Source organism: Vitis vinifera, chromosome 18 (assembly GCF_030704535.1).
Source record: "Vitis vinifera cultivar Pinot Noir 40024 chromosome 18, ASM3070453v1".
Classification (NCBI taxonomy): Eukaryota; Viridiplantae; Streptophyta; class Magnoliopsida; order Vitales; family Vitaceae; genus Vitis; species Vitis vinifera.
The window spans coordinates 19,433,228-19,577,406 of record NC_081822.1 but is presented as its reverse complement, the minus strand read 5'-3'; the positions used below and the strand labels follow the sequence as shown (position 1 = coordinate 19,577,406).

Here is a 144,179-nt window from a genome sequence, read left to right as displayed (position 1 = left end):
TTAAAATCTAAACTTTCTCTTTTCCTATTTCATTAATACATTATTCTTTTTAATTCTAATAAAATTTCAATTCAATGTAAATTTTATAATATTATAAAAAAATTTAGAATTCTTTTAGTGGTGATTCTTAGAAATGTTTTGAACCTAAAAAGTGTTTTTGAAAAAAAAAATCAAGGCCTATTTGGTAACTATTTTCGAAAATAGTTTTTAAAAAATAGTTTTTGTAGCAAAAAAAAAAAATTGTTTGAAAACCTAAAATATTTTTAATCTACTTTTAATATTATAAATATTTTTTAAAAATAATTTTTATATCTGTTATTTTATTTTAAATCATTCTACATGTTTCTATAGTTATTTTTTAAAACAACCCCCATAAAACAGGTGAAAACTAACATAAAACAATTAAAAGATGTTATCTGAAAACACCTCTTTCTCTATTATTCTAAAAGAATACGAAATAAAAAATCTCAAAACAAAGTGTTTATAATATATAGATTTTGGTATTATGTTGTCCTCTTAAACCAAACATTAGATAGAAAATTGTAAAGGTTGAAGTCGAATAGGTAAAATAGTACATCAATAAGATGTTTAGTAATAATAACTCGGTTAATTATTAGTTTATAATATACTATTCTCTTTCTTTCTTTCGTTTTTTTTTTTTTTTTTTTGGGAAATAATTTGTAACTTTGAATTGAATTTCTTAAATTTTAATCCAATAGACTTTAGAGAATGAAAAGATTTAAATGAAGAAGAAGTGGGTAACAATAGTGTGTTTTCATATATTAATAATAACAATAACAAAAAAATTAAACAAAAGACATCCACTGAAAGAATAATATAATCAAAGTTATTATTTATAAACTTTATTGATATTATAGATCGATATTATTCATATTATACTCATATGCAGCATATGATCAACAATAACAATGACAAACATGACGACCACCAGATAATTTTTTGCACAAGCCGCCCTTTGAACATTCTGTGATACAGTATGTCCAACATTTTCCACCATTTGGATCATCATCTTTGCCAGGAGCACAGTGTCCAAGTTCTGGGTGATCTTTGCAACACCTTCCATCTTGTTGACTAACCACTTCCTTGCAAACTGAAAACATGAATAGCAAAACTCATCAATATGAAATGCATTATAATCAATTGACTTATTAGTGTCATTCCTAAAATTTGTCACATAATTTCTAGAACTTCTTTTCTACAAATGCGCATACATATATACATCATCAATTATTAAAAAAATATTTATTTTAATACAATTTTGTTTTCTACATGTTTCCTAGGTAAAATTAATATGAAATATATCTTCATTGAATAATCATATTTAATGGAAATCATATGAAAATTATTCAACAAACGGAATCTACAAGTTTGAAATCAAAGATTTAAAAATCATTCTATTATAATATTAAAAAGCCTAAACTTACAATTAAAATAATGGAAGTTTGAAAGATAGATAAAAGAAAAATTATTTACATAAGTGGTACATATAAAAACCAACCTAGGGACAATATGACAACCATTGCAAGGAAAAATGACCCAAAACTCCTTGATTTGGCCATCTCTTTCACCTTAAAAATTTGGTTGTAGTTTTTCACTAAAATTTGAGTGTGAAACCACTGAAAAACTTGAAAGAAAGATGAAGAGAAAGGAATCGAAAAGAGAGAAGTTTTTTAAAAAAAAATTATTCTCACATCTCTTTTTTTCTTATAGGTGATTCTCTATTTATATGTATTGAACGTTAGCTAATAATATCAAAACTAACCATAATTAATTATTATATGGTTTAATATGGTGAAAAATCTCAATTATAGGAAGACTTACAATAAGTAAAGAATATCAATAAAAGGAAAGAGAAGACTAACCAAAAGAAATTTAATCTTAAAAAAAAAAAATATTAATTCCAATCAACTTTGTAAAGTCAATCTATCTCCTAATAAAATATTTGAATAAAAAGAGAATTAATTTTAATATTGAAAAAGGAAATACTTTACATGCTTAGACGTGGTTTCTCTTAATTGCCTATTTTAAATTCTAAAGTTTCTCTTTTTATGTTTCATTAATACATTATATTTTTAAATATAATATAATTTTAATTCAATTTAAATTTTATAATATTGGCAAAATTTATAATAAGTCAGCTTAAATAATAAAGTCTTTCGACGTAAATAGTTAGAGAAAACTATATCTTATCCAAAAAAAAATATTAAACAATATATAATTTGGTATAAAGATAAAAGATTTTCAAATTTTCAAAATTGAAACAAGAGAGAACCTACTTAAGAAAATTATTTAACAAAATTTCAATTATAAAATTATAAAAATTCCGTTCTATTAGAAACATTTCACACTAAAACAAAAAAAACTTTTACATATATTGAGATAAAATAAATTAGGATAATAATTATATGAAAAAAAAAATGAAAAGAAGGGAAAAGTAAGTTCGAATATTAAATAGGTCTTAATGAAGATTTGATTTGATTTTATTTTATTTTTTCTATTTTATAGAAATATTAATATATTATAATATAGTTTTCCTTTATTATAATAAAAAAAATATTATAATACTTTAATTCAACTTTAATATATTATAATAAAAATATGGTAAATTCGATTTGATGGTAATTTTTTATTTTTCCCATATTTTGTGTTAACATGTTTTAGTAACAAAGACAAATAGGATAAGAATAAATGACTTTGTGTCTTTTTCGTGAAACATCCATGGATATTTTGATAAAAATATCAAATATTTGAAAAAACTATAAATAATTATAAAATAAATAAAAATTCACATTTTAATATGGTTTTAAAAACCGAATTAGCCGGTTCAACCATCAGCCAATCACAATTCTAGTCCGATCCGACCAATTGGATCAGAAAGCAATTGAATCGGAATTGGACCGCTTGAACTAGTGGTCCGATCGGTGAATCAGACGAATTGATCGGTTCCCTTTAGACCTAACAACTCGTTTTCCTTGCCCCTTCCCTGTGTGGTTGGTATCTCCGCTGTCACCTGGAGCGTCATCCCGTAGCCCCCCCCCCCAACATCCTGCAAATTCAATCATCTTGCCAGCAGCACCCCAGCATCATAATTTAATTTTGATGTTTTATATTTAATTTATTATAGTGATATGTTTAATATATAAAATTTATTATTTTTATTTATTAATTTTTTTAAAAAATTAATAATATATAAAATATACCCCCCCCCCCCCCCCCCCACGCGATCATCTTGCCAGTAACACCTCCAGCATCATAATTTAATTTTGATGTTTTATATTTAATTTATTATAGTGATATGTTTAATATTTATTTTTTAAATTTTTGTTTACATAATAGATACTGTCAAAATTTATTATTTTTATTTATTAATTTTTTTAAAAAAATTAATAATATATAAAATATATATTTATGACATCGTTGTCCGACCAAATTGGTAACTTTTCCAATTCAATGATGGGTCCGGTTTTGAAAATATTATATTTAAAATTATTTTATAAATGTAATTGACATAAATATTATTATGAAAATAAATAATGCATATATCGGTCTTAATATATAATTTATTATTTATCTTGTCAAATTATTTTTAATTTATAAAATATTAGAACTTCATTATTATCATTATTATTTATATTTTATTTTTTTTAATAAATTTATATTTTTAATATTTTAAAATAAAAACATTCAAAATTAAAAAGATAAATATAAAAAATTTAAAAGTGAAGTTAATTTTTTAGAATAAGATTGATAAGATAAATTATGATACATTTAATATTAAAATTATAATTTATTTAATTCACATACATTTAATAGTGTGAAATAAATGATGACACATATATGATTTTTTTTAATATTTATATTTAATTATCATATAAATAATATAAAAAAAGACTTATTAAAAAAATTGTAAAATTGATTTTTATATTTTTATTAATCAATTAAATATAATTTAAAATAAAATAATTAGAATTAGATTTTTTTTTACTGATGAACCTTAACAAATTTAAATTAAATATATATTATGAAAGAGTACCCAATGGTAGCAGGATTGAACCCAAGCCACGGTTTTGATTTAATAAAAATTAAGATGGATAATTAATAATTAATAATTATTTATATGAAGGAAAATTGTTCTCATGATTTGTTTCCTTTTATATATATATATATATATATATTTATTAAATATAAAACTCAAAAAGGCCACCACTTCTCCATCAAGAAGCCCTTTTCTGAAGTTGCCCTCCAGACGAGAGAATCCCTAAAAAGGCCCTATTTTCCTCCACTCTCAATCCTCGCAGGTACTAATCCAATCATGTTATTATTATTTTTTTTTTTCAACCCCATTTGATTCCCAAGAAAATCCATCCCCCGTTTGATTTCCGGGAAAATCCATCCCCCGTTTGATCATCCTCGTTTGATTTCCGAGAAAATCTTCCTCTGCCACTCTCAATCCTCGCAGGTACTAATCTAATCATGTTATTGTTATTATTATTATTTTTACAACCCCCATTTGATTCCCATGAAAATCCATCCCCCATTTGATTTCCGGGAAAATTCATCGTCGTTTGATTTCCGAGAAAATCTTCCTCTGCCACTCTCAATCCTCGCAGTTACTAATCTAATCATGTTGTTATTATTATTATTATTTTTGCAACCCCCATTTGATTTCCGGGAAAATTCATCCTCGTTTGATTTCCGAGAAAATCTTCCTCTGCCACTCTCAAATCCTCGCAGGTACTAATCTAATCATGTTATTATTATTATTATTATTATTATTTTGCAACCCCCATTCGATTCCCATGAAAATCCGTCCCCCATTTGATTTCCGGGAAAATTCATCCTCGTTTGATTTCCGAGAAAATCCATGCAAAACCCCCTGTGTTTTTGATTTCCGAGAAAACAAAAAAAAAATTGCTTTTTATTTTGCTCCCTGTGTTTTTTGGATCTGTTCTAGGGGTCTCTTTGCTTTTATGCCACTGGATTTAAACTTCACGAACCCTAAATCCACGATTTTTGAGCTAGGCTGAACACAACCTTTGCCTGCAAATCATGATCAGATTACCAAATAGCATCTTATTGTGCCTGGACTGGACGTGTAGGAAATATCGGGAAATTTCCCGACTAAAAATACCGATAAATATGGAAATATCACCGATATTTCCGAAAAATTACCGAAATTTCCACCGATAATGGTGACGAAGGAGCCCGCCCACAATCGTCGCCGAAATTTTTCGATAATTCTTTACTTAAAATTATTATTTTTAAAATAACACATACTTTTAAAATAGAATAATAAATATATTCTTTAGTGAAGAAAGATTTTAAGGTGCATTGTCCGATTAAGGAACTTTAGATCAAATTAATTATTTGAGCAAATAAAATATAAGTTATTAAAATTGTTGTTGTTTAAACCAAACTATTTTATTTTTAAAAATCAATTTAAAATAATATTTTAAAAAGATGATTTTTAAAAAGTAAAAAATAAAAACCCTAGTTATAAATTTAAATTAGAACCAAAACTCCTTATTGGGACTTATCCCAAACTAAACAGTTTTTCATTTATATTTACATTTTGAGTTTGATAGATATTTATTATATCTTATATTAGATATTGGACAAAATTTAAATTTATAACGCTATATATGTATGAATTTCTTAATTATATAGACATGTTTTAAAACTTAGGGTACAACTTTAGTCTCTATATTTGTTAAAAAAATTAGATATTACATTTTTTTTAATAAGTTTTTTTATATCTTCCTTACTTATAGTTATTAAATATAAGGAAAAAAAATTGAAAATAAAATTATGAATATTTTGAAATAAAAATAATTATACATAAATGATATGGATCATCACTTTATGATTAAATATGTTTGAAAATTTATTAAATTATTATGAAAGGTTAAAAATATTATCATGCATATCAATTTTTATCCCATTGTTTTTTTTTTCTCAAATTTCCATATTAGGTAGGTGACAAGCTCTAGAACAATTATGTTTATGGCATACGGAAATATTTTTCCCATCACCCATTTTACCCAAAATCTTTTTATACCACATTCAACATCAAACATTGAGTTTGTTGACAAGTCCTTAAAATATTGTGAGATTTGATTCATTGAATTAGTCTAGTAACTTGTAAAAATAATTTAGAATTCAAAATTGTTTCGGAAAGCATTTGTTTCTCCTTTTCATACAATTATTTTAAAAAAAAAAAAATTAATTACCCTCACTAAGATAAATAAATAATAAAAATGAGAGAAAGAAGGATGACAACTTTACATGGATGAATTTTATAAAACAAAAAATTGTAGGGATTAAATGAATGAGAGAGAGGAAAATTCCATGGATTTGAGAATTCATAACTTGTATCTTTGAATTAAATTCCTAATATTTTAATTGGATGGATAATAATATCTAAATAAAAAGAGACTAAATAATAATGATAACAATAATACCGAAGAAGGTGGTAATTATTAATTAATCACAAATTTTATTGATATTATAGAGGTATTATTGATGTTATTTAAAGATAGAGTATATAGCTCATCAATAATAACAATGATAAATAGGAACTTATATAATTTTTTGCAAATGCCTCCTTTTGAACATTCCATTGTACAAAATGTCCAACATTTTTCACCATTTGAATCATCATTTTTGCCAAGAACACAATGACCAAGTTCAGAATGATCTTTGTAATATCTTCCATCTTGTTAGCTAACAACTTTCTTACAAACTAAAAACATGAATAACAAAACCCATCAATATGTTAATGTGTATAGGAACCAATTTATAATTGCATTTGTGTTGAAGTTTGTTTTCGTGCATTTTAGGCAAAAGATTTTAGAAATTACGAAACATATATATATATATATATATATATATATATATATATATATATATATATATGTAATCTTGTTCTTTTATGGTGTCAGAGCCATAAAAAGCTTCAATAAGCAAACACAAAAAATCTAGCATTATTCCTATATATATATATATATATGAAAATTTAACACATTATTCATTCAAATCTTATTCTTTTATGGTGTCAGAGTCATAAAAAGCTTCAACAAGCAAACACAAAATCTAGTATTATTCTTTTTTTCTTTTTTCTTTTTCAATAATGGTTGAACCTCAAAACAACCCTATTATCATCAACGTTTTTCCACTCACTCAAAACCTGATCGCCATTGTAATAATAGAGTCGAATTAGAATTTATTCGAGCCAATATGTTTAAATTTTTATCCTAACTTGTTTATAATTTAATTGGTCTTTTAAACAAGTCAAATACGATTCAACAAATTATGCTTATAAACAAGTTAATCAACATCATTATTATATAGGTCAATTTGTGTTATATAAGTCGATTGGGAAAGAATTTATTTATTAAATGGGTTATATAAATACAAATTTAATTCAAACATGATTAATCAATCAATGAAAAATGTGTTGAATTCTAATTATATCAATCTTTGTCAGCCCTAATAATTTCCAAAATCAATCCCTTTAATCTAGCATTAATGTGTAGATTTGTGTGGAAGTTGGAGAGGAGAAGAGGGAAGAAAAAACACATAAAGAATGGGTGGAATGTTTGGTTGCTTAAGGTTAGATGTGATAGGAGTTTGGGGAAGAGGAGACCCGAATAGGTCATATGTGGCCTCCCATTTGGGTTTTCTACTAACAAAAGGGCACCACTACAACGACCACTTTTCTACCCTAATTTATGTTCCATACTTAGGTACGTTATTAATTCTCCATCAGGTTTACGACTTTATTGTCAATAATTTCATTTTTTTTTTTCAATTTTCTTAGGAATCCACATGGACTAGAAATTACCATGTGGGCCTAAACAATTTGACTATAAATGGGTTGACTTGGTGGTAGCAAAGTTGGGCCCTACCAACATGGTATTATTATAATCTGTGTGGCCTATTACATGGTGAAAAAATATGGGTATTGCTCTAAATACCCCTTGAATAATTGATATCCAAAATTAATAATATATGTTGAAATATGTTAGGAATAACCACCATAATAACCAAACTAACAAACTCAACAACAATCCCAATAACCTCAATAACAAATTAACCAACCAATTCAATATCTTCAATCAGAATATAAGCATGAATAAATATAAATATGAATCTTTTAGGATTTTCTTGTAAGATATTAGGTTAAAACAAATTAACTTATATTAAACAATTCAAACGTAACATCAAATATAAAGAAATAGATAATGAGGCACAAGATTTTTACATAAGAAACCCCTACAAACTATGGAGATAAAAAACCACGAGGTCTAAAACCTATAAATTGAAATCCACTATTTGAAATCAAGTCACATAGATTTACTTGACTGCTTTACCTTAAAGACTTACTCTCTAGTACCTACAACTTGATACATGTCTAGGACATAGCAACTACTTATTGCTCCCTAATAGATCCTTTGATCATTTCAAAGGGATTACAGTCTTCAACCAACAATTCAAATAATCGAATTCTTGAATAAAAGAACGGGAATGGTGTGGAAAATTAGGTTTTCCTCTCAAAGAGTACCTATAAAGAATGAGAGGTCTGTAACAATTAGATCTCTACGATCTCTAATCTCTTAACCTGATTCTCTAACCCTCAAAGGATTATAAAGGAGGTATTTATAGGAAAAAACTAAAAGGATTTCAGTATCAAGTTTCCAAATTAGAGTTGGATTGAAATTCATTCAAAATACGTTTCTAAACTCGACAGGACTATCATGACTACTTGAGCGAACTTAGGCTACTAGCTTGAGTGCTCCAACCGCTTGAGTGGGATTAACCGCTTGAGCACTCTAACCGCTTAAGTGGTCCTTACTTTTTGAAAAAACATTTTTTAAAATCCTTTTAAGCTCTAAAATGATACTGAACCTTTTATACCACAAATAAGCCTTTATATGCCATAAGCTAAACCTTTTTAGACGTATGTGACTTCCTGGTTGGAAAAACAATAACCCTTGATCTTCAATGGAAAGTGAGTCTAAAAAGAATTCTAAGTCCAAACATAAATTGAAACAAAATTGCCAACATATAAACAAGAATCAATGTCCTAACACATACGTAACATCAATTGATTACTTTGCATTGGAAAGTACTTTTTAGTTTTTTCATGAATAAAAAGAAATTAAAGAGAAAATTTTAATAGGTAGAGTTCCAAAATACAAACCTAACAGAAACAAATACCATGTCTCATTGACACATATATCTTAGGTTTTATTGTTTTATATCATTTTTTTTAAAAATAAAGATAAAATTTAAAAGGTAGAGTTCCAAAATACAAACCTAACAAAAAATAATACCACATCTCGCTGACACGTATATATTTTAGGTTTTATTGTTTTATATCAAAATTTAAAGGCATGATGTGTAGCTAGTGTGCTTTAAAGTCATGATGCTTTGAGGGCTAGTGGAAGATTGTTAGGACAAAGCCCTTGAAAGCATGACATGGTGTAATAAACGTGTGGATTTTATCATTTATTAATCTCCAATTCACTTTTATCTATCCTAATTCCATGCATTATATTTTTTTAAAGCATTTTGGTCTGCATATCTTATATTGTACATGACTTGAGTGCACTACGAGTTGCATTAAAGATGCAAATCATGGGTTCCTTGTAAGTAGATGATTTGTTCATTTTCAGTTCATAGGACTAATTAGAGGTTGTAATACACTACTTCTTAATTGGAGGGATGACTAGTCTTTACCATCAGGATGAGTTTCCCATGGTGAATGCACTAGTGTATATGGTTACACATTAAACATGACCTACAATGAGTCATAACATAAGATTATCAAATAGTCATAACTTCATCAAGCTACTTCATTATGTTGTCTCTCAACCTTGAGAGAATATTGAGTTTATGCTAAAGTTAGCAATGGCTTTGACCTATAGGTGAGATCATATGTTGATCATATATTATTTTGTATTGATGAAGGGAAAAACCTGGATCTCTCCATTTCCCAAGTCCAGATCAAGTTAGGGGTATGCATAACTATCCTAGGTTTTTTTCTAAATCTTATGCCTAATGGAAAAATAGAATTTTTATACTTTAAAAGGATTTAAAAAGTACTAACGAAAACCATACCTTGATTCAGATGTTCCCAAATCAAATCCATATGGCGAAAATGAAGATTGAAATAGCAAAAGTCTTCCACTCGATGACACGAACCTTAATCTTGGCACACTTTCGGTGGGGAGAAAAAGAGGGTAGAGGCTATGGCTCTCAATCTCTTTGGATGGTGGAAGACAACAATTATGGAAACCCTAACCCTTAAGGGGTATTTATAGGGTTCCTAAGTGGGCTTAAGTGACATGAGCCCACATGGGCTTGGGTCACTTAATCTAGCCCAAAATGGGTTCTAATTGATTAATTAACCCAATAGGGCCTACAAATTAATCAATTAGCCCAATTCAGAGACCTTGTTTACTTACCCTTGTACAACCTTGTGTAATTACCAAAACACCTTTATGCACAAAAGTGAACCTAGAGTCAATCTGACCCTCATAACCCATGCCAACAAGGTTTATGAGCTCATAGTAGGGACCACTGGAACCCATAGGAATACTAGCTCCCTCATAATCCAATTCTAAAGTTGATTCAACATCTCACTATAGAGAATCAATTGAACTCTAGTATCCTATGTAAATAACAACGAGACACCAAGTGCTCGGGTTTGTGACCTGCTATCCATTGTGTTTAGTCTCCCCATGAACTAGTGTTCTTAGTCTGCCAAGGTGAAAGCTATTAGCCTTTCAAGACTACCTCTACCATCCTTAAGTTACAAATCCTCCTATTATATATTCAATTGACATATCTTACCTCTACCACTTAAGAAACTACTATGGCCATAATTTCCATGAACACACCTCCTTAGAATCACCCAAGGGGACATACTATTGTTAGGATATAGTCCTTAAAAGTATGACATGATGTAATAGATTTGGAATTCGATATATTTGGACATACTTTATTCTTTTTCGACTTAAAATTAATGAGTTGCAAAATATATTAATTCAATTTTCTTTTATTTAATTTTACTTAAATTATACCACGTCTATTCAAAATATGATAAGAATTGAAAATTAATGAATAATTTTAAGATTCCATTGGTAATGTTTAAAATCAAGCATTGTTGCATTCTCTATTTCTTCTTTTATTTATTTATTTATTTATTTATTTTGTGTAAGCAGTATTCTAACTTTATTTATTTCAAAATTATTTTAAATCATTTGGTTTTGAGAATATTAATTATCTCATGAATGAAAACTTAAATTAATTTTAAAAATTATAAACATAAATGAAGAAAAAATAATCTCTACTAAAATAAGCAAACATCAAAAAATGTTATATATTTATAAATAATGTTGAAAGAATTTCTTAAAGGATTGTGTTAGTAAGATAGACTCGACAACTTAGTTTGATAATTTTTTTCTAAACATTCTTCCATTCAATTCTATGTACTTCATGAGATTTATATTAGCATTGAAGAATTGAGATTGTTGTCCATAGTTATTGCCATTCAAGTTAGTGAAGTAAATAATGATTAAATAAAATTTTAAATAACTATATGAAACAAATGCATGTGTTAGTTTTAGATTTTTTTTTTTTTTAAGATGACTATAGGTACATAATATTAAAAAATAATAATAATTAAATTATAAAAACAACATCATCCACATGCAACCTCACGTGCATAGGATGTGTTCACCTAATAGTTTACCAAAAAAAAAAAAATTAAATACCATCAAAGCTCACAAAAGATCTTTTGCAAAATGAAACTCTAAAAATAAGAAAAGATTTGAAACTAAAAAGAAGGAACTAAGAAAAAAAAAGAAAGAAAAAGGTTCATCTAAAAATGAGAAAATAAAATGTTTTAATTATGAGAAAGTAAGACACATGTTGATTGTCCTAATCACAAAAATATCAAAAAGACTACGGAAACAACTTGGGATGATTGTCAGTCCAATAATTGTAAGCTTGAGGACTCCTATAAGAATAAAGATGATATTACTTTGTTGTATATGAGAAAAGTCCCTTTTTAAAAATTGAAAAATCTTTAAGACCATTTTATAGAAAACTTAAATCTTGAAGGTAAAAGAAATTTATTTTAAAAAAATCATAATTAAAAAACTATTAAGAATGCTTTATAAGGAAACTTTGCTCTTAAAGATTTCAAGAAACTTTATTATTTCTATAAAAAAATAAAAAATAAAAAATCTTTATCTTACACTATTCTAATTTAATAGATATCCTTAATTGGAATATGGATATCAAATTATCCATGCTAAGTGTATTCCAACCAAGGATATATTTGTTTCGATTATCATGCATCCAATAAGAGAAAACAATATAATGTTTCCAACTTTCCATAAAATGGCAATACTTTGTAGGTTAAAGTTCTCTACATATGTTTCCAACTTGCGTAGACGAACAATCCTTAGTGGATGAAAACTCTCTAATAGGAGCCACTAATTGCACCAATTTGGAATATTAAAATTTAAGTAAAAACTCCCTCAAAGTTGTCCAAAAGAAAACTTCAAATTTCAATTTTTTTTAATCCTTAAGGTATCAGAGCTTGGTTGATGTTTGAGATGGGATCGATTAAATGTGAGATCAAAAGATTCACTAGGAAAAACGATTTCAATGTTTGGAGAATGAGGATGATGTAAGACATAAATTGTCTAAACATGCTCATAACAATCCTTAAATAGCAATTAGATCATAAGGGGAATTGAATATAGATTGAAAACGTACCTCCCATCATTGCCATTCTCACAAACTCATGGGTTAAAAAGAGTCTTTTTTTTTTTTTTTTTTTTTTTTTTTTCAAGTTTTAGGTGCTTCTCAACCTTTCTCAACTTCTTTTTAGATGGTGTTTTTAAGACTAAAAGAGATTGAAGGTTTAGTGTACCTAACCCATTAGTGTTCTGCCCTTTTAAAGACTCTTTCCATCATAGAGTCTACTTCGAGTGTGCACAAAATATGGGGCAGTGATGCGAACATGATTCTCAACCTTAATCTCCATTCCTAAATTGATGGAATGAGTGTGGACCACATTCTGAATCACATCTTCGGTTTGTTACCGAAGATATAAGATAAACAAAATTCCAACATTCTCCCACTTGGTCCATATATTTCATCATTCACCATAGCAAGAAACAAAACACATGAATAATGGCGATAGTCCTCTAAAACCGAGTATTATCTTCCATGTATCACAATGCATCGTGTCTCTCAAACACTAGCCCATATAACTTAATGAATAAACACTATGTTTATTCTAAATCCAAACATTAATAATATTCCTCAACAAATAAATAAAAGTGTACACAAATAAAGTTTCATTGAAAATAACATTCGTTTTTACAACAAAAATCACACAAAGGAACCAAGTCCCAATCTATCTACATGATCCTTAATTTCAACAGTGGCATGCCTTTAGTCAAAAGATCATAAACCATCAATTTAGTGCTAACGTGTTTAATAACCACCGTTTTCCTTTAACACATTCTCTTATGGCTAAACACTTAATGTCAATGTGTTTGTTTTGACTACTGCTTTTGTTGTTCTTAGCCATAAAAATTGTAGTTGAATTGTCACAATATATCCACAATGACCTAAAAATTGAATCCACAACTCTAAGCCCAAAAATGAAACTCTTTAACCATACCTCATGTGAGGTAGCCTTGAAACAAGACACGAACTCAGCCTCCATAGTGGAAGTTGCAATCAAAGTCTACTTTGCACTTCTCCAAGAAACATCTCCACCAAGTAGCATAAAGACATATCCTGAAGTTGATGTTCGCGAATCAATATAGCTAACGTAGTCCAAATAAAAATAGCTAATAACCTCCAAATTATCAGTGCGTCTATACATAAGCATGTAGTCTTTGGTCCCCTGACGATTCCTCATCACCTTCTTTGCAGCTTTCTAATGGTTTATACTTGGATTACTCTGATATCTTCCTAACATCCCAACAACAAATGCAATGGCAGGTCTTGTGCAAACTTGAGCATACATCAAGCTTCCAATAGTAGAAACATAAGGAATGTTCTTAATTTGTTCCCACTCAAGATTATTCTTCGGGCACTATTCCAAATTAAACCTATCACCCTTCACAATGGGAGCTATACTTGGTGAACAATACTTCATTCGCGAAATCTCTCTAAAACCTTATTGATATAGGTCTCTTAAGATAGGCCCAAATAACCTCAAAATCTATCTCTATGTATCTTAATGTCAATGACATAAGTTGTATCACCCATATCCTTCATGTCAAAGTTTTCAGAGATAAATTGTTTCACCTCATGTAGCAAACCCTTATCATTAGTTGCAAGTAAGATGTCATCCACATACAAAACAAGGAAACAAATCTTACTCTCAATGACCTTCTGGCATATGCATTGATCCATAATGTTCTCCACGAAACCAAATGAAGAGATAACATCATGAAACTTCAAATACCACTAACGAGATGCTTGTTTCAATCCATATATGGATTTCTTAAGCTTAATACCAAATGCTCACCACTACTAGAGGAAAATCCTTTTAGTTGTTTCATGTAAACCTCTTCCTCTAGATTTCCACTGAGAAAGGCTATTTTCACATCAATTTGTTGCAATCCTAAGTCAAAATGTGCAACTAATGTCATAATGATACAAAAAGAATCTTTCTTAAGTATAGGAAAAAAGGCTCCTTGTAATAGATTCATTCATTTTGAGTGAATCCTTTAACAACAAGTCTTGCTTTATACCTTTCATTGTTGCCCAATGAATCCTTCTTTGTCTTGAAGACCCATTTACATCCAATGGCTTTTGCACCATCAGGCAACTCAACAAGATTCCAAATTCCGTTAGATGTCATAAAATTCATCTCATATTTCATAGCATCATACCATAAATTTGACTATTTGCAACTTATGGCTTCTGAAAACGTTTCAAGATTATTTTTTACTCTAATGTTGTAGTCTGATTCTTGTAGATACACAACATAATCACTAGGTATTGCTGCTTTGTCTTGCTTTGTTAAATCTCCTTAATGTTGTGTCGACATTTTCCTGAGAATCATGTTGCTCAACTGGTTGTTCAACAATTTTTTGGTGAATCTTGAACAACTTGATCTACTAGATTGTCATCAGTAGTTTATGGAACTTCAATGATTGGTTATCCATCACTTGTTTGAACTTGAAGGGCATTGTGAATGACAATCAATCTATCACTTAAAGTGGAAGGTTGAGCATCAATGTGATCTCTTTCACAAACAACGTCTTGAAATCGATCGCTCTCACTAATCAAGTCATTCTTAAGAAACTTAGCATTTCTTGACTCCATAATCCTAGTGCTATGAGATGGACACTAGAATCTATACCCTTTAGACCTTTCGACATATCAAATGAAATACAAACTAATGGTCCTTCGGTCTAGTTTCTTCTCTTATGGGTTGTAAACTCTTACTTCATACGGGCATCCCCAAACGCATATATGTTGCAAACTTGGTTTCCAACCTTTTCATAATTCAATTGGCGTCTTGGGAACAACCTTTGTTGGAACTCAGTTCAATATATACAATGTCATTTTAAGAGCTTTAGTCCACTAGGATTCAGGAAGCTTGGAGTTGCTATTCATACTCTTAATCATGCCCATTAATGTTCAGTTTCTTCTTTCTACCACACCATTCTGGTTTGAGGAACTAGGCTTGGTGTATTGAGCAATTGTCCTATGCTCTTAAAGAAACTTTGCAAATAGACCAGGTGCTTGCCCATCCTCGGTGTATCTACCATAATATTCTCCACATTTATCTGTTCTCACGATCTTTATTTGCTTTCCACATTGTTTCTCTACTTCAGCCTTAAAAACTTTAAAGGCATCCGGTGCTTCATTCTTGTTATGAAGTATGTGGATATACAAGTATCGTGAGCAATCATCTATGAAGGAGATGAAGTATTTCAGACCATACACATCCATGTCTGGACAACAAATATCTGAATGTATGATCTCTAATATGTTTGTGCTCCTATTGGCACCTTTCTTAGACTTATTGGTCTGCTTTCCCTTAATGTAGTCCACACAAGTGTCAAAATCAGTAAAATCTAAAGTATTGAGTACTCCATCATTTACTAATCTCTTAATTCTCTGCATAGAGATATGTCCCAATCTCCGGTGCCATAACATAGAAGAATCTTCATTCATAACACATTGTTTTGTACCAGTGTGAACATGCATAACGTTATTAGATGTATCACTTTGCAAACTGATAGAGAAAATACCATATGACAATGTACCATTTCTAACAAGAATAAATTTATAAAACAAACTAAAAGATGTCTCATTAAAACTAAAGGAATAACCCAAAGGTACAACTCTTGAAATTGAAATCAAACTCCTAGAGAAACTTGGAATATAAAATGTCTTTTCTAAATTCAAAATAAAACTACTACCTAAAACCAAACTACATGTTCCAACAACCTCCACATGTGAACGTATCTGTTTCCTGAATAAATGTATTACTCACTTGGCATTGGTTTCATTAGGTTTCGCATACCCTGTAAGGTATTCAAAACATGAATTGTAGAATCAAAATCAATCCACTATGTGTTATAAATAACATCAACCATATTAGATTCATAACGAACAGATGAGATTGGTTTACCTTTCTTCTCAAGCCATTTCTGGAATTTAGTGCAACCCTTCTTCATTTGCCCCTTCTTTTTGCAGAAGAAACACCTATTTGCCTTCTTGATTCCACCTTAGGGCAGTATTTTACCTTTCCATTTCTTTTTGGCCTAATTATGATCTTTTTCTTTCGTTGCCATTAATGCACTCTCACCCAATTCCATTTTCAGCCTTTCCTCCTCCTGAACACCCATGGTTAGAAGCTCATTAATTAACCACTTATCCTTGTGTGTATTATAAGATATTTTGAAGGGTCCATATTGCTATGGAAAAGTGTTCAAAATATAGTGCACAAAGAAGGAGTTAAACATTTCAACCTCAAGTGTCTTCAATTGTGCTGCAATGTCCCTCATCTGCATTATGTGCTCTCGCACACCACTCATATCAGTGAGCCTTAAGGATGAAAACTTCATTATCAGGGTGTTGACAAGTATTTTATCTGAAGTCACAAATTGCTCATCAATAGCCTTCAATAATGCCTTGACATTGTCGTGCTAATTGACAGAATCACAAATACTAGCAGAGATTTTGGTCTTTATGAACATCACACTAAGGTGATTTGATTGCTCCCATTGTTCATAAAGAGCCTTTTCAACTATAGTGCTGGTGTCAATAATGGTTGGCTTGTCTTTCCTGATAGCATGATCAATGTCCATGCACCCCAAATGAAGGAGAATTCTCTCATTCCAAACCTTATATTTATCACATTTCAATTGGGGAATGTCACATTTTATTTCGCAGGTTACATGACTGCACAAAAATTAAACATACATGCTTATAATTCAAAATTGAGACCAATAACCCTATATCATGTTTTACCAATGTAAATCATGTTCCAAAATTATGAATCTAGTGACATTAAACTTGCATGTGGGCTAAAGTTCTAATTTAATTAGATCCATGTAAAACCTTATGATAAAACTATCAAATTATGTTCCCTTTCCTAATTCATGTGGGTAATTAAGAAATATAATTTGATATTCCATCCTAACTAATCATAAAAATATAATAAAAATTCTTTGGGATAAAATTTTATTATATCAAATATGATTAATTACCCGTCATGCCATTTTTCTATATATGATCCTAAAATACTTAATATATAATTTTGCATAATGAAAGATGTTGTGGCTACTCCCTAATTAATTAAAATTATATGGATCACTTGACATTTAATTAATTCACAAGAAAACTCATATAAATTGCATGAAACCATAAGCAATATGTACACAAAGTCAATATCAATGTACTAATATTATTCAACTCAATATTGCATGTATAATAAAACAATAAATCATACACACAAAATTATGAAATAAATATCTAAAATTAAAGCCATAAAGAGCCTTTAAGAATTAATTTAATGTGCAAAATTATTTAACTTAATGTTATATGCATAACAAACCAAAAAAAATATACATACAAATAACAAAAATAAACAATTTAGCACATAAAATATCCATAAAGAAATCCATAAATTAAAAGATCTTAAAACACTAAATTTTATGAAATTCCATTAAACAAAAAATTTAAGATTGTTGTTGGAAGAAGTCGAACTTGGGCAACAGTTGAGGAAAAGTAAGGTTGAGACCAACTAGACTACCTTTTTTCTTATTTCTTTTTACTTATTTCTTCCTTCTTTACAGTCAAAACGACATGCTTCATGTAGTCCTTTTCTACCTTCAACCGGGTCTATTTGACCCATTTGAGATTTGAAATGAAACCCGATGGTTTTCGTATATTCCAGACACTAGATTGACAATTTGAATCACAAAAATATTAGAAATTTCATTTCCTAATGATTTATAACCATATTTTTCATTAAAAACTTCAAAAAACCATAAACTCCAAAATTCACTATATTTTTTTTTTATTAAAAAACACAAATTGTAAAAATGAATAAGGCAGAGGCATACAAGGCTCTAATACCAACAGTGAGACATAAATTATTTAAACATGCTCATAACAATCCTTAAATAGCAATTAGATCATAAGTGGAATTGAAAACAGATCGAAAACGTATTTTCCACCATTCTCATTCTCACATACTCATGGGTTAAAAACAATGACTTTATTTTTTGGGTTTTAGGTGCTTCTAAACTTTTTTCAACCTCTTCTTAGATGGTGTTTTTGAGACTAAAAGAGATTGAGGGCTTAGGGTGCCCAACCCATTAGTGTTATGCCCTTTTAAATACTCTTTCCATCACAGAATTTGTTTCGAGCATGCACAAAACATGGGGTAGTGATGCGAACATGGTTCTGAACATTAATCCTTGTTCCTAAATTGATTGAATGAATGTGGACCACATTTTGAATCACATCTTCGGTTTGTTACTGAAGATCCAAGAGAAACAAAATCCTAATAGAAAAAAGTTATTATGTTTCAATGATGAGTCAATTTCTAAAGGATGACAAAGAAGCTTCCATTAACAAAGAAAATGGAGAAGTCAAAGATAAGGTCGAGTTTTAGGTGGAGTTAAAAGATAAAATTGATGAATCTGAGTTTGAAATAGAACCACAACAACATGACATTCCATTGGAAAATTATCAATTGAGTAGGGATAGAGCAAGGAGATCAATAAGACCTCAGAGATTTGTTTATAATGATATGGTAGCTTAAGCATAGAGGAATAATTGAACTGTGTAGGATTTACAAATTATTTGGAAGCCATTTCTTGCAAAGATTCTCCAAAGTGGATGATCGTTATGTAAGAGGAATTGGAATCACTACTCAAAAGGGGAACCAGACAGCTTGTTGATAAGTCTAAAGGTTGTAATGTAATAGGATGTAAGTAGGTGTTTAAGAAGAAATTGGGAATCCCTGATGTAGAACCTGAAATATTTAAGGCAAGATTAGTTGCCAAAGGTTATACACAAAGAGAATGAGTGGATTTCAATGAAATTTTCTCACTTGTGGTAAAGCACACCTCCATTTGAGTATTACTTTCTTAGGTGTCATTGTGGCATCTTGAACTTGAGCAAATGGATGTTAAGATGATATTCTCGCATGGAGAATCAGAATAAGAAATTTTTATATAGCAACCAAAGGGTTTTATAGTTATGGGAAAAGAAAATAATTGTGATTGAGTATATTACAAACTCATTTACTTACTAAATACACCCATTAATTTTTGGTTTTAACTTTTCATAGAATATTTCTATATTGGTATTTTTAAGTAGATACCATAATCATTTTTTTTTCTTTGGTAAAAATCATTGGTAATATTAAAATATTTTAATAACAAATTATAATATTTAAAAAATCACATAAACTTTAATTTATTTTAAATAAATATTAAATTATTGGTTACAAACACATAATGCTTGTGCATTGCACGAAAATTCAAAATTATTAGTATGATAGTTAAATGTCAACTAATATGAATATTGAATTGAAAAATATATTTATACCAGAAAATCATAATCTTTACTAATTTAAAGAAATAAATAAATAGTAGGTAGAGAAAAGAATTACATGATAACCATCAAGAAACATAACAACATATATGCACTAGTTAAGCTCCAAGATGGTTAATTAGACGGTTGAGAAGTCTCAAACAGAAAAGTTAGTAGAAGATATTGTTACCATGAGATGTTAGGAACTACTAGCAACTTTATCTGTAAATAAACCTAAAAGATCAATAATAGAAAGTAATGCGGATTTTCTCTTTCAAACTGCTCCATCAAGATTTCTCTCATGGTATCAGAGCAGAGGTTCAGCTTGCAATTTCCATCTGCATCAAGAAATTAAAGATAATCAATTCCTCTTTTCTTTCTCAGTCTTTCCTGCAAAATATGGCAACTTCCATTCATTCTTCCAACCAGCAAATTAGTGTAACATCTACAGCCTCTGCAACAACAAATGTTCTTCATCAGGTATTAAATCATTCCCTACTAATCAAATTAGATAGGACTAATTACATACTCTGGCGAACACAAATGGAGAATATTGTGTTTGCAAATGGTTTCAAAGATCATGTTGAAGGTCTGAAACCTTGTCCATCGAATGAGACAAGTTCCGGGGACATCAATCCAGAATTCATACACTGGAGAAGGTATGATAGGATGATACTCAATTGGCTCTATTCCTCACTCACACCAGAAATAATGAGCTAGATAATCGGCCACCAAACTTCTCATGCGGCATGGTCCGCCTTAGAGAAAATCTTCTCTGCATCATCAAGAGAAAGGATAATGCAACTCCGGTTTGAGTTTCAGACAACCCAAAAAAGGTCATTGTCAATGATGGAGTACATTCTCAAGTTAAAGATGATTACTGATAACCCGGCTGTGATTGGAGAACCTATCTCCGAAAGAGACCAAGAGTTGCAGTTTCTTAGTGGCTTGGGGGTTGAGTACAATCCCATAGTTGCGTCAATCACCGCTCGAGAATATGATCTCCCATTGCAATCGGTTCATAGTATTTTGCTCACCCATGAACAACATCTTCATGTTCAAAACACTATACCTAAAAAAGAACTCATCTTAGCTCACCTTGCCACCCAGTCATGGCCTACTTAGCCACGTAGAAACGCTCATGGAAGACCACCATCTACCTCAACACCTATCCTAATCCTTATCAAACTCAAGGACGAGGCAAATCAGGAGGGCGTGGACAAAGTCATCGTCCCAACTCTAATACTCAACGACCACAATGCCAATTGTGTTGAAAATATGGTCACATAGTTACCTCGTGCAATTATCGGTTTGACATCGATTTCAAAGGACCAGAAAATGTCCCTCCAAAACCGCATGTCAATAACAACAACAAACAAGCTTTGATGGCTTCTCCTATTGCGGATTTTCAAGAAGCCTGGTTCTTGGATACTGGTGCCACTCACCACCTTTCTCACAATGAAGACAATCTACAAAACACCTATCCCTATCAAGCTGGAGACAAGGTTGCAGTTGGAAATGGTAAGAAATTATCAATCTCTCATGTTGGCTCCAAGACACTTCACACCCCTCACCAATCCTTTCATTTACAGTTAGTCTTTTATGTTCCTCACTTGACCACAAATCTCATAAGTGTCTCCAAATTTTGCCAAGACAATCACTCATATTTTAAATTTCATCCCAACTTCTTCTATGTCAACGATCAACTTACCAAGAAGACCTTACTCTAAGGCAACATTGAACACGACCTTTACAAATTCCCAGCTCACCAAACTAATCTGTCATCCACATCTCCTGCAGCTGGTCCTTCAACTTTCACAGCTCAGAAGTCAAGTAACGTCTCCTTATGGCACCAAAGGCTTGGTCATCCAACAACACCTATTCTAAAACAAATTCTTTCTAATTGTAATATCCCTTTTTCAGTTAATAAAACAACTAGTGTTTTTTGTGCTTGCCAACTGTCCAAAAGTCATAAACTGCCATTTTCACCTGCCTCTTCTAAAGCTTCAACACCTCTTGAGTTAATCCATGCGAACCTATGGGGACCAGCACCAATCTCCTCTACAATTGGTGTCAAATACTTTCTACTCCTTCTTAATGACTTCTCCAGATACTCTTGGATTTATGAGGTACATACTAAAGATCAAGTCCTTCCTATTTTCATCCAATTTAAAGCCTTGGTTGAAAAACAGTTTAATTTACCCATAAAGCACTTGCAATCTGACAATGAAGGGAAGTTCAAAGCCCTTATTGCATTTCTTGCTCAACATGGCATCCAACAAAGACTTTCTTGTCCTTATACTCCATAGCAAAATGGACGAGTTGAGTGCAAACTTAGACATAGTCGAAACCGGTCTAACTTTGTTAACCACTGCTTCAATGCCCCTTAAGTTCTAGTCCTATGCGTTTCAGATTGCTCAAAGTTCACATTTTCAAACTCTTTTTCAAAGGTCCCCAGACTACCATTCCTTTAAGGTTTTTGGGTGCCTATGTTATCCTCATCTTCGACCTTACAATTCCAACAAACTAATTTCCCACTCCACTCAATGTGTTTTCATTAGCTACAGTAGGTTGCATAAAGGACATCTTTGTCTCCACCCTAATTCCGATCAAGTATATATCACTAGACATGTTGTCTTTGATGAACTCGCATTCCCATTTTCTACAGCTTCAACTTAACCAAACACTCTTATGTCACCTTAACCTAAAACACTAGCATTTCCCTCTATTTTTGATAATTCAAATTCTCTTCCTCATTTATCTCCTAATTCCTCACTCAGCACAGATTCCATACCTTCTTCATCTCCAACCTCCTCTACTTCATCCATTCCTTATATAATTCAAGTACCTTTTGCTGAATCATCCAACCAAGAATCCTCAACTCTAGTCCCTGTGTAGAACACTCACCCTATGACTACTCCGTCCAAAGTCGGTGTTATCAAACCAAAGATTTTTTTCCCCATCTGTTACTGAACCTCATACCTACCAACAAGCTGTCAAGGATGCCGACTGTAAATCAGCCATGGATACAAAATACCATGCTCTATTGAAAAATAATACGTGGACACTAGTTCTACCTCCACCTCATGCCAACATCATTGGATGCAAATGGGCATTCAAATTAAAGCATAAACCTGATGGCAACATAGACCGCTGCAAAGCAAGACTTGTTGCCAAAGGATACAATCAAACTCTAGGTATAGACTACTTTGAGACATTTAGTCCAGTAGTAAAACCATCCACTATAAGTATTGTACTCACCATTGCCCTTACCTCTCAATGGATCATTTGACAATTAGACATTTAGAACGCATTTCTAAATGGTGAACTTCAAGAGCAGGTCTTTATGCATCAACCACCCAGATATATACATCCACAGCATCCCAAACATGTTTGTTGCCTCCACAAAGCAATTTATGGACTCAAACAAGCTCCTAGAGCTTGGTTCCACAAGCTTAGAAATACTTTACTTACTTGGGAATTTCAGTGCTCTCGGGCAGGTAATTCACTCTTTTTTTGTCACACAACAATAGATATGCTCATTAAACTTATCTATGTTGATGACATACTGGTCACTGGGAGCTCTGTTGATCAACTTCGTTCCTTCATCTCCCATTTTAGCTAGTTTTTGCTCTCCAAGACATTGGTCCTATCATCTATTTTCTCGGAATTAAAGTCTGATAGAGCTCCACCTATCTGCACTTCAGTAAAAAAAATACATTCATAACTTGTTAACAAGAACAGCCATGATCGAAGGCAAGGCTACACTCATACCTGGTGCATTAGGAAAACACTACCCTTCTCTGATGGTGAACCACTACCTGATCCATCTCTCTACCGAAGTATAGTAGCAGCATTGCAGTATGTTACTATTACTAAACCAAATATATCTTTTGTGATATCTCACATAGGATAGGGGAGGAAGTTCCTGGCGCTATATATGTAGAGGCTCTTCTTAACCAAGTAGATGTGTTTTAAAGCCGTGAGGGCCCCCTTGGGTCCAAAGCGGAAAATATCTACACGGTTGGGAGCGGGTCGTTACAAATGGTATCAGAGCCGATCCCCGACCCCGGTGTGGGGGTTTGTTTGGCCCCGTAAGGGGTGTTTGTCGGTTTGACCCCGTAATCCCATGGGACACAACGAGGACGTTGTATGTGCATGGGGGTGTTTGTGATGTCCCACATCGGATAGGGGGGAATGTTCCTGGTGCTATATATGTAAAGGCTCCTCTTAACCAAGTAGACGTGTTTTAAAGCCATGAAGGCCCCCTTGGGGCCTAAGCGGACAATATCTACATGGTTGGTGAGAGTCCATTTGGGTTCAAAGCGGACAATATCTACACGATTGGGAGCGGGTCCTTACAAATGGTATCAGAGCCGATCCCCGACCCCGGTGTGGGGGTTTGTTTGGTCTTGTAAGGGGTGTTTGCCTGTTTGGCCCTGCAATCCCATGGGACACAACGAGGACGTTGTGTCTACATGGGGGGTGGGGGTATTTGTGATGTCCCACATCGGATAGGGGAGGAAGTTCCTGGCGCTATATATGTAGAGGCTCCTCTTAACCAAGTAGACGTGTTTTAAAGCCGTGAGGGCCCCCTTGGGTCCTCTACACAATTGGGAGTGGGTCGTTACATTTTTTGTCTTCAATAAAGCTTGCCAGTTTATGGCTCATCCAACCTCAACCCATTGGTTAGCTGTTAAAAGGATACTTCGATATCTCAGGGGCACTTCAGCACATGGCCTCTTATTGCACTCATCCTCTTCACTTGCTCTTCAAGGATACACAGATGTTGATTGGGCATCTTGCCCGGATGACAAGAAGAACACCAGTGGATATTGTCTTTTCCTTAGACCTAACTTAATTTCCTAGTTATCTTCCAAGAAAAAGATTGTTTCTCGAAGTAATGCAGAGTCAGAATACAGAAGCCTCACGTTCTTAACAGCTGAAATTGTCTAGGTTCGGTCTCCTTTAAAAGAGTTGTGTATTGCTCAAACTCAACCTCCACTAGTTTGGTGTGACAACAAGAGTGCCACAGCCCTTGCAGCAAATCCTATTTTCCATGCATGTACCAAGAATATTGAACTTTATCTTCATTTCATCAGAGATAAAGTACTTCAATGTGATCTTATCATACAATACATTCCATCCTCTGAGCAAGTAGCAGACATCTTCACAAAGCATATTCCAAGTGCCTAGTTCTTCATGTTTCGTACCAAGCTCTCTGTTGTTCCCAGACCTGTGCACTTGCGAGGGGATGATGACCATCAAGAAACACAGCAACAGATATGCACCAATTAAGTTCCAAGATGGTTAGATGGTTGAGAAGTCTCAAACTGAAAAGTTGATAGTTAAAGAAATTGTTACCATAAGTTGTTAAGAACTGTTAGCAACTTTATCTGTATATAAACCTAAAAGATCAATAACAGAAAGTAATGTGGATTTTCTCTTTCAAACTGCTCCATCAAGATTTCTCTCATCATAGAAGAAACAAAAACTTTTTTTATTCTTAACTGATAGGAATTTTTCATGAAAAAGTTATAATATTTTAATTAACATTTTTAAAACTTTTAAGACTATCATTAATTCCAACTCAAAATATATACAATAAAAAAGATAAATTTTAAAAATAGGGGAAAAGAAAAAAAATTGAAAAATAAGGACAAATAGAAACTAAGTTAAAACGTTATTATTTTTTTAATCCAATAAAACTTTACATTTCTATTTTTCATTTTATTTTTTATTTTTTAATTTGAAACCCATTTTTAAGGACATAACATTTTTTCTTTTAAAATTCTGAAATATTGGTTCAAATATCATAATTCATTTATTATAACAATGTTTGAATATAAGAAACATAAAAATAAAAATAAATAAATAAATAAAAGTGGTGTTATAGAGAAATACATAAATTAGAAAAGAAAATTCTCTTTTTAATAAAAAAAAAGATAGATATAAAAATATCAATTTTTTACTCTCTAAATTGTGTACATTCATACATCCTTTCATTTTTCTATTGGCCATAATTCTCAACATCCCTGAAATGAAATTAAGAGTTAAAAAAAATGTATAACTAAGTTCCATATTTGAAGAATAACCACACATAAATATTTAAGATTATGAGGATTTAAAGAAAAGTAAAATAAATTATTAAAAAATTCAATAATTAAATTAACAAATAAAATTTTAAATAATAATAATTTAATTTGAATTGAGAAGAAAACTTATTAGTCTCTCAAACAAAACTACTTAAAATACAAAAAAATAAAAAATAAAATAGGTTTAATTGAAGAAAGTTGGGATGAGGAAAGTTATTTGTAATAAATACTAATTACATTTAGTGGGAAATTAAAAATTAATAATAGAAACCGTTTTTTACTTCTATGCACTTTCTTTCTCTTTCTATTTTTTTTTTCTAATTTGAAATTTAAGCACGTACCATACCTATATCTATAACTATGTTACTCCATATCTATTACCAATAATCTAAACTTGATAGAAAATTTTGAAAAATCAAGTGTGTGTAGGATTTTTCTTCTCTAAAATAACTTTTTCACATATTAAAAATTGCTCATATCTCCTATATATAAAAAATATTTTTATAAATTTTTCCTTCCCTAACATACTCTTTCTCATATTAAAAAAAATATTTTCATGCATTACATATTTCTTTGATATTTTTAATATATATAATTTTTTCCTTATTAATTATCCTAAACTCTAAACCATCTATTTTTCTCTAAACATTCTTTTTCCATATTTCTTTAATATATAACATTCTTTATATATATATATATATATATATATATATATATATATATATATAATTTATTTATTAATTACTTTGGAACTTTATTTACTTTTTTTTTAAATCTAAACTTTGTCTTTTCATATTTCATTAATACATTATTCTTTTTAATTCTAATAAAATTTCAATTCAATGTAAATTTTATAATATTATAAAAAATTTAGAATTAAGTGATTCTTAGAAATGTTTTTAACCTAAAAAGTGTTTTTCAAAAAAAATATATCTAAGACCCTATTTGGTAACTATTTTCGAAAATAGTTTTTAAAAAACAATTTTTGAGAATGTTTTTGTAGAAAATAAAATTGTTTGAAAACTTGAAATGTTTTCAACCTACTTTTAATATTATTAATATGTTTTAAAAATAATTTTTATATCTAATTTTTTTATTTTAAATCATTCTACATATTTGTATAGTTATTTTTTAAAACAACCCCCCACAAAACAAGCGAAAACAAATATAAAACAACTAAAAGATGTAATATGAAAACACCTATTTTTCTATTATGGGAGTCAAATGTGTTTTTTCTGATTTTTATTTCTAAAAGAACACGAAATAAAAAATCTCAAAACAAAATGTTTATAATATATAGATTTGGGGATTATGTTGTCCTCTTAAACCAAACATTAGATAGAAAATTGTAAAGGTTGAAGTTGAATAGGTAAAATAGTACATTAATAAGATGTTTCGTAAGAACAACTCAGTTAATTATTAGTTTATAATATACTATTTTCTTTCTTTCTTTCTTTCTTTTTTGGAAAATAATTTTTTAACTTTGAATTGAATTTTTAAAATTTTAATCCAATAGATTTTGGAGAATGAAAAGATTTAAACGAAGAAGAAGAGGGTAACAATAGTGTGTTTTCATATATTAATAATAACAACAACAAAAAAACTAAACAAAAAACATCCCATTGAAAGAATAACATAATCAAAGTTATTATTTATAAACTTTATTGATATTATAGATTGATTTTATTCATATTATACTCATATGCAGCATATGATCAACAATAACAATGACAAACATGATGACCACCAGATAATTTTTTGCACAAGCCGCCCTTTGAACATTCTGTGATACAATATGTCCAACATTTTCCACCATTTGGATCATCATCTTTGCCAGGAGCACAATGTCCAAGTTCTAGGTGATCTTTGCAACACCTTCCATCTTGTTAACTAACCACTTCCTTGCAAACTGAAAACATGAATAGCAAAACTCATCAATATGATATGCATTATAATCAATTGACTTATTAGTGTCATTCCTAAAATTTGTTACATAATTTCTAGAACTTCTTTTCTACAAATGCGCATGCATATATACATCATCAATTATTAAAAAATATTTATTTTAATACAATTTTGTTTTCTAGGTAAAATTAATATGAAATATATCTTCACTGAATAATTATATCTAATGGAAATCATATGAAAATTATTCAATAAACGGAATCTACAATTTTGAAATCAAAGATTTAAAAATCATTCTATTATAATATTAAAAAGCCTAAACTTACAATTAAAATAATGGAAGTTTGAAAGATGGATAAAAGAAAAATTATTTATATAAGTGGTATATATAAAAACCAACCTAGGGACAATATGACAACCATTGTAAGGAAAAATGACCCAAAACTCCTTGATTTGGCCATCTCTTTCACCTTAAAATTTTGGTTGTAGTTTTTCACTAAAATTTGAGTGTGAAACCAATGAAAAACTTGAAAGAAAGATGAAGAGAAAACAACTAAAAAGAGAGAAGTTTTTTGAAAATTATTCTCACATCTCTTTTTTTCTTATAGGTGATTCTCTATTTACATGTATTGAACATTAGCTAATAATATTAAAACTAACTATAATTAATTACAATTGTATATGGTTTAATATAGTGAAAAATCTCAATTATAGGAAGACTTACAATAAGCAAATAATATCAATAAAAGGAAAGAGAAGACTAACCAAAAGAAATTCAATCTTAAAAAAAAAAAAATTAATTTCAATCAACTTTGTAAAGTCAATCAATCTCCTAATAAAATATTTGAATAAAAAGAGAATTAATTTTAATATTGAAAAAGGAAATACTTTATATGGTAATACGGGTTTCTCTTAATTGTCTATTTTAAATTCTAAAGTTTCTCCTTTTATGTTTCATTAATACATTATATTTTTAAATATAAAATAATTTTAATTCAATTTAAATTTTATAATATTGTCAAAATTTATAATAAGTCAGCTTAAATAATAAAGTCTTTCAACTTAAATAGTTAGATAAAACTATATTTTATCCAAAAAAATATTAAACAATATTGTAGACCCCCTTGTTTTAAACCAAGTGTATTGGTTCAATGATATGATTTTTATTAGTATTGCCTTCTTTTATTATTTTTATAAGTTGAAGCAAGGTGGCATTTCAAGGATGATCCCGGAGTGAGATTTAGTGAGGAGGGGGGACCTCCCTTTCGGCATGAAAGTAGCTACGAGAGATGGGATGTGCATCAAGTCAAGATGGCAGGGGCCATGCTGGTGGTGGTTGGGACTCCACAGATGCTGAGCAGGGAACAGGAGAGCAGGTGCGAGTTTTCCGGATCTGGGGGAAGAGAAAAGGATAGCTGAGAGGAAACAAAAAGGAGACAAAAAAAAAAAAAAAGGAAAAAAAAAGTGGGGGCAAGGAGAAAAAAAAAACACGCTGGGGAAACACCTTGCAGGAGGGCGATACAGGTATTCTGCCTACTAGCTGAGGATCTTTTTGTGTTCATCACATTCTATTATGCTTTCTAGCTAGCATGAGATGCTATCTCAGTTCTTAGAGACGAGTAGCTAAGATGCTTACTTTTTTTAGTATCTAATTTTGCTCACTCATATTTTGCATCTGATTTTCTGACTTATCCTTTAGACTCTGTTCTGCGTTTTTTTTCTTTTTTTTGTGAGTTGTTAGTCATGCCCATCTGGTTTTCTCTTAGAAATCTGTTTGGAATACATTTTTGACACACCTTCTGCATGTGAGCCCATGGATCGTTATATGAAATGATGCGTGTAAAGGGTCATTTTGTGTCTATTGCTTGTGCTCTGTTTTTGTTGTTCTCCCTTTGTCATTGGTGCTCGGCCATAGAGGGGATCAGACTTTCCATCTCAGCTTGAAGGAGTAAGAGGACCCAGGAGATATGCTCCCTGTCTGTGGGTACTAGAAAGGCCATGGCTACGCTCCACTCATTTCATCTGTAAATGAGACATCTAGCTTGTTTTGTACTGGTGACTCAAATCTATCCATAGAGGTGGCATTCTTCCGTCAACTAAACTTGAAACCCTTTTAAGAGAGACAAACCATGTCATTAGCTGTGGGTATGAAGACAAGACTGATTGGCAAGGAGATTGGAGGAGTTCATGGTTCTATGACAGAAAGTATTCCGACCGTGTTCAAGATGTATGCACGAGGTTGGACTTCAATGTATAGCCATAATGGGAGGTTCATTACGTCAATGCCATTGCTCATCCCCCTCATACCCATGTCAGCCACTTTCTACACCCTCTCACCATCATTTCTCTCACTAAACCATACCTCATACCCATTAAATCTTTCACGCTTTTACGCATATTTCCATTACGCCCCTGCCTACCACGTATCCACCATGCCCACGTCTTCATTCACTCCTCCTTACACCCATATCTCACCTCCCATGTGTGTCATCACCCTTCTTAGTCCCATACCCGTATTCCCACACCATGTACCCCTCATGAAGAATCCATGAAAGCTTCGGTTGATGGCGCTGATGTGGACATTGTGAGACTGTTTGGCACGCTACTTATCTGCTAAAGTGAATAAACCAGACCAGCGGCATGTTGAGCTTATAGAAGCTGTGATGAGGTCAGAGAAAATGCTCACACCCAGCCTGAACAAACCCACTTCGGATGCCGTCATTGAGACCTCCGGTAATGAAGCGTTAGAGTCCCAACCCATCTAAGGCGGTGATGAGTTTGAATGATTTAGCTTCCGTCCATGATGTAATGTAAATATCGGAGCTCTTTGATGGTTGATCAAGTGATGATTGTTTGCTCACTTTGCTGGGAAACTACCATAAGTCCCAGAGTGATGAATGTTCACTGGGTAACACGTTGCATGGCCATTTTGGCATGTAAGCTGTCAACACCACTCACCATTTTATCTATCTATTTATTTATTCCACCACTCACCACTTTATTTATCTATTTATTTATTCCTTCATGTTTCAATATTAAAGTTCAATTCTCCATAATTCCTATTTCCTAATTCAATTTATAATTTCCAAGATTCCATTGTTTTCATTCATTTATTTAATCTTTATTATTTCCAACATTACTATTATTTTATTTATTTATTTATTTTCCAAATTCCGTTTTTTTTTAAACAATATTTTTAAAATTTCCGTTTTCCAAATTTAATTTTCATCCTATCCTTAAACTAATTTTTCAGGTTTTCACTTTTCGAAATTCATTTCTCCGGCGTTCCGTCCTTAAATAATTCTTCAATTTTCCAATTCCCAAGTTCACTTCCCAATTTTTACAATTATTTACTTAATCATCATTATTATTATTCCATTTGTTTACCTATTCACTTATTCATTTATTTAAAATATCATTTCTAAATAACTCTTCAAATTTTCAATTTCAAAAATTCTACTATTCACGTTCATTGGCTTAACCATTATTTTTGTTATTATTATTATCATTCCATATTTATTTATTTATTTCTTTTAAAAATTCAAATCATTAAAGTTTAATTCTTGAAAAATCCGACTTTCAAATTTAATTTTCAATCTCAAATATTCCACTATTCACGTTCATTCGTTTAAATATTATTCTTATTATTATTATTATTATTCTATTAATTTATTTTACAAATTCCAATACTTAAAGTTCAATTTTTGAAAATTCCGTTTTCCAAATTTAATTTTCAATCTAAAAAATGTCACTATTCACATTTAGCTGTTTAATGATTATTTTCGTTATTATTATTATCCCGTTCATTTATTTATTCACTTATTCATATATTTAAAATCTCATCTCCAAATAATTTCTCAAAATTTCAATTTCTAAATTCAATCTCCAATCTCTAAAATTCTATTTTTTGCAATTATTTACCGAATCTCTATTATTTCATCATTATTATATTTATTAAAATTTCGTCTTTAAATAATTCTTCAAAATTTCGATTCCCAAATTTAGTTCTCTGAAATTTCAATTCCTTTCAAATTTAATTTCTAAAATTCTCATTCTTATATTTAATTTCTAAAAATCCAATTTTCAAATAATCCACATCCAATTTTCAAATAAATTTAAAAAATCCAATCTTCTCTCAAATAGTTTTAATTCTCCTCTGATTTTCAAAACGATCTACTGCTCCTCTTGATTTTAGTAGGCATGAATGAATTTTTCATAATTCCAGAATAATGGAATCTGTGATATTAATTCATGCAAAAATGAATGGGCTTTGGTGGGGGTCCAACATATGTGTTTTCCTCATGATTGATTGATTGTTTGATTGATTTAATGATTGTTTGATTGATTTAATTGTCATGCGTGCTTGATTTTACTCTACCCTATGACATGCTTGAAATTATTCTTTAATTATGCACTAACCTCACTTTTTGATAAAGCGCATTGTGGCTCGTCACCCAGGTACGTATTTATTCCCATTCCGATATTTCCATATACATGTTTTGATTCTCCTATGTGCATGATAGTTCCGGGTATTCATTGTTTTCCTCATCAATTGCTATGATTGCTTCATTTTATTAGTAGAGACCCGACTTTAGGGGCTTAGAGGGGTGCTACGGTCTTTACCGTACCTTCCCGATGAGTAACCTGACCCCCGAACCCTATCCGGTTTTTCACAGACCACCTTTTCCAAAATAAGGAGTCGCACTTAGGGTTTTTCTTTCTTATTTTGTTTACCCTTTAAAAATAAAACAAAAATAAGTGGCGACTCCAAATCATCTTTCTTAATAAAGAAATATCATTTTTCGAAAACAAAAATCGAGCTCGCCATTGAGTGGGAAAATCATGAGCCGAAATGCGGGGTCCACAAATATATAATTTGGTATATAGATAAAAGATTTTCAAATTTTCAAAATTGAAACCAAAGAGAACCTACTTAAGAAAATTATTTAACAAAATTTCAAATATAAAATTATAAAAATTCCGTTCTATTAAAAACATTTCATACTAAAACAAAAAACTTTTACATATATTGAGATAATGAAAAATAAATTAGGATAATAATTATATGAAAAAAAAATGAAGAGAAAAAAAATAAAAAAAGAAGGGAAAAGTAAGTTCGAATATTAAATAGGTCTTAACGAAGATTTTATTTTATTTAGTCTATTTTATGGAAATATTAATATATTATAATATAGTTTTCCTTTATTATAATAAAAAATATATTATAATAATTTAATTCAACTTTAATATTTCTTATACTTAAAATAAAAATATGGTAAATTCGATTAGATGGTAATTTTTCATTTTCCCCATATTTTATGTTAACACGTTTTAATAACAAAGACAAATAGGATAAGAATAAATGACTTGAAATACTTAAAATAAAAATATCATAAATATCGGTACATTGAAAGCTTAATTTTTTTTCATTTTTGTTTTATTTATTGCACCTTGAAATTTTAATTTATTGAAATTATTAAAAATATTTGGTTGACTGACATCTACAGGTAAAAAAATTTTGTGAAAAAACTCAACAAACATAATAGATGCTGTCAAAATTTAGATAAAATTTATTATTTTTATTTATAATTTTTTTAAAATTTTAATAATATATAAAATAACATTGTATTTTAAAGTTATTTTGTAAATGTAATTGATATAAATATTGTTATGAAAATAAATATTTATATGCATATATTAGTCTTAATATATAATTTATTATTTATCTTATCAAATTATTTTTAATTTATAAATATTAGAACTTTATTATTATTAATATTATTATTTATATTTTAATTTTTTTAAAATTATATTTTTAATATTTTAAAATAAAACATTCAAAATTAAAAAGATAAATATAAAAAATTTAAAAACGAAGTTAATTTTTTAGAATAAAATTAATAAGATAAAGTATGATATATTTACTATTAAAATTATAATTTATTTAATTCAAATACATGTGAAATAAATGGTGATACATATATGATTTTTTTTAATATTTATATTTTTTATATTTAATTATCATATAAATAATATAAAAAAAAGACTTATTAAAAAAAATTAGAATATTGATTTTTATATTTTTATTAATCAATTAAATATAATTTAAAATAAAATAATTAGAATTAGATTTTTTTTTTAATGATGAACCTTAACAAAATTAAATTAAATATATATTATGAAAGAGTATCATAGTCCAATGGTAACAGGGATTGAACCCAAGCCACGGTTTTGATTTAATAAAAATTAAGATGGATAATTAATAATTAATAATTATTTATATGGAGGAAAATTGTTCTCATGATTTGTTTCCTTTTATTTATTTATTTATTTATATATATCTATTAAATCTAAAACTCAAAAAGGCCACCCACTTCTCTCTCTCGAGGAAGCCCTTTTCTGAAGTTGCCCTCCCTATTTTCCTCTGTCACTCTCAATCCTTGCAGGTACTAATCTAACCATGTTATTATTATTATTTTTTTCAACCCCCATTTGATTCACACGAAAATACATCCCCCATTTAATTTCCGGGAAAATTCATCCTCGTTTGATTTCCGAGAAAATCTTCCTCTGCCACTCTCAATCCTCGCAGGTACTAATCTAATCATGTTATTATTATTATTATTATTATTATTATTGGAACCCCCATTTGATTCCCATGAAAATCCATCCCCCATTTGATTTCCGGGAAAATTCATCCTCGTTTGATATCCGAGAAAATCTTCCTCTGCCACTCTCAATCATCGCAGGTACTAATCTAATTATGTTGTTATTATTATTATTATTATTATTTGCAACCCCCATTTGATTCCCATGAAAATCCATCCCCCATTTGATTTCCGGGAAAATCCATCCTCATTTGATTTCCGAGAAAATCTTCCTCTACCACTCTCAATCCTCGCAGGAACTAATCTAATCATGTTATTATTATTATTATTATTATTATTATTATTGTTATTATTATTATTATTTTTGGAATCCCCATTTGATTCCCATGAAAATCCATCCCCCATTTGATTTCCGGGAAAATTCATCCTCGTTTGATTTCCGAGAAAATCCATGCAAAACCCCGAAAACCAAAAAAATTGCATTTTTTTTTCTCCCTCTGTTTTCTGGATCTGTTCTAGGGGTCTCTTTGCTTTTATGCAACTGGATTTAAATTTCACAACCCTAAATCCCCGGTTTTTGTGCTAGGCTGAAGAACACAACCTTGCCTGCAAATCATGATCAGATTAGCACATAGCATCTTATTTCTTTTTTTAAAAAAGAATTGGACAGATTTTGTATCTTGTGCGTGGTTGGACTGGGAGGAAATATCGGGAAATTTCCCGAAATATCGGTGAAGAGGAGCCAGAAATTTCGCCCAAAATTTTCGATATTTCTTTGCTTAAAATTATTATTTTTACAATAACACATACTTTTAAAATAGAATAATAAATATATTCTTTAGTGAAGAAAGATTTTAAGGTGCATTGTCCGAATTTTAGCAAATAAAATATAAGTTTTTAAAATTGTTGTTTATACCAAACTATTTTATTTTAAAAAATTAATTTAAAATTATATTTTAAAAAGATGGTTTTTAAAAATAAAAAATAAAAACCCTAGTTTTAAATTGAAATTAGAACCAAAACTCCTTATTGAGACTTATTCTAAACTAAATAATTTTTCATTTATATTTACATTTTGAGTTTGATAGTATTTGTTATATCTTATATTAGATAGAGGAAAAAAATTCAAATTCATATAAAATAAACTCCTTAACTATGTAGTGAGGGTAGAAGCTTTAGTTTCTATATTTGCTAACAAAATTAGATATTACATTTTTTTTGATAAGTTTTTTTATATCTTCTTTGGAAAAATATTTTGCATAATGATATGGATCATCAAATATGTTTGAAAATTTTACAAATTATTATGAAAGGTTAAAAATATTATCGTGCATATCAATAATAAATTTTATTGATATTATAGAGGCATTGTTGATATTATTTAAAGATAGAGTATATGCATCATCAATAATAACAATGATAAATAGGACCTTGCATAATTTTTTGCAAATACCCCCTTTTGAACATTCCGTTGTACAAAATGTCCAACATTTTTCCCCATTTGAATCATCATTTTTGCCAATAACACAATACCAAGTTCAGGATGATCTTTGCAATATCTTTCATCTTGTTAGCTAACAACTTTCTTACAAACTAAAAACATGAATAAGGAAAGCCATCAATATGTTAATGTGTATAGGAACCAATTTACAATTGCATTTGTGTTGAAGTTTGTTTTCTTGCCTTTTAGGCAAAAGATTTTAGAAATTATGAAACTGTGGACTCTGCATTTTGGTTCATGTGTTTTCCACTCAATAGCGAGCTCGATTTTTATTTCAAAAAAAATTATTTTATTTGTTAAGAAAATGGTTCGGAGTCGCCACTTATTTTTGTTTTATTTTTAAAAGGGCAAACAAAATAAGAAAGAAAAATCTAAGTATGACTCCTTAGTTTGGAAAAGGTGGTCTGTTAAAAATCGGATCAGGCTCGGGAGTCAGATTACTTATCGGGAAGGTACGGTAAAAATCGTAACACCCCTTTAAATCCCTAAAGTCGAGTCTCTACTCATAAAATGAAGCTGACATGACAGTCAATAAAAAAAATCAATGAATACCGAGATGATCACATGCTGAAAGTCAAAACATATATGGATGATGGTCAGAGTGAGAAAAGATGTGTACATGATCAGCAAACGGCAACACATTATCATAGAAGGGATTAGTGCATGGTAATGAACACAAAATATGTCATTCATATCACCAAACAAGAGGAATAGCCACCAATAGCACACATGATGTTTCATTCAAATTCATTCTTATTTTAAAGAAAATTTATTTGATGTTGGCTCCCACTAAAACCTAATTTATTTATGGGTGAATCAATTTCATAAATTCTATCACTTGGAATTACGAAAATAAACTCACACTTATTTTAAAACGTTTTAAAAACGAGGAAAATGTGGGAAAAAAAAAAGACTGAAGAGACAATGATAAACTATTTTATTGAAAATGAGATTTTGGAACCTAAAAAAATGATGTCCAAGGATGAAAAATTAGAATGATGAAATTATTTGAAAATTCGAAATTTAAAAAAATCATTTACAAGCTAGAGTTTAAGAAACTATTAAAATCAAAGATGAAGAATAAATAAATAAAAATAAGGACACAGGTGACCATGCACTCCATGCAGCAATGATGGGCTCATTCTGGAGGGATACCGTGCTTACTCACTGAAGGGTCATACCTCAACATTTACGATGAAGAAAAATCGAACCTGTCCCCATCCAAATTAGGAACAGCTGTTGACAGATTAGTAAAAGCTGAAGATGAATTATTAGGGTTCTGATGTGGGCTCCATCCTTCAACAAATATCCCAAAGTCTGATAATCAAAGAAGTGGCAGATGGCGTTGAATTCCTTCCCCTTGTATGTACCTTCCTTCAATCGTTTGTTCATTTTTGACGCCATAAGCTGCGCTAGGAACTTCTCTATTGCAATCTGAGATAATTGTACAGTCACCCAATTCTTGCTCGGGCAAATACTTGCGAACTTACTATCTGCTTCTGGAGCTGTGGATTTGAACAGATATCCCCACATAGGCAGGTCCCTTGTAACCACATATTTACTCTCGAGTTAGTATCAGTGGGTGGTCAACCTCATCAACCATAGGAATCTCCTCCACATCAGAAACAACATTATGGGATGTGTTAGGTACATCATTTTCCCCAGTTATGGGAACAGCAACCATATGGACCTCAGCAGCATCTGAAACAGCATTAGAGGACAGGTTAGACACAGCATTGTCCCTGCAAACAGGAACGGTATGCTCTTCCCTCATCCTTTCACCAGTATCATTGCTGACTGCTGCTGAAGCAACGGAATCAGTAACCATATCGACCTCTTCAACAACCATAACATTGTTAGATGATGGATTAGGCATGCCATTTTCCCTCCTAACAACAACATTGAACTCTTCTGTAGACCTTTCATTGACACCAATACCAGGAGCAACTGAAGTAGCACCATGATCATGTGACTGAAATGGAGTAGCACCTTGGGATGTGGAACTATTTGTGCGCCCAAAAACACCAACACCACTTGACGGCCACGCTGAAAGAGTAGCTCTAGTTGCTAAAGGAGGAACGACACCATTCTTTGTTCTTTTCCCTCTAGGTGGTTTATTTACTTCATGAACCAGCCTTTGTCGTGCTGCTTCCAACTCCTCAACCAATCCTCCTCTTCAATCTTAGGTCCTGCAACACTGCCATCAACAGAAGGGCCATCGTCGTCCAAGGCACCGACGCCGGCTTCAAGACCACCAGCACCCCAATACATCTTTCCAACAATGGGATTGCAGATGCTCTCCAGCTCCTTCATCTTGTCCTCAAACTCATCTGCTTCTGCAAGCTGGTTACCGTCCAACCATTGAATGGCGTGCTCAACAGCATCTTCAATTTTCTTCTTGTCTGCTGGAGGAAACTTGGTACTGATTTTCTCATCTTTGACAGTGTTCCTCACGTTGTAGGCGTAGTTCTCCAAAGCGTTCTTAGCCTCAACCTTCTTTTTGTGCTACTCGTCTTCAGACTTGTACTCCTCAGCCTCCTGGACCATATTATCAATCTCTTCCTTGGACAACCTTCCCTTGTCATTGGTAATAGTGATCTTGTTCTTTTGGCAGGTGGTCTTGTCCTCTGCCAGAGACATTCAAGATGCCATTGGCATCAATGTCAAAGCAAACAGTGATTTGAGGGACACCCCTGAGAGCAGGAGGAATGCCAGAGAGTTCGAATTTGCCCAACAAGTTATTGTCCCTGGTTCTTGTTCTCCCACCCTCATAAACCTGGATCAAGACACCAGGTTGGTAAAGTGGCAAACAGGTCTCTGATTGGCTCATTGTAGAAAATTTCAGCACGCTAACAGGTATTTTACATGTAAAACTACATGCAATGCATCCTCTTTTTCATCATTATCAAGTCCTGACAGTAGCCTCATTACGACCCGTAACTTCACTTTTCCTGCGTGTATATTCTGGTATTTCATCAATTTCTCAGCATTGCTCTCTTTCCTTTGTACTAGATTCCTTGCAAAATTCAGTAAAAGCCTCGAGAGCAATATTATCTCCACATAATAGGCATACCGAGTAGGGTAGGCATTGCAGACATTGCATTCCACGCTGATCTGTTCATTGATGGTTGTTTCATATGGACTAGAGAACTTCAGATGGGTGAAAGGAACTGGAGGACAAATTGAGACGAGGAGACAGTCCATCTTCACTTCTAAGCCATGGCTTAGAGTTAACCCACTTAAGAGCAGCCCAGCCATCATCATAGGCACAAGGCTATGGGTTTTCAGATGCTCGCCGATAATTCAGAGACATAATAACAGCATTGCATATGCCAACAAGGCGCCGACAAAGTGTGTCATATATTGCACTATTAGCAGAGGAAAGTGCAAAGCTCCATGTACGTGAGAAGATAGAAAACCAATAGGTGATGAAAGAGTGGCAAAACGGGTAACGGAAGGTGATAAGGGAAGTTGGTTTGGTGATGGGGCCAGCTGTGGCATTGGTTGTGATGGATAGGTGGGTTTGATGGATATTGGAAAGTGGGTGCATGCGTGAAGGGTCGAAGCAGCCAAGAGGGTAGTGTATGCTACCAAGGATGATTTACAGATTTCTTGGGTTTCAGAGATTGATGACAGAATAGAGCTTGCATTGGAACAAAGGCATGGAGGTTTAGAGAGAGAAGTGGGTAGATGAATGTGAAGGATGAGTGGTGCAGGAGATGGGTATGAGAAGGTTGAATAATGATAGCAAAGGACTTTGTGGGTATTAAGTGATGGAATGAAAACGGATGATGTGAGGTATGGTGACGTGCATGGGTTTTGTGAAGGCCATGTATAGCCATGCAAAGATGAGGAAGACGTCATCCACTCATGGCTGTAACAATCTCACAAATTCATCAGGTTCTTTAGCCAAGTATCTCCCACGTCCTCCACCATGGGGAACCAAGTCCAAATCCTGGTGCAGGACCTCCTCTTCCAAATATCTCAATAGACTACGCATACTGCCCCTCTGAAGCAACTAGCTTCATGAAAGTATTTAGCCTAGTTTCTAATTCAATTAGTGACCATTTGAATACCCCATCTTCAAGTACTTTCCCCTCTTCTGCAAAACTGTACCCTTGGAAAGATGGACTTTGTACCTCAGTCTTAGCTTTCACCTTCTCCTCAGCACTATCAAAAAGCTTAATCGTTTCTGTAGCATCCCAACCTGAGAGGTCTAATTTCTTAGCCAAAGCAAATGACTAATGAAGTTTTGCCATTTCAAATTGCTGTTGCCCCAAGGCCAGCAACCCCTCATAAAAGTCAGGCTTGATAAAAAAGGCCTCCTCATACTTCTCTTTGGCTATAGAATATTTTTCTCTGACCCAGTCATAAGCCACTTGAAGTTGGGTTGCCATTACATCTTTTGTAGCAGATTCATCCAAAGGAATGCGTTTCCTTGCTGTACACATATGAACATTCCCCCAATTGAAGAAAGCCAATGCAGCTACCTCCTGGAATTTTGGAGCATCCTTGTCAAACAGGCGTTGAGCCTCTTCGCTTGTCACTGTCTCCTCAAGAGCTTCAGAACAGAGCTCCATCCCAAGCTCATGTAGGTCAATGTGAGCATCTAGGTCAATACCAACATGGGTTCTGAACAGTTGCGTAAACCCAAAGAGCCAATCATCCATCTCCACTTCCTTGGACTCAGGGTCCTCCGAAGCTCCAGCTTTCTCCTTTGGAGCTTCCTTCTCTGTTTTTTCAAACTCTGTACCTGCAGTGTCCAGCACTGAATCACCTAGTGAAGTTAGAGCCGTTATCCTCTCCCTCAAGCCCCTCACTCTCAGGAGGCCTCTTCTCTGTTAACACTCTCAGCTGAACATCCAAACCCTGTTCTCGAAGTGACAGTATCTCATATCTGATGGGTAGGCAACAACTTTACCTTTGTTGAGGCTCGAATATGTATCCAGAATCATCAACAGTTGAAAGATGGCATTAATGCCCTGCTATGGCAGTCATTATTTCTGAGCAGAGCGACAAGCAACTCCATGAGCAAAGCAACATTATCTACTCAAATCCAGAAACCGGGCTCATATGAAAACCAATGACCATGCCAACCAAACCCTTATTTTCAGTCTAAATTAGTTTGAGTGACAATCATCTTCCAGATTAGGAGCAGCCAAAGCTTTCTCAGAGGGTGATACACAGTCCAAGGCATTTTCACAATTCAACACATGTGAGCACAAAAGTATGGGGAATGAAACAGATAAAACAGAGCAAGAACTCAAGAAGTTATCAGGCAAAACCTCGTTTCATGAGTGATGAACGAAATGCCAACTGGTGGGACGAGCAGTAAGCTTTTATGTATTTAATCAAACATCAAGCTCAAAGAAAGTAAACCATATCCCAGTCATTTGAGAGAGAAAACAAAGAAACCAGAGAAAGAACAGAGTAGAATGAACATAATAACAAAACCCATCAAACCATGCTTAAGATCAATGATGTGAAGAGAGGAAAATCAAGAAATACAAAGTGAAAATGCTCATAATGGTCATACCTGAGTCCTCAAGCGAAGATAATACGGCTTGCTTTCCACTCAAACTCTTTCCGGACACCTCTGGTTTTCTCCTCAAGGAACCAACCTGCAACTCCCTCCAAGAAAGAATCCCCCAGAAAAATATCACTCTCTGGTTCCTCGTTTTCTCAGCGTCCAGAACACCCTCCAGAAAACTCCTCTGCAAAATTCCCCCCTCAAGCTCCTCTTTCCTCCTCCAAAATATCAAAGAATCCCCCCCTCTCTTCCTAAACGGCAGCCCAAAAAAAAAAAAACAAACCTCCCCCCCCCCCCCCCCCCCCCCCGAAAAGCACCACCTATGCCAACCTGCAGCTGGCCTGCTACTCCCCAACTCCCCAATAGAAACGCTCCTTCAGACTCTCACTTTTTTTTAATATTCCCCTAGGTGTCAACCTTTCATTGGCTTATTCAAAACACTATTTGATTCACTAAAGGCCAATTACAAGCTGACACATGGTTCCTTGATATTGTGAACCTTTCAAAAATTAGCTGAAGAAAGTGAGCCCCAAATGGGGGTCTACAAATATGCCCCTCTTTGGTAGAGCTCACGAGTGTAAGGAATATGAACACTGGTTAACATAAACAAAATTATAAAAAATTTAGGACAAAAATTATACTAATATAGAGAACTTGAAACAAAATACAATACTTATAATAGCACATGCCAAAAAATATCAACAAAATAATCAATAAAAATGACAAATACATAAATGAGCAGAAAAACTTAGGCAAATGTCCATACATACAAAATGTAGAGTATAATGAACATATAACCTAAATAGGTAGAGAACTGAATAAAAGAAATGGATAAAATATTCAAATACCAAAATGATCACAAATATAATAGATATAAAACAAGATAAATCTAAGAAATCCTAAAAAGAACAAAATCATAATACAAATAAAGAGATGAGAAAGAAATAACTTACTTGAATATGGTCCTAAATCAATTCTGACTATGCAAACCTCCAAAGACAAACTCCAAGATACGAATACAATATATATATAAACGGACGACCCCAAAATAGATACATAGTAAGGAAAAACTTCCTCTCACCAACGATATACAATAAAGAAAGAAATAATCCTCAAGAAAAATAAGAGAACTCAAAAAAAAAAAAAAAAAGTAGCAACACCTCTTCTCTCTAAGGTTGTCTTCCTCCTTGCCTAGGGTTTCTATGCCCTTTAAATATAGTTTTCAAGACTTCCTCTCCAAGAAACCCCATGGGCCCACAACTTAATAAAGCCCAAAATGAGGACTAATAATCCAGGCCCAATTAAAATAAAAAATTCTAAGCTCACAACTTAAAACTAAATACCCACAACCCAATTAAAATAAAATAACCCGAGCCCACAACCCAATTAAAATAAAATAACCCAAGCCCAATTAAAATGAAACTAACCCAGGTACACAATTTAAAATTTAAATACCACAACCCAATTAAAATAAAATAACTCAAATCCAATTATAAGGAAATTTGAATATCAATTCATGCAAATTTTGGAAAAAAAATAAATTCAACCTCATACAATTTTCTAACAAATAAATAAATAAATATTAAAAAATAGAAAAAAATAAATAACTAATACAAAATAATAATAATAATGATATAGACACTAAACATTGTAATAAAAAATCAAATGCTAATTGTGGATCCTGCATTTTGCACGATGTGTTCCCACTCGATGGTAAACTTGCTTTTTATTTATTGAAAAATATGATTTTTAGAAAAAACTTGGAGTCGTCACTTATTTTTGTTTTATTATTTTTTTAAGGGAAAAAAAAATAAGAAAGAAAAATCCTAAGTGTGACTCCTGAAGGAAAAACAAATCTGTGAAAAACCAAAGTCAGGTTTGAGGATTAGGTTACCTATTAGGAAGGTACGGTAAAAGACTGTAGCACCTCTCTAAGTCCCTAAAAATGAGTCTCTACTAAATAAGATAAGACACGTAAGACAATTGATAAGGAAATCAATAAATATCAATGAAATGATCAAATAATAAAACGAATCATGTATGAAAATAATCAAAGTAGGAGTGAGATCGTATCTTAGTAGCAAATGCGCTATCATGAAACGGGATTAGTGCACAATAAATAATATAAAACATATCGCAAGTGTCACAAAACAAAGCGAGAAATCATCAATGGTAATTATGCACTTCACTCAAATCATTTTTAAAGAAAACATCATGGATGTTGGGCCCCACCAAAGCCCAATTTAATTTGCATGAATTAATCCCATAAATTCCATTATTTTAGAATTATGAAAATCATATTCATGGTTAATTAAAATCAAGAGAAACATAAAATTATTTGAAAATCAAAGAAAATTTGTACAAGTGCATGCCAGAATGAGAATGGTAGCAAGCTTATTAAAATTGAGATTTTTGGTAACCTAAAATCCTAATGAAGGACGGAAATTGAGGACTTAAAATTATTTGAAAAAAAAACCAAAGTAGCATGAAAAATATTTTGAAAATCTGGAGTTTCGAAAATTATTTGAAAATTGAAGTTTTGACAATTAAATTTGAAAAATTGGAATTTTGAAAATTAAATTTGAAAATTATTCAAAAATTAGAGATTACTTGGAAATTGGAGTTTTTCAAAAATTAAATTTAAAAATTGGAATTTTGAAAATTGGAGTTTTGAAAATTATTTCAAAATTGAAGTTTTGATAATTAAATTTAAAGATTGGAGTTTTGAAAATTGGAGTTTCGAAAGATTCAATTTTGACATCAAAATCTGAAGAATTAAGAGGATGACAGGCACATGTACTTCAGGGTGGTACACCGGAGGGTGGCCATGCATTTGTGGGGCCTTAATGGAGAGACAGTTAGCGTGCAATTGTGATTGCTTTGCTGGTGATGAGTTAACATTCTCAAGTTCACTTCCGAATTCTACAATCGATTGTTTCTGATCCCACCCAGTTTGTCCATACACCTTAATCATGAAATCATTAACACAATCCTTTGTCTCATGGAGCATTACCCTTAACTCACTCACCCAAATCTGGTAGAATGCCCTAATTCTCTCCATATCTCCTGCAACTCTAGTAACCTCATTTACTGGCCTAATAAGTGACACCATTTGATCATTTCTTTTCTTTTTCAGCTTTGGTTCAGATAATTTCAAAAAAGACTCGTCCATTGCATGAGCATGTAGCATCCAAAAAGCAAGATGTACCACAAAGCTTTCAACCTCATCAAGTTTACTAACGAATGACAGGATTTGATCCCTCACAGCCAAAAGAATTTCATTTTCTTATAGTAGAATAGAGTCTGACCTCTATTAGAATAATGTCACAAAAGACCCGACCATTTCATGCATGTAGCCGACAACCGAAAGGAAAGATTAGTTTAGCTTCCCCTCTTCTACTAATTCAAAAATTGCTTCTCCTCAGTCTTAAGTCAAAATTCACCCTTGCGTGTACGAGGTTTCTATTGCTTTGTTGATTCGATTCCCAACCTACTGGAGCAGATTGAAAAGAAAGCATTAAGCACCAACTTTCTTGGTGTGAATGATCTTGAGCTTGGCACTTGGTTCTTTTGCCAATGGTGGTCACCTTGCCGGTAGTTGTCATCAATGAGATTACCAGTTCCCTGTGAAAAATAACTCGATTTCTTTCTCTCTATGTTGTTCTGAATGCTCATGTCCACTATTGAAGCCATTGCATTGGGTCATCGACTATAGGAGGTCGAAGTGGCTACACACCAAAGGATTGAAGATTATGAGTCATTCTAGTGCATATGCAAGCTTCTTTAAAGTCTTCCATTTCAATGGCATCCTCTACTTGAAACTTGAGAGTAGAAGCAAAGCTTCTAGCTTGCTCAATTTATGATAGATGTCGACTCCAATGATAGCCAATGATATACCACTGCATGAATAGGATTCAAACATGGCTTGTTCCATGTCAAAACCAACAATGACATATGCCACGTGTATGAGCAGTGAAAAGAAGCAATGCACTGCATGTAAACTATAGTAGAGCTGCTCGGAACACATTCCATAATAGTTCTCTGCACATTCTTAACATACAAGTCTTTCTTGCCATTGACGGAAACCTTCATGTAGCTGTAGGCTTGCAAAATGAGGTATCCAAAGGAGCCATGCATGCGCTGAAGTGGTCATGCATGCGGGTTGCATGAACATGGGAAAGAAGTTTATGGGGAGCGAATGGTGGAATGAGTGGAGGAGATAGTGAGAGAAGTGGGTTTGGTGGTGGAATGAATGGAGAAGGTAGTAAGAGAAGTGGGTTTGATGGGTATGAAAAACAGGTATGAAGTGCTAGTAGTGGGTATGATAGATGGGGATATGAATGTTTAAGATGAGAAATCGGTGAATATGTGATTACTACTCAAAAAGGGCTATTTGATAGCTTGTAATTAACTCTTTTAAACAATTTTGAGTAATAGTTATTGCCTTTTAACCCAATTAGCATATTGAGGACCTTTGCAATCACTTCTAATCATTTTGTGTAAGTTTTGGTGTTTTTGTTAGTAATTTGATCACCAAAGCAACCCAAGGTGGAGGAGAGTTATTTGGAATCCATGGTAAAGCAATGGAAAGCTCAGGAACATGAAGAATCAGAGCTTTGAAGCCTTAAAGTCCTTTGCCATAACCAATCCGGATTGCAAGGAGGAGAAGTAAAGAGAGAATCCACCTTGAAGCATTCTTGATGACAGTCATTTCAGCCACTTTTGGCGTACTTCCTGAAGTCCAATTTATGCATACTATATGTCATTTCGAAGATCGGGAAGTCAACAATCCAATGCTTCAAACGGTTCACAAATCAGAGTTGAAATGAAGAAGTTAGTGCCAATGGAAGCAGATCACTCCAAGCTGAAGGCCAATTTCGCAGGGTTGCGAAATCAGCCTTTGGCTGCGAAATCAACCTTTGGCTGCGAAATCAGCCTTCGGCTGCGAAATGATTTCGCAGCCATCTTGTTCGTCTGCGAAGTTTCGCAGCCATTTTGTGCACCTGCGAAATTCTCCTGAGTGCTTCCAGATATTTGCGGCCAACGTTTTTTGATATTTTGCTTCAGATATTTGTTGTCTAAATCCCAATTCTCTCCTTGTAATCCACCAATTAGATGATTCCTTAGTTGTTAAGCAAAGATACAGGGGTAAACAACCTGTTATATATTGTTTTGTAATTTTCATTTTAAGGGCCGTCGGGGAATTTTCTCCAGAGGACGAACTTATGTAAATTTTACACTTAGTGAAATAGAGAGTATCTTTTGCTTTCTTTTTCTCTCTACTATTTTTTCTATTTTCTTAGTAGCCAAACATCCTTGGAGGATGAAATCCCCAAGGATGAGAGGCTAAAACCTTTTAGTTTCTTGAAGTAATGGATGCCATGTGAAGCTCCCGTGTCAGGATGGAGATTTCCAAGCCATGAATGTAAGTAGTTGAGCGTCATAAATGTTTTCATTCAAAGTAAAGCTTTTAATCCCTCTGACTTGCTTTGAATGGCCAATACTTGATAACCTTTTGGTCTCAGTGGATTCTTATTGTTAGATCCACTGACGTTCATTAGTTATCTCCTACGAGCCATTGTATTGTAAGTCGAGGAGATGACCTATATCATTAAAAGAGCATTTATGAGGTTCAACTACCCTTTTTGAAAGTTTTCAAGGACTAAAACTCAGTTGTTAAACACATACCGGTTCGGGAAGTAAGCATCACCTGAGTTGCTTCCCCAACTCGAGGTGAAAAGTTCCAAAATCTCCATTTTTACACCGTGAGTTAAGCATGGCTATCCAAAGCTTTGAGAAACTTCTTTTTCCATCTTTTAACCTATTTTCATGTTAGTTTAGTTTACAACACCTTCATCTTTTTATGTTTTCATCTTAACCTAATGTTTATTAAGAAAAGTTCACTCCATCCTTCGAACATCACCAGTTAAAGTAAAAACCTTTCCCAGTGTTCGATCCTAGAGCCACTATGCTATAGTAGCTTTGCTACTTTAGTGTAAGGACGTTAGGTATAAATTTTGTTGATATCCTTACATGCCAAGCTACCAAGAGTCGGGTTATCAAATGGCGCCGTTGCCGGGGAAGGTGCTACTTCACTGTGAATATATCAGCCGGAGGTAACTTGTGAGACTTCTCATGAGTGAGGTGAATTCTATCTCATTTTTCATTTACTAACTTTTTATTTTAGTTTTAGAACATTTTTAACTTAGTTTAGATAAGTTTCTTTTAGCTTTTAACTTTCATTTTTAGTTTATTTTTCATACTCTGTTTTACCTTCCACATGCTCTGTTTTTTTTTTCTTTTTCTTTGTTTTGTTTGTTTACTTTGTTCCAGCTGAATCCGTGCATGCCCTATTGGATTAGAGACCAAGAGGGAAGGTTAGTGCGGATAGAGACTCCACGAGCTATTGAATTAGAGATTATTTTAGAAGTCATGGAGAATCAGCCAGAGGATCAACATTCACAACACGGCCAGGGGAATGATCCGAACTTGTATAGGTCCATGAGGGACAGGATGCACCCTCCGAGGATGAGTGCACCATCTTGCATCATTCCTCCTACAAAGCAATTGATTATCAGGCCACACATCGTGCCTCTGCTTCCTACTTTCCATGGGATGGAAAGTGAAAATCCATATGCGCACATAAAGGAATTCGAAGATGTGTGCAATACTTTTCAAGAAGGGGGAACAACTATTGAGCTTATGAGGTTGAAGCTCTTTCCATTCACATTAAAGGACAAAGCCAAGATATGGCTCAATTCCTTGAGGCCGAGAAGCATAAGAACATGGACAGAACTTCAAGCTGATTTTTTGAAGAAGTTTTTCCCTACTCACAGAACAAATGGATTGAAGAGACAAATCTCCAACTTCTCAGCACGTGAGAATGAAAAATTTTATGAATGCTGGGAGAGGTATATGGAAGCCATCAATGCATGTCCTCACCACGGCTTTGATACATGGCTTTTGGTGAGCTATTTTTATGATGGCATGTCATCTTCAATGAAGCAGATATTGGAGACAATGTGTGGGGGCGATTTCATGAGCAAGAACCCTGAGGAGGCTATGGATTTCCTAAGTTATGTCTCAGAGGTTTCCCGTGGATGGGATGAGCCCACTAACAGAGAAATGGGGAAGAGGCCAGTTCAGCAAATGTCAAAAGGGGGGATGTACAATCTGAATGAAGACATGGAGATGAAAGCCAAGGTAGCTGCCATGGCTAGAAAAATAGAGGAAATGGAGTTGAGAAAAGTTCACGAAGTCCAAGCTATTTCAGAACCTCAACAACCAGCCAATCCTTGCTCCATATGTCAGTCATTTGAACATATGGTGGAAGAATGTCCCACCATTCCGGCAGCAAGAGAAATGTTTGGGGAACAAGCTAATCTGATTGGCCAATGGAAGCCAAATTCAAATGCTCCCTATGGCAACACGTACAACTCTAGCTGGAGGAACCACCCAAACTTTGCATGGAAGCCAAGGCCAAACCCATATTAGTCACCAGCCCAATCAAGCCAACAGAGTCAAGGTCAATCCTCAGTTGAGCAAGCACTCATAAGCCTTAGCAAGGTTATGGGTGACTTTGTGAGTGAGCAAAAATCCATCAACTCTCAACTAAATCAGAAGATTAACAACGTAGAGAGTACATTGAACAAGAAGATAGATGGGATGCATAATGAGTTGTCTCAGAAAATTGACAACATCCAATATTCCATCTCAAGGCTCACAAATTTGAACACTGTCAATGAGAAAGGGAAGTTTCCCTCTCAGCCTCACCAAAATCCTAAGGGGATACATGAAGTGGAATCCAAAGACGAGGATTCTTCAAAGGTGAGAGACGTGCAAGCTATTATCACTTTGAGAAGTGGTAAGGAAGTGCATCAGCCGGAGCATGATCAGAGGAAAGCCAAAGAAGACAAGGCTGATAGAAATGAAGAAAAGAAGAATGAACGAAAGGGAAAGGAAGTTCAGATGAAAGAAAGCATCATTCCTAGCATGGATGAGGAACCTCAAATTCTTTTAAAGGAAGGCATGATGAAGAAGCACATGCCTCCTCCATTTCCTCAAGCCTTGCGTGGGAAGAAACCGATCAAGAATGCTTATGAGATTCTTGATGTGCTAAGGCAAGTGAAGGTGAATATTCCTTTACTTGATATGATCAAGCAAGTACCCACATATGCAAAGTTTTTTAAGGACTTGTGCACTGTGAAAAGAGGACTCAATGTTACAAAGCAAGCCTTCCTAATCGAGCAAGTGAGTGCTATAATCCAATGCAAGTCTCCAATCAAATACAAAGATCCGGGGTGTCCTACAATCTCAGTTAATATTGGAGGAACCCAAGTGGAGAAGACATTGCTTGATTTGGGGGCAAGTGTTAACTTGCTTCCATACTCTGTATACAAGGAGCTGGGGTTGGGAGAACTCAAGTCAACATCGATCACCCTATCCTTAGCTGACCGATCAGTGAAAATCCCTAGGGGGGTAATAGAGGATGTATTGGTTCAAGTTGACAAATTCTACTATCCAGTAGATTTTGTGGTGCTTGATACGGATCCCATTGTCAAAGGGATCAACTATGTTCCAATCATCCTTGGAAGACCATTCCTTGCAACATCCAATGCAATCATCAATTGTAGGAATGGGGTCATGCAACTCACTTTTGGCAATATGACATTGGAACTCAACATCTTCCATCTATGTCAAAAGCACATCCATCCTGAAGAAGATGAGGGCCCAGAAGAAGTCTGTATGATAGATACCCTGGTGGAGGAGCATTGTAATCAGAGTATGCTTGATCAGTTTGAAGAGAATTCAGATGAAAGCCATGAAGATCTTGATGATGGGTTAGCTGAACCCATGGGAATGAATGCCGTTATGTCAAACTGGAGACAAAAGCCAGTGATCCTCCCTTTGTTCAAGGATGAGGAAGAGATGAAAGAAGCTAAGGATGCAATCCTTAAGCTTGAATTGAAGACCCTTCCTACCGAGTTGAAGTATGCTTACTTGGAGGAAGGCAATAAAGCCCCGGTGGTAATTTCTTCTTTAACCGTTTCACAAGAGGACAATCTTCTTAGAATCCTTAGAAAGCACAAGAAGGCCATCGGATGGCAAATTTCTGATTTGAAGGGGATAAGCCCATTGATTTGCACGCACCATATTTATATGGAGGAGGGAGCTAAGCCAACTCGTCAGCCACAGAGAAGATTGAATCCTCATATGCAAGAGGTAGTAAGGGCTGAAGTGTTGAAGCTTCTTCAAGCGGGCATCATTTACCCCATTTCGGATAACGCTTGGGTGAGTCCAACCCAAGTTGTTCCAAAGAAGTCCGGGATAACCGTAGTCAAGGGGGAAAATGGAGATGAAGTGTCCACACGCCTCACAACTGGTTGGAGGGTGTGCATTGACTATAGGAAGCTGAATGCAGTAACGAGAAAGGATCACTTCCCTTTACCTTTCATGGATCAAGTCCTTGAGAGAGTATCTGGGCATCCTTTTTATTGCTTCTTGGATGGGTATTCCGGGTATTTTCAAATAGAGATTGATGTGGAGGACCAGGAGAAGACTACCTTCACTTGTCCATTCGGCACCTATGCTTATAGGCGGATGCCTTTTGGATTATGCAACGCTCCTGCTACCTTCCAAAGATGCATGCTTAGCATCTTCAGTGACATGGTTGAACGAATCATGGAAGTCTTCATGGATGACATAACTGTGTATGGGACTTCTTTTGAGGATTGTTTGTCACACCTTGAAGATGTTTTGAAAAGATGCATAGAGAAAGACCTCGTACTCAATTGGGAGAAGTGCCATTTTATGGTAAATCAAGGTATTGTTCTTGGGCACGTAATCTCAAAGAAGGGTATAGAGGTAGATAGAGCTAAGGTGGAACTAATTGTGAAGTTGCCACCTCCCACCAATGTAAAAGGAATAAGGCAATTCCTGGGGCATGCCGGGTTCTATAGGAGGTTTATAAAGGATTTTTCCAAGATTGCTAAACCTCTTTGTGAATTATTGGTGAAGGATGCCAAGTTTGAGTGGGATGATAAATGTCAAAGGAGTTTTGAGCTTCTTAAGCAATTCTTGACATCAGCGCCCATTGTGAGAGCACCAAATTGGGAGTTGCCATTTGAAGTGATGTGTGACTCAAGTGATTATGCCATTGGGGCTGTTTTGGGACAAAGAGAAGATGGTAAACCTTATGTGATCTACTATGCAAGCAAGTCTTTGAATGATGCTCAAAGGAATTACACCACTACTGAGAAGGAATTACTTGCTGTGGTGTATGCTTTGGATAAGTTCAGAGCTTATTTGATAGGGTCTTCCATTGTGGTATTCACGGATCATTCAGCTTTGAAGTATTTGCTAACCAAGCAAGATGCCAAGGCTAGGTTGTTAGGTGGATACTTTTGCTTCAAGAGTTCAACCTCCAGATCAGAGATAAGAAAGGTGTTGAGAATGTGGTAGCTGACCACTTGTCAAGGCTCAACATTGCTCATGACACCCATGGACTTCCCATAAATGATGATTTCCCTGAGGAATCCTTGATGCTTGTGGAGGAAGTGCCATGGTTTGCACACATTGCCAATTACTTGGTCACGGGAGAAATACCAAGTGAATGGAGCTCTCAGGACAAGAAGAATTTCTTTGCCAAGGTCCATGCATATTATTGGGAGGAGCCTTTTCTCTTCAAGTATTGTGCGGACCAAATTATAAGGAAGTGTGTGCCTGAACAAGAGAAGCATGGGATCCTATCTCATTGCCATGAGAATGCATGTGGAGGCCACTTTGCCTCTCAAAAGACGGCAATGAGAGTTCTTCAATCGGGTTTTTGGTGGCCCTCACTTTTTAAGGATGCCCATGAGGTAAGTAAAGGATGTGATAAGTGCCAAAGACTAGGCAAGCTTTCAAGGAGAAACATGATGCCTTTGAACCCCATCTTGATAGTGGATCTTTTTGATGTTTGGGGCATAGACTTCATGAGACCTTTCCCTATGTCTTTTGGCCACTTCTACATCTTGGTAGGAGTTGATTATGTTTCAAAGTGGGTTGAAGCTATACCCTGTAGAACCAATGATCACAAAGTGGTTCTCAAATTCCTAAAAGAAAACATCTTCTCGAGGTTTGGAGTGCCTAAAGCAATCATCAGTGATGGAGGCACTCACTTTTGCAACAAGCCCTTTGAAGTTCTTTTGGCCAAGTACGGAGTCAAGCATAAGGTAGCTACACCTTATCATCCTCAGACGAGTGGCCAAGTAGAGCTAGCCAACCGGGAAATTAAGAACATCTTGATGAAGGTGGTGAACACCAATAGGAAAGATTGGTCTGTTAAGCTCCTTGATTCCCTATGGGCGTATAGGACGGCTTATAAGACTATCCTTAGGATGTCACCGTACCGTCTTGTTTATGGCAAAGCTTGCCATCTTCCCGTTGAGATTGAGTTCAAGGCATGGTGGCCCATTAAAAAGCTCAACATGGATTTAACTAAGGCTGGGCTAAAAAAGAGTTTGGATTTGAATGAGCTTGAGGAATTGAGAAATGATGCCTATCTCAACTCAAAAATAGCTAAGGAAAAGCTAAAGAGATGGCATGATCAGTTGGTGACCAAGAAAGAATTTTTCAAGGGACAAAGAGTCTTGCTATATGACTCTAAGCTTCACCTATTTCCGGGAAAGCTCAAATCAAGGTGGGTAGGGCCTTTTGTCATCCACCAAGTACACTCACATGGAGTAATTGAGTTACTCAACTCAAATAGTGCAAAGACCTTCAAGGTCAATGGCCATCGTCTCAAGCCATTCATTGAACCATTCAAGCAAGACAAGGAGGAAATCAACCTCCTTGAGCCACAGAAAGCCTAATCAGAAAAGGGTTAGATGGGCTTGGTTTCACCAAAGTCCATATTTTTTGTTTAAGTTTATTAATTTAGAAGCTTTATTAACTCTTTTGATTTTAATTTTGGTCTAAAGTTTTGTTAATTATAAGTAACTTCCTCTTTTTGAATGATCTTTTGTAGGAACAATTGCAAAGAATATGAAGGAAGGTCTCAGAGGGCAAAAAGGGGCTCAAAACCAAGAAATTTCAATGGTCTGCGAAATTTCGCAGCCCAAAATAGTCCCATGCGAAAATGACCATCGGCTGCGAAATAATTTCGCAGCCCTTTGGTGTCCGCTGCGAAATCGAGGTTTGGCTGCGAAAATGGCCCTCCGCTGCAAAATAAATTTCGCAGCCCAACACCCCCCTCTGCGAAAATTTTCGCAGCTGCGAAACACCCCTTTGGCACTCGTGTGCCATTTCGCAGCACAGTAACTCCATTTCGCAGCTGCGAAATGGCTGCGAAATCCCCAAAGCGTTAAATTTTCAATTTTCGCAACGATAGCCTCATTTCGCAGGGTGTTTCGCAGCTGCAAAACACCCCTTTGGCACTCGTGTGCCATTTCGCAGCACAGTAACCCAATTTCGCAGCTGCGAAATGGGCTGCGAAAAGGGCCCTCCTCTGCGAAAATGCTCTTTTGTTGCGAAATCAGCCCTCCTCTGCACCCTTGGTATCCAATTTTTAACGGTATAAATTCCAAATTTCTAATATAACCGGTCATTTGAACTTTAAATAGTACCAGAGAAGACCCAAAAACAGAGCAACCTTCCATCTTCTCCCTCTCGCCTGAACCTCAGCCGCGCGCACCTCCACCCATCTCCGCCGGCCCGCCATGGCAATAACCCGAGGAGCTAAGTCCTCCTCCCCGTCAAGCCGTACGAGGGCTTCATCAAAGACCCCTGTCCAAGGCTCCACATCCGAGCCTCCGCGACCACCGCGCGTCTCACCTCCAGTTGAGGGCGCACCAATGAGCCCTCCGGTCAGGCGCTATCATACACGGGCGAGTAGCCAGCCACCCAAGAAGAAAGCTAAGGTATCTGAGCCAGCGTTAATTGATTTATCAGAGCCAGAAGAGCCAGCTACAGAGCCTCAGCCGTCTCAGTCGTCTCAGCCAGCTTCAGGGTCTCGGCCGTCTCAGCCGTCTCAGCCAGCTTTAGAGCCTCAGCCGTCTCGGCCGCCGCCTACAGATTCTCAGATCCCCTCCGGCATGACTCCTGAGATGATTATCAAGCGCCCCATGCTCACTCAGCCGCCCATAGAGGGTAATTTAGATTGCAGGTCTAGGCCTTTCCACTCTGAGCTCTGTTTTGACGTGGCCGCTTTCAGACTTCAGCCCCAGCTCAGGGACTCCTTCCATCTGCTCCGGAGGTATCATATGAAACAATTGCTTACTCCAAGGGATTTCTTTTATCCCTGTGTGGCAATGGATTTTTATCAATCCATGACCACACACCATGTCCGAGATCCTACTGTCATCCACTTCACCATAGACGGACGTCATGGTATTCTGGGAGCTAGGCACATAGCAGAGGCATTGCGCATTCCCTACGAACCAGCTAGGTCAGAGGATTATCGAGTCTGGACTAATCCTTCCCCGAGCGACAGTTCGTATTCTGTCTAGAGGGGCATCCACAGGCCAGTATCTACAGAGGAAGGAGCTCCCTCCTAGCATGTTTTTCATAGATGCTCTCCTCCGCCACAATATCTTTCCACTACAGCACTGGGTGTAGAGGCGAGGAGCTTTGCTGGAGGCATTATATCGGATATCTGAGGGATTCTTCTTTGGCCCTCATCATCTCATTATGGCCGCCCTTCTGTATTTTGAAGAGAAGGTCCATCAGAAGAAGCTGCTCAGAGCTGATGCCATTCCTCTACTGTTCCCCAGATTGTTATGTCAGATTTTGGAACACTTGGGCTACCCAACTGAGCCTCAATTTGAGCGCAAACGGATTTGTCGAGAGATATTCACTCTTGACAAATGGACGAATATGACAGCCTATAGTGCAGAGCCAGGGGCCCCAGCTGGAGTAGAGCATCCAGGGATTCCACATGCAGAGCAGCCATAGGAGCCACAGCCCATAGAGACACCAGCTGACACGAGAGCACCTGCCCCTGCAGTGCCCTCTACAGAGCCCATACCTGAGGTTGCACCCTCTGCTTCTCCTGCCACACCACGACCTCCTCCTGTTTTTTCAGCTACATCACAACCCTCCTCTTCAGCAGAGCCGAGGACTACCATATCCATTTCCGAGTACAGAGCTCTATGTCACACTTTGCAGACATTGACCACTTCACAGAGCACTCTTACTCAGGAGATGGCCGCTCTTCGTGCTCATCAGGAGCAAATTATTGCTACTCAGACTCAGCATACTGCCATTCTGAGGCAGATTCAGAGCCATCTGGGTATTCCATCAGCTCCTCAGCACCAGATGCCTGCCCCCTTAGAGCCCACAGAGCCCACTGTAGGAGACACATAGACATCCACTTGAGCCATTATCTTCACATCATCATCACCCATCTACTTGATCATTTCCATAGTTTACTTTATGTATTTTCTTTATGCATTTTCTTGTTATAGTAGCACTTGCAATCCCATGCTTTTGTTATGATATATATTGGGATTGGTTGTATTACTTGTTATCATCTTTAATGTACTTTCATGAAGTAATACAACTCTTTCATTTTTTGCATACTCTTGGTATTATTTTATTTTTCTTCCTCTACTCATATCTATTTTCTTTTTGAAACATGTGGTTTCTCCTTATCTACTCAAATTACATACCACTCAGGAGGCACCACTTCCTCCCTATAATTTCAATCACTCATACCACATTGAGGACAATGCTCAGCTTGGTTGGGGGGGGGGGGGGGGGGGGGGGACAGTTGAGGAAGGAAGTTTTTTATTATTATTATTGTTAATACTAAATATTTTGGTAACTTAGGTTACTTTTGTTTAATTTTAAAATTTTTCTCTATGGTTGTTAAAGATAATTTCTCAAAAATAAAATAGGATAAGTCGAGTCTTAATTATTTAAGTCTTTAAGTTTGTTTTATGCTTTCAAAGTTGATAATCTATTAAAGCTCTCTTTGATTTCGAACTTATTTCTTCCATTTCAAGCTTTACACACACAGTGCACATTAGATCCCGGATATATGATGTAAAACTTTCTCACCTTCTAAGCTTAGGAAAATTTTGACTTGGTTCATTACTTAACTTCTCTTTAATAGTGTTGGGACACCTCATAAAGGCCAATGAGTCTTTCAAAAAAAAAAAAAAAAAAGAAGAAAAAAAATATATATAATAAAAAAAAAAGAAAAAAAAAGAAAAAAGGAATAAGCTTCTATTCTTTCCTTGAAGCCTAAGCATGATCCGAAGGGGTGGCGAAAGCCTTTAAAACCCGATGCCCTAAACCTTGATTGGTTGGGAGTCATCGATCCTCTGCTTGCTACATAGGTGAATTGGTTAAAGTTTAGTGAGTAAAAAGAATTGTGAATAAGAAGGTGCGTTCCTAACCTATTAAGAGTTGGTTAATTTTGCCTTTGTTCGAGAAAAGCTTAGGTTGGAGGGTGAGGATAGTTGTATATACTATATCCGGAACCTAATCTCGTTAACACTTAGCTCATTATGGAAGAGTTTGATTTGGAACCTTGAGAGTAGAGATCTTTTGATACTTAATTGCATAATCTCCACTCTTTGTACTTTTTGTTTAAGTTTTAGCTTTGACAACTCCTATTGCATTTTGAATCTTCATATCTTTAGTTCACCATGTGAGATGTGTTTTGATATCGGTCATGCCACTCAATTATTTTTTTGGAATGATTTGCATGACCTCTTTTATGTTTATTACTTTGTTTGCTTAGTTTTTCTCTCCTTAATTGCTAAGGGACTAGCAATATGTCGGTTGGGGGGAGTGATTACTACTCAAAAAGGGCTATTTGATAGCTTGTAATTAACTCTTTTAAACAATTTTGAGTAGTAGTTATTGCCTTTTAACCCAATTAGCATATTGAGGACCTTTGCAATCACTTCTAATCATTTTGTGTAAGTTTTGGTGTTTTTGTTAGTAATTTGATCACCAAAGCAACCCAAGGTGGAGGAGAGTTATTTGGAATCCATGGTAAAGCAATGGAAAGCTCAAGAACATGAAGAATCAGAGCTTTGAAGCCTTAAAGTCCTTTGCCATAACCAATCCGGATTGCAAGGAGGAGAAGTAAAGAGAGAATCCACCTTGAAGCATTCTTGATGATAGTCATTTCAGCCACTTTTGGAGTACTTCCTGAAGTCCAATTTATGCATACTATATGTCGTTTCGAAGATCACGAAGTCAACAATCCAATGGCTCAAACGGTTCACAAATCAGAGTTGAAATGAAGAAGTTAGAGCCAATGGAAGCAGATCACTCCAAGCTGAAGGCCAATTTCGCAGGGCTGCGAAATCAGCCTTTGGCTGCGAAATCAGCCTTTGGCTGCGAAATGATTTCGCAGCCATCTTGTTCGTCTGCGAAATTTCGCAGCCATTTTGTGCGCCTGCGAAATTCTCCTGAGTGCTTCCAGATATTTGCGGCCAACGTTTTTTGATATTTTGCTTCAGATATTTGTTGTCTAAATCCCAATTCTCTCCTTGTAATCCACCAATTAGATGATTCCTTAGTTGTTAAGCAAGGATACAGGGGTAAACAACCTATTATATATTGTTTTGTAATTTTCATTTTAAGGGCCGTCGGGGAATTTTCTCCAGAGGACGAACTTATGTAAATTTTACACTTAGTGAAATAGAGAGTATCTTTTGCTTTCTTTTTCTCTCTACTATTTTTTCTATTTTCTTAGTAGCCAAACATCCTTGGAGGATGAAATCCCCAAGGATGAGAGGCTAAAACCTTTTAGTTTCTCGAAGTAATGGATGCCATGTGAAGCTCCCATGTCAGGATGGAGATTTCCAAGCCATGAATGTAAGTAGTTGAGCGTCATAAATGTTTTCATTCAAAGTAAAGCTTTTAATCCCTCTGACTTGCTTTGAATGGCCAATACTTGATAACCTTTTGGTCTCAGTGGATTCTTATTGTTAGATCCACTGACGTTCATTAGTTATCTCCTACGAGCCATTGTATTGCAAGTCGAGGAGATGACCTATATCATTAAAAGAGCATTTATGAGGTTCAACTACCCTTTTTGTAAGTTTTCAAGGACTAAAACTCAGTTGTTAAACACATACCGGTTCGGGAAGTAAGCATCACCTGAGTTGCTTCCCCAACTCGAGGTGAAAAGTTCCAAAATCTCCATTTTTACACCGTGAGTTAAGCATGGCTATCCAAAGCTTTGAGAAACTTCTTTTTCCATCTTTTAACCTATTTTCATGTTAGTTTAGTTTACAACACCTTCATCTTTTTATGTTTTCATCTTAACCTAATGTTTATTAAGAAAAGTTCACTCCATCCTTCGAACATCACCAGTTAAAGTAAAAACCTTTCCCAGTGTTCGATCCTAGAGCCATTATGCTATAGTAGCTTTGCTACTTTAGTGTAAGGACGTTAGGTATAAATTTTGTTGATATCCTTACATGCCAAGCTACCAAGAGTCGGGTTATCAATATGAAAAAGGGAATAAGTTGAAGGTGGTGGGCAAATAAGAAGTGGACAGTCACTGGAATGTAGAGAGAGCTTGGCGGCATGCTAGAAAATTGGAAATGAATTGGCCACGTGTTCATGCATGATGATCACATGCGCATGGAGTTCAAGGGTGGACAGAGATTTGAGACTTTGATGGAGGATCGACTTCACTATTTCTTCTAATTTAGGCTCACTTCCCACAGAATAGGCAAGTCTACCATCATAAAGGTGTTGGGTAAGTGCTTGTCTCAAATTTTCCACATGGCCTGCTTCAACTGTAACGCGAACCACATGCAATCTTCCTGAAGCAGTTCACTCTATTCATGACTATCGGGTTGGAAGGCTATATGAGGGTGAGTCTTCAAGGCATGATACATCCTGAAGTAAAAACTCTCTTCCCACCGGATGCTTTATGGATTTCATCCCTATATTGAAGTCCGCATGTGATGCATGCATAGCAAGCCATTTATGCTCCATCAACTTGAAGACGATCCGATGAAGGAGGTCAAGTACAAACTTGCTTGTTGAAAGAAACTTTAAGAAAATTGCTACTACCATTGCTTGTGATTTGACTGCTTCCAAACCAAATATCTTAATAAGCATGAACATGACATTAACACTAGCTCCAGTAAAAGGATATGTGCCCGCAACTCAGATGACTTCCAGAGAACAAAACTAAACCCATAAGTCGATCTTCGGAAGTTGTGTTCAGGGAACGAAGGCCCCGAGGTGTTTTCACATGATCGATAACGCCTACGAGCACCATATGAGTTTCAATAATTGTCACTACCTTGATCTTCATGCATGATCAAAGAATGCTCACTGATTAAATTGTTGGGAAGCTTGGATTTTCCCCCAAGTGACAGTAAGTGGTTATGCATCTCAACTCTGTCCCATAGGCAATCCTCTAGGCTTAGTTCCTTCCTTTCCTATTTGATTTTGGACTCTTTAATTCCATATTACAGGATTCAAGTTGGTTTGTAAGCTTGACAAATTCCCACTTTATAACTTCTAAGTTCCACTTGATCCTATGATTAATATCCGCAAGTTTGGACCACACTTCTGTATAAACTGTAAGGCATCGAACTAATTGTATGTGCAAACCAGTAGGGCAATCAACTTTGGGGTTCCAATTAAGTTGTTGAGAGCCAGCATCTCCAACTATTATGCCACTAAACCTTCTTTTTGGAGCCTCATCACTATTAAATCCTCTAAGTCGTCTGTCAATCGTGGTTTCCATGGTTTGGATTTGACTAAAGTGGAGTTGAATCAACAACAACTAGGGCAAGCTCACAGGGTTTTATAGCAACATAAAGCTCCTTCAAGTATACCCACTCAGGTTGACTTAGAAGACTATAGTCATTGATGACATCGGCCATGAATAGAACCTCATGACCCTCTTATTTGATGAGTGGAGCCCAACGAAGAGAGAAGTAGAAGTCATGTGCTAGTGGAGCTGAGTGATGTTGAATTCGAAGACCATGGTGCATTATAGATGCCTTCCGCAACTGAATCTATTGAATTGACCCAACACTAATGGCCATCATCTTTTCCACCTTCCAAATCTATCTCCATTGTAGTGGTTCACATAGTTTTACAGGCATCCTGAAATTTCCAACTATATGCAAAGTGGTTTGCATGGGGCTCTCTCAAAAGCACTCCAAACAAGATGGTCATCCCAAATGAGATACTCAACACTCCCAAGAACGCCAAAACAAAAATAGAGAAGAAAGTAAAAATAGAAACATAGCATGTACAAACGAAAAAAAAAAAGGTTAAACCTATTTCTGTTTCATAAGTGGCAATGGGCTAGATACAGGTGGAATCAAAAGGAAGCAATAACATGATCTTTAATAATCAGATTCAGTGATGGATCCCTATTCAAGTTGTTCATGAATAGAGAAATCCACAAGTTATTCATAAACAGAGCTAAAAAAACAGACTAGAATCAGACATAAATGCATAAAAATAGGTCTTAGATTTTACAAATATGCACAATATCTGATGTCCACATTCAAGCATCAAGATGAACCTAGAATCAGCAAGAAGCAAGAAAGAACAGTTTGAAATGGGAAAATGTAAAATATGTTGTAATAATACCTAGACAAGAAAAAGAATGGCGAGCTACTTCTCTACTTCTTCTCTCTTGCTACTCTCTTTCTCTTCTCATCTTTGGTGCTCCAGGCGCCTCTTTTTTTTCTCTAACTTTGTGTAAAATGGCCCTCACTAAAGCTGAAATCGTCTCTCTACTGATTCACTCTTTCTATTCCACACATTTTCTCAACTCTCACTCAAACCCCTCAATCTAAAAAAAAATCCCCTCAGCTCCTCTATAAAATAACTTTCTTTCTCTTCCTCCCTCACCTGCAGTCCTTCCTTCTCTTGCAAGCCTTCACCAGTGCTACTGCTCCCTGTTCAGCAAAAAAAGTCTATCTCTCAACCACCACCGTGGCAAGGTGGTCATGTCTTTGCCACACATCCCATGTAGCTCCAAACACTTGTGGAGGTCGTCCCCCACTCCTCCAAATGAAAAAAAAAAAAAAAAAACCAGCTCCTCCTAGTCCAAAGTGGGGTCTACACTAATATGGTGTAATTAATGATAATAAAAAAGAAACATCGAAATAATACCAGTAAATGCTAAAAATTCATTCCAAGCAATAACAAAAGGAAAAAAAAATTCAAGCCAAATACTCACTTAAACTCATAATCATGTAATCACAACTCAAAAAACAAACCTAAGTGCACCAAGCCTAAAGAATCTATCTAAGCGAACCTAAGTAGGTTTTAGTGAGTCTAACTAGGCCTAGGTGAAGTGAAAAGTGACCTAAGGTGATAAAAAAAGTGTCTAAGTGACCTAGGGTGAGTTTGTGTAAGCTTGAAAGTGCCTAGGTAAACCTAAACGGGCCTATGTGAACTAGAGTGAGTCTCGGTGAACCTAAGTGAGATCTAACCTAAGGACGAAGGGCAGACAAGATCATAATATGGTCTGAATGAGTCCTTTAACAAAGGGTTACTAAAGGTGACTCATAAAAGGAAGCGATATAAGTGTCGATGAGCCACCAAGAGATGACTACGAGTTAAGAGAGGTGTATAGGAAGACACCTAATGTCACATGTGCTAAGAGGACAAAATCGATGTGAATCCTTGATCTCTTTACTTTTCATATATATATTATTAGTTATTAAAATATGAATTTTTTATTTTCTTAAAAAATTTTGGGGCAAAAGACTCTTGAAAAAATGATTTGGGTAAGCAAACTTCAAGAAGAAAATATGTTTTCAAAGGATGATTTTAGGTAAGAAAATGTTTCTTTGTAAAATTTCTTTTTTAAATTGTCTTATTTTAAATTATTTGAATAAGACACCATATCTAAGTAAAAATTATGCGACCAAAACTAGGGTAGTATTATAATTTTTTAAAAAAAGGGTATTTTACCAATTATTTTTTTCAACACTTGTACAAGTATAAAGAACCAGTAAAAAGGGGGTTGAATAGGATCTGAATAAGTTGCCTAGTATTCATCCTCTTTAAATTCTAACCTATCTATTACCTTCTCTCAAGATACGTTTGCATCTTAATTTCCTATCAATATTAATATATGTGTTAGTCAAGACGGACACCACAACTTTTCATTTAGTAACCTAAGAAAATCTTGAATTTTGGATATGGTGGCACCTGGATTAGAAGATAAAGGTTCTATGTTAATGGTATTAAATTTATATTAGGTTGGGATATGTTCTCTACTTTAAGACTTTTTCTTCTTGTCCTTACTAATTGGATCAAAATTCACCATCATTCTAACAATGATTAAGTAGTAGTTAAGAAACAACAAAGTGGGAATCAATTTTCATGTCAACATTGACAGGTCTGTTTTAAAGCACCATGAAATTAAATATAGATATAAAGCAAACTAGTGGAAATTTTGGGTGGGATTTTGTATGAACTAGTCTTAATCTTTCCCTAAATAAAAGACTAATAGATGAAAAATGTAACTCTAGTGATATATAAATAAATAATCATTGTCAATCTTCCCATTATGAAGGAATTGCCCCTAGGTAATCAAAATTACAAATCAAAGAGTTGTTCAAGTGAAATTAAAATTCTTTAAAGTTAGTCAAGGTTAACTTTATTAAGTGATCACTTGGTTAACTTTTAAAAGCCTCTAAACTTTGTTTCTGTAATAGTTACAATTTTAGATAAGAAGTTTGTCTTTAATTGATGTCTAATTAATATTCTCTATCAAATATATATTTAGTGCAAAACTTTGATATTTTTTAATTTCATAAAATTATTTATTAGATTGATGATAGGTTGTAGAATAAATTGTTCTCATTATTGTTTTGGCAGATCTAAAAAAAGAAAGCATTGAAATTTTGGGTTGCTAAAGCAAGTGAAATTAGTGAAATGGAAACGTATTATGTCCTAATGAAAGCAACAATTATTTTTGTGTGATCCTATATTATATTTTAATTATAAATTGAATGTTAAATCTTAGTATACTATGTAAATTTTTTCTTTCTTTTTGATCAATATATATTTTTTTTTACACAAAATTCTAGTTGATTGTATCTTAGTGAAGGCATGTCAAATGGCTAATTTTAATTACACACTGTAACTACTATCTTCAAAAATAACATCTTATCTTCAAACTATTCAATCATTTTTTTCTATTTTTATGGTGTCAAGACTTAATTTTTTTATTATTATTATTACCCATAGGAAAGAAACAACAAACTCAAATTTGAAAGTATTATGCTAAATTAGCTAAATTATTAGTCTTCCTACTTTGTTTTAGTATTTATGCATACATACTAAATGAAGTTATGCATCTATTTAATTCATGCTGGATAAAGTATTATATAGTGTTTAAGATTAAAAATATGCAATTGGTTGCATATGATATAATATAGATACAATTATGATGTTATTCCATTTTTTAATACTTTATTTACTAGTTGTGTATCTCAATTTATATCTTTTTTTGGTTTAAGAATTAAGAATTAATAAATTATGCAACTTGTGTTATATAGGAATTAAGTTGAATCAACCTAGAAATGGATTGATCTTGGATGTCTAAAGATAAAAGATCGCAAGAGTATGAACAAGGGGTTGAAAGCTTTATTCAATTTATAACTCTAAATGCTAGAGATTTGAACTATATTAGATGTCCATGCCTATAATGTGACAACTTAGTGAACCATACTCCTCAAGTGATTAGAGAATACTTATATTTCAAGGGGATTGATCAAAGTTATTGCACATGGTATTGCCATGGAGAGGTAGTTTCTACTAAGGAAGTAACAATATCGTTATGATCAACTTAATTGTGAAGATTTAGACAATACCATTAAGATAGTCCATGCTACACAAGATGACTATATGAAGGATCCCCAATCATTTGGAGGACTACTTGAAGATGTTGAAAAACCTTTTTATCTTGGTAGCTTAAAGTTTACAAAGTTATTTGCATTGATAAATTTGTAAAACTTGAAAGCAAGATATGGGGACAAAAGTTTTTCAGATTTACTTCAAATGTTAGGTAATGTGCTCCTAATGAACAATGAAATGCTCTCGTCCATGTATGAGGCAAAAAAAACTTCAAACGCATTGGGAATGAAATATGAGAAAATGCATGCTTGTCTTATGTATATTTTTGTATATAAGTAATTTATATATCATATATGAATGTTATTTTATAAACGTTTTTTTAAACCATAAATTTAATTTATAATAAATAAATAAAATTATTTTACAAAATGAGTATATAAAAAAATTTAAAATTTGATAAAAATAAATTTATGATACATGAGATATGCATATCTCATATCTTAGAATGAGATTAACACGTCCAATGTAGAAAGGATAAAAAAAGAAATAAATAAGGTGAATAATATATCGAACCATTTATCATGTCCCATGTTTGGTTGAATATAGAATAAGATAAGTGATGAGATGAATTATCCTATATCATCATCAAACAAATATAGGATAAAATATAACATCCTCTCTCTTATCCTATCCCATATTATATATTGTCAATCAAACATGGCCTATTGCCAAAAACCATAAGAGTTGGATAAGGTTTTATTGTGACCATATTGGTCTTTTTCAACTGATCATAAATGTATTTATATAGAGTAAGATAAAGTCATTCTTCATTTTGAAAAGCTTGAAAACCAAGAAAATAATATTGAGAGCCTAGAATCTTCAAAGCAAACTTTGTTTGTTACTTACTACTTTATCAACTTTACATCATCATCATCGGTTACTATTATGTCATCAATATATACAAACATAAAAATAGACTTTCCACTTACTTAATGGATGATTATAGATGAATAAACTTGCATCTGACATGGGATGTTAAACCATAAAAACAATTTCTTACCATCACCATTTAGAAAAGCATTATTCATATCTAAATGAATTTTATAATATATAGATTTGGGGATTATGTTGTCCTCTTAAACCAAACATTAGATAGAAAATTATATAGGCTAAAGATGATTCCGTAAAATAGTACATTAATAAGATGTTTAACAAGGATAACTTGGCTAATCATTAGTTTATAATATTACCTTTTTTTGGCAAACATTTTGTAACTTTAAATTGACTTCTTGGATTTTAATCCAATAGATTTTTTAGAATGAGAATATTCAAATGAAGAAGAGAGTAACAATAGTGTGTTTCCACATATCATATAAATAACAATAATAAAAACTTGAACAAAAAACATTACTCAAAGATTAATATAATTATAGTTATTATTCATAAAATTAATTGATATTATAGATCGATATTATTCTTATTATACCCATATAGAGCATATGATCAACAATAACAATGACAAACATGACGACCGCTAGATAATTTTTTGCACCAGCCACCCTTTGGACAATCTATGATACAGTATGTCCAATATTTTCCACCATTTGGATCATCATCTTTGCCGGGAATACAATGTCCAAGTTCTGGGTGATATTTGCAACACCTTCCATCTTGTTAACTAACCACTTCCATGCAAACTGAAAACATGAATAGCTAAACTCATCAATATGACATGCATTATAATCAATTGACTTACTAGTATCTATCCTAAAGTTTGTTACATAATTTCTAGAACCCCTTTTCTACAAATTCACATATATATGTATATATTATGTCATGATCAAAGATTGAAAAATGTTTATTTCAATACAATTTTGTTTACTACATGTTTTCTAGGTAAAATTAATATGAAATATATCTTCATTGAATAACTATATCTAATGAAAATCATATGAAAATTATTCAATAAATAGATTCTACAAAGTTGAAATCAAAGATTTAAAAATTATTCCATTATAATATTATAATATGCTTTGCACAATTTGTAATTGAAAAGAAAATATTAACAAGCCTAAACCTACAATTAAAATAATGGATGTTTGAAAGATGGATAAATGGACAATTATTAATATAAGTGGTATAGATAAAACCAACCTATGGACAATATGACAACCATAACAAGGAAAAATGACCCAAAACTCTTGATTTGGCCATCTATTTTGATTCAAAATTTTGGTTGTAGTTTTTCAATAAAATTGGAGTATGAAATCATTGAGAAAAGTTTCTTGAAAATTATTCTTATATCTCTTTTTGTATGAGAGGTGATTCTCTATTTATATGTATTGAAATGGTACAACCTTTTAATAATATCAAAACTATCTAATAATTAATTACAGTTGTATATGGCTTAATATGGTGAAAAATCTCAATCATAACGAGATTTCATGGGTATAGGAAGATTTCCAATAAATAAAGAATACCAACAAAAGGAAATAAAAACTAACTAAAAGAAATTCAATCCTAATAAATATTAATTACAATCATCTTTGTAAAGTCAATGTATCTCATAAAAATAAAAAATAAAAATAATAAAAAAATACAAAAGAGAATTAATTTCAATATTGAAAAAGGAAATTGTGGACCCCTTTTGGCTGGCCACCCCAGGGAGTAAAACTTCTTTATTTTTTTGGAGAAGTAGGGAACGGCTTCCATGCTCAGCTGCTTGAGAAGCGTAGCCTTGGACGCGACCACCTCGCCATGGTGGTGGTTGGAGTTTTAGAGAAAATGATGATCTGAGCAGGCAGGGGAGCTGGTAGCAATTGGTGAGAGAAGAAAAACTGGATGGAAAAGACATGAAGAAAAAAAGGAGGGTAGGTCGACTGATTTAGGGGGACTGAGACGTGAGAAAGTAGGAAGGCAGGTGAGGTTGGACTTAGAAGAGGATTTAAGGGAATGGAGACGTAGTGGATTTTTTTTTTTTTTTTTAGAGCAGGGAGGATGGAGAGCTAAAGGAGAGGAGGCAAGAAGGAGCTTCACTGGAGGAGCTCAAGTATGGTCATTATGGGTACCTTAGCTTTGGGATTTCTTTATTTTCCTTCCTTGCTATTGTTGACCTTGAACATCATTTGTTGTGGATTGGATCTTGTTGAATCTAAGCTCGCTTTTTTTTTTTTTTTTAATTTCTTTGATTTCTCTTATAAATGAATGAGATATTGGATTGTTTTCTCTGAATTTGATATTGGTTTAATCACAAAAGTGCTCACTGTTCGTCCCACCCTCTTGTATCCCTTCCGCGTAGCATGAAAATGAGTTTAGCATTATTTTAGAGGATGCTCTGTTTCTTAAAATTCCTCCAAAGCTTCCATCAAAATCCTAAATTCATGCCTACCCATGAACCCCACGTGCATGTGATCTACATGCATGGGCGCGGCCAATCCCTTCCCGATTGAATGATAAATCTCTTCATACCCACCATGTCCCCGACTTTCACGCTTGCCTAGCTTACCACCCTCTAATCTTTCATACCCATTGAAATTGTCTTCATACCCACATTTCCGTCCTTCTCACTCCTCAACTCATCCCCATCCCCTCAACCCTCGGTTCATTCCCAAGACCGGCCGCCTCTTCCACATCGTTGTCGCCCATTCCATGCTAGTCACCCTCATCCATTTCAACCGTAACAGATCTATTCTAGGTGCGGAGATATCTTGACTTATATGATAACCAGGTCCATCACCACCACCAACCCATCTTCCATTATCGAGCCACCTAAGGTTGTTAGGTTGTTGCTACAATGCACCGAATGCATCGCCATGGACAATCTGAATGACGCGAGTGATCTTTTACCAGAGATTCCAGCAATGTCGCCGCTGTTCGGGACGTCACCGGAGCGAGTTGCAGCGTACTTCGCGAACGTACTTCAGGTGCATATAACCAACTTGTGCCTTGGTACCTACTCGCCTCTCGCCACCTCTAGTTGGCTTTCACAGCGCCCCCACGTTCTCGGACAGTAGGACGAATTGGTCCGTTTTTAAAGGGAAGAAGAAATGGCCGACTGCGACGACGACTTCAAGTTTGTCGGTGTTAAAGTATATTGTATTGTGGGCTCTAGGCCCAGTTAGGTTACTTGTATAGTACTTGTACTATACACTTGTACTACACCTTTGTACTGCACTTGTACTACACCTTTGTACTGCACCCTTGTACTACACATATATGCCTCCTATATAAAGGCACTGATGTATACTCTTTTAACCACAGAATAGAATACAATTATTCTATATTTCTAACATGGTATCAGAGCCACTGCTCTGACCTTTTTCTTAGCAGTCTTGTCTTCATTAGTGTGACTTCCTTTTTTCACTAAGCGCTTCCGCCATCACAACTGCCGCTGTAGCCTCTTGCCGTTGAACCTCCGACGTCATCCAGTCGTCATCCCTGGTTTCCGGACCTGCAACCGCAGTCATTAAGAAGTCTCACACCGCACAGACCACTGCCCTTTGCATCACCGCTGCGAATATTGCTCCGATTTCACTTTTGAAGGTACCACTGAGATCATCCAGCACCGATCTACACATTCGTGGATATTTCGCCGCCATCGGAGACCGCACGCGTCCCCACGCGCCACTCAAAGATTCTACAGCGCCTCCACGCGCCTCCACGTGCCTCCACACGCCCTCACGCGCCCCCACGTGCCCCCCACGCGCTGCCACATCAGCCCTAGCTCGTCAGGCCTCCACGCGCTGCCACGTCAGCCCTAGCTGCGTCAGCATCCACTGATCTACTGACGTCATCTCCAGTCGTTGACCGTTGACCATTGACTGTTGACCGGTGACCATTGACTGTTGACCAGCGTTGACCGTTGACCAGCTGTTGACCGAACGTTGACCGTTGACTTTGACTGTTGCCCCGTCCAGTTGACTTTTTCCCCCGGCCAGGTTCTCCTTACCCAGTTTTTCGTATAGATTTCATTTCTGCAGTCAGTTTTTGCATATTGCGTCCCTAAATGGATAAGAAGGATGTTTTTCTTCCTCGCCCCATCCATACTGTATTGGAGGGGACTAAAAATTACTTATCCTGGTCTAAAGCTATGCGCAGTTTTCTTAAGAGCCGCATGCTCTGGCATTATTGTACTGGTGCAATGACTATTCCTGTCAAAGGAGCAAGTGAAGAAGATGCTGTCTTTCTTAGTCGCATGATTGAATGGGATAGTCATAACCACATGATCCTCACATGGATCCGGAACACTTCCATTCCCTCTATTTCCAACCTATTGGGCAGCTTTGACGATGCAAAATCTGCATGGGATATGTTGACCAAAAGGTACTCCACTACTCATGGATCCATGAAATATCAGTTAGTGGTTGAATTGCATCAACTCAGGCAAGAACCGGGGCAATCCATCAATGACTATTATGATCAGCTTCGCTTCATTTGGGACCAAATTGACCTTTCTGATCCAACTTGGGGATGCTCAAAAGATGCTCAGCAATATGCTTCCATTAGAGATGAATTTCGCCTCTATGAATTCTTGATGTCACTTCACAAGGACTTTGAGCCCATTCGTGGTCAGCTGCTAAATCGCAGTCCTGCTCCCTCTCTTGATACTGCTGTGAATGAGTTGGTTAGAGAAGAAGCTCGTCTTGCAACCCTTCAAGCCCAGAATAAGCTTAATATTTTGGCTATTACTCCATCTACTCCACTCATAGAGCAACCTCAGCAATTAGGTGATTTTTCTGGCTCTAGCAATCGTCGCAAGCAAACCAACAAGAAGTTCTGCAACTATTGCAAACGTCCTGGCCACACCATTGAGACTTGTTACCGTTGTAACAAATCTACTGCTGCTGTTGCTAATACTGCACCTACTCCGCCAACGGTTTCCACGTCCCAGTCTTCTGGATCTACTATCAACCTCTCTTCCATTGAACTACAGGAGATCATAGCTCAGGCTGTTCGTATGGTTGGTAATGCATCTCTTTCCACTGCCTTATCTGTTCTACCTGGTAAGTCTCAAACTTGGCTCTTTGATTCTGCCTGCTGCAATCACATGACACCTCACTCATCCCTGTTCACCAACCTTGACCCTGCACCACATCCTCTAAATATTCATATAGCCGATGGTTCCACCATGCATGGAAATAGTCTAGGTTTTGTTTCAACCTCTACCCTTTCTATTCTTGGAGTCTTCCACGTACCTGACCTATCCTATAATTTGTGCTCTGTGGGACAATTAGCTGAACTCGGTTATCGCCTTATTTTTTACTATTCTGGGTGTATTGTACAGGATCCGAGGACGGAGCAGGAGCTTGGGACCGGTCCTAGAGTTGGGCGTATGTTTCCCGTGAACAATCTTCATCTTCCACCTGTTGCTCCTGTTTCTGTTGCTGCTGCAACAGCTGCAGTTTCTTCCTTACCTTCTCTTGCGCTTTGGCATTCTCGTCTTGGTCATGCGCCATCTTCTCGGGTACAACAGTTAGTGTCTAGAGGTCTGTTGGGTTCTGTGTCTAAAGACAATTTTGATTGCACTTCATGTCAGTTAGGAAAACAACCAGCTTTGTCTTTCAATAACAGTGACTCCATTTCTAAAAGTATTTTTGAGTTAATTCATTCTGATGTTTGGGGACCTTCTCCTGTTGCTAGTATTGGTGGATCTCGATATTTTGTTGTTTTTATTGATGATTACTCTCGTTATAGTTGGATTTTTCTTATGAAATCTCGTTCTGAAAATTTTATCAATATATAGCAACTTTGCAAAAATGGTTGAAACTCAATTCTCCAAACGTATCAAAACCTTTCGATCTGATAATGCTCTTGAATATACTCAACATGCATTTCAAACTCTGTTACATTCCTATGGCACTATCCATCATCTAACCTGTCCAGGTACCTCTCAGCAAAATGGTCGAGCCGAAAGAAAACTTCGTCATATTCTTGACACTGTTCGTGCTTTACTTCTTTCTGCCAAAATTCCTGCCTCATTTTGGGGTGAAGCCAGTCTTCATGCTGTTCATGCAATTAACCGCATTCCAAGTACTGTCATCCATAATCAGACTCCGTATGAGCGTCTCTTTGGGTCACCCCCTAACTATCATCACCTTCGCTCCTTTGGATCCGCTTGTTTTGTTCTTCTTCAGCCTCATGAGCACAACAAACTTGAGTCTTGATCTAGACTCTGTTGTTTTCTTGGTTATGGCGAAACTCAAAAGGGGTATAGGTGTTATGATCCTGTTTCTCATCGTCTTCGCGTTTCTCGTAATGTTGTCTTTTGGGAACATCGATTGTTTGTTGAACTCTCTCACTTTCGTTCTTCCTTGACTAACTCCTTTGTTTTAGAAATCTTTCCCGATGAGTCTCTTGTTCCTTCTGCAAATACTTTTGATCTTCATTTAGACTTCTCTCCAGATATCTTTGATGCTTCTCCTAGACAGGTTGCAGATGAACAGATTATTCACGAGCTACCCCACTTTGAGCCTGGGTCCCCTGCTCCTGCTCTGCCTGAAGATCCTCCACAAGACATTCCACCTCGCCACTCAACCCGGGTAAGATCCATTCCTCCACACCTCCTTGACTATCATTGTTACACTGCCCTTGCTACACTTCACGAGCCTCAAACCTATCGTGAGGCCTCTACTGACCCTTTATGGCAGATTGCAATGAAAGAGGAACTTGATGCATTAACCAAAAACCATACTTGGGACCTGGTTACTCTCCCTCCTGGACAGTCTGTGGTTGGTTGTAAGTGGATCTATAAGATCAAGACTCGCTCTGATGGATCCATTGAGCGCTATAAGGCTCGTCTTGTTGCCAAAGGTTTTACACAAGAGTATGGGATTGATTATGAAGAGACGTTTGCTCCAGTTGCTCGTATCTCATCTGTTCGTGCTTTCTTAGCTGTTGCTGCTGCTCGTAAATGGGATCTTTTTCAGATGGATGTTAAAAATGCCTTCCTTAATGGGGATCTGAGTGAAGAAGTCTATATGCAACCTCCTCCTGGTCTCTCTATTGAATCAAACAAGGTTTGTCATCTTCGACGTGCACTTTATGGTCTCAAACAAGCCCCACGTGCTTGGTTTGCCAAGTTCAGCTCCACTATTTTTCGCTTGGGTTACACCGCCAGTCCATATGATTCTGCCTTATTTCTTCGTCGTACTGATAAAGGCACTATTTTGCTTCTTCTCTATGTGGATGATATGATCATAATTGGTGATGACCTTAGTGGCATTCAAGAACTCAAGGATTTTCTCAGTCAGCAGTTTGAGATGAAAGATCTTGGACATCTCAGCTATTTCTTGGGTCTTGAAATTACTCATTCCACAGATGGTCTTTATATTACTCAAGCCAAGTATGCTTCTAACCTGTTGTCTCAAGCTGGGCTCATTGACAGCAAAACAGTTGACACTCCAGTTGAACTTAATGCGCATCTGACACCCTTGGGGGGGAAACCATTGTCTAATCCTTCTCTTTACAGACGATTGGTTGGCAGCTTAGTTTACCTCACAGTTACTCGTCCAGACATCTCCTATGCTGTTCATCAGGTGAGCCAGTATTTGTCTGCTCCACGATCAACTCACTATGCTGCTGTTCTGCGCATTCTTCGATACCTGAAGGGTACCCTTTTTCATGGCCTTTTCTACTCAACCCAGTCTCCTCTTGTACTCCGTGCATTCTCAGATGCTGATTGGGCAGGAGATCCTACTGATCGCAGGTCCACTACAGGTTATTGCTTCCTCCTTGGTTCTTCTTTGATTTCTTGGCGAAGTAAGAAACAAACCTTTGTGGCCCGCTCCAGTACTGAAGCAGAATATCGTGCCCTTGCTGATACCACATCTGAGCTCCTTTGGCTAAGATGGCTCCTTAAGGATTTGGGTGTATCCACCTCCTCTGCTACTCCTCTTTATTGTGACAACCAGAGTGCTATTCATATTGCTCACAATGATGTCTTTCATGAACGGACTAAACACATCGAGATTGATTGTCATTTTATCCGTTATCATCTTCTCCATGGTGCTCTTAAGCTTTTCTCCGTCTCCTCCAAAGATCAACTTGCAGATATCTTCACCAAGTCTCTTCCTAAGAGACGCACTCGTGATTTAGTTGACAACCTCAAGTTGGTCTCACATCCACCTTGAAGTTGAGGGGGGCTGTGAAAGTATATTGTATTGTGGGCTCTAGGCCCAGTTAGGTTACTTGTATAGTACTTGTACTATACACTTGTACTACACCTTTGTATTGCACTTGTACTACACCTTTGTACTGCACCCTTGTACTACACATATATGCCTCCTATATAAAGGCACTGATGTATACTCTTTTAACCACAGAATAGAATACAATTATTCTATATTTCTAACAGTCGGTAATGAAGGTGCGATCGGGTGGAGACGAAACCCATAGCCGAGGTGACCAAGAGAACAAGCCCCATTCCTATCGACAACCTCTCCAACATTGGGATCCATGTCGACACCACCAATAAGTTCGGAAACGAGGAAGAAGAGATAGAAGTCATGACCATGGGCGTCTTTGCCACTCAGCAAAAATGGGAATTCCTCGTGATTCCATGCATGAGAGGCACACCACTGGTGATGAGAGGAAGGCTTAGAGGAAGCAGAAGGTAGGGAGTTAGAGATATGAAATAGCAGAAGGGAATGACCTGCAAAATGCATTTGGTGAGTTTGGAGAGGTTAAGGATTTGCATTTAAATTTTTTAGTGTTGTATTGGGCTTGTAAAAGGGAATGCATTGTTTGAATATGTGAATATTGAGGGAGCATGGGTTGTGATGAATGAGACTGAATTTCTCACGCAAACAATCAGTGTTGACTAGGCCTTCAGCAATGGGCCGTTCCAAAAGAGAGGATACTAATGTGGACGAGTTGTGAATCCTATATTAAGAGTGCCCTTTTCGTTTTGATATGCTGCCTCGGGCCCACACTTTGCATGGCCACCTTTGGGCTTGCAATGCCAATCACTGCACCTTATTTATTTATTCTATTTATCATTCCTTCATATTTTGATATCCAAATTCAATTTCCAAAATTCTAATTTTCACATTTATTCATTTAATCTTTATTATTTTCGTCATTATGATTATTTTATTTACTTATTTATTTATTTATTCATTTTTAAAATTCCATCTTTAAACAATTCTTCAAAATTCCGATTTCCAAATTTAATTCCTAGTTTCTAAAATTCCAATTTTCACATTACATTTTCGTTATTATTATTATTCTTTTCATTTATTTATTTCTTTCTTTTCAAAATTCCTTCTTTAAATGATTTTCAAAATTCCAATTTCTGAATTTAATTTTCAATTTCTAAAATCTCAATTTTCACTTTTGTTTATTATTATTATTATTATTATATTATTATTATTATTATTTTATTTATTTATTTTTAAAATTCTATCTTCAAATAATTTCCAAGATTCCAATTTTCATAATTTAATTTTCAAAACTCCAATTCTTAAATGATTTTCAAAATTCCAAATTTTTTCAAATTTAATTCCCAAAATTCCAATTCTTGAATTTAATTTTCAAAACGCCAATTTTCAAATAATTTTCGAGCTTTCAATTTTTGAGCTTTCAATTTTTGAATAAATTTCAAAACTTTAGTTTTCTTTCAAATAATTTTAATTTCACTCCAGTTTTCAAATATTTCTTTAATTCTACCACTTTTCATCTTTTCTTAAGGTTCAAGGTCACCAAAAATCCCATTTTTAATAAACTTATTGCCTTTTTCTTTCAACCAAGCACCTTCATACATTTTTCTTTGATTTCAAAATAATTTTTTTGTTTCTCTTGATTTTAAATAAGCAAGAATGAATTTTTCATAATTCCAAAATGATGGAATTTGTGAGACTAATTCATGCAAGATAAATTGGGCTTTGGTGGGGTCCCCACATATGAGAGTTTTCTCTTCTGATTGTCAATTGTTATACTTAATGAATATTGTTGGATCTTTGTCTTACTCTTTGATATGCATGTGATAATTTTATACTCGAGCTAACCTTGTTTCTATGATAGCGCACTATTACTTGCTGTTAAGGTACGTTCTCACTCCTACTTCATTTATTCATTCATTGTCATGCTCGATTTGTTTTATTATTCTATCATTTCATTGGTATCCATTGATTTCCTTATTAGTTGTCATACTTACCTCACCTTATTTAGTAGAGACCCATTTTTAGGGGCTTAGAGGGGTGCTATAGTCTTTATCGTACCTTCCCAATAAGTAACCTGACCCCCGAACCCAAACTCAATTTTTCATAGACCTATCTTTTCCCAATAAGAAGTCACACTTAGGGTTTTCTTTCTTATTTTGTTTTCCCCTTAAAAAAAATATTAAAACAAAAATAGTGGCGACTCCAAGTCTTTTTCTAAAAATCATATTTTTCAACAAAATAAATAAAAAGTCAGTTGCGCCATCGAGTGGGAACGCATCGAGCAAAATACCGGGTCCACAGAAATACTTTACATGTCAATATTGAAATGGTTACAACCTTCTATTAATATCAAAACTAACTATCTAATAATTAATTACAATAGTATATGGCTTAATATGATGAAAAATCTCAATTATAACGAGATTTCACTGATATGGGAAGACTTACAATAAGTAAAGAATACCAATAAAAGAAATAGAAAACCAACTAAAAAAAATTCAGTAATTAAAAATATTAATTACTGTCAACTTTGTAAAGTCGATGTATCTCATCAAAAAAAATATTTCCATAAGAAGATAATCGATTTCAATATTGAAAAAGGATATACTTTAGGTGTCAATATTGAAAGGGTTACAACCTTCTATTAATATCAAAATTAACTATCTAATAATTAATTAGATATATGGCTTAATATGATGAAAAATTTCACTTATAGGAAGATTTCACTAGGAAGACTTACAATAAGTAAAGAATACCAATAGAAGGAAATAGAAAGCTAACTAAAAGAAATTCAATCCTAATAAATATTTTTGTAAAGTCAATGTATCTCATAATAAAATATTTCAATAAGAAGAGAATTCATTTCAATATTGAAAAAGGAAATACTTTCTGTGTTAAATAACACTTCCCTCCCTTGAGTTGATGTGAAAATATTCTTTTCATTACCTAGGGACAATCTATCCAATAGAGTCTCCAGGTTTGTATTTATTTATTTTTTGTGAACCTTGTATCAATATAGAAAGTAAGTGTATGGAGAAATAAGTGATAGAGTATATTACAAACTCATTTACATACTAAATACACCGATTAATTTTTGGTTTTAACATTTCACAGAATATTTCTATAATGGTATTTTTAAATAAATATCATAATCATATTTTTTTTTCTTTGGTAAAAATCAATGGTAATATTAAAATATTTTAATAACAAAATATAATATTTAAAAATTCACATAAACCTTAATTTATTTTAAATAAATATTAAATTATTGGTTAGAGACACACAATGTGTAACACCCCAAAATAAACTTTAGGGGCAAAATAGTAAATTATTAATTAATTAATTAATTAAATTCATTAAAGGTAAAAGAGTCCTTTTGCAATTAATAACCCTTGGTATAAATTACATTTTCCTTGTCTTTTTTATTCAGAAAACTCTATTAACCAAAAATTAGAGAATTGGAGAATGTAGGCTAAAGGTTTGAAGGTCTAGAGTTTGAAATTCAAATTTTTCCAAGTAAGATTCTAAACCTAAATTAATATATTATATTCGTTAGATAGTTTTGAACACATTACATATTCTTTAGAAAATTTTAATTTAGATTAGGGTTAGTTTAGTTAATTTATTTTAAGATCAAAAAATTGAAATTATGAATATAGATTGTTTCATTGATGAAAATAGGCAAATTCAAATTTTTTTTTAGAGGAATAGATCTAAATAATGAAATTTTAAAAATTAAATGAGCAAATAAATATATGATTATATGTGGCTTAATGGATTGGAAAATAATAAGAAGAAGAATTGCATGTTTTTTGGATTTTAGATTTGAGGCACTATGTTGGGGTGGAAAAAAAATAATATGTAATCGTGAGAGGCAAAGGGTGGTAGTAGAATAAATTAAAATAATAATAATGAGTAGAGTTGGTAGGGTTGTTGGAGTTATTAAAAGTACATGGGGTATTTTGTTAAGTAAGAGGGACATTGGGATTAATAAGAATAATGATAATACTAATTATAATTATAATTATTATAATAATAATAATAGTAAGACTTATGTGATTTGGATGCTTGTAAGTGACGTAAGAATAATAATAATAATAGTGAGAATTGTGTGATTTGGATGCTGATAAGTGACGTAAGAATAATAAGAATAATAAGAATAATACGAATAATGATAATAATAATAATAATAATAATAATAATAATAATGGTTGTTTGGATGTTGTGGGGTATCGAAAAAAATATAGTAATAATAATAGTAATTATTTAGTTTAAGTATACAAAAGAAATAAATGGTCAGAATAAGATTTGGAAGAAATATGAGTTTATAAAAAATTTGAAAATTCATTAAATTATATTATTATTGTTTAAGAAGTTGAGAATAATATTGGGTAGTAATAATATTAGTATGAGAAATTAATTAGGATCCCTAATACTAAATAAAATATTTTTAGGATTGTCAAATTTTTACCTTTAGATAATTGTGTATGATATTATGTTAGCTGAGGAGTATATTCGTCAAGCTAAATACTTTAGGTTTTTTAGCGCTACTTCAAGGTAAGGGAAATTAATGTAGATTTTTATAAAAGAAAATAATTTCCTTTTTTTTATTGTTTTTTGAAATGTGTAGAAATATTATTTTTATCTTTTCACATAGATCAAATATGTGTTTTGTATGGAAAGTATATTTTAATGGAGCACCATTTGTTATTTGATAACCAGAGTAAAAATATTTTGAATGAATTTGATTTGGTTTTGATGAGAAATTGTTTTGAAATGGAGATGAGAAAGTTTTGTTGAAAAGTTTGAATGTATTAGTATTTTGAACTCAAAAGTTTTTATGAAAAAAAATATATGTTATATCTCCTATTTGAAAGCATGATTGAAAATGTTTGATCCATGAAACTATATTAATATTCCTTATTGGGCTTTGAGCTTATCCCATTTGTTGATAATCTTTCAAGTAACCTTAGTTCAAGCGACGAGTGACTGTTAGGAGGGAAATTTAGCTTTATTAGGACATTTGTTTAAACTCTTTTTATTTTAGAAATTGTTTAAATGTTAAAACTTAATTCTAGTAGGAATTATTTTGAGTTTGGAGTTATTTAGACAATAACACTTTGGTTGATGTATTAGTTTTTTTAAAAGTTGATACTTGGAGATTTTAGAATTTTGTCCTACTACTCTAGACAAGAATTTGGTAATTGGTAAATTTTCAGTTACAATACGAATGTTTGTATCGTTTCCACTTTGAGCCTTTGGACTTGAGGTGTGAAATAATCATCATGTCCTGGAGTGGGTTTTGGGGCGTGACATAATGCTTGTGCATTACACGAAAATTCAAAATTATTAGTATGATAGTTAAATGTTAACTAACATGAATATTAAATTAAAAAATATATTTAATATCATAAAATCATAATCTTTACTAGTTTAAAGAAATAAATAAATTTTAGGTAGAGAAAAGAATCATATGATAACCATCAAGAAACATAGCAATAGATATGCACCAGTTAAGATCCAAGATGTTAGACAATTGAGAAGTCTCAAATTGAAAAGTTGTTAGTAGAAGAAACTATTACCATAAGCTGTTAGGAACTATTAGCAACTTCATTTGTATATAGACCTAAAAGATCAATAACAGAAAGTAATGTGGATTTTCTCGTTCAAACTACTCCATTAAGATTTCTCCCATCATAGAAGAAACAAAAACTTTTTTTTATTATTCTTAACCAATAGGAATTTTTCATGAAAAAGTTATAATATTTTAATTAACAATTTTAAAACTTTTAAGACTATCATTAATTCCAACTCAAAATATATACAATAAAAAGAGCTAAATTTTAAAAATAGGGGAAAAGAAAAAAAATGAAAAATAAGGACAAATAGAAACTAAGTTAAAACGTTATTAATTTTTAATCCAATAAAACTTTACATTTCTATTTATCTTTTTTTAATTTGAAACCCTTTTTCAAGGAGGTAACATTTTTTCTTTTAAAATTCTGAAATATTAGTTCAGATATCACAATTCGTTTATTATAACAATGTTTGAATATAAGAAACATAAAAACAAAAATAAAAGTGGTGTTATAGAGAAATACATAAATTAGAAAAGAAAATTCTCTTTTTAATAAAACATATAGATATAGAAATATCAATTTTTTACTCTCTGAATTGTGTACATTCATACATCTTTTCATTTTTCTATTGGCCATAACTCTCAACATTCCTGAAAAGAAATTAAGAGTTAAAAAAAATGTATAAATAAGTTTCTAATTTGAAGAATAATTACACATAAATATTTAAGATTATGAGGATTTAAAGAAAAGCAAAATAAATTATTAAAAATTTCAATAAATAAAATTTTAAATAATAATAATTTAATGTGAATTGAGTAGAAAAATTATTAGTCTCTCGAACAAAACTATTTAAAATTAAAAAAAATAGAAAAATAAATTAGGTTTAATTGAAGAAAGTTGGGATGAGGAAAGTTATTTGTAATAAATACTAACTACATTTAGTGAGAAATAAAAAATTAATAATGGAAACCGTTTTTTACTTCTATGCACTTTCTTTCTCTTTCTAATTTTTTTTTTTTAATTTGATATTTAAACACGTACCATACCTATATCTATATCTATGCTGCTCCATATCTATTACCAATAATCTAAACTTGATAGAAAATTTTGAAAAATCAAGTGTGTAGAGGATTTTTCTTCTCTAAAATAACTTTATCACATATTAAAAATTGCTCGTATGTCCTATATATAAAAAAAAAATTTTGTAAGTTTTTCCTTCCTTAACATACTCTTTCTCATATTAAAAAATATTTTCATGCATTATATATTTCTTTGATATTTTTAATATATATATATTTTTCCTTATTAATTATCCTAAACTCTAAACCATCTATTTTTCTCTCAACATTCCTTTTCCATATTTCTTTAATATATAACATTCTTTATATATATATATATATATATATATATATATATATATATATATAAAGAATTCTAAATAATTTATTTATTTATTAATTACTTTGGAACTTTATTTACCTTTTTTAAAATCTAAACTTTCTCTTTTTATATTTCATTAATACATTATTCTTTTTAATTCTAATAAAATTTCAATTCAATGCAAATTTTATAATATTATAAAAAAATTTAGAATTCTTTTAGCGGTGATTCTTAGAAATGTTTTTAACCTAAAAAGTGTTTTTGAAAAAAAATAAATCAAGGCCCTATTTGGTAACTATTTTCAAAAATAATTTTTAAAAAACAGTTTTTGAGAATGTTTTTGCAGAAAAAAAAAATTGTTTGAAAACCTGAAATGTTTTTAATCTACTTTTAATATTATTAATATGTTTTAAAAATAATTTTTATATCTAATATTTTATTTTAAATCATTTTACATGTTTCTATAGTTATTTTTTAAAACAACCCCCATAAAATAGGTGAAAACTAACATAAAACAACTAAAAGATGTTATCTGAAAACACCTCTTTCTATATTATTCTAAAAGAACACGAAATAAAAAATCTCAAAACAAAGTGCTTATAATATATAGATTTGTGCATTATGTTGTCCTCTTAAACCAAACATTAGATAGAAAATTATAAAGGTTGAAGTTGATTAGGTAAAATAGTACATCAATAAGATGTTTAGTAATAATAACTCGGTTAATTATTAGTTTATAATATACTTTCTTTCTTTCGTTTTTTTTTGGCAAACAATTTGTAACTTTGAATTGAATTTCTTAAATTTTAATCCAATAGACTTTGGAGAATGAAAAGATTTAAATGAAGAAGAAGAGGGTAACAATAGTGTGTTTTTATATATTAATAATAACAACAACAATAAAATTAAACAAAAGACATCCACTAAAAGAATAATATAATCAAAGTTATTATTTATAAACTTTATTGATATTATAGATCGATATTATTCATATTATACTCATATGCAACATATGATCAACAATAACAATGACAAACATGACGACCACCAGATAATTTTTTGCATAAGCCGCCCTTTGAACATTTTGTGATACAATATGTCCAACATTTTCCACCATTTGGATCATCATCTTTGCCAGGAACACAGTGTCCAAGTTTTGGGTGATCTTTGCAACACCTTCCATCTTGTTGACTAACTACTTCCTTGCAAACTGAAAACATGAATAGCAAAACTGATCAATATGACATGCATTATAATCAATTGGCTTATTAGTGTCATTCCTAAAATTTGTTACATAATTTCTAGAACTTCTTTTCTACAAATGCGCATACATATATACATCATCAATTATTAAAAAATATTTATTTTAACACAATTTTGTTTTCTACATGTTTTCTAGGTAAAATTAATATGAAATATATATTCATTGAATAATCATATCTAATGGAAATCATATGAAAATTATTCAATAAACGGAATCTACAATTTTGAAATCAAAGATTTAAAAATCATTCTATTATAATATTAAAAAGCCTAAACTTACAATTAAAATAATGGAAGTTTGAAAGGTGGATAAAACAAAAATTATTTATATAAGTGGTATATATAAAAACCAACCTAGGGACAATATGACAACCATTGCAAGGAAAAATGACCCGAAACTCCTTGATTTGGCCATCTCTTTCGCCTTAAAATTTTGGTTGTAGTTTTTCACTAAAATTTGAGTGTGAAACCACCGAAAAACTTGAAAGAAAGATGAAGAGAAAGCAACTGAAAAAAGAGAAGCTTTTTTTTAAAAAAAATTATTCTCACATCTATTTTTTTCTTATAGGTGATTCTCTATTTATATGTATTGAACGTTAGCTAATAATATCAAAACTAACTATAATTAATTACAACTGTATATGGTTTAATATGGTGAAAATTTTCTATTATAGGAAGACTTAACGGCAACGGGTGGAAGCTTATAGGGGAAGAAAGAAAAGCTGGAAGGTGGGGAAGGAACGGACGAGACTTTTTGGGGAGAGCTTGAGAAAGGGAGCTGGAAGCTGGGCTCGAGGGGATACTTGTCAGGGTATGGCCACATCATTTTTCTTGTTTCCGATTCTCTTCACTATTTTGCTCCATTTTCTATTGATTTTTTTTAGCATTTTCGTGTTGACTGAGAGTGGGCGTTGAGGATTACATGTTTGTTCCAACTATTTATTTGGTTTGGTTGGGATTGGTTTGGCACTGTATGGGTTTCTCTGTAAGATGCTTGCATTTTTGCTTAATCCCACCATCACTAGTTTATCACCCATCACCATACCCATCCTATATCCATTTAGAGATCATTTCAGCTAGACGCGCAAGAATCCGAGGAAGTCCAGTTGTCTCAGGCAATAAAATGCGCAAGATCATTTCAGCACTAGCCAACCTTGTGGAGATGGAAAGCATGGTAGTTAGGTGTGGAGAAGAAGTCTCAGAGTTGTTGGGCCATTCCAAAGAGGCCCAACGTCTGAACCACTCTGTCAAGTAATGTTTCGTGTAGGTGATCTGGAAAGGTCTATCAAGTTCTATGAAGAGGCCTCGGGGATGAATAAAATAAATTATTAAATATGATTATAAGGAAATATATGTGAAAAACCAAATAAATAAAAAAATTCTCACATCAAGGTCCACAAAAAGATTTCCAAATTTTCAAAATTGAAACCAAATAGCACCTACTTAAGAAAATTATTTAACAAAATTTCAAATATAAAATTATAAAAATTCCCTTCTATTAGAAACATTTCATACTAAAACAAAAACTTTTACATATATTGAGATAATGAAAAATAAATTAGGATAATAATTATATGAAAAAAAATGAAGAGAAAAAAAAATAAAAAAATAAAAGGAAAAAGGAAGTTCGAATATTAAATAGGTCTTAACGAAGATTTTATTTTATTTTATTTTATTTTCCTATTTTAGGGAAATATTAATATATTTTAATATAGTTTTCCTTTATTATAATAAAAATATATATTATACTAATTTTTAATATTTCTTATACTTAAAATAAAAATTTGATGGTAATTTTTTATTTTTCCCAGATTTTATGTTAACATGTCCTAGTAACAAAGACAAATAGGATAAGAATAGAATGACTTCGTGTCTTTTTTGTCTACCACCTAATGATTTTTTCAATTCAAATTGAAGATTTCTTTACTTGAAATTATTATTTTTAAAATAACACATACTTTTAAAATAGAATAATAAATATATTCTTTAGTGAATAAAGATTTTAAGGTGAATCGTCCAATTAAGGAATTTTAGGTCAAATTAATCATTTGAGCAAATAAAATATAAGTTATTAAAATTATTGTTTAAACCAAACTATTTTATTTTTAAAAATCAATTTAAAATTATATTTTAAAAAATAAAAAATAAATACCCTAGTTTTAAATTTAAATTAGAACCAAAACTCCTTATTGAGACTTTTTCCAAACTAAATAATTTTTCATTTATATTTACATTTTGAGTTTGATAGTATTTGTTATATCTTATATTAGATAGAGGAAAAAATTCAAATTCATATACATATACATGTATAAGCTCCTTAACTATGTAGACATATTTTAAAATTGTGAGGGAATAAACTTTAGTTTCCATATTTGCTAACAAAATTAGATATTACATTTTTTTTAATAAGTTTTTTTATATCTTCCTTACTTATAGTTATTAAATATAAGGAAAAAAATTGAAAAAAAATTATGAATATTTTGAAATAAAAATAATTATACATAAATGATATGGATCATCACTTTATAATTAAATATGTTTGAAAATTTTATAAATTATTATGAAAGGGAAAAAATATTATCATGCATATCAATTTTCATCCCATTGTTTTTTTCTTTTCTCTCAAATTTCCATATTAGGTAGGTGAAGAACTCTAGAACAATTATGTTTATAGCATACTGAAATATTTTTCCCATCACCCATTTTACCCAAAATCCTTTTATACCACACTCAACATCAAACATTGAGTTTGTTGACAAATCCTTAAAATCATATGAGATTTGATGCATTGAATTAGTCTAGTAACTTGTAAAAATAATTTAGAATTCAAAATTGTCTTGGAATGCATTTGTTTCTCCTTTGCATATAATTATTTTTTTTAAAAAATAATTTAATTAACGTCACAAAGATAAATAAATAATAAAAATGAGAGAAAGAAGGATGTCAACTTTACATGGATGAATTTTATAAAACAAAAAAATTATAGGGATTAAATGAACGAGAGAGAAAGGAAAATTCCATGGATTTGAGAATTCTGTTGTCCTTTTAAACCAAGCATGCAAAGATAAGTCAAGTTAATAGATGCTTAATTATATTTTATTTATTATTTTCTACAAACAACTCATATCTTTGAATTAAATTCCTAATACTTTAGTTCGATGGATAATAATATCTAAATAAAAAAAAGACTAAATAATAATGATAACAACAATACCAACTAGGACAAAAAAACATCCTTGAATACGAAGAATGTGGTAATTATTAATTAATCATAAATTTTATTGATATTATAGATGCATTATTCATATTATTTAAAGATAGAGCATATGCATCATCAATAATAACAATGATAAATAGGACCTTATATAATTTTTTGCAAATGCCTCCTTTTGAATATTCCGTTGTACAAAATGTCCAACATTTTTCACCATTTGAATCATCATTTTTGCCAATAACACAATGATCAAGTTCAAGATGATCTTTGCTATATCTTTCATCTTGTTAGCTAACAACTTCCTTACAAACTAAAAACATGAATAACGAAACCCATCAATATGTTAATGTGTTAGGAACCAATTTATAATTGCATTTGTGTAGAAGTTTGTTTTCTTGCATTTTAGGCAAAAGATTTTAGAAATTACGAAACATTACAAAACTAACTTCATCATATATATATATATATATATCAAATCTTGTTCTTTTATGGTATTAGTCATAAAAAGCTTCAATAAGCAAACACAAAATCTAGTATTATTCTATTTTTTTTTTCAATAATGGTTGAACCTCAAAACAACCCTATTATCATCAAGGTTTTTCCACTCACTCAAAACCTGATCGCCATTGTAATAATAGAGTCGAATTAGAATTTATTCGAGTCATTATGTTTAACTTTTTAACCTGGCTTGTTTATGATTTAATTGATCTTTTAAACAAGTCAAATATGATTCAACAAATTATGCTTATAAACAAGTTAATCAACATGATTATTATATAGGTCAATTTGTGTTATATAAGTCGATTGGAAAAGAATTTATTTATTAAATGGGTTATATAAATGTAAATTTAATTCAAATATGATTAATCAATCAATGAAAAATGTGTTGAATTCTAATTATATCAATCTTTTCCTGCCCTAATAATTTCCAAAATCAATCCCTTTAATCTAGCATTAATGTGTAGATTTGTGTGGAAGTTGGAGAGGAGAAGAGGAAAGAAAAAACACATGAAGAATGGGTGGAATGTTTGGTTGCTTAAGGCTAGATGTGATAGGAGTTTGGGGAAGAGGAGAACCGAGTAGGTCATATGTGGCTCCCCATTTGGGTTTTCTACTAACAAAAGGGCACCACTACAACGACCACTTTTCTGCCCTAATTTGTGTTTCATACTTAGGTACGTTATTAATTCTCCATTAGGCTTGCAGCTTTATTATCAGTAATTTCATTTTTTTTCTTCAATTTTGTTAGGAAACCACATGGACCAGAAATTACCATGTGGGCCTAAACCATGACTATAAATGGGTTGACTTGGTGGTAGCAAAGTTGGGTCCTACCAACATGGTATTATTATAATCTGTGTGGCCTATTACATGGTGAAAAAAATATGGGTATTGCTATGAATACCCCTTGAATAATTGAATGTCCAATAAAGAACATCGAGAAGGGGTAAATGAGTGATTTTAAAATTTAAAAAAAAATATTTGTAAATTATGATCACTTTTTTTATCCAAAATATTATAAGGAAAACTCTGATATTCAAATAGGATTTACCCCAATAGAAATCTTATTTTTATGGTAATTGATATCCAAAATTAATAATATATGTTGAAATATGTTAGAAATAATAATGATAACCACCATAATAACCAAACTAACAAACTCAACAATATAACCAACCCAATAACCATAACCACCAATATAACCAATCCAATAACCTCAATAATAAATTAACCAACCAATTCAATATCTTTCGATTTTGAATGCATTTGATTTGGTTTTGATGAGAAATTGTTTTGGAATGGATATAAGAAAGTTTTTATGAAAAGTTTGAATGTATTAGTATTTTGAACTCAAAAGTTTTTATGAAAATAAGTATATGTTATATCTCTTATTTGCAAGCATGATTGAAAATGTTTGATACATGAACCTATATTAATATTCCTTATTGGGCTTTGAGCTTATCCCATTTGTTGATAATCTTTCAAGTAACCTCAGTTCAAGTGAGGAGTGACCGTTAGGAGGTAAATTTGGCTTTATTAGGACATTTGTTTAAACTTTTTTTATTTTGGAGATTGTTTAAATGTTAAAACTTAATTCTAGTTGGAATTATTGAGTTTGGAGTTATTGGGACAATAACACTTTGGTTGATGTATTAGTTTTTTTTAAAGTTGATACTTAGAGATTTTAGAATTTTGTCCTACTACTCTGGACAGGAATTTGATAATTGATAAATTTTCAGTTACAATACGAATGTTTGTATTGTTTCCACTTTGAGCCTTTGGACTTGAGGTGTGAAACAATCATCATGTCTTGGAGTGGGTTTTGGGGCATGACATAATGTTTGTGCATTACACGAAAATTCAAAATTATTAGCATGATAGTTAAATGTCAACTAATATGAATATTAAATTAAAATATATATTTAATGTCATAAAATCATAATCTTTACTAGTTTAAAGAAATAAATAAATTTTAGGTAGAGAAAAGAATCATATGATAATCATCAAGAAACACAGCAACAGATATGCACCAGTTAAGATCCAAGATGTTAGACAACTGAGAAGTCTCAAACTGAAAAGTTGTTGATTACTACTCAAAAAGTGCTATTTGATAGCTTGTAATAAACTCTTCTAAACACTTTTGAGTAGTAGTTATCACCTTTTAACCCAATTAACATATTAAGGACCCTTGCAATCAATTCTAATCAAATTGTGTTAAGTTTTGGTGTTTTGATAGCTTTTTTATCACCAAAGCAATCCGAGATTGAGAAGAGTTCTTTGGAATCCATGGCAAAGTAATGGAAAGCTCAGAAACATGAAGAACCGAAGTTTTGAAGTCCATTGCCATAAGCAGATATGGAATACAAGGAGTAAAAGATGTCCAGACAGGGCGTCTGGATAGGATGGCGGCGGAACGTGGGCTGTAGGAAGGCTTGCTCACTTTAGTCATGATCCGGACAACATATCCAGATAGGATATGCTATCGTCTGGGTGTGATGTTCACGAGTGCCGTGTGTTTCTCCCTGAGGGAGTTCAGATAGAGGAGCGTGCCACATGTCCTCTTAGGGAATCCAGATGGAGTTGATCCAGATAGCCATGCGCACTCCGTGTCATCCGGAAGAGGGGTCCCTACACCTTGCACACGTAGACGGTCCCCCTTGTGCAGCATAGCTCAGTCCACCTGGGGAAGAATTCCATGCGCTGACATTTCACATCCGGAATTCCGTGCGTCGACATTTCACATCCAGAATTCTGTGCGCCGACATTTCACATCCGAAATTCTGTGCTTCAACATTTTACATCCGGATATCTCACAGCCGGATGGGAGAGGAGGACGTTTCAACTTCTCCGGTCAGACATATCCGGATCCTCTGATAGCGCTTACCAGGAGAGTTTTTCTCTCAGTATACAATGCCACGGTGTTCTCCTGAAGCTTCCTGATATTTCCGACCGACATCCTGAGATATTTTGCTTTAGATATTTGTTGTCTAAATCCCCAAAGTCTCTTGTAACCCACCTATCATAGGATTCCTTAGTCTTTAAGTAAGTACAAAGGGTGAATAACCTCATATATATAGTTTGTAATTTTCTTTACAAAGATATCTATTATGTAATCAATGGAAGAAAGAAATATATTTCACAGAGCACTTGCTCTATTTTTCCTTCATATAATTGTTTTCTCGTTAGTTTTCTTACCAGCCAAACAAGCTCTGAGGAAGTTTCCTCAGAGAATTAGTGGCTAGACTTTTAGTTGCTTGGAGTTAAGGTTGCCGGGAAAGGTTTCAAAGTGCAAGAATTAGTAGCTGTGTGGTTTCAGCCATTAATGAAGAGAAAGTGTGATCCTTTAATGATGATCTAACTCTCACATCAAAAAACAATTTTCAAGTGGCATGATGATCTAACTCTCACATGGAACATTAAAGAAATAAAACTCAAACTTCAACAAGAGTTATCAAATAACTTGTCTAATCACAATTCTTAAAGAGAAGGCATTATGCAAATTTAAGCTTTAAAAGAGTTTCCACTCCCAAAGGGTCAAACCCTACTCTTCCACAAAAATCTAAGTGTAATTTATTAGTTTTCGAATGTAGTATGTTGAACTAACCTCTCCCCCCAACCTAGTTTTTTTTCACAGCTTAGCAAACTAATCAACCTCCAATAGGTTAAGAACGCACCTCTTTGTTCACAATTTTTTTTTTCATTATAGGAGTACAAGGTTTAAAGGTATTCTTTTCTAAATTGTCCATGTAATAGGGGTCCATCGATGACTCCCAACCAATTAAGGTTTAGGGCATCAAGCTTTAAGGATCTTTCAACCACTAACTCCTCGGATTTTACCCCGGACTTTTAAGAATAAATTTTAATACCCAAGCACCTACAGTATGTTAAACTCCACCTATTCACCCTTGTAACCAGCATTGAGGTCAGTGACTCCCAACCAATGAAGGCTTAGGGCACCAGGTTTTAAAGATTTTCACCATATACCCCTCAGACCTTGCTCGGGTTTTAGGGCAAGCAAACATTTTTTCTTTCTTTCTTTATTCTCTTTCTTTTCAAAGGCTCATTGGCCTTTTATAAAGTGTCCCAAAACTATTAATTGAGGTCAAAGGTACCAAGTCTAAAATTTTCCTAAGTCAAGAGGGAAATAGTTTTTCATCTTATAATCGGAACCTATTGTGCACAGTGTGTGAATAGCTTAAAGTGGAAGAACTAAGCTTGAATTCAATAGAATTTTCAACAATTCATCAACTTTAGTAAGCATAATACAAACTCTAAGTCAAGTAAAAAGACAAAAATTCAATTTCTTCCTTTTCATTTTTGAGAATTTTTTCCTTAATAGCCATGGAGAGTAGAATAAAAGCTTAAAAAAGATTTAAAATTAAGCAAAAAGCAACTAAATTACCAAAATAACTTAGCATTAATAACAAAAACTTCCTTCCTCAACTCTCCCCCCAACCAAGTTGAACATTGTCCTCAATGGTGTGGAAATGATGTGGAAATGATGGCTCAATTGCCTCTAGGAGGCTCCGGATGAGGTGGGACTGGTATGTTCAGGAGCTGATGTATTGTCAAGATGATGCTGAATCTGCCTCAGGATGGCAGTGTGCTGGGCCTGAGTGGCAAAAATCTACTCCTGCTTTTAATCATTCAAAAAGATTAAGTTAGTTACAATTTACATAATTTCAAGACCAAAGTTACAATCAAATAATTTACAAAACTTAAAAATTAACATATTTAACAAAATTATGGACTTTGGTGAAACCAAGTCCATCTAACCCTTCTCTGATCAGGATTTTTGTGGCTCAAGGAGGTTGATTTCCTCTTTTTCTTGCTTGAACGGTTCAATGAATGGCTTGAGGCGATGACCATTGACTCTGAAGGTGTCTATGCCATTGGAATTTAGTAATTCCACCACTCCATTGAGATGTACTTGGTGAATAATGAAAAGACCTATCCACCTTGACTTGAGCTTCCCTAGAAAGATATGGAGCCTTGAGTCATAGAGTAGGACTCTTTGTCCGTTCTGCAATTCTTTGTTGGAGATTAGTTGATCATGCCATTTCTTCATCCTCTATTTTGCAACTTTGGAATTGATGTAAGCATCATTTCTTAATTCCTCCATCTCATTAAGGTCTAAACACCTCTTTGCCCCAACTTTGATCAAGTCCATGTTCAACCTCTTGATTGCCCACCAAGCTTTATATTCAACTTCCACAGGGAGGTGGCATGCTTTGCCATAGACGAGACGATAAGGAGACATGCCAAGAATAGTCTTATAAGCTATTCTATATGCCCATAATGAATCATGTAGCTTAATAGACCAATCTTTTCTACTTGTAATCACCACTTTCATCAGTATGTTTTTTATTTCCCTGTTTGCTAGCTCCACTTGCCCGGAAGTTTGAGGATGATAAGGTGTAGCTACTTTATGCTTCACTCCATACTTGGCTAATAAGGCTTCAAAAGGTTTGTTGCAAAAATGAGTACCTCCATCACTGATTATGGCCTTGGGCACCCCAAATCTTGAGAAGATGTTCTCCTTAAGAAATTTGAGAACCACCCTGTGATCATTATGTTTACAGGGGATTGCCTCTTTGGAAACATAGTCCACCCCCACCAATATATAAGAGCTACCAAAAGACATTGGGAAAGGTCCCATGAAGTCAATACCCCAAACATCAAAAAGATCAACTATAAGGATGGGGTTCATGGGCATTTGGTTTCTTTTTGTAAGCTTCCCGAGTCTTTGGCATCTATCACAACTCCTACACATGATGTGGGAATCTTTGAAAAGCGATGGCCACGTAAACCCTGATTGTAAGACCTTCATGGCTGTTTTCTGAGAGGCAAAGTGGCCTCCACAGGCATTCTCATGGCAGTGGCTGAGGATCCCTTGTTGCTCTTCTTCAGGGACACACTTCCTTATGATCTGATCTGCATAATACTTGAAAAGGAAGGGCTCTTCCCAATAATAAGCATGAATCTTTGTAAAGAAGTGTTTCCTGTCTTGCACTTTCCACTCACTTGGAACTTCACCGGTAACCAAATAGTTAGCAATATGAGCATATCAAGGAACTTTCTCTAGCAACATAAGTGATTCCTTAGGAAAGTCATCATTAATAGGTAATACATGGGAATTATGTGCTATAGCCAACCTTGAAAGGTGGTCAGCTACCACATTCTCCACCCCTTTCTTGTCTCTGATTTGGAGATCAAACTCTTGCAACAAAAGAATCCATCTAATCAACCTTGTTTTTGCATCTTGCTTTGTCAATAAATACTTCAAGGCTGAATGGTTAGTGAAAACAATGATGAAAGACCCTACCAAATAAGCACGAAACTTGTCTAAAGCAAACACCACAACTAACAATTCTTTCTCTGTAGTTGTGTAGTTTCTTTGAGCCTCGTTCAATGTTTTGCTTGCATAGTAGATCACATAGGGTTTCCCATATTCTCTTTGGCCAAGTACAGTTCCTATAGCAAAGTCACTGGCATCACACATTACTTCAAAGGGTAATTGCCAGTTAGGAGCCCTTACTATTGGAGCAGTTGTCAAAAATTGATTCAATTAATCAAAACTCTTTTGACATCTCTCATCCCAGACAAACTTAGCATCCTTAGCTAAAAGTTCACAAAGAGGCCTTGACGGCTTAGAGAAATCTTGTATAAACCTCCTGTAGAACCCTGCATGGCCAAAAAATAGCCTTACTCCTTTTATAGTGGTTGGGGATGGCAATTTGGCAATAAGTTCCACCTTTGCTTTATCAACTTCAATGCCTTTCTCGGAGATGATATGGCCAAGGACAATTCCTTGATGTACCATAAAATGACATTTCTCCCAGTTGAGCACCAAGTCTTTTTCAATCCATCTTTTAAGAACCGCTTCCAAATTTACTAAGCATTCTTCAAATGTACCTCCATATATGGTGATATCATCCATGAAAACCTCCATAATTCGCTCCACTATATCACTGAAGATACTAAGCATACATCTTTGGAATGTTGCAGGTGCATTGCATAAACCAAAAGGCATTCTTCTGTAGGCATATGTTCCAAACGGACATGTGAAAGTGGTCTTCTCCTAATCTTCAACATCAATTCCAATTTGGAAATACCTTGAGTACCCGTCCAAGAAACAATAGAAAGGATGGCCAGAGACTCTCTCCAGTACCTAATCAATAAATGGGAGTGGAAAATGATTTTTCCTTGTCACAGCATTCAATTTCCTGAAGTCAATACACACCATCCAACCTAAAGTGAGGCGTGTAGCAATTTCTTTGCCTTTTTCATTCTGAACCAAAGTAATACCTAACTTCTTTGGTACCACTTGAGTAGGACTCACCCAAGGGTTATCAGATATAGGATAAATAATACCCGCTTGGAGTAGCTTCAGTACCTCAGTTCGCACCACTTCTTGTAAATGAGGATTCAATCTTCTTTGAGGTTGACGAATTGGTTTAGCTTCTTCCTCCATATATATGTGATGTGTACAAACCAAAGGACTGATTCCTTTCAAGTCAGATATTTTCCATCCTATTGCTTTTTTGCACCTCTTAAGAACTTCAAGTAGAGAAATCTCCTGATGACCGGTAAGAGATGAAGATATAACAACAAGACATTGGTTATTTTCTTCCAGGTATGTATATTTTAACTCCATGGGCAAAGGTTTCAAATTGAGCTTCGGGAATTCTTCTGTTACATCATCTTGTCCCTCCTCTTTATTGAATAAAGGTAGGATCTCTTCTTTCCTCCTCCAACCTTGTAGAGTAGCAAGCACATCAACGGGTTCAGACAACCCTTCTTCAAGATCCTCAAGACTTTCATTCAACTCCTCTTGCATATTCTGATCACAATGCTCCTCCACTAGAGTGTCAATAATGCATACCTCTTCTGGACCTTCTTCTTCTTCCGGAGTAATCAACTTCTTTGACATATGAAAGATATTAAGCTCAAGTGTCATGTTGCCAAAAGTAAGTTGCATAAGTCCATTCCTACAATTTATGATTGCATTTGAAGTAGCAAGAAATGGTCTTCCAAGGATATTAGGAACACAATTAGCTTCCTTAACTAAAGGATCAGTATCAAGAACAACAAAATCTACTGGATAGTAGAAATTATCAACTTGAACTAAAACATCCTCAATTATCCCCCTTGGAATTTTCACTGACCTATCAACTAAAGATGGGGTGATTGATGTTGGCTTTAATTCACCAAGCCCCAATTGTTTATAAACAGAGTATGGTAGCAAATTCACACTTGTTCCCAAATCTAACAAAGCTTTTTCTACTACCTTTCCTCCAATCATAACTGAAATGGTAGGACATCCCAGATCTTTGTACTTCAAAGGAGATTTGCATTGTATGATGGCACTCACTTGTTCAGTCAAGAAGGCTTTCTTATTCACAGTCAACCCTCATTTGATAGTACAGAGGTCATTTAGGAATTTTGCATATGTTGGAACTTGCTTAATCATGTCCAGCAATGGAATGTTGACCTTCACTTGCCTCAATACTTCAAGGATTTCTGATGCATTTTTTATCCCCTTTTTCCCATGCAAAACTTGAGGAATAGGTGGAGATGTGCGTTTCTTCATCAATTCTTCCTTAGTAAGCTCTTTCTCCGGATTTGCATTCACTGTTGAATCACGGTCCTCCTTCTCTTCACTGATATCTTTCTTCTTTCCTTTAATTTCCTCCATCTTCTTTGTCTCTTCTTCTTCCTTCTCTTCAACATATGGCTTGGGTGTTGGTGACTCAACCTTCTTACCACTCCTTAGAGTGATCAAGGCTTTAACATCTCTCACCTATGAAGATTCTCCCTCATGAGTTTCCACTTCGTGGATACTCTTGGGGTTTTGGTGAGGTTGAGAAGGAAATCTACCTTTCTCCTGCACTCTGTTCAAATTAGTGAGCCTTGATATTGAGTATTGGAGATTATCTATCTTCTGAGATAAGTCATTTTGCATTCCATCCATCCTATTCTCTACACTGTCAATTCTTTGACTGAGTTGAGAGTTGATGGATTTTTGTTCTCTAATAAAATCTCCCACAACCTTGTTGAGATTCATTATTCCTTGTTCAAGACTTGAAGCTTGTTGGGATGGTTGAGATGGTTGAGCTGGCTGTTGGTACTGAGGTGCTCTTGGCTTCCATGAAAAAATTGGATGATTCCTCCAACTTGAGTTATAAGTATTGTCATACGAAGCATTGCTATTGGGCTTGAATTTTCCAATGACATTTGCTTGTTCTTCATACATTTCTCTAGCAACTGGAATTGAAGGGTAGTCCTCCACCAAGTGTTCATAAGATTGACAAATAGAACATGACTTTACTTGCACTGGTGTTTCAGCAATAGCTTGCACTTCATTCATCTTTTTCAGTTCTAGCTCCTCCACTCTTTTTGTCATAGCTGCAAATTTTGCTTTCATATCATCATCTTCATTCAAGGTGTACATCCTAGCCTTAGCATGAAGAGCATTTGGTTGAGACTTCATCTTTCCCACTTCTCCTCTGTGCGGTTCATCCCATCCCCTTGAGACTTCAGCTACATAACTCAAGAAATCCATAGCTTCCTCAGGATTCTTACTCATGAAATCCCCTCCACACATTGTTTCGAGGAGTTGCTTCATTGAGGAAGACATCCCATCATAGAAATAACTCACCAACAGCCATGTATCAAAGCCATGGTGAGGATAAGCATTAATGGCTTCCATGTATCTTTCCCAACGCTCATAGAATTTCTCATTCTCTTTAGCTGAGAATTTTGAAATTTGCCTTTTCAAGCTATTTGTTTTGTGAGTAGGAAAAAACTTCTTGAGGAATTCAGCTTGTAAATCAGTCCAAGTACGGATACTCCTTGGCCTTAAAGAATTAAGTCAAATCTTGGCCTTATCCTTTAAAGTAAAAGGAAATAGTTTAAGCCTCATCAGGTCAATAGAAGCTCCTCCCTCTCGGAATGTATTACAAACATCTTCAAATTCCTTGATATGGGCATAGGGATTCTCACTTTCCATTCCATGGAAAGTTGGCAGAAGTGGCACAATATGGGGTCTGATCACTAGCTGCTCTGTAGGGGGCACTATAGATGATGGTGCACTCATACGAGGTGGATGCATACGGTCCCTCATTGATCTGAATTCATTGGGATTGTCCTGATGATCATGGTGACTATGTTGATCCTCATGTGTAGTTTCCATGATGTTCAAGATTACTTCCAACTCCTTGTTATGAGGTGTTTCAAGTTTAACAAGCCTTCCTCCACAATCTTGTATCCACTTTGGCATACACAACTAGTATCAACTGTAACAAAGAAAAAAAAAACAAAAACAAAAATAGAGGAAAACAAAAACAAAACTACCAAAAAGAGTTCGCTCAACTAAAACTAAATTAAAAGCTATGCTAGAATACAAACGAGTAAAAGAAACAACTAAAAGAGTTAGTAAAATGAGAGAAAACTCACCAAACTTGTGATGAAAACCACAAGTACCCTAAAATAATATCAATATGAAGTTGGCACCTTCCCCGACAACGGCGCCATTTGATTCATTCCCAATTGGTGTCTCAGCTGATTCATGTCCAGCTGGTGCTCTTTGATTGAGAGAGTAATCAACAAAATTTATAACCTATATCACCATGCATTAGGATAGCTTTAGCTAATATAGCATAGTGGCTCTAGGATCGTTCTTTGGGAAGGGTTTTCAACTCACAACTGATACCAATTCAAAGTTAACTTGGTGCTTTTTCATTTCAAGGTTAGCTTAAGAAATAAAACATAAACTTTGGTGGAAAAGGTTTGGGTTTAAGTTAACCAAAAAGAAAGTAATGGAAATTACTTATGAAGAAAAACATTCCTTGGAGGTTTGGGTTCACAGGGGAGGTTCCTTATGCAAAAACAGAGCTCCGGTCATTTGGTTCATTTTCTCGCATTAGAGAATTAACATATAGTCAATTCTCTAACCGGTGCTATACAGATGTATCCTTTAAATGGATTTCAGCTCTAATTCCCTCTCACTGATGCAACTTGCAATGGCTCGTGCCTCTCACCTAGCATTTGCCATTCAAGGTGATCTTTAACTTTGGACTTCCCTTATCAAGCTCGCAAGAGATAACTAATGGATGTCTCCTTGGAGTCCAAAAGCTTACCAAGTGTTGGCAATTCTAGAAAATCCTACCTTCAAGTCACTTCCCAAAAGCTCGCAAAAGATAAACAAGTGCATCTCCATGGACGGAGATCACATGCCTTACCAAGTGTTGGCTCAAGTGAATTGAAGGTGTTTTAAGTTAACTAAAAACATAGAAATCATTAAAGGATCACACTTTCTCTTCATTAATGGCTGAAACCACATAGCTACTAATTCTTGCACTTTGGAACCTTTCCCGGCAACCTTAACTCCAAGGAACTAAAAGTCTAGCCACTCATTCTCTGAGGAAACTCCCTCAAAGCTTGTTTGGCTGGTAAGAAAACTAACGAGAAAACAATTATATGAAGGAAAAACAAAGCAAGTGCTCTGTGAAATATATTTCTTTCTTCCGTCGATTACATAATAGATATCTTTGTAAAGAAAATTACAAACTATATATATGAGGTTATTCACCCTTTGTACTTACTTAAAGACTAAGGAATCCTATGATAGGTGGGTTACAAGGAGACTTTGGGGATTTAGACAACAAATATCTAAAGCAAAATATCTCAGGATGTCGGTCGGAAATATCAGGAAGCTTTAGGAGAACACCGTGGCACTGTATACTGAGAGAAAAACTCTCCTGGTAAGCACTATCAGAGGATCCGGATATGTCTGACCGGAGAAGTTGAAACGTCCTCCTCTCCCATCCGGCTGTGAGATATTCAAATGTAAAATGTCGGCGCACAGAATTCTTCCCCGAGTGGACTGAGCTATGCTGCGCAAGGGGGACCGTCTGCATGTGCAAGGTGTAGGGACCCCTCTCTTGGATGACACGAAGTGCGCATGGCTATCCGGATCAACTCCATCCGGATTCCCCAAGAGGACATGTGGCACGTTCCCCCATTCAGACTCCCTTAGGGAGAAGCACACGGCACTCATGAACATCACACCCGGACGATAGCATATCCTATCCGGATATGTTGTCCGGATCATGACTAAAGTGAGCAAGCCTTCCTACAGCCCACGTTCTGCCGCCATCCTGTCCGGACATCTTTTACTCCTTGTATTCCAGATTTGCTTATGGCAAAGGACTTCAAAGCTTCGGTTCTTCATGTTTCTGAGCTTTCCATTGCTTTGCCATGGATTCCAAAGAACTCTCCTCAATCTCAAATTGCTTTGGTGATCAAAAAGCTATCAAAACACCAAAACTTAACACAATTTGATTAGAATTGATTGCAAGGGTCCTTAATATGTTAATTGGGTTAAAAGGTGATAACTACTATTCAAAAGTATTTAAAAGAGTTTATTACAAGCTATCAAATAGCACTTTTTGAGTAGTAATCAATTGTTAGTAGAAGAAATCGTTACCATAAGTTGTTAGGAACTGTTAGCAACTTTATCTCTATATAAACCTAAAACATCAATAACAAAAAGTAATGTGGATTTTCTTGTTCAAACAGCTCCATCAAGATTTCTCCCATCATAGAAAAAACAAAAACTTTTTTTTTTTTTTTATTCTTAACTGATAGGAATTTTTCATGAAAAAGTTATAATATTTTAATTAACATTTTTTAAACTTTAAAGACTATCATTAATTCCAACTCAAAATATTTACAATAAAAGAGCTAAATTTTAAAAATAGGGGAAAATAAAAAAAATGAAAAATAAGGACAAACGTTATTAATTTTTAATCCAATAAAACTTTACATTTCTATTTTTTTTTTAAATTTGAAACCCATTGTCAAGGAGGTAAAATTTTTTCTTTTAAAATTATAAAATATTAGTTCAAATATCACAATTCGTTTATTATAACAATGTTTGAATATAAGAAACATAAAAATAAAAATAAAATAAATAAAAGTGGTGTTATAGAGAAATAAATAAATTAGAAAAGAAAATTCTCTTTCTAATAAAACATATAGATATAGAAATATCAATTTTTTACTCTCCGAATTCTGTACATTCATACATCTTTTCATTTTTCTATTGGGCACAACTCTCAACATTCCTGAAAAGAAATTAAGAGTTAAAAAAATATGCATAAATAAGTTTCTAATTTGAAGAATAACCACACATGAATATTTAAGATTATGAGGATTTAAAGAAAAGTAAAATAAATTATTAAAAAAATTCAATAAATAAATTAACAAATAAAATTTTAAATAATAAGAATTTAATGTGAATTGAGTAGAAAAATTATTAGTCTCTCAAATAAAACTATTTAAATTTAAAAAAAAATAGAAAAATAAATTAGGTTTAATTGAAGAAAGTTGGGATGAGGAAAGTTATTTGTAATAAATACTAACTACATTTAGTGAGAAATAAAAAATTAATAATGGAAACCGTTTTTTACTTCTATGCACTTTCTTTCTTTTTCTAATTTTTTTTTCTAATTTGAAATTTAAGCACGTACCATACCTATATCTATATCTGTGCTACTCCATATCTATTACCAATAATCTAAACTTGATAGAAAATTTTGAAAAAGCATGTGTGTGTAGTATTTTTCTTCTCTAAAATAACTTTTTCACATATTAAAAATTGCTCGTATGTCCTATATATAAAAAATATTTTTGTAAATTTTTCCTTCCTTAACATACTCTTTCTCATATTAAAAAATGTTTTCATGCATTATATATTTCTTTGATATTTTTAATATAGATATATATTTTTCCCTTATTAATTATCCTAAACTCTAAACCATCTATTTTTCTCTCAACATTCTTTTTCCATATTTCTTTAATATATAACATTCTTTATATATATATAAAGATTTATAAATAATTTATTTATTTATTAATTACTTTGGAACTTTATTTACCTTTTTTAAAATCTAAACTTTCTCTTTTCATATTTCATTAATACATTATTCTTTTTAATTCTAATAAAATTTCAATTCAATGTAAATTTTATAATATTATAAAAAAATTTAGAATTCTTTTAGCGGTGATTCTTAGAAATGTTTTTAACCTAAAAAGTGTTTTTGAAAAAAAAAAATCAAGGCCTATTTGGTAACTATTTTCGAAAATAGTTTTTAAAAAACAGTTTTTGTAGCAAAAAAAAAATTGTTTGAAAACCTAAAATATTTTTAATCTACTTTTAATATTATAAATATTTTTAAAAAATAATTTTTATATCTGATATTTTATTTTAAATCATTCTACATGTTTCTATAGTTATTTTTTAAAACAACCCCCATAAAACAGGTGAAAACTAACATAAAACAACTAAAAGATGTTATCTGAAAACACCTCTTTCTCTATTATTCTAAAAGAATACGAAATAAAAAATCTCAAAACAAAGTGTTTATAATATATAGATTTTGGTATTATGTTGTCCTCTAAAACCAAACATTAGATAGAAAATTGTAAAGGTTGAAGTCGAATAGGTAAAATAGTACATCAATAAGATGTTTAGTAATAATAACTCGGTTAATTATTAGTTTATAATATACTATTCTCTTTCTTTCTTTCGTTTTTTTTTTTTTGGAAATAATTTGTAACTTTGAATTGAATTTCTTAAATTTTAATCCAACAGACTTTAGAGAATGAAAAGATTTAAATGAAGAAGAAGTGGGTAACAATAGTGTGTTTTCATATATTAATAATAACAATAACAAAAAAATTAAACAAAAGACATCCACTGAAAGAATAATATAATCAAAGTTATTATTTATAAACTTTATTGATATTATAGATCGATATTATTCATATTATACTCATATGCAGCATATGATCAACAATAACAATGACAAACATGACGACCACCAGATAATTTTTTGCACAAGCCGCCCTTTGAACATTCTGTGATACAGTATGTCTAACATTTTCCGCCATTTGGATCATCATCTTTGCCAGGAGCACAGTGTCCAAGTTCTGGGTGATCTTTGCAACACCTTCCATCTTGTTGACTAACCACTTCCTTGCAAACTGAAAACATGAATAGCAAAACTCATCAATATGACATGCATTATAATCAATTGACTTATTAGTGTCGTTCCTAAAATTTGTCACATAATTTCTAGAACTTCTTTTCTACAAATGCGCATACATATATACATCATCAATTATTAAAAAATATTTATTTTAATACAATTTTGTTTTCTACATGTTTTCTAGGTAAAATTAATATGAAATATATCTTCATTGAATAATCATATTTAATGGAAATCATATGAAAATTATTCAACAAACGGAATCTACAAGTTTGAAATCAAAGATTTAAAAATCATTCTATTATAATATTAAAAAGCGTAAACTTACAATTAAAATAATGGAAGTTTGAAAGATAGATAAAAGAAAAATTATTTACATAAGTGGTACATATAAAAACCAACCTAGGGACAATATGACAACCATTGCAAGGAAAAATGACCCAAAACTCCTTGATTTGGCCATCTCTTTCACCTTAAAAATTTGGTTGTAGTTTTTCACTAAAATTTGAGTGTGAAACCACTGAAAAACTTGAAAGAAAGATGAAGAGAAAGGAATCGAAAAGAGAGAAGTTTTTTAAAAAAAAAATTATTCTCACATCTCTTTTTTTCTTATAGGTGATTCTCTATTTATATGTATTGAACGTTAGCTAATAATATCAAAACTAACCATAATTAATTATTATATGGTTTAATATGGTGAAAAATCTCAATTATAGGAAGACTTACAATAAGTAAAGAATATCAATAAAAGGAAAGAGAAGACTAACCAAAAGAAATTCAATCTTAAAAAAAAAAAATATTAATTCCAATCTACTTTGTAAAGTCAATCTATCTCCTAATAAAATATTTGAATAAAAAGAGAATTAATTTTAATATTGAAAAAGGAAATACTTTACATGCTTAGACCTGGTTTCTCTTAATTGCCTATTTTAAATTCTAAAGTTTCTCTTTTTATGTTTCATTAATACATTATATTTTTAAATATAATATAATTTTAATTCAATTTAAATTTTATAATATTGTCAAAATTTATAATAAGTCAGCTTAAATAATAAAGTCTTTCGACCTAAATAGTTAGAGAAAACTATATCTTATCCAAAAAAAAAAATATTAAACAATATATAATTTGGTATAAAGATAAAAGATTTTCAAATTTTCAAAATTGAAACAAGAGAGAACCTACTTAAGAAAATTATTTAACAAAATTTCAAATATAAAATTATAAAAATTCCGTTCTATTAGAAACATTTCACACTAAAACAAAAAAACTTTTACATATATTGAGATAAAATAAATTAGGATAATAATTATATGAAAAAAATGAAGAGAAAAAAAATGAAAAGAAGGGAAAAGTAAGTTCGAATATTAAATAGGTCTTAATGAAGATTTGATTTGATTTGATTTTATTTTTTCTATTTTATAGAAATATTAATATATTATAATATAGTTTTCCTTTATTATAATAAAAAAATATATTATAATAATTTAATTCAACTTTAATATATTATAATAAAAATATGGTAAATTCGATCATCTTGCTAGCAGCACCCCCAACATCATAATTTAATTTTGATGTTTTATATTTAATTTATTATAGTGATATGTTTAATATTTTTTTTTTGTTTACATAATAGATACTGTCAAAATTTAGATAAAATTTATTATTTTTATTTATTAATTTTAAAAAAATTAATAATATATAAAATATATATTTATGATGTCGCTAGTTCGTTGGTTTGACCAAATTGGTAACTTTTCCAATTCAATGATGGGTCCCGTTTTAAAAATATTACATTTTAAAATTATTTTATAAATGTAATTGACATAAATATTATTATGAAAATAAATAATGCATATATCGGTCTTAATATATAATTTATTATTTATCTTATCGAATTATTTTTAATTTATAAAATATTAGAACTTTATTATTATCATTATTATTTATATTTTAATTTTTTTAAAATAAATTTATATTTTTAATATTTTAAAATAAAAACATTCAAAATTAAAAAGATAAATATAAAAAATTTAAAAGTGAAGTTAATTTTTTAGAATAAGATTAATAAGATAAATTATGATACATTTAATATTAAAATTATAATTTATTCAATTCAAATACATTTAATAGTGTGAAATAAAGGATGACATATGATTTTTTTTTAATATTTATATTTAATTATCATATAAATAATATAAAAAAAGACTTATTAAAAAAATTGTAAAATTGATTTTTATATTTTTATTAATCAATAAAATATATTTAACAAATTTAAATTAAATATATATTATGAAAGAAATATATATATTATTTTTTTTCAACCCCATCTGATTCCCAAGAAAATCCATCCCCCGTTTGATCATCCTCGTTTGATTTCCGAGAAAATCTTCCTCTGCCACTCTCAATCCTCGCAGTTACTAATCTAATCATGTTGTTATTATTATTATTATTTTTGCAACCCCCATTTGATTTCCGGGAAAATTCATCCTCGTTTGATTTCCGAGAAAATCTTCCTCTGCCACTCTCAATCCTCGCAGTTACTAATCTAATCATGTTGTTATTATTATTATTATTTTTGCAACCCCCATTTGATTTCCGGGAAAATTCATCCTCGTTTGATTTCCGAGAAAATCTTCCTCTGCCACTCTCAAATCCTCGCAGGTACTAATCTAATCATGTTATTATTATTATTATTATTATTATTTTGCAACCCCCATTCGATTCCCATGAAAATCCGTCCCCCATTTGTTTTCCGGGAAAATTCATCCTCGTTTGATTTTATGCCACTGGATTTAAACTTCACGAACCCTAAATCCACGATTTTTGAGCTAGGCTGAAGAACACAACCTTTGCCTGCAAATCATGATCAGATTACCAAATAGCATCTTATTGTGCCTGGACTGGACGTGTAGGAAATATCGGGAAATTTCCCGACTAAAAATACCGATAAATACGGAAATATTGGTACGAAAAATTACCGAAATTTCCACCGATAATGGTGACGAAGGAGCCCGCCGACAATCGTCGCCGAAATTTTTCGATAATTCTTTACTTAAAATTATTATTTTTAAAATAACACATACTTTTAAAATAGAATAATAAATATGTTCTTTAGTGAAGAAAGATTTTAAGGTGCATTGTCCGAACTTTAGATCAAATTAATTATTTGAGCAAATAAAATATAAGTTATTAAAATTGTTGTTGTTTAAACCAAACTATTTTATTTTTAAAAATTAATTTAAAATAATATTTTAAAAAGATGATTTTTAAAAATAAAAAATAAAAACCCTAGTTATAAATTTAAATTAGAACCAAAACTCCTTATAGGGACTTATTCCAAACTAAATAGTTTTTCATTTATATTTACATTTTGAGTTTGATAGATATTTATTATATCTTATATTAGATAGAGGACAAAATTTAAATTTATAACGCTATATATGTATAAATTTCTTAATTATATAGACATGTTTTAAAACTTAGGGTACAACTTTAGTCTCTATATTTGTTAAAAAAATTAGATATTACATTTTTTTAATAAGTTTTTTTATATCTCCCTTACTTATAGTTATTAAATATAAGGAAAAAAAATTGAAAATAAAATTATGAATATTTTGAAATAAAAATAATTATAAACAAATGATATGGATCATCACTTTATCATTAAATATGTTTGAAAATTTATTAAATTATCATGCATATCAATTTTTATCCCATTGGTTTTTTTTTTCTCTCAAATTTCCATATTAGGTAGGTGACAAGCTCTAGATCAATTATGTTTATGGCATACGGAAATATTTTTCCCATCACCCATTTTACCCAAAATCTTTTTATACCACACTCAACATCAAACATTGAGTTTGTTGACAAGTCCTTAAAATAATGTGAGATTTGATTCATTGAATTAGTCTAGTAACTTGTAAAAATAATTTAGAATTCAAAATTGTTTCGGAAAGAATTTGTTTCTCCTTTGCATACAATTATTTAAAAAAAAAATTAATTACCCTCACTAAGATAAATAAATAATAAAAATGAGAGAAAGAAGGATGACAACTTTACATGGATGAATTTTATAAAACAAAAAATTGTAGGGATTAAATGAATGAGAGAGAGGAAAATTCCATGGATTTGAGAATTCATAACTCGTATCTTTGAATTAAATTCCTAATATTTTAATTGGATGGATAATAATATCTAAATAAAAAAGAGACTAAATAATAATGACAACAATAATACCGAAGAAGGTGGTAATTATTAATTAATCATAAATTTTATTGATATTATAGAGGTATTATTGATGTTATTTAAAGATAGAGTATATAGATCATCAATAATAACAATGATAAATAGGAACTTATATAATTTTTTGCAAATGCCTCCTTTTGAACATTCCATTGTACAAAATGTCCAACATTTTTCATCATTTGAATCATCGTTTTTGCCAAGAACACAATGACCAAGTTCAGAATGATCTTTGTAATATCTTTCATCTTGTTAGCTAACAACTTTCTTACAAACTAAAAACATGAATAACAAAACCCATCAATATGTTAATGTGTATAGGAACCAATTTATAATTGCATTTGTGTTGAAGTTTGTTTTCGTGCATTTTAGGCAAAAGATTTTAGAAATTACGAAACATTACAAAACTAACTTCAACATGTATATATATATATATACAAACACAAAAAATCTAGCATTATTCCTATATATATATATATATGAAAATTTAACACATTATTCATTCAAATCTTATTCCTATTATCATCAACGTTTTTCCACTCACTCAAAACCTAATCGCCATTGTAATAATAGAGTCAAATTAGAATTTATTCGAGTCAATATGTTTAAATTTTTAACCTAACTTGTTTATAATTTAATTGGTCTTTTAAACAAGTCAAATACAATTCAACAAATTATGCTTATAAACAAGTTAATCAACATCATTATTATATAGGTCAATTGGTGTTATATAAGTTGATTGGAAAATAATTTATTTATTAAATGGGTTATATAAATACAAATTTAATTCAAACATGATTAATCAATCAATGAAAAATGTGTTGAATTCTAATTATATCAATCTTTGTCAGCCCTAATAATTTCCAAAATCAATCCCTTTAATCTAGCATTAATGTGTAGATTTGTGTGGAAGTTGGAGAGGAGAAGAGGGAAGAAAAAACACATGAAGAATGGGTGGAATGTTTGGTTGCTTAAGGTTAGATGTGATAGGAGTTTGGGGAAGAGGAGACCCGAGTAGGTCATATGTGGCCTCCCATTTGGGTTTTCTACTAACAAAAGGGCACCACTACAATGACCACTTTTCTACCCTAATTTATGTTCCATACTTAGGTACATTATTAATTCTCCATCAGGTTTGCGGCTTTATTGTCAATAATTTCATTTTTTTTTTTCAATTTTCTTAGGAATCCACATGGACTAGAAATTACCATGTGGGCCTAAACAATTTGACTATAAATGGGTTGACTTGGTGGTAGCAAAGTTGGGCCCTACCAACATGGTATTATTATAATCTGTGTGGCCTATTACATGGTGAAAAAATATGGGTATTGCTCTAAATACCCCTTGAATAATTGAAAGTCCAATAAAGAACATCGAGAGGGGGTAAATGAGTGATTTTAAAATCTTATTTTTATGGTTAATTGATATCCAAAATTAATAATATATGTTGAAATATGTTAGGAATAACCACCATAATAACAAAACTAGCAAACTCAACAACAATCCCAATAACCTCAATAACAAATTAACCAACCAATTCAATATCTTCAATCATAATATAAGCATGAATAAATATAAATATGAATCTTTTAGGATTGTCCTGTAAGATATTAGGTTAAAACAAATTAACCTATATTAAGCAATTCAAACGTAACATCAAATATAAAGAAATAGATAATGAGGCACAAGATTTTTACATAAGAAACCCCTACAAACTATGGAGATAAAAAACCACGAGGTCTAAAACCTATCAATTGAAATCCACTATTTGAAATCAAGTCACATAGATTTACTTGACTGCTTTACCTTAAAGACTTACTCTCTAGTACCTACAACTTGATACATGTCTAGGACATAGCAACTACTTATTGCTCCCTAATAGATCCTTTGATCATTTCAAAGGGATTACAGTCTTCAACCAACAATTCAAATAATCGAATTCTTGAATAAAAGAATGGGAATGGTGTGGAAAATTAGGTTTTCCTCTCAAAGAGTACCTATAAAGAATGAGAGGTCTGTAACAATTAGATCTCTACGATCTCTAATCTCTTAACCCGATTCTCTAACCCTCAAAGGATTATAAAGGAGGTATTTATAGGAAAAAGCTAAAAGGATTTCAATATCAAGTTTTCAAATTAGAGTTGGATTGAAATTCATTTAAAATACGTTTCTAAACTCGACAGGACTATCATGACTACTTGAGCGAACTTAGGCTACTAGCTTGAGTGCTCCAACCGCTTGAGTGGGATTAACCGCTTGAGCACTCTAACCACTTAAGTGGTCCCTACTTTTTGAAAAAACATTTTTTAAAATCCTTTTAAGCTCTAAAATGATACTGAACCTTTTATACCTCAAATAAGCCTCTATATGCCATAAGCTAAACCTTTTTAGATGTATGTGACTTCCTGGTTGGAAAAACAACAACCCTTGATCTTCAATGGAAAGTAAGTCTAAAAAGACTTCTAAGTCCAAACATAAATTGAAACAAAATTGCCAACATATAAACAAGAATCAATGTCCTAACACATACGTAACATCAATTGATTACTTTGCATTGGAAAGTACTTTTTAATTTTTTCATGAATAAAAAGAAATTAAAGAGAAAATTTTAATAGGTAGAGTTCCAAAATACAAACCTAACAGAAACAAATACCATGTCTCATTGACACATATATATCTTAGGTTTTATTGTTTTATATCATTTTTTTAAAAAAAAATAAAGATAAAATTTAAAAGGTAGAGTTCCAAAATACAAACCTAACAAAAAATAATACCACATCTCGCTGACACGTATATATTTTAGGTTTTATTGTTTTATATCAAAATTTAAAGGCATGATGTGTAGCTAGTGTGCTTTAAAGTCATGATGCTTTGAGGGCTAGTGGAAGATTGTTAGGACAAAGCCCTTGAAAGCATGACATGGTGTAATAAACGTGTGGATTTTATCATTTATTAATCTCCAATTCACTTTTATCTATCCTAATTCCATGCATTATATTTTTTAAAGCATTTTGGTCAGCATATCTTATATTGTACATGACTTGAGTGCACTACGAGTTGCATAGAAGATGCAAATCATGAGTTCCTTGTAAGTAGATGATTTGTTCATTTTCAGTTCATAGGACTAATTAGAGGTTGTAATACACTACTTCTTAATTGGAGGGATGACTAGTCTTTACCATCAGGATGAGTTTCCCATGGTGAATGCACTAGTGTATATGGTTACATATTAAACAAGACCTACAGTGAGTCATAACATAAGATTATCAAATAGTCATAACTTCATCAAGCTACTTCATTATGTTGTCTCTCAACCTTGAGAGAATATTGAGTTTATGCTAAAGTTAGCAATGGCTTTGACCTATAGGTGAGATCGTATGTTGATCATATATTATTTTGTATTGATGAAGGGAAAAACCTGGATCTCTCCATTTCCCAAGTCCAAATCAGGTTAGGGGTATGCATAACTATCCAAGGTTTTTTTTCTAAATCTTATGCCTAATGGAAAAATAGAATTTTTATACTTTAAAAGGATTTAAAAAGTACTAACGAAAACCATACCTTGATTCGGATGTTCTCGAATCAAATCCACATGGTGAAAATGAAGATTGAAATAGCAGAAGTCTTATAAACCTGAAGTCTTCCACTCGATGACACGAACCTTAATCTTGGCACACTTTCGGTGGGGAGAAAAAGAGGGTAGAGGCTATGGCTCTCAATCTCTTTGGATGGTGGAAGACAACAATTATGGAAACCCTAACCCTTAAGGGGTATTTATAGGGTTCCTAAGTGGGCTTAAGTGACTTGAGCCCACATGGGCTTGGGTCACTTAATCTAGCCCAAAATGGGTTCTAATTGATTAATTAACCCAATAGGGCCTACAAATTAATCAATTAGCCCAATTCAGAGACCTTGTTTACTTACCCTTGTACAACCTTGTGTAATTACCAAAACGCCTTTATGCACAAAAGTGAACCTAGAGTCAATCTGACCCTCATAACCCATGCCAACAAGGTTTATGAGCTCATAGTAGGGACCACTGGAACCCATAGGAATACTAGCTCCCTCATAATCCAATTCTAAAGTTGATTCAACATCTCACTATAGAGAATCAATTGAACTCTAGTATCCTATGTAAATAACAATGAGACACCAAGTGCTCAGGTCTGTGACCTGCTATCCATTGTGTTTAGTCTCCCCATGAACTGGTGTTCTTAGTCTACCAAGGTGAAAGCTATTAGCCTTTCAAGACTACCTCTACCATCCTTAAGTTACAAATCCTCCTATTGTATATTCAATTGACATATCTTACCTCTACCACTTAAGAAACTACTATGGCCATAATTTCCATGAGCACACCTCCTTAGAATCACCCAAGGGGACATACTATTGTTAGGATATAGTCCTTAAAAGTATGACATGATGTAATAGATTTGGAATTCGATATATTTGGACATACTTTATTCTTTTTCGACTTAAAAGTAATGAGTTGCAAAATATATTAATTCGATTTTCTTTTATTTAATTTCACTTAAATTATACCACGTCTATTCAAAATATGATAAGAATTGAAAATTAATGAATAATTTTAAGATTCCATTGGTAATGTTTAAAATCAAGCATTGTTGCATTCTCTATTTCTTCTTTTATTTATTTATTTATTTTGTGTAAGCAGTTTTCTAACTTTATTTATTTCAAAATTATTTTAAATCATTTGGCTTTGAGAATATTAATTATTTCATGAATGAAAACTTAAATTAATTTTTAAAATTATAAACATAAATGAAGAAAAAATAATCTCTACTAAAATAAGCAAACATAAAAAAATGTTATATATTTATAAATAATGTTGAAAGAATTTCTTAAAGGATTGTGTTAGTAAGCTAGACTCGACAACTTAGTTTGATAATTTTTTTCTAAACATTCTTCAATTCAATTCTATGTACTTCATGAGATTTATATTAGCATTGAAGAATTGAGATTGTTGTCCATAGTTATTGCCATTCAAGTTAGTGAAGTAAATAATGATTAAATAAAATTTTAAATAACTATATGAAACAAATGCATGTGTTAGTTTTAGATTTTTTTTTTTTTTAAGATGACTATAGGTACATAATATTAAAAAATAATAATAATTAAATTATAAAAACAACATCATCCACATGCAACCTCACGTGCATAGGATGTGTTCACCTAATAGTTTACCAAAAAAAAATTTAAATACCATCAAAGCTCACAAAAGATCTTTTGCAAAATGAAACTCTAAAAATAAGACAAGATTTGAAACTAAAAAGAAGGAACTAAGAAAAAAAAAAAGAAAAAGAAAAAGGTTCATCTAAAAATAAGAAAATAAAATGTTTTAATTATGAGAAAGTAAGACACATGTTGATTGTCCTAATCACAAAAATATCAAAAAGACTACGGAAACAACTTGGGATGATTGTCAGTCCAATAATTGTAAGCTTGAGGACTCCTATAAGAATAAAGATGATATTACTTTGTTGTATATGAGAAAAGTCCCTTTTTAAAAATTGAAAAATCTTTAAGACCATTTTATAGAAAACTTAATTCTTGAAGGTAAAAGAAATTTATTTAAAAAAAAAATCATAATTAAAAAACTATTAAGAATGCTTTATAAGGAAACTTTGCTCTTAAAGATTTCAAGAAACTTTATTATTTCTATAAAAAAATAAAAAATAAAAAATCTTTATCTTACACTATTCTAATTTAATAGATATCCTTAATTGGAATATGGATATCAAATTATCCATGCTAAGTGTATTCCAACCAAGGATATACTTGTTTCGATTATCATGCATCCAATAAGAGAAAACAATATAATGTTTCCAACTTTTCATAAAATGGCAATACTTTGTAGGTTAAAGTTCTCTACATATGTTTCCAACTTGCGTAGATGAACAATCCTTAGTGGATGAAAACTCTCTAATAGGAGCCACTAATTGCACCAATTTGGAATATTAAAATTTAAGTAAAAACTCTCTCAAAGTTGTCCAAAAGAAAACTTCAAATTTGAATTTTTTTTAATCCTTAAGGTATCAGAGCTTGGTTGATGTTTGAGATGGGATCGATTAAATGTGAGATCAAAAGATTCACTAGGAAAAACGATTTCAATGTTTGGAGAATGAGAATGATGTAAGACATAAATTATCTAAACATTCTCATAACAATCCTTAAATAGCAATTAGATCATAAGGGGAATTGAATATAGATTGAAAACGTACCTCCCATCATTACCATTCTCACAAACTCATGGGTTAAAAAGAGTCTTTTTTTTTTTTTTTTTTTCAGGTTTTAGGTGCTTCTCAACCTTTCTCAACTTCTTTTTAGATGGTGTTTTTAAGACTAAAAGAGATTGAAGGTTTAGTGTACCCAACCCATTAGTGTTCTACCCTTTTAAAGACTCTTTCCATCATAGAGTCTACTTCGAGTGTGCACAAAATATGGGGCAGTGATGCAAACATGGTTCTGAACCTTAATCTCCATTCCTAAATTGATGGAATGAGTGTGGACCACATTCTGAATCACATCTTCGGTTTGTTACCGAAGATATAGGAAAAACAAAATTCCAACATTCTCCCACTTGGTCCATATATTTCATCATTCACCATAGCAAGAAACAAAACACATGAATCATGGCAATAGTCCTCTAAAACCGAGTATTATCTTACATGTATCACAATGCATCGTGTCTCTCAAACACTAGCCCATATAACTTAATGAATAAACACTATGTTTATTCTAAATCCAAACATTAATAATATTAAATAAAAGTGTACACAAATAAAGTTTCATTGAAAATAACATTCGTTCTTACAACAAAAATCACACAAAGGAACCAAGTCCCAATCTATCTACATGATCCTTAATTTCAACAGTGGCATGCCTTTAGTCAAAAGATCATAAATCATCGATTTAGTGCTAACTTGTTTAATAACCACTGTTTTCCTTTAACACATTCTCTTATGGCTAAACACTTAATGTTGATGTGTTTGTTTTGACTACTGCTTTTTTTGTTCTTAGCCATAAAAATTGTAGTTGAATTGTCACAATATATCCACAATGACCTAAAAATTGAATCCACAACACTAAGCCCAAAAATGAAACTCTTTAACCATACCTCATGTGAGGTAGCCTTGAAACAAGACACGAACTCAGCCTCCATAGTGGAAGTTGCAATCAAAGTCTACTTTGTGCTTCTCCAAGAAACATCTCCACTAATTAGCATAAAGACATATCCTGAAGTTGATGTTCGCGAATCAATATAGCTAACGTAGTCCAAATAAAAATAGCTAATAACTTCCAAATTATCAGTGTGTCTATACATAAGCATGTAGTCTTTGGTCCCCTGACGATTCCTCATCACCTTCTTTGCAGCTTTCTAATGGTTTATACTTGGATTACTCTGATATCTTCTTCCTAACATCCCAACAACAAATGCAATGGCAGGTCTTGTGCAAACCTGAGCATACATCAAGCTTCCAACAATAGAAACATAAGGAATGTTCTTAATTTGTTCCCACTCAAGATCATTCTTCGGGCACTGTTCCAAATTAAACCTATCGCCCTTCACAATGGGAGCTATACTTGGTGAACAATCCTTCATTCGTGAAATCTCTCTAAAACCTTATTGATATAGGTCTCTTGAGATAGGCCCAAAAAACCTCAAAATCTATCTCTATGTATCTTAATGTCAATGACATAAGTTGTATCACCCATATCCTTCATGTCAAAGTTTTCAGAGATAAATTGTTTCACCTCATGTAGCAAACCCTTATCATTAGTTGCAAGTAAGATGTCATCCACATACAAAACAAGGAAACAAATCTTACTCTCAGTGACCTTCTGGCATATGCATTGATCCATAATGTTCTCTACAAAACCAAATGAAGAGATAACATCATGAAACTTCAAATACCACTAACGAGATGCTTGTTTCAATCCATATATGGATTTCTTAAGCTTACATACCAAATGCTCACCACTACTAGAGGAAATCCTTTTAATTGTTTCATTTAAACCTCTTCCTCTAGATTTCCACTGAGAAAGGCTATTTTCACATCAATTTGTTGCAACCCTAAGTCAAAATGTGCAACTAATGTCATAATGATACAAAAAGAATCTTTCTTAAGTACAGGAAAAAAGGCTCCTTGTAATAGATTCATTCATTTTGAGTGAATCCTTTAACAACAAGTCTTGCTTTATACTTTTCATTGTTGCCCAATGAATCCTTCTTTGTCTTGAAGACCCATTTACATCCAATGGCTTTTGCACCATCAGGCAACTCAATAAGATTCCAAATTCCATTAGATGCCATAAAATTCATCTCATATTTCATAGCATCATACCATAAATTTGACTATTTGCAACTTATGGCTTGTGAAAACGTTTCAAGATCATTTTTTACTCTAATGTTGTAGTCTGATTCTTGTAGATACACAACATAATCACTAGGTATTGCTGCTTTGTCTTGCTTTGGTAAATCTCCTTAATGTTGTGTCCACATTTTCCTGAGAATCATGTTGCTCAACTGGTTGTTCAACAATTTTTTGGTGAATCTTAAACAACTTGATCTACTAGATTGTCATCAGTAGTTTATGGAACTTCAATGATTGGTTATCCATCACTTGTTTGAACTTGAAGGGCATTGTGAATGACAATCAATCTATCACTTAAAGTGGAAGGTTGAGCATCAATGTGATCTCTTTCACAAACAACGTCTTGAAATCAATCGCTCCCACTAATCAAGTCATTCTTAAGAAACTTAGCATTTCTTGACTCCATAATCCTAGTGCTATGAGATGGACACTAGAATCTATACCCTTTAGACCTTTCGACATATCAAATGAAATACAAACTAATGGTCATTCGGTCTAGTTTCTTCTCTTATGGGTTGTAAACTCTTACTTCATACGGGCATCCCAAACGCATATATGTTGCAAACTCGGTTTCCAACCTTTTCATAATTCAATTGGTGTCTTGGGAACAACCTTTGTTGGAACTCAGTTCAATATATACAATGTCATTTTAAGAGCTTTAGTCCACTAGGATTCAAGAAGCTTGGAGTTGCTATTCATACTCTTAATCATGTCCATTAATGTTCAGTTTCTTCTTTCTACCACACCATTCTGGTTTGAGGAACTAGGCTTGGTGTATTAAGCAATTGTCCCATGCTCTTAAAGAAACTTTGCAACTAGACCAGGTGCTTGCCTATCCTCGGTGTATCTACCATAATATTCTCCACATTTATCTGTTCTCATGATCTTTATTTGCTTTCCACATTATTTCTCTACTTCAGCCTTAAAAACTTTAAAGGCATCCGATGCTTCATTCTTGTTATGAAGTATGTGGATATACAAGTATCGTGAGTAATCATCTATGAAGGAGATGAAGTATTTCAGACCATACACGTCCATGTCTGGACAACAAATATCTGAATGTATGATCTCTAATATGTCTGTGCTCCTCTTGGCACCCTTCTTAGACTTATTGGTCTGCTTTCCCTTAATGCAGTCCACACAAGTGTCAAAATCAGTAAAGTATTGAGTACTCCATCATTTACTAATCTCTTAATTCTCTGCATAAAGATATGTCCTAATCTCCGGTGCCACAACATAGAAGAATCTTCATTCATAACACATTGTTTTGTACCAATGTGAACATGCATAACGTTATTAGATGTATCATTTTGCAAACTGATAGAGAAAATACCATATGACAATGTACCATTTCCAACAAGAATAGATTTATAAAACAAACTAAAAGATGTCTCATAAAAACTAAAGGAATAACCCAAAGGTACAACTCTTGAAATTGAAATCAAACTCCTAGAGAAACTTGGAATATAAAATGTCTTTTCTAAATTCAAAATAAAACTACTACCTAAAACCAAGCTACATGTTCCAACAACCTCCACATGTGAACGTATCTGTTTCCTGAATAAATGTATTACTCACTTGGCATTGGTTTCATTAGGTTTCGCATACCCTGTAAGGTATTCGAAACATGAATTGTAGAATCAAAATCAATCCACTATGTGTTATAAATAACATCAACCATATTAGATTCATAACGAACAAATGAGATTGGTTTACCTTTCTTCTCAAGCCATTTTTGGAATTTAGTGCAACCCTTCTTCATGTGCCCCTTCTTTTTGCAGAAGAAACACCTATTTGCCTTCTTGATTCCACCTTAGGGCAGTATTTTACCTTTCCATTTCTTTTTGGCCTAATTATGATCTTTTTCTTCCGTTGCCATTAATGCACTCTCACCCAATTCCATTTTCAGCCTTTCTTCCTCCTGAACACCCATGGTTAGAAGCTCATTAATTAACCACTTATCCTTGTGTGTATTATAGGATATTTTGAAGGGTCCATATTGCTATGGAAAAGTGTTCAAAATATAGTGCACAAAGAAGGAGTTAAACATTTCAACCTCAAGCGTCTTCAATTGTGTTGCAATGTCCCTCATTTGCATTATGTGCTCTCGCACACCACTCATATCAGTGAGCCTTAAGGATGAAAACTTCATTATCAGGGTGTTGACAAGTATTTTATCTGAAGTCACAAATTTCTCATCAATAGCCTTCAATAATGCCTTGACATTGTCGTGCTAATTGATAGAATCACAAATACTAGCAGAGATTTTGGTCTTTATGAACATCACACTAAGGTGATTTGATTGCTCCCATTGTTCATAAAGAGCCTTTTCAACTATAGTGCTGGTGTCAATAATGGTTGGCTTGTCTTTCCTAATAGCATGATTAATGTCCATGCACCCTAAATGAAGGAGAATTCTCTCATTCCAAACCTTATATTTATCACATTTCAATTGGGGAATGTCACATTTTATATCAGAAAAATTCGCAGGTTACATGACTGCACAAATATTAAACATACATGCTTATAATTCAAAATTGAGACTAATAACCCTATATCATGTTTTACCAATGTAAATCATGTTCCAAAATTATGAATCTAGTGACATTAAACTTGCATGTGGGTTAAAGTTCTAATTTAATTAGATCCATGTAAAACCTTATGATAAAACTATCAAATTATGTTCCCTTTCCTAATTCATGTGGGTAATTAAGAAATATAATTTGATATTCCATCCTAACTAATCATAAAAATATAATAAAAATTCTTGTGGGATAAAATTTTATTATATCAAATATGATTAATTACTCGTCATGCCATTTTTCTATATATGATCCCAAAATACTTAATATATAATTTTGCATAATGAAAGATGTTGTGGCTGCTCCCTAATTAATTAAAATTATATGGATCACTTGACATTTAATTAATTCACAAGAAAACTCATATAAATTGCATGAAACCATAAGCAATATGTACACAAAGTCAATATCAATGTACTAATATTATTCAACTCAATATTGCATGTATAATAAAACAATAAATCATACACACAAAATTATGAAATAAATATCTAAAATTAAAGCCATAAAGAGCCTTTAAGAATTAATTTAATGTGCAAAATTATTTAACTTAATGTTGTATGCATAACAAACCATAAAAAATATACATAAAAATAAAAAAAATAAACAATTTAGCACATAAAATATCCATAAAGAAATCCATAAATTAAAAGATCTTAAAACACTAAATTTTATGAAATTCCATTAAACAAAAAATTTAAGATTGTTGTTGGAAGAAGTCGAACTTGGGCAACAGTTGAGGAAAGGTAAGGTTGAGACCAACTAGACTGCCTTTTTTTCTTATTTCTTTTTACTTATTTCTTCCTTCTTTACAATCAAAACGACATGCTCCATGCAGTCATTTTCTACCTTCAACCGGGTCTATTTGACCCATTTGAGACCTGAAATGAAACCTGATGGTTTTCGTATATTCCAGACACTAGATTGACAATTTGAATCACAAAAATATTATAAATTTCATTTCCTAATGATTTATAACCATATTTTTCATTAAAAACTTCAAAGAACCATAAACTCCAAAATACCAAAATTCACTATATTTTTTTTTTATTAAAAAACACAAATTGTAAAAATGAATAAGGCAGAGGCATACAAGGCTCTAATACCAATTGTGAGACATAAATTATTTAAACATGCTCATAACAATCCTTAAATAGCAATTAGATCATAAGTGGAATTCAAAACAGATCGAAAACGTATTTTCCACCATTGTCATTCTCACACACTCATGGGTTAAAAACAATGACTTTATTTTTTGGGTTTTAGGTGCTTCTAAACTTTTTTCAACCTCTTCTTAGATGGTGTTTTTGAGACTAAAAGAGATTGAGGGCTTAGGGTGCCCAACCCATTAGTGTTATGCCCTTTTAAATACTCTTTCCATCACAGAATTTGCTTCGAGCATGCACAAAACATGGGGTAGTGATGCGAACATGGTTCTGAACATTAATCCTTGTTCCTAAATTGATTGAATGAATGTGGACCACATTTTGAATCACATCTTCGGCTTGTTACTGAAGATCCAAGAGAAACAAAATCCCAATAGAAAAAAGTTATTATGTTTCAATGATGAGTCAATTTCTAAAGGATGACAAAGAAGCTTCCATTAACAAAGAAAATGGAGAAGTCAAGGGTAAGGTGGAGTTTTAGGTGGAGTTAAAAGATAAAATTGATGAACCTGAGTTTGAAATAGAACCACAACAACATGACATTCCATTGGAAAATTATCAATTGAGCAGGGATAGAGCAAGGAGATCAATAAGACCTCAGAGATTTGTTTATAATGATATGGTAGCTTAAGCATAGAGGAATAATTGAACTATGTAGGATTTACAAATTATTTGGAAGCCATTTCTTGCAAAGATTCTCCGAAGTGGATGATTGTTATGTAAGAGGAATTGGAATCACTACTCAAAAGTGGAACCTGATAGCTTGTTGATAAGTCTAAAAGTTGTAATGTAGTAGGATGTTAGTAGGTGTTTAAGAAGAAATTGGGAATCCCTGATGTAGAACCTGAAATATTTAAGGCAAGATTAGTTGCCAAAGGTTATACACAAAGAGAATGAGTGGATTTCAATGAAATTTTCTCACTTGTGGTAAAGCACACCTCCATTTGAGTATTACTTGCTTAGGTGTCATTGTGGCATCTTGAACTTGAGCAAATGGATGTTAAGATGATATTCTTGCATGGAGAATCAGAATAAGAAATTTTTATATAGCAACCAAAGGGTTTTATAATTATGGGAAAAGAAAATAATTGTGATTGAGTATATTACAAACTCATTTACTTACTAAATACACCCATTAATTTTTGGTTTTAACTTTTCATAGAATATTTCTATAGTGGTATTTTTAAATAAATACCATAATCATATTTTTTTTTCTTTGGTAAAATCAATGGTAATATTAAAATATTTTAATAACAAATTATAATATTTAAAAAATCACATAAACTTTAATTTATTTTAAATAAATATTAAATTATTGGTTAGAGACACATAATGCTTGTGCATTACACGAAAATTCAAAATTATTAGTATGATAGTTAAATGTCAACTAATATGAATATTAAATTGAAAAATATATTTATACCATAAAATCATAATCTTTACTAATTTAAAGAAATAAATAAATAGTAGGTAGAGAAAAGAATCACATGATAACCATCAAGAAACATAACAACATATATGCACTAGTTAAGCTCCAAGATGGTTAATTAGATGGTTGAGAAGTCTCAAACTGAAAAGTTAGTAGAATAAATTGTTACCATGAGATGTTAGGAACTACTAGCAACTTTATCTGTAAATAAACCTAAAAGATCAATAACAGAAAGTAATGCGGATTTTCTCTTTCAAAATGCTCCATCAAGATTTCTCTCATGGTATCAGAGCAGAGGTTTAGCTTGCAATTTCCGTCTGCATCAAGAAATTAAAGATAATCAATTCCTCTTTTCTTTCTCAGTCTTTCCTACAAAATATGGCAACTTCCATTCATTCTTCCAACCAGCAAATTGGTGTAACACCTACAGCCTCTGCAACAACAAATGTTCTTCATCAGGTATTAAATCATTCCCTACTAATCAAATTAGATAGGACTAATTACATACTCTGGCGAACACAAATGGAGAATATTGTGTTTGCAAATGGTTTCAAAGATCATGTTGAAGGTCTGAAACCTTGTCCATCGAAGGAGACAAGTTCCGGGGACATCAATCCAGAATTCATACACTGGAGAAGGTATGATAGGATGATACTCAGTTGGCTCTATTCCTCACTCACACCAGAAATAATGAGCTAGATAATCGGCCACCAAACTTCTCATGCGGCATGGTCCGCCTTAGAGAAAATCTTCTCTGCATCATCAAGAGAAAGGATAATGCAACTCCGGTTTGAGTTTCAGACAACCCAAAAAAGGTCATTGTCAATGATGGAGTACATTCTCAAGTTAAAGATGATTACTGATAACCTGGCTGCGATTGGAGAACCTATCTCCGAAAGAGACCAAGAGTTGCAGTTTCTTAGTGGCTTGGGGGTTGAGTACAATCCCATAGTTGCGTCAATCACCGCTCGAGAATATGATCTCCCATTGCAATCGGTTCATAGTATTTTGCTCACCCATGAACAACGTCTTCACGTTCAAAACACTATACCTAAAAAAGAACTCATCTTAGCTCACCTTGCCACCCAGTCATGGCCTACTTAGCCACGTTGAAACGCTCATGGAAGACCACCATCTACCTCAACACCTATCCTAATCCTTATCAAACTCAAGGACGAGGCAAATTAGGAGGGCGTGGATAAAGTCATCATCCCAACTCTAATACTCAACGACCACAATGCCAATTGTGTTGAAAATATGGTCACATAGTTACCTCGTGCAATTATCGGTTTGACATCGATTTCAAAGGACCAGAAAATGTCCCTTCAAAACCGCATGTCAATAACAACAACAAACAAGCTTTGATGGCTTCTCCTACTGCGGATTTTCAAGAAGCCTGGTTCTTGGATACTGGTGCCACTCACCACCTTTCTCACAATGAAGACAATCTACAAAACACCTATCCCTATCAAGTTGGAGACAAGGTTGTAGTTGGAAATGATAAGAAATTATCAATCTCTCATGTTGGCTCCAAGACACTTCACACCCCTCACCAATCCTTTTATTTACAGTCAGTCTTTTATGTTCCTCACCTGACCACAAATCTCATAAGTGTCTCCAAATTTTGCCAAGGCAATCACTCATATTTTAAATTTCATCCCAACTTCTTCTATGTCAACGATCAACTTACCAAGAAGACCTTACTCTAAGGCAACATTGAACACGACCTCTGCAAATTCCCAGCTCACCAAACTAATCTATCATCCACATCTCCTGCAGCTGCTCCTTCAACTTTCACAGCTCAGAAGTCAAGTAACGTCTCCTTATGGCACCAAAGGCTTGGTCATCCAGCAACACCTATTCTAAAACTAATTCTTTCTAATTGTAATATCCCTTTTTCAGTTAATAAAACAACTAGTGTTTGTTGTGCTTGCCAACTGTCCAAAAGTCATAAACTGCCATTTTCACCTGCCTCTTCTAAAGCTTCAACACCTCTTGAGTTAATCCATGCGAACCTATGGGGACCAACACCAATCTCCTCTACAATTGGTGTCAAATACTTTCTACTCCTTCTTGATGACTTCTCCAGATACTCTTGGATTTATGAGGTACATACTAAAGATCAAGTCCTTCCTATTTTCATCCAATTTAAAGCCTTGGTTGAAAAACAGTTTAATTTACCCATAAAGCACTTGCAATCTGACAATGAAGGGAAGTTCAAAGCCCTTATTGCATTTCTTGCTCAACATGGCATCCAACAAAGACTTTCTTGTCCTTATACTCCATAGCAAAATGGACGAGTTGAGTGCAAACTTAGACATAGTCGAAACCGGTTTAACTTTGTTAACCACTGCTTCAATGCCCCTTAAGTTCTGGTCCTATGCGTTTCAGATTGCTCAAAGTTCACATTTTCAAACTCTTTTTCAAAGGTCCCCAGACTACCATTCCTTTAAGGTTTTTGGGTGCCTATGTTATCCTCATCTTCGACCTTACAATTCCAACAAACTAATTCCCCGCTCCACTCAATGTGTTTTCATTGGCTACAGTAGGTTGCATAAAGGACATCTTTGTCTCCACCCTAATTCCGGTCAAGTATATATCACTAGACATATTGTCTTTGATGAACTCGCATTCCCATTTTCTACAGCTTCAACATAACCAAACACTCTTATGTCACCTTAACCTGAAACACCAGCATTTCCCTCTATTTTTGATAATTCAAATTATCTTCCCCATTTATCTCCTAATTCCTCACTCAGCACAGATTCCATACCTTCTTCATCTCCAACCTCCTCTACTTCATCCATTCCTTATATAATTCAAGTACCTTTTGCTGAATCATCCAACCAAGAATCCTCAGCTCTAGTGCCTGTGCAGAACACTCACCCTATGACTACTCCATCCAAAGTCGGTGTTATCAAACCAAAGATTTTTTTTCCCCATCTGTTACTGAACCTCATACCTACCAACAAGCTATCAAGGATGCCGACTGTAAATCAGCCATGGATACAAAATACCATGCTCTATTGAAAAATAATACGTGGACACTAGTTCCACCTCCACCTCATGCCAACATCATTGGATGCAAATGGGTATTCAAATTAAAGCATAAACCTGATGGCAACATAGACCGTTGCAAAGCAAGACTTGTTGCCAAAGGATACAATCAAACTCCAGGTATAGACTACTTTGAGACATTTAGTCCAGCAGTAAAACCATCCACTATAAGTATTGTACTCACCATTGCCCTTAGCTCTCAATGGATCATTTGACAATTAGACATTTAGAACGCATTTCTAAATGGTGAACTTCAAGAGCAGGTCTTTATGCATCAACCACCCAGATATATACATCCACAGCATCCCAAACATGTTTGTTGCCTCCACAAAGCAATTTATGGACTCAAACAAGCTCCTAGAGCTTGGTTCCACAAGCTTAGAAATACTTTACTTACTTGGGAATTTCAGTGCTCTCGCGCAGGTAATTCACTCTTTTTTTGTCACACAACAATAGATATGCTCATTAAACTTATCTATATTGATGACATACTGGTCACTGGGAGCTCTGTTGATCAACTTCGTTCCTTCATCTCTCATTTTAGCTCAGTTTTTGCTCTCCAAGACATTGGTCCTATCATCTATTTTCTCGGAATTGAAGTCCAATAGAGCTCCACCTATCTGCACCTCAGTAAAAAAAAATACATTCATAACTTGTTAACAAGAACAGCCATGATCGAAGGCAAGGCTACACTCACACCTGGTGCATTAGGAAAACCACTTTCCTTCTCTGATGGTGAACCACTACCTGATCCATCTCTCTACCGAAGTATAGTAGGAGCATTGCAGTATGTTACTATTACTAAACCAAATATATCTTTTGTGATATCCCACATCGGATAGGGGAGGAAGTTCCTGACGCTATATATGTAGAGGCTCTTTTTAACCAAGTAGACGTGTTTTAAAGTCGTGAGGGCCCCCTTGGGTCCAAAGCGAACAATATCTACACGGTTGGGAGCGGGTCATTACAAATGGTATCAAAGCCGATCCCCGACCCCAGTGTGGGGGTTTGTTTGGCCTCGTAAGGGGTGTTTGTCGGTTTGACCCCGTAATCCCATGGGACACAACGAGAACGTTGTGTGTGCATGGGGGGTGTTTGTGATGTCCCACATCGGATAGGGGGGAATGTTCCTAGTGCTATATATGTAAAGGCTCCTCTTAACCAAGTAGATGTGTTTTAAAGCCGTGAAGGCCCCCTTGGGGTCAAAGCGAACAATATCTACATGGTTGGTGAGAGTCCATTTGGGTTCATAGAGGATGATATCTACACGGTTGGGAGCGGGTCATTACAAATGGTATCAGAGCCGATCCCTGACCCCAGTGTGGGGGTTTGTTTGGTCTTGTAAGGGGTGTTTGCCTGTTTGGCCCCGCAATCCCATGGGACACAACGAGGACGTTGTGTCTGCATGGGGGGGTATTTGTGATGTCCCACATTGGATAGGGGAGGAAGTTCCTAACGCTATATATGTAGAGGCTCCTCTTAACCAAGTAGACGTGTTTTAAAGTCGTGAGGGCCCCCTTGATTTCCGGGAAAATTCATCCTCGTTTGATTTCCGAGAAAATCTTCCTCTGCCACTCTCAATCCTCGCAGGTACTAATCTAAGCATGTTATTATTATTATTATTATTATTATTATTATGATTATTTTTGCAACCCCCATTTGATTCCCATGAAAATCCATCCCCCATTTGATTTCCGGGAAAATTCATCCTCGTTTGATTTCCGAGAAAATCTTCCTCTGCCACTCTCAATCCTCGCAGGTACTAATCTAATCATGTTATTATTATTATTATTTGCAACCCCCATTTGATTCCCATGAAAATCCATCCCCCATTTGATTTCCGGGAAAATTCATCCTCGTTTGATTTCTGGGAAAATCCATGCTCATTTGATTTCCGAGAAAATCTTCCTCTGCCACTCTCAATCCTCGCAGGTACTAATCTAATCGTGTTATTATTATTATTATTATTATTATTGGAACCCCCATTTGATTCCCATGAAAATCCATCCCCCATTTGATTTCCGGGAAAATTCATCCTCGTTTGATATCCGAGAAAATCTTCCTCTGCCACTCTCAATCATTGCAGGTACTAATCTAATCATGTTGTTATTATTATTATTATTATTATTTGCAACCCCTATTTGATTTCCGAGAAAATCTTCTTCTACCACTCTCAATATTATTATTATTATTATTATTATTATTATTATTATTATTATTATTATTATTATTATTATTATTATTATTATTATTATTATTATTATTATTATTATTATTATTATTATTATTATTATTATTATTATTATTATTATTATTATTATTATTATTATTATTATTATTATTATTATTATTATTATTATTATTATTATTATTATTATTATTATTATTATTATTATTATTATTATTATTATTATTATTATTATTATTATTATTATTATTATTATCCCCGGTTTTTGAGCTAGGCTGAAGAACACAACCTTTGCCTGCAAATCATGACCTGCAAATCATGATCAGATTAGCACATAGCATCTTATTTCTTTTTTAAAAAAAGAATTGGACAGATTTTGTATCTTGTGCGTGGTTGGACTGGGAGGAAATATCGGGAAATTTCGCCCAAAACTTTCGATATTTCTTTGCTTAAAATTATTATTTTTACAATAACACATACTTTTAAAATAGAATAATAAATATATTCTTTAGTGAAGAAAGATTTTAAGGTGCATTGTCCGAATTTTAGCAAATAAAATATAAGTTTTTAAAATTGTTGTTTATACCAAACTATTTTATTTTAAAAAATTAATTTAAAATTATATTTTAAAAAGATGATTTTTAAAAATAAAAAATAAAAACCCTAGTTTTAAATTGAAATTAGAACCAAAACTCCTTATTGAGACTTATTCTAAACTAAATAATTTTTCATTTATATTTACATTTTGAGTTTGATAGTATTTGTTATATCTTATATTAGATAGAGGAAAAAATTCAAATTCATATAAAATAAACTCCTTAACTATGTAGTGAGGGTAGAAGCTTTAGTTTCTATATTTGCTAACAAAATTAGATATTACATTTTTTTTGATAAGTTTTTTTATATCTTCGTTGGAAAAATATTTTGCATAATGATATGGATCATCAAATATGTTTGAAAATTTTACAAATTATTATGAAAGGTTAAAAATATTATCGTGCATATCAATAATAAATTTTATTGATATTATAGAGGCATTGTTGATATTATTTAAAGATAGAGTATATGCATCATCAATAATAACAATGATAAATAGGACCTTGCATAATTTTTTGCAAATACCTCCTTTTGAACATTCCGTTGTACAAAATGTCTAACATTTTTCCCCATTTGAATCATCAGTTTTGCCAAGAACACAATACCAAGTTCAGGATGATCTTTGCAATATCTTTCATCTTGTTAGCTAACAACTTTCTTACAAACTAAAAACATGAATAAGGAAAGCCATCAATATGTTAATGTGTATAGGAACCAATTTACAATTGCATTTGTGTTGAAGTTTGTTTTCTTGCCTTTTAGGCAAAAGATTTTAGAAATTATGAAACTGTGGACTCTGCATTTTGGCTCATGTGTTTTCCACTCAATAGCGAGCTCGATTTTTATTTCAAAAAAAATTATTTTATTTGTTAAGAAAATGGTTCGGAGTCGCCACTTATTTTTGTTTTATTTTTAAAAGGGCAAACAAAATAAGAAAGAAAAATCTAAGTATGACTCCTTAGTTTGGAAAAGGTGGTTTGTGAAAAACCGGATCAGGCTCGGGAGTCAAGTTACTCATCGGGAAGGTACGGTAAAAATCGTAGCACCCCTTTAAGTCCCTAAAGTCGAGTCTCTACTCATAAAATAAAGCTGACATGGTAGTCAATAAAAAAATCAATGAATACTGAGATGATCACATGTTGAAAGTCAAAACATATATGGATGATGGTCAGAGTGAGAAAAGATGTGTACATGATCAGCAAACGGCAACACATTATCATAGAAGGGATTAGTGCATGGTAATGAACACAAAATATGTCATTCATATCACCAAACAAGAGGAATAACCACCAATAGCACACATGATGTTTCATTCAAATTCATTCTTATTTTAAAGAAAATTTATTTGATGTTGGCTCCCACTAAAACCTAATTTAGTTCTGGGTGAATCAATTTCATAAATTCTATCACTTGGAATTACGAAAATAAACTCACACTTATTTTAAAACGTTTTAAAAATGAGGAAAATGTGGGAAAAAAAAAAGACTGAAGAGACAATGACAAACTATTTTATTGAAAATGAGATTTTGGAACCTAAAAAAATGATGTCCAAGGATGAAAAATTAGAATGATGAAATTATTTGAAAATTCGAAATTTAAAAAAATCATTTACAAACTAGAGTTTAAGAAACTATTAAAATCAAAGATGAAGAATAAATAAATAAAAATAAGGACACAGGTGACCATGCACTCCATGCAGCAATGATGGGCTCATTCTGGAGGGATACCGTGCTTACTCACTGAAGGGTCATACCTCAACATTTACGATGAAGAAAAATCGAACCTATCCCCATCCAAATTAGGAACAACTGTTGACAGATTAGTAAAAGCTGAAGATGAATTATTAGGGTTCTGATGTGGGCTCCATCCTTCAACAAATATCCCAAAGTCTGATAACCAAAGAAGGGGCTTTTTTAACTTTTGCGGCAATTTTAAAAAATTATAATTAAAAAATGGTAGTTTTGAAAATATTGATAGATTTACGGCAGTTTTGGCCACGTGGAAGGTGTCTTTTGAAGAGACACCTTCCACAATTTTCAAAATCATGAAAGAATTGAATTTAAGCTAAAGGTGTCTCTTGAAGAGACACCTTCTACAATTTCAGAAAATTTGATTTATATTAAAGGTGTCTCTTGAAAAAACACTTTCCACGTGGCAAAAAATCCAATATGTATTAAAGGTGTCTCTTGTAGAGACACTTTCCACGTGGCAAAAAATCTAATATTCATTAAAGGTGTCTCTTGAAAAGACACTTTCCTCAAAAATTTGAATGTCTTATAAATTTGATTTTAAAGCTAAAGATGTCTCTTGAAGAGACACCTTCTACAATTCCTAAAAATTTTAATTTATACCAAAGGTGTCTCTTTAAGAGACACCTTCTAGAATTCCAAAAAATTAGATTTATACTAAATGTGTCTCTTGGAAAGACACTTTACACAATTCCACAAAATCCAATATGTATTTTATTTGTGGAAATGATTTTAAAGCTAAAGATGTCCCTCTTTAATGTATGAAAATTGTGGAAAGTGTCTCTTCAAGAGACACTTTCAGTATAAACCAATTTTTTTAAAATAATAGAAGGTGTCTCTTGAAGAGACACCTTCAATATAATTCCATTTTTTGGGAATTGTGAAATGTGTCTCTTGATACCTTCCACAATTTTAAAAATATTGGGTTTATACTGAAAGTGTTTGTTCAAAAGACACTTTCCACAATTTCCATTCAAACAGTGGAAAATTTTGAATTTATGCTGAAGGTGTCTCTTGAAGAGACACCTTCCATAATTACAAAAAAATGGAATTATATTCGGACACCTTTCATAATTTTTAAAAAATTGGTTTATACTGAAAGTGTCTCCTTGAATTTAAATTTGAATTTCAATTTCAATTATTGTAGGTACTAATCTAATCAGGTTATTATTTTTTTATTTTGTTGCAACCCTCGTTTGATTCCCAAGTTTGTGCAATCCCCGTTTGATTCCCAAGAAAATCCATCCCCCATTTGCTTTCCGGGAAAATCCATGGAAAACCTCCTAAAAAAACAAATTTTCAATTTCAATTATTGTAGGTACTAATCTAATCAGGTTATTATTTTTTTATTTTGTTGCAACCCCTGTTTGATTCCCAAGTTTGTGCAATCCCCGTTTGATTCCCAAGAAAATCCATCCCCCATTTGCTTTCCGGGAAAATCCATGGAAAACCCCCTAAAAAAATAAATTTTCAATTTCAATTATTGTAGGTACTAATCTAATCAGGTTATTATTTTTTTATTTTGTTGCAACCCCCGTTTGATTCCCAAGTCTGTGCAATCCCCGTTTGATTCCCAAGAAAATCCATCCCCCATTTGCTTTCCGGGAAAGTCCATGCAAAACCCCCTAAAAAAACAAACAAAAAAATGTTTTTTTTTTTTTGCTCCGTGCTTTCTGGATTTGTCCAGGGGTCTCTTTGCTTTTGTGCCATTGGATTTAAATTTCACAAACCCTAAATCCACGATTTTTGAGCCACGTTGAAAAACACAACCTTTCCCCTCAAATCATGATCACCTTTCTCCTCGAATCATGATCAGATTACCAAATAGCTTATGTTTTTTAATAAAAAAAAATTGGACAGATACCCTGTGCGCGGGCTGAACTGGTAGGAAATATTGGGAAATTTTTTTTTTTCAACTTTCCCACACTTTCTTGGCAACCAAACAGAATCACAACAAGCCAAACCACAAAAAAAATTAAAACTTTCTCCATTATTTTTAGTCTACTCAGCTTCATTGTAAAAAAAAACAAAAACTTTATTTTTTTTACAACTTTCCCACACTTTCTCGGTGACCAAACACAACCACACCACCAAATATAACCACAAAACTTACAGAAAACACCGGGGACAATGGTTTCTCAGATCTGCACTTCACTTCCTTCCTATTGGTGTTGAAGCAAGGATCTCCACCTCATGATCAGCGTGCGGGATAGTGGGTTTTCGGGTAGAGGAGTTTTGATGCAGAGAAGAAAAACGAGAAGGGAAGAGAAGAAAAACGGGAAGGGAAATGGAAAGGGGGGAATGGGTTTTCATATCTATCCTACGTGTTATCCTACCTGTTCAAAAGTGCCGTAGAATTGGAATTATTTTCCAAACTATGGTATTTTAAATATTATTTTTTTTAATTGCAGTATATTTATCAAGAATCCACCAAAGAAGTGGCAGATGGCGTTGAATTCCTTCCCCTTGTATGTACCTTCCTTCAATCGTTTGTTCATTTTTGACGCCATAAGCTGCGCTAGGAACTTCTCTATTGCAATCTGAGATAATTGTACAGTCACCCAATTCTTGCTCGGGCAAATACTTGCGAACTTACTATTTGCTTCTGGAGCTGTGGATTTGAACAGATATCCCCACATAGGCAGGTCCCTTGTAACCACATATTTACTCTCGAGTTAGTATCAGTGGGTGGTCAACCTCATCAACCATAGGAATCTCCTCCACATCAGAAACAACATTATGGGATGTGTTAGGTACATCATTTTCCCCAGTTATGGGAACAGCAACCATATGGACCTCAGCAGCATCTGAAACAGCATTAGAGGACAGGTTAGACACAGCATTGTCCCTGCAAACAGGAACGGTATGCTCTTCCCTCATCCTTTCACCAGTATCATTGCTGACTGCTGCTGAAGCAACGGAATCAGTAACCATATCGACCTCTTCAACAACCATAACATTGTTAGATGATGGATTAGGCATGCCATTTTCCCTCCTAACAACAACTTTGAACTCTTCTGTAGACCTTTCATTGACACCAATACCAGGAGCAACTGAAGTAGCACCATGATCATGTGACTGAAATGGAGTAGCACCTTGGGATGTGGAACTATTTGTGCGCCCAAAAACACCAACACCACTTGACGGCCACGCTGAAAGAGTAGCTCTAGTTGCTAAAGGAGGAACGACACCATTCTTTGTTCTTTTCCCTCTAGGTGGTTTATTTACTTCATGAACCAGCCTTTGTCGTGCTGCTTCCAACTCCTCAACCAATCCTCCTCTTCAATCTTAGGTCCTGCACCACTGCCATCAACAGAAGGGCCATCGTCGTCCAAGGCACCGACGCCGGCTTCAAGGCCACCAGCACCCCAATACATCTTTGCGACAATGGGATTGCAGATGCTCTCCAGCTCCTTCATCTTGTCCTCAAACTCATCTGCTTCTGCAAGCTGGTTACCGTCCAACCATTGAATGGCGTGCTCAACAGCATCTTCAATTTTCTTCTTGTCTGCTGGAGGAAACTTGGTACTGATTTTCTCATCTTTGACAGTGTTCCTCACGTTGTAGGCGTAGTTCTCCAAAGCGTTCTTAGCCTCAACCTTCTTTTTGTGCTACTCGTCTTCAGACTTGTACTTCTCAGCCTCCTGGACCATATTCTCAATCTCTTCCTTGGACAACCTTCCCTTGTCATTGGTAATAGTGATCTTGTTCTTTTGGCCGGTGGTCTTGTCCTCTGCCAGAGACATTCAAGATGCCATTGGCATCAATGTCAAAGCAAACAGTGATTTGAGGGACACCCCTGAGAGCAGGAGGAATGCCAGAGAGTTCGAATTTGCCCAACAAGTTATTGTCCCTGGTTCTTGTTCTCCCACCCTCATAAACCTGGATCAAGACACCAGGTTGGTAAAGTGGCAAACAGGTCTCTGATTGGCTCATTGTAGAAAATTTCAGCACGCTAACAGGTATTTTACATGTAAAACTACATGCAATGCATCCTCTTTTTCATCATTATCAAGTCCTGACAGTAGCCTCATTACGACCCGTAACTTCACTTTTCCTGCGTGTATATTCTGGTATTTCATCAATTTCTCAGCATTGCTCTCTTTCCTTTGTACTAGATTCCTTGCAAAATTCAGTAAAAGCCTCGAGAGCAATATTATCTCCACATAATAGGCATACCGAGTAGGGTAGGCATTGCAGACGTTGCATTCCACGCTGATCTGTTCATTGATGGTTGTTTCATATGGACTAGAGAACTTCAGATGGGTGAAAGGAACTGGAGGACAAATTGAGACGAGGAGACAGTCCATCTTCACTTCTAAGCCATGGCTTAGAGTTAAGCCACTTAAGAGCAGCCCAGCCATCATCATAGGCACAAGGGTATGGGTTTTCAGATGCTCGCCGATAATTCAGAGACATAATAACAGCATTGCATATGCCAACAAGGCGCCGACAAAGTGTGTCATATATTGCACTATTAGCAGAGGAAAGTGCAAAGCTCCATGTACGTGAGAAGATAGAAAACCAATAGGTGATGAAAGAGTGGCAAAACGGGTAACGGAAGGTGATAAGGGAAGTTGGTTTGGTGATGGGGCCAGCTGTGGCATTGGTTGTGATGGATAGGTGGGTTTGATGGATATTGGAAAGTGGGTGCATGCGTGAAGGGTCGAAGCAGCCAAGAGGGTAGTGTATGCTACCAAGGATGATTTACAGATTTCTTGGGTTTCAGAGATTGATGACAGAATAGAGCTTGCATTGGAACAAAGGCATGGAGGTTTAGAGAGAGAAGTGGGTAGATGAATGTGAAGGATGAGTGGTGCAGGAGATGGGTATGAGAAGGTTGAATAATGATAGCAAAGGACTTTGTGGGTATTAAGTGATGGAATGAAAACGGATGATGTGAGGTATGGTGACGTGCATGGGTTTTGTGAAGGCCATGTATAGCCATGCAAAGATGAGGAAGACGTCATCCACTCATGGCTGTAACAATCTCACAAATTCATCAGGTTCTTTAGCCAAGTATCTCCCACGTCCTCCACCATGGGGAACCAAGTCCAAATCCTGGTGCAGGACCTCCTCTTCCAAATATCTCAATAGACTACGCATACTGCCCCTCTGAAGCAACCAGCTTCATGAAAGTATTTAGCCTAGTTTCTAATTCAATTAGTGACCATTTGAATACCCCATCTTCAAGTACTTTCCCCTCTTCTGCAAAACTGTACCCTTGGAAAGATGGACTTTGTACCTCAGTCTTAGCTTTCACCTTCTCCTCAGCACTATCAAAAAGCTTAATCGTTTCTGTAACATCCCAACCTGAGAGGTCTAATTTCTTAGCCAAAGCAAATGACTAATGAAGTTTTGCCATTTCAAATTGCTGTTGCCCCAAGGCCAGCAACCCCTCATAAAAGTCAGGCTTGATAAAAAAGGCCTCCTCATACTTCTCTTTGGCTATAGAATATTTTTCTCTGACCCAGTCATAAGCCACTTGAAGTTGGGTTGCCATTACATCTTTTGTAGCAGATTCATCCAAAGGAATGCGTTTCCTTGCTGTACACATATGAACATTCCCCCAATTGAAGAAAGCCAATGCAGCTACCTCCTGGAATTTTGGAGCATCCTTGTCAAACAGGCGTTGAGCCTCTTCGCTTGTCACTGTCTCCTCAAGAGCTTCAGAACAGAGCTCCATCCCAAGCTCATGTAGGTCAATGCGAGCATCTAGGTCAATACCAACATGGGTTCTGAACAGTTGCGTAAACCCAAAGAGCCAATCATCCATCTCCACTTCCTTGGACTCAGGGTCCTCCGAAGCTCCAGCTTTCTCCTTTGGAGCTTCCTTCTCTGTTTTTTCAAACTCTGTACCTGCAGTGTCCAGCACTGAATCACCTAGTGAAGAGTGAGAGCCGTTATCCTCTCCCTCAAGCCCCTCACTCTCAGGAGGCCTCTTCTCTGTTAACACTCTCAGCTGAACATCCAAACCCTGTTCTCGAAGTGACAGTATCTCATATCTGATGGGTAGGCAACAACTTTACCTTTGTTGAGGCTCGAATATGTATCCAGAATCATCAACAGTTGAAAGATGGCATTAATGCCCTGCTATGGCAGTCATTATTTCTGAGCAGAGCGACAAGCAACTCCATGAGCAAAGCAACATTATCTACTCAAATCCAGAAACCGGGCTCATATGAAAACCAATGACCATGCCAACCAAACCCTTATTTTCAGTCCAAATTAGTTTGAGTGACAATCATCTTCCAGATTAGGAGCAGCCAAAGCTTTCTCAGAGGGTGATACACAGTCCAAGGCATTTTCACAATTCAACACATGTGAGCACAAAAGTATGGGGAATGAAACAGATAAAATAGAGCAAGAACTCAAGAAGTTATCAGGCAAAACGTTGTTTCATGAGTGATGAACGAAATGCCAACTGGTGGGACGAGCAGTAAGCTTTTATGTATTTAATCAAACATCAAGCTCAAAGAAAGTAAACCATATCCCAGTCATTTGAGAGAGAAAACAAAGAAACCAGAGAAAGAACAGAGTAGAATGAACATAATAACAAAACCCATCAAACCATGCTTAAGATCAATGATGTGAAGAGAGGAAAATCAAGAAATACAAAGTGAAAATGCTCATAATGGTCATACCTGAGTCCTCAAGCGAAGATAATACAGCTTGCTTTCCACTCAAACTCTTTCCGGACACCTCTGGTTTTCTCCTCAAGGAACCAACCTGCAACTCCCTCCAAGAAAGAATCCCCCAGAAAAATATCACTCTCTGGTTCCTCGTTTTCTCAGCGTCCAGAACACCCTCCAGAAAACTCCTCTGCAAAACTCCCCCCTCAAGCTCCTCTTTCCTCCTCCAAAATATCAAAGAATCCCCCCATCTCTTCCTAAACGGCAGCCCAAAAAAAAAAAAAAACCTCTCCCCCCCCCCCCGAAAAGCACCACCTCTGCCAACCTGCAGCTGGCCTGCTACTCCCCAATAGAAACCTCCTCTAGACTCTCACTTTTTTTTAATATTCCCCTAGGTGTCAACCTTTCACAAAAATTAGCTGCAGAAAGTGAGCCCCAAATGGGGGTCTACAAATATACCCCTCTTTGGTAGAACTCACGAGTGTAAGGAATATGAACACTGATTAACATAAACAGAATTATAAAAAATTTAGGACAAAAATTATATTAATATAGAGAACTTGAAACAAAATACAATACTTATAATAACACATGCCAAAAAATATCAACAAAATAATCAATAAAAATGACAAATACATAAATGAGCAGAAAAACTTAGACAAATGTCTATACATACAAAATGTAGAGTATAATGAACATATAACCTAAATAGGTAGAGAACTGAATAAAAGAAATGGATAAAATATTCAAATACCAAAATGATCACAAATATAATAGATATAAAACAAGATAAATTTAAGAAATCCTAAAAAGAACAAAATCATAATACAAATAAAGAGATGAGGAAGAAATAACTTACTTGAATATGGTGCTAAATCAATTCTGACTATCCAAACCTCCAAAGACAACTCCAAGATACGAATACAATATATATATATATAAACGGAGGACCCCAAAATAGAAACATAGTAAGGAAAAACTCCCTCTCACCAACGATATACAATAAAGAAAGAAATAATCCTCAAGAAAAATAAGAGAACTCAAAAAAAAAAAAAAAAAAAAAGTAGCAACACCTCTTCTCTCTAAGGTTGTCTTCCTCCTTGCCTAGGGTTTCTATGCCCTTTAAATATAGTTTTCAAGACTTCCTCTCCAAGAAACCCCATGGGCCCACAACTTAATAAAGCCCAATTAAAAAAAATAAAATTCTAAGCTCACAACTTAAAACTAAATACCCACAACCCAATTAAAATAAAATAACCCAAGCCCAATTAAAATGAAACTAACCAAGGTACACAATTTAAAATTTAAATACCACAACCCAATTAAAATAAAATAATTCAAACCCAATTATAAGGAAATTTGAATATCAATTCATGCAAATTTTGGAACTAAAATAAATTCAACCTCATACAATTTTCTAACAAATAAATAAATAAATATTAAAAAATAGACAAAAATAAATAACTAATACAAAATAAAAATAATGATGATATAGACACTAAACATTGTAATCAAAAATCAAATGCTAATTGTGGATCCCGCATTTTGCATGATGTGTTCTCACTCGATGGTAAACTTGCTTTTTATTTATTGAAAAATATGATTTTTAGAAAAGACTTGGAGTCGCCACTTATTTTTGTTTTATTATTTTTTTAAGGGAAAAAAAATAAGAAAGAAAAATCCTAAGTGTGACTCCTGAAGGAAAAACAAATCTATGAAAAACCAAAGTCGGGTTCGAGGATCAAGTTACCTATTAGGAAGGTACGGTAAAAGACCGTAGCACCTCTCTAAGTCCCTAAAAATGAGTCTCTACTAAATAAGATAAGGCACGTAAGACAATTGATAAGGAAATCAATAGATATCAGTGAAATGATCAAATAATAAAACGAATCATGCATGAAAATAAGCAAAGTAGGAGTGAGATCGTACCTTAGTAGCAAATGCGCTATCATGAAATGGGATTAGTGCACAATAAATAATATAAAACATATCGCAGGTGTCACAAAACAAAGCGAGAAATCATCAATGGTAATTATGCACTTCACTCAAATCATTTTTAAAGAAAAACATCATGGATGTTGGGCCCCACCAAAGCCCAATTTAATTTGCATGAATTAATCCCATAAATTCGATTATTTTAGAATTATGAAAATCGTATTCATGGTTAATTAAAATCAAGAGAAACATAAAATTATTTGAAAATCAAAGAAAATTTGTACAAGTGCATGCCAGAATGAGAATGGTAGCAAGCTTATTAAAATTGAGATTTTTGGTAACCTAAAACCCTAATGAAGGACGAAAATTGAGGACTTAAAATTATTTGAAAAAAAAAACCGAAGTAGCATGAAAAATATTTTGAAAATTTGGAGTTTCGAAAATTATTTGAAAATTGAAGTTTTGACAATTAAATTTGAAATTTTGGAATTTTGAAAATTAAATTTGAAAATTATTCAAAAATTAAAGATTACTTGAAAATTGGAGTTTTTCAAAAATTAAATTTAAAAATTGGAATTTTGAAAATTGGAGTTTTGAAAATTATTTCAAAATTGGAGTTTTGATAATTAAATTTAAAGATTGGAGTTTTGAAAATTGGAGTTTCGAAAGATTTGATTTTGACATCAAAAGCTGAAGAATTAAGAGGATGACAGGCACATGTACTTCAGGGTGGTACACCGGAGGGTGGCCATGCATTTGTGGGGCCTTAATGGAGAGACAGTTAGCGTGCAATTGTGATTGCTTTGTTGGTGATGAGTTAAAATTCTCAAGTTCACTTCCGAATTCTACAATCGATTGTTTCTGATCCCGCCCAGTTTACCCATACACCTTAATCATGAAATCATTAACACAATCCTTTGTCTCATGGAGCATTACCCTTAACTCACTCACCCAAATCTGGCAGAATGCCCTAATTCTCTCCATATCTCCTGCAACTCTAGTAACCTCATTTTCTGACCTAATAAGTGACACCATTTGATCATTTCTTTTCTTTTTCAGCTTTGGTTCAGATAATTTCAAAAAAGACTCGTCCATTGCATGAGCATGTAGCATCCAAAAAGCAAGATGTACCACAAAGCTTTCAACCTCATCAAGTTTACTAACGAATGACAGGATTTGATCCCTCACAGCCATAAGAATTTCATTTTCTTATAGTAGAATAGAGTCTGACCTCCATTGGAATAATGTCACAAAAGACCCGACCATTTCATGCATGTAGCCGACAACCGAAAGGAAAGATTAGTTTAGCTTCCCCTCTTCTACTAATTCAAAAATTGCTTTTCCTCAGTCTTAATTCAAAACTTCACCCTTGCGTGTACGAGGTTTCTATTGCTTTGTTGATTCGATTCCCAACCTACTGGAGCGGATTGAAAAGAAAGCATTAAGCACCAACTTTCTTGGTGTGAATGATCTTGAGCCTGGCACTTGGTTCTTTTGCCAATGGTAGTCACCTTGCCAGTAGTTGTCATCAATGATATTACCAGTTCCCTGTGAAAAATAACTCAATTTCTTTTTCTCTATGTTGTTCTGAATGCTCATGTCCACTATTGAAGCCATTGCATTGGGTCATCGACTATAGGAGGTCGAAGTGGCTACACACCAAAGGATTGAAGATTATGAGTCATTCTAGTGCATATGCAAGCTTCTTTAAAGTCTTCCATTTCAATGGCATCCTCTACTTGAAACTTGAGAGTAGAAGCAAAGCTTCTAGCTTGCTCAATTTATGAGAGATGTCGACTCCAATGATAGCCAATGATATACCACTACATGAATAGGATTCAAATATGGCTTGTTCCATGTCAAAACCAACAATGACATATGCCACGTGTATGAGCAGTGAAAAGAAGCAATGCACTGCATGTAAACTATAGTAGAGCTGCTCGGAACACATTCCATAATAGTTCTCTGCACATTCTTAACATACAAGTCTTTCTTGCCATTGACGGAAACCTTCATGTAGTTGTAGGCTTGCAAAATGAGGTATCCAAAGGAGCCATGCATGCGCTGAAGTGGTCATGCATGTGGGTTGCATGAACATGGGAAAGAAGTTTATGGGGAGCGAATGGTGGAATGAGTGGAGGAGATAGTGAGAGAAGTGGGTTTGGTGGTGGAATGAATGGAGAAGGTAGTAAGAGAAGTGGGTTTGGTGGGTATGAAAAACAGGTATGAAGGGTTTGTGTGGGATTAACTGCTAGTAGTGGGTATGATAGATGGGGATATGAATGTTTAAGATGAGAAATCGGTGAATATGAAGAAGGGAATAAGTTGAAGGTGGTGGGCAAATAAGAAGTGGACGGTCACTCGAATGTAGAGAGAGCTTGGCGGCAAGCTAGAAAATTGGAAATGAATTGGCCACGTGTTCATGCATGATGATCACATGCGCATGGAGTTCAAGGGTGGACAGAGATTTGAGACTTTGATGGAGGATCGACTTCACTATTTCTTCTAATTTAGGCTCACTTCCCACAGAATAGGCAAGTCTACCATCATAAAGGTGTTGGGTAAGTGCTTGTCTCAAATTCTCCACATGGCCTGCTTCAACTGTAACGCGAACCACATGCAATCTTCCTGAAGCAGTTCACTCTGTTCATGACTATCGGGTTGGAAGGCTATATGAGGGTGAGTCTTCAAGTCATGATACATCCTGAAGTAAAAACTCTCTTCCCACCGGATGCTTTATGGATTTCATCCCTATATTGAAGTCCGCATGTGATGCATGCATAGCAAGCCATTTATGCTCCATCAACTTGAAGACGATCCGATGAAGGAGGTCAAGTACAAACTTGCTTGTTGAAAGAAACTTTAAGAAAATTGCTACTACCATTGCTTGTGATTTGACTGCTTCCAAACCAAATATCTTAATAAGCATGAACATGACATTAACACTAGCTCCAGTAAAAGGATATGTGCCCGCAACTCAGATGACTTCCAGAGAACAAAACCAAACCCATAAGTCGATCTTCGGAAGTTGTGTTCAGGGAACGAAGGCCCCGAGGTGTTTTCACATGATCGATAACGCCTACCAGCACCATATGAGTTTCAATAATTGTCACTACCTTGATCTTCATGCATGATCAAAGAATGCTCACTGATTAAATTGTTGGGAAGCTTGGATTTTACCCTAAGTGACAGTAAGTGGTTATGCATCTCAACTCTGTCCCATAGGCAATCCTCTAGGCTTAGTTCCTTCCTTTCCTATTTGATTTTGGACTCTTTAATTCCATATTACAGGATTCAAGTTGGTTTGTAAGCTTGACAAATTCCCACTTTATAACTTCTAAGTTCCACTTGATCCTATGATTAATATCCGCAAGTTTGGACCACACTTCTGTATAAACTGTAAGGCATCGAACTAATTGCATGTGCAAACCAGTAGGGCAATCAACTTTGGGGTTCCAGTTAAGTTGTTGAGAGCCAGCATCTCCAACTATTATGCCACTAAACCTTCTTTTTGGAGCCTAATCACTATTAAATCCTCTAAGTCATCTGTCAATCGTGGTTTCCATGGTTTGGGTTTGACTAAAGTGGAGTTGAATCAACAACAACTAGGGCAAGCTCACAGGGTTTTATAGCAACATAAAGCTCCTTCAAGTATACCCACTCAGGTTGACTTAGAAGACTATAGTCATCGATGACATCGGCCATGAATAGAACCTCATGACCCTCTTATTTGATGAGTGGAGCCCAACGAAGATAGGAGTAGAAGGCATGTGCTAGTGGAGCTGAGTGATGTTGAATTCGAAGACCATGGTGCATTACAGATGCCTTCCGCAATTGAATCTATTGAATTGACCCAACACTAATGGCCATCATCTTTTCCACCTTCCAAATCTATCTCCATTGTAGTGGTTCACATAGTTTTACAGGCATCCTGAAATTTCCAACTATATGCAAAGTGGTTTGCATGGGGCTCTCTCAAAAGCACTCCAAACAAGATGGTCATCCCAAATGAGATACTCAACACTCCCAAGAACGCCAAAACAAAAATAGAGAAGAAAGTAAAAATAGAAACATAGCATGTACAAACGAAAAAAAAAAAGGTTAAACCTATCTCTGTTTCATAAGTGGCAATGGGCTAGATATAGGTGGAATCAAAAGGAAGCAAGAACATGATCTTTAATAATCAGATTCAGTGATGGATCCCTATTCAAGTTGTTCGTTAATAGAGAAATCCACAAGTTATTCATAAACAGAGCTAAAAAAACAGACTAGAATCAGACATAAATGCATAAAAATAGGTCTTAGATTTTACAAATATGCACAATATCTGATGTCCACATTCAAGCATCTAGATGAACCTAGAATCAGCAAGAAGCAAGAAAGAACAGTTTGAAATGGGAAAATGTAAAATATGTTGTAATCATACCTAGACAAGAAAAAGAATGGCGAGCTACTTCTCTACTTCTTCTCTCTTGCTACTCTCTTTCTCTTCTCATCTTTGTTGCTCCAAGCGCCTCTTTTTTTTCTCTAACTTTGTCTAAAATGGCCCTCACTAAAGCTGAAATAGTCTCTCTACTGATTCACTCTTTCTATTCCACACATTTTCTCAACTCTCACTCAAACCCCTCAATCTAAAAAAAAATCCCCTCAGCTCCTCTATAAAATAACTTTCTTTCTCTTCCTCCCTCACCTGCAGTCTTTCCTTCTCTTGCAAGCCTTCACCAGTGCTACTGCTCCCTGTTCAGCAAAAAAAGTCTATCTCTCAACCACCACCGTGGCAAGGTGGTCATGTCTTTGCCACACATCCCATGTAGCTCCAAACACTTGTGGACGTCGTCCCCCACTCCTCCAAATGAAAAAAAAAAAAACCAGATCATCCTAGTCCAAAGTGGGGTCTACACTAATATAGTGTAATTAATGATAATAAAAAAGAAACATCGAAATAATACCAGTAAATGCTAAAAATTCATTCCAAGCAATAACAAAAGGAAAAAAAATTCAAGCCAAATACTCACTTAAACTCATAATCATGTAATCACAACTCAAAAAACAAACCTAAGTGCACCAAGCCTAAAGAATCTATCTAAGCGAACCTAAGTAGGTTTTAGTGAATCTAACTGGGCCTAGGTGAAGTGAAAAGTGACCTAAGGTGATAAAAAAGGTGTCTAAGTGACCTAGGGTGAGTTTGTGTAAGCTTGAAAGTGCCTAGGTAAACCTAAATGGGCCTATGTGAACTAGAGTGGGTCTCGGTGAACCTAAGTGAGATCTAACCTAAGGACGAAGGGCAGACAAGATCATAATATGGTATGAATGAGTCCTTCAACAAAGGGTTACTAAAGGTGACTCATAAAAGGAAGCGATATAAGTGTCGATGAGCCACCAAGAGATGACTACGAGTTAAGAGAGGTGTATAGGAAGACACCTAATGTCACATGTGCTAAGAGGACAAAATCGATGTGAATCCTTGATCTCTTTACTTTTCATATATATATTATTAGTTATTAAAATATGAATTTTTTATTTTCTTAAAAAATTTTGAGGCAAAAGACTCTTGAAAAAATGATTTGGGTAAGCAAACTTCAAGAAGAAAATATGTTTTCAAAGGATGATTTTAGGTAAGAAAATGTTTCTTTGTAAAATTTCTTTTTTAAATTGTCTTATTTTAAATTATTTGAATAAGACACCATATCTAAGTAAAAATTATGCGACCAAAACTAGGGTAGTATTATAATTTTTTTTAAAAAGGGTATTTTACCAATTATTTTTTTCAACACTTGTACAAGTATAAAGAACCAGTAAAAAGGGGGTTGAATAGGATCTGAATAAGTTGCCTAGTATTCATCCTCTTTAAATTCTAACCTATCTATTACTTTCTCTCAAGATACGTTTGCATCTTAATTTCCTATCAATATTAATATATGTGTTAGTCAAGACGGGCACCACAACTTTTCATTTAGTAACCTAAGAAAATCTTGAATTTTGGATATGGTGGCACCTGGATTAGAAGATAAAGGTTCTATGTTAATGGTATTAAATTTATATTAGGTTGCGATATGTTCTCTACTTCAAGACTTTTTCTTCTTGTCCTTACTAATTGGATCAAAATTCACCATCATTCTAACAATGATTAAGTAGTAGTTAAGAAACAACAAAGTGGGAATCAATTTTCATGTCAACATTGACAGGTCTGTTTTAAAGCACCATGAAATTAAATATAGATATAGAGCAAACTAGTGGAAATTTTGGGTGGGATTTTGTATGAACTAGTCTTAATCTTTCCCTAAATAAAAGACTAATAGATGAAAAATGTAACTCTAGTGATATATAAATAAATAATCATTGTCAATCTTCCCATTATGAAGGAATTGCCCCTAGGTAATCAAAATTACAAATCAAAGAGTTGTTCAAGTGAAATTAAAATTCTTTAAAGTTAGTCAAGGTTAACTTTACTAAGTGATCACTTGGTTAACTTTTAAAAGCCTCTAAACTTTGTTTCTGTAATAATTACAATTTTAGATAAGAAGTTTGTCTTTAATTGATGTCTAATTAATATTCTCTATCAAATATATATTTAGTGCAAAACTTTGATATTTTTTAATTTCATAAAATTATTTATTATATTGATGATAGGTTGTAGAATAAATTGTTCTCATTATTGTTTTGGCATATCTCAAAAAAGAAGGCATTGAAATTTTGGGTTGCTAAAGCAAGTGAAATTAGTGAAATGGAAACGTATTATGTCCTAATGAAAGCAACAATTATTTTTGTGTGATCCTATATTATATTTTAATTATAAATTGAATGTTAAATCTTAGTATACTATGTAAATTTTTTCTTTCTTTTTGATCAATATATTTTTTTTTTTACACAAAATTCTAATTGATTGTATCTTAGTGAAGGCATGTCAAATGGCTAATTTTAATTACACACTGTAACTACTATCTTCAAAAATAACATCTTATCTTCAAACTATTCAATCATTTTTTTCTATTTTTATGGTGTCAAGACTTAATTTTTTTTTATTATTATTACCCATAGGAAAGAAACAACAAACTCAAATTTGAAAGTATTATGCTAAATTAGCTAAATTATTAGTCTTCCTACTTTGTTTTAGTATTTATGCATACATACTAAATGAAGTTATGCATCTATTTAATTCATGCTGGATAAAGTAATATATAGTGTTTAAGATTAAAAATATGCAATTGGTTGCATATGATATAATATAGATACAATTATGATGTTATTCCATTTTTTAATACTTTATTTACTAGTTGTGTATCTCAATTTATATCTTTTTTTGGTTTAAGAATTAAGAATTAAGAATTAATAAATTATGCAACTTGTGTTATATAGGAATTAAGTTGAATCAACCTAGAAATGGATTGATCTTGGATGTCTAAAGATAAAAGATCGCAAGAGTATGAACAAGGGGTTGAAAGCTTTATTCAATTTATAACTCTAAATGCTAGAGATTTGAACTATATTAGATGTCCATGCCTATGATGTGACAACTTAGTGAACCATACTCCTCAAGTGATTAGAGAATACTTATATTTCAAGGGGATTGATCAAAGTTATTGCACATGGTATTGCCATGGAGAGGTAGTTTCTACTAAGGAAGTAACAATATCGTTATGATCAACTTAATTGTGAAAATTTAGACAATACCATTAAGATAGTCCATGCTACACAAGATGACTATATGAAGGATCCCCAATCATTTGGAGGACTACTTGAAGATGTTGAAAAACCTTTTTATCTTGGTAGCTTAAAGTTTACAAAGTTATTTGCATTGATAAAATTGTAAAACTTGAAAGCAAGATATGGGGACAAAAGTTTTTCAGATTTACTTCAAATGTTAGGTAATGTGCTCCTAATGAACAATGAAATGCTCTCGTCCATGTATGAGGCAAAAAAAACTTCAAACGCATTGGGAATGAAATATGAGAAAATGCATGCTTGTCTTATGTATATTTTTGTATATAAGTAATTTATATATCATATATGAATGTTATTTTATAAACGTTTTTTTAAACCATAAATTTAATTTATAATAAATAAATAAAATTATTTTACAAAATGAGTATATAAAAAAATTAAAAATTTGATAAAAATAAATTTATGATACATGAGATATGCATATCTCATATCTTAGAATGAGATTAACACATCCAATGTAGAAAGGATAAAAAAAGAAATAAATAAGGTGAATAATATATCGAACCATTTATCATGTCCCATGTTTGGTTGAATATAGAATAAGATAAGTGATGAGATGAATTATCCTATATCATCATCAAACAAATATAGGATAAAATATAACATCCTCTCTCTTATCCTATCCCATATTATATATTGTCAATCAAACATGGCCTATTGCCAAAAACCATAAGAGTTGGATAAGGTTTTATTGTGACCATATTGGTCTTTTGCAACTGATCATAAATGTATTTATATAGAGTAAGATAAAGTCATTCTTCATTTTGAAAAGCTTGAAAACCAAGAAAATAATTGAGAGAGCCTAGAATCTTCAAAGCAAACTTTGTTTGTTACTTACTACTTTATCAACTTTACATCATCATCATCGGTTACTATTATGTCATCAATATATACAAACATAAAAATAGACTTTCCACTTACTTAATGGATGATTATAGATGAATAAACTTGCATCTGACATGGGATGTTAAACCATAAAAACAATTCTTACCATCACCATTTAGAAAAGCATTATTCATATCTAAATGAATTTTATAATATATAGATTTGGGGATTATGTTGTCCTCTTAAACCAAACATTAGATAGAAAATTATATAGGCTAAAGATGATTCCGTAAAATAGTACATTAATAAGATGTTTAACAAGGATAACTTGGCTAATCATTAGTTTATAATATTACCTTTTTTTGGCAAACATTTTGTAACTTTAAATTGATTTCTTGGATTTTAATCCAATAGATTTTTTAGAATGAGAATATTCAAATGAAGAAGAGAGTAACAATAGTGTGTTTCCACATATCATATAAATAACAATAATAAAAACTTGAACAAAAAACATTACTCAAAGATTAATATAATTATAGTTATTATTCATAAAATTAATTGATATTATAGATCGATATTATTCTTATTATACCCATATAGAGCATATGATCAACAATAACAATGACAAACATGACGACCGCTAGATAATTTTTTGCACCAACCACCCTTTGGACAATCTATGATACAGTATGTCCAATATTTTCCACCATTTGGATCATCATCTTTGCCGGGAATACAATGTCCAAGTTCTGGGTGATATTTGCAACACCTTCCATCTTGTTAACTAACCACTTCCATGCAAACTGAAAACATGAATAGCCAAACTCATCAATATGACATGCATTATAATCAATTGACTTACTAGTATCTATCCTAAAGTTTGTTACATAATTTCTAGAACCCCTTTTCTACAAATTCACATATATATGTATATATTATGTC

The 144,179-nt window shown here is 33.5% G+C and overlaps 2 protein-coding genes and 1 pseudogene across 2 annotated transcripts; all 3 read right to left on the bottom strand.

Annotated features, from left to right (window-relative positions):
* Window positions 1-37,543: 37,543 nt before the first annotated feature.
* Window positions 37,544-39,461, bottom strand: LOC132253235 (heat shock 70 kDa protein 1-like; annotated as a pseudogene).
* Window positions 38,717-136,751, bottom strand: LOC104878568 (protein CLMP1-like). The gene is made up of 3 exons (XM_059734535.1): window positions 136,675-136,751; window positions 129,723-132,146; window positions 38,717-38,808 (listed from the first exon to the last, which is right to left on the bottom strand). Exons 1-2 carry the CDS (start codon window positions 136,749-136,751, stop codon window positions 131,471-131,473), a joined length of 753 nt encoding a protein of 250 aa, XP_059590518.1. The 3' UTR covers window positions 38,717-38,808; window positions 129,723-131,470.
* On the bottom strand, window positions 39,078-39,494 carry LOC132253133 (ferritin-2, chloroplastic-like). Its single transcript, XM_059734536.1, has one exon. The coding sequence runs from the start codon at window positions 39,492-39,494 to the stop codon at window positions 39,078-39,080; it is 417 nt and encodes a 138-aa protein (XP_059590519.1).
* Window positions 136,752-144,179: the final 7,428 nt, after the last annotated feature.

What these genes read in the sequence shown, in the direction of transcription:
- LOC104878568 (XM_059734535.1), bottom strand. Translation starts at nt 136,751, where the DNA reads ATGCATGGCTCCTTTGGATACCTCATTTTGCAAGCCTACAACTACATG. An exon ending in GTCAATGGCAAGAAAGACTT is followed by an intron (nt 132,147 to 136,674) that starts GTATGTTAAGAA and finishes ACAAAGGTAAAG; the next exon opens with TTGTTGCCTACCCATCAGAT.
- LOC132253133 (XM_059734536.1), bottom strand. Translation starts at nt 39,494, where the DNA reads ATGGCTGGGCTGCTCTTAAGTGGGTTAACTCTAAGCCATGGCTTAGAA.